The 144,179-nt window shown below is 42.3% G+C and overlaps 1 protein-coding gene across 1 annotated transcript; it reads left to right on the top strand.

Moving 5' to 3' along the window:
* Positions 1-67,308: 67,308 nt before the first annotated feature.
* On the top strand, positions 67,309-136,232 carry LOC124578916 (odorant receptor 67a-like). The gene is made up of 5 exons (XM_047131235.1): positions 67,309-67,379; positions 87,481-87,579; positions 124,350-124,463; positions 133,754-133,909; positions 136,170-136,232. The coding sequence occupies exons 2-5, from the start codon at positions 87,505-87,507 to the stop codon at positions 136,230-136,232; spliced, it is 408 nt and encodes a 135-aa protein (XP_046987191.1). The 5' UTR covers positions 67,309-67,379; positions 87,481-87,504.
* Positions 136,233-144,179: the final 7,947 nt, after the last annotated feature.

Raw genomic sequence — 144,179 nt, 5'->3', positions numbered from 1 at the left:
TCAGTTTGTGGGATTGTGTTTCATACCTCTTGCACTTGGTGATCAATACAGTGACAGTGAATGCTGTTTGTGGTTGAAGTCAGAGCAATCGTCTGATGATCTCCCATAAGTATCCCATTGAAGGCAGATCTGGTGAACGAGCAGGCCAAGGCAACATGTCAACACTCTGTAGAGCGGTATGTAGGGAAGCGTTACCTGATGGAAAATACCACCTGGAATGTTCTTTGTGAATTGCTGCACAATAGGTCAAATCATCAGACTGACATACAAATTTTAAGAAAGAGTGCGTGGGATAATCACGAGAGTGCTCCTTCTGTCATGCGAAATAGTACCCTAGACGATAACTGCAGGCTCAGCTCCAGTGTGAGTAGCATGCAGACAAGCTGGTTGCAGGCCCTCAGCTGTCCTCCTTCTAACCAACAAACTGTCATCACTGGTGCCGCAGATGAACCACCTTTCATCAGAAAGTACAACAGACCTCCACCCTATCCTCCAATGAGCTCTCACTAGGCACCAGTGAAGTCGTAAAGGGCGGTGGTTTTGGGTTAGTGGTATCCACGTTACAGTGTAGCTGCCTTGGAACTTTCCTTGAAGTAACCCATTTCTAAGAGTTCGTTGTGTCCCAGTGGTGCCAACAGCTGCTCAAATTGCTACTGTATATGCAGTGCGATGCGCCACAGCCGTAAGCCGAAGACGATGGTCTTCGCTCTCGATAGTGCCACGTTGCTGTCTGGAATACGATCTTCTTGCGACAGTACATTCTCGTGACCACTGCTGCCAGCAATCATGTACAGAGGCTACGTTTGTACCAAGTCTTTCTGCAATATCGGAAAATGACATCCAGCTTCTCGTAGCCCTATTACACGATGTCATTAAAACTCACTCAATGGCGTCTTCGTCACCTTAAAGGCATTCTTAACTATCAGCAACTCACAATGTCCAATCTCAAAGGTTACTTGACGCTTGCGACCTTTAGAGCGTCTTTTGAAAGCAAACCTCATTTCGATCCTCAGAATGACATTACTACGGCCACTGTTACGCGACTGTCGCGGAATTTGAGTAGACATTATATGAGCCATGGCGACTGGCGCTAGTTATGCTCCACTTGCGCCGCTGATACCGACACTCGTCTGGTCTTGTATCTCTGACTGCTCTGCCTCTGGTTTTCCGGCTTGGCGTGTGGTCGAGGTCTCTCTCCGGTAGGCGTTCAACGAGGTAACATGGTTTGAATACAGGCCCTAGTCTCTATCCGCTGTGCCTGAGCCTCGCCGGCCTTGCCGTTTTACTGCGCGCCGGGTGGACGGCGCTGATTAGTCGGCGCGATTTCGTGTGAACCGGTGGCAGGTTCGTCATCTCAAACTGGACATCTCATCGCGTAAATGGAAGCATTAAGTTACGTATGATTCGTATCCTGCTGTTAACCTTTGAAGATTGGTGGAACTTAGGGTGACATGTTACATCTGAGATCCGGTATGGATGGTTCTAAATAAGAGAGTGTTATTAACAAACTTACAAAGTCTAAGACTTCGAAGTGTTGTTTCCGCGGAGCGAAGTCTAACTAGAATTTTACTGCTTGTTTTGAAGGTTCCTTGCAGTGTTAATGTAATGTAGTATGTTAGTGTGCTCTTTGCCCAGTTTTGGTTTTGGACTTTCTTTGATATGAAGGGGAGAGCTTTTATTAACTCAGTTTCATTGTGACCGCTGATAAGCTTTAAAAGGCCTTTTGTAAGATCAGACATTGTCACTTGAGCCTGCCCATCTTACTCTCACGCCCTCTTTGGGTGCTGTACTAATGCAGTATTCCTTTGTGTGTGTTTGGTCTGTCATTGTGTATTCTAACTTTAGTTTTAGTTTTTTTATAGATTTCGGAAACGCTCTTTCTGGTCTGGCCGGTCGTCAGTTTGTCTTGCCTCGCTGACCCGGCCTTTGCTTCCCTGACAGTGGCGTTGGTGTCCTACTTGACAGCAGGCTCACTGTGGTTCCATGCGGAGCCTTGGCCAACTAAGGAATTCGCTTAAACATTCTATTATTGCTGTATTTCAGTTGGTGTTGCTAACCTTTCTCATGAATAAGTTTACAAGGTAACTTCATCCAGTCGTGTTTTAAGAGCTGTCGTTTTCATTTGTTGATGCAGCTAGCAACTGATTTAAATGAAAGTTTTAAAGATTCTGAATTTGTTGCTTTTACGTTTGTTAAATTCATTAGATTAACAGTTGTAAATAATTTAGAATTTTAAGTAGAAGCTTCTGCCATTTGTGAACGCCAGATGTATATTTTCTTAAGAGTACAAAGGTCCGAATTAATATTTCATATTGTTATTCTGAAATTTGTCCTTTAGTTGAAATTATGTACGAACCACAAGTTGTCCATCAACAAAAATCCCTAGCTTCCTATCGAGCTTCCAGTAGCTGTGGTTAGCAGTACCACAGTCTAACTGGTAGCAGAACTAATAAACGGGAAAGGGGGGGGGGGAATCTTACCTGTCCTCAGTGTTGTTGGTCAAAACTTGTGATAGTGTTTGCTAAATTAAGCTAATAAGTTTTGCTGTTTCAGGAAGTAGCCCACCACAAGTGGACGGACCTGCGCTGGAATTTCATATTTGCGCGGCGGCCATTTAATTTAACAGCTGCGCGTATGCGGTTTGCCCGTGGAGGGCAATGTTGACGAGTTGGCGGTGCGGCTGCGGGAGGCGGCGGCGAGTACTCAGGTCTCCCTGTTGATTACGCTGGTGATGTGGGTGAGTGCCTTACACGCGTTAAAGTGTCGGTGGAAGACATTGGTCGTACACTCGACTTTTTAAGATCTTCTCAACTGATGCAGAGGCAAATTTGTTGCGTGCAGGTTCACCTAAATTACTACAGTAAATGTTTATCGACTGTCGACCTCAGTGACGCAATGCAGGAACTTAGGAATCAAATTGTGACGTTCGTAATTTGCAAGCTTCTGCCATCACGCTGGCTTTGGAAGAGGGAGGTTTGGGAGACGAGCCCGTTGTAGAGAGTACAGATGGTGTGGGATTGCAATGTAAAACTGTGTATTCTGATTGTTTTTTGAAATTGCCAAATTCTATAGTACAATTGTTTGGAGTGTTTTCAGAATTACAAACTGAAACCTTAGATGATATTCGGGAATTGTCGTGGCTGTTAGTCCGGTTAGATCATGCTGACGGATTGGGGGTGGAGCATTGCGTAATTTTGTCGTGATTATATCCGATAGCTCGACGGTGCTTTGGTAAGATCTTAGCGGAGGAGTTGCAGAATCAAGGAACATCGGTTACCCCGGCGGAGGTTAAAGTCCTCCCTTAGGCATGGGTGTGTGTGTTTGTCCTTAGGATAATTTACATTAAGTAGTGTGTAAGCTTAGGGACTGATGACCTTAGCAGTTAAGTCCCATATGATTTCACACACATTTGAACATCGATTGAACTCCGTCGGAAAATTGTAGGCAGAAAGCTCTCGCATCGAATACGGGTACAGTGGCAGCAGATGAGACACTAGCCCAATTCTTTGATCGAGTGCGTACTGCAGTTGTTGCTCTTGACATTTCGGCATCAGAAATAGATAATATTGAACATCTGCTTGAAGGGATGCGTCGTCAAGATCGTTCGCGCTTAACTTTTGCGCAGCGTCCGACTTCATTGGCACAGTTCCAGCAGCTAATTGATTACGTAGAAAAGGTCTCCCTAGTTGACAATCCACGTCCGCAATGCCAAGTCAACCAACCCTGCGTGATAATTTCTAATGGTGATAAAGGGGGTCCTATAGCCCTCGTGGTTACGATGTTATCGTTGCCAAGCTACCGATCACTCAGTGCGGCATTGTTCCGCGTCGAGGAGCCCTAGGCCGAATAGCTGACGCCAGAGGCGAGGTAATCGTAGCAAAGGTCGTAATTGGCCTTTTAATTGTAAGGCGATTAAGGGTGTGAGTCGTTCACCCTTGCCACATGTTTGTGCTTGGATTGGAGATGAGCTGGTTTGTGCTTCAGTTGATTCCGGTAGTTCGGTATCTCTAATTGACCAGACGTGGTATCTTAAATTCAGACATTTGTGTATATTTTCCATACCACACCCTCCTGCGCAAAGATAACGGGTTGCAGACGGTCTGAGTTTCCTTTGACAGGGGAGGTGCGGAATTATTTGCATTTTAATGTTTTCCTGGCCACATCATTTTATCATTCCTACTAATTTGAGCATTCCCGTGATATTGGGATGCGATTTTGCGCGACATACCGGGTTGGTTACTGATTATGCAGCCGGCGTTTTCCATTTTAAATTCACTCCTGATACTGTCATGTCACTTTGTTCGTGTAATCAGTCAAGGGGGACCAGTGTCGATTATTTGGGTAAGGTGCAGGTGGAGATGGGTCATCTTTCCACCGAGCAAGAACGGGGTTTGAGACAGGGCCTTGAGCGGTACCCAGAGGTGTTGTCCGAGCGGTTAGGCGAGACGAAACTGTTGGAGTAAGAGATAATCTTGACTGACAGTGTCCCTGTCCGCCAGGGGCCGTATAGATTATCACCTCCGAAGATGGGGATATTAAAGCAAAAAATTAAATAAATGCTTCAGAAAGGGGTAATTAGGCCATCTAACTCGCCGTACGCTGCACCCGTTTTCTTGCTTCCGAAAGAACCAGGCAAAGATTTTCGGATTACAGACTACCGTCGTCTTAACAAGAAGGTAGTCCTGGTATCTGTGCAACTTCAAAATTTACACAATTGTTTCACCTGATTTTCTGGTGCGACCGTGTTTACCATCCTCGATGTAAACCAGATGTTTCACCAGATTCCCTTATCGGAAGTGTCGAAGCCGGTCACAGCATTTTGCACCAACTAAAACCTTTTCGAATTCAATTGAGTTCCTTTTGGCTGGGCCATGGGTGCAGCTGTATTATCTCGGTTACTAGATGCGGTTCTGGGTGATTTGAAATTTGCCTGTGTGTATAATTACATTGACCATGTATTGGTTTATAGTCGAACCCTAGAGGGTCACATAGGTAAACTGGATCAAGTTTCTGCCCACTTACGTTCGGCAGGGCTGACCGTCAAACCCTCGAAGATTAAACTTTGTAGGTCGCAGATTTAGTTTTTGGGACACTTGGTCTCGGCCAAGGGGTTCAGTATTGATCAGGAAAGATCTAAAGTTTTGCGAGAGTAAGAAGGAAATCGCCCGTTTTGTGGGAATGGCGAATTTCTTTCTCAAGTTCATACCGAATTTAGCCCAATTAGCAGCTCCCCTCTACGACCTTCGTAAGAAGGATAGGAAGTTTGTTTTGGGTGAGGCCCAACAAATTGTCTTTCAGGAACTTAAGACTGCCATTTGAAATCCACCCCTATTGGCTATACTGAATTTCGCTAAGAACTGGGTCGTACAAACTGACGCTTCCCATGTGGGTATTGTAGCCGTCTTAATCCAGGAAGAGGGAGAAAGGAGGCCCTTAGCCTACGCGTCACGCCGTTTATCTGGTCCTGCGTCTCATTATTCTGTTTATGAACTGGATGCCCTGGCAGTTATATTTGCCGTAGAGAAATTAAACTTTTATCTTGAGCATAAGTATTTTCTCCTGGAGACAGATAACCAGGCTTTGAGCTGGGTTCTGGCTAGGCCACGAAAAGCCGGTTGAATTTCTCGTTGGGCTGTGCGTATTTCAGCATTTCGTTTTGACGCCAAACATATTAAGGGTTCCGATAACGCGGTAGATGACGCGATACTTTCTTTTGTTAGATTTGCTGGTTCTATGTGGTTTATACCTTTCATTTCAACTAAGTTTATTAGATATTTTCCTTTAAAATTGTATGTTTGCAGAGGAGCCTTCCAAGGCCCAAAGATGTGAACCGCGGTGTGTGGTGGGAGCTATATTGTCGGATTTTCAGGAGATAATTTGCGACCTGCAAGGAAAGCAGTCGGAGGATTCGGTCTGTGGGTCGGTGAGGGAGAAGTTAATGGTAGGCGTGGTATCTTTTGCAAGCAGGCGGGCAAGGACCAGCAGTTAAAGATTTGCTTGCCGATGTGTTTGGTACCGAAGGTATTTAAGTAGTTTCATGAGTCTGTAGTTGGTGGCTATTTAGACCTGTACAAGACCTTAGCCAAGGTACGTGAAAGACTTGTTTGACCCTCACTGTATCGCGACGTGCGACGTTTGGTTGCAAGTTGTCAGGCATGTAAAAGAGCGAAACCCAACTCGGGAGCTCCTCAGGGGCTGTTAAAATCTCAAAGGGAAGACTACCCTCTCGATAGTCTTTATTGATTACATCGGATCGTTGCCGCATACTAGAAGGGGTAACAAATATGTATTGGTTGTAGTTGATGCCTTCACTAGCTTTGTGTGGTTGCTACCAACTCTTGCGGCTGATACTAACACTCACTAGTTGACCAGTGTCATTTCATGGTTTGGGCCACCTAAATTCTTGGTGAGTGACAATGCCCTGGCCTTCTTATCAAAGATCTTTAAGGTCTTTTGCTTCGACCATGGGATCAGACACATTTCCACCACTCCATATTGTCCGAAGGCGTCCTTTGCGGAGAGGGTCAACCTGAATTTAAAGGCGGCTTTGACTATATACCATTCCGTCACCGAGTTGATGGGATTTGAATCTTCCCTGGCTTAATCAGGCATTTAATTCCACGAGACATGATGCCACTGGTGTTGCGTTAATGTTCGCGTATTCTATTAATTCTCCCCTCTCGAATTTGTGGAGTATCAGTGATTTGTTGCCGGCATCGACCACTCCTGAAGATTTGAGAGAAAATTGGCAGCGGGCTCCGATTAATATATATTTATCGCACAGTCAAATTCAAATGGTTCAAATGGCTCTGAGCACTATGGGACTTAACATCTGAGGTCATCAGTCCCCTAGAACTTAGAATTACTTAAACCTAAATAACCTAAGGACATCACACACATCCTTTCCCGAGGCAGGATTCGAACCTGCGACCGTAGCAGTCGTGCGGTTCCGGACTGAAGCGCCTAGAACCGCTCGGGCACTGCGGCCGGCTATCGCACAGTCGGCAGGCAAAGAGGTACAATAACGGGCGAAAACCCTTTTCGGGGAAAACTGGCGACTTGGTATTCGTTCGCAATTCGGCCGCTCCCATGGGCCAGGATGTAAAGTGGAAGCCTAAGACGAGATATCGTGGGCCGTGCCGAATCTGTAAGATACTTAGTCCAGTAAATTTCGAGGTAAAGGAGCTTACCTCGGGTAGGGTTTCCACAGTACATCTGAGACAGGTTAAGTTGGCGTGAGTTTTTGGCGTTAGCCCCTGTGGCGGGTGGTTCTCGAAGAGGAGGGCGAGGTTGTGCGTGGCGACTGGCGCTAGTTATGCTCCACTTGCATCGCTGATATCGACACTCGTCTGGTCCTGTATCTGTGATTGTTCCACCTTTGGTTTTCCGGCTTGACGTGTGGCCGAGGGCTCTCTCGGATCGGCGTTCAACGAGGCAACATGTTTTGAGGGTAGGCCCTCGTCTCTATCCGCTGTGCCTGACCTCGCCGTCTCCGCCGTATAGCTGTGCCCCGGGTGGACGACCCTGATTAGTCGGCGCGTTTGCGTGCGCATTGTGGCAGGACCGTCATCTCATGCTGGACATCTCATCGCGTAACTGGAAGTATTAATATACGTATGATTCGCATTCTGCTGTTAACCTGTGAAGATTTGTGGAACTTATGATGACGTATTATATCTACCGGAGATCCGTTAAGGATTGTTCTGTGTAAGAGAGTGTTACACGTAACTTACGAAGTCTAAGACTTCGAAGTGTTGTTTCCGTGGAGTGGAGTCTAATTAGTCTTGCTGCTAATTTTAAAGGTTCCTTGCAATGTTAAAATGTTAATTTAATGTATTATGTTAATGTTCCCTTCGCCCGGTTTTGGTTTTGGACTTTCTTTGATATGAAGGCCAGAGGTTTTGTTAAGTCAGCTTCACTGTGACCACTGATAAGCTTTAAAAGGCGTTTTGTAGGAATAAACATTGTCACTTTAGCCTGCCCGTCTTAATCCTTCTTTGGGTTCTGTACAGATGTAGTATTCCTTTGTGTGTACTGGGTCTGTCATTGTGTATTCTAAGTTAAGTTTTAGTTTTTTATAGATTTCGGAAGCGCTCTTTCTGGTCTGGCCGGTTGTCAGTTTGTCTTGCCACACGGACCCGGCCTTTGCTTCCCTAACAGTGGTGCTGGCGTCCTACCTGACAGCAGCCTCACTGCAGGTGCACGCGGAGCCTTGGCCAACTAAGGAATTCGCTTAAACATTCTATTATTGCTGTATTTCAGTTGGTGTTGCTAACCTTTCTCATGAATAGGATTACAGGGTAACTTCATCCAGTCGTTTTCTAAGAGCTGACGTTTTCATTTGTTGATACAGCTAGTTTTTAACATTCTGAATTTGTTGCTTTCACATTTGTTAAATTCATTAGCTTAAAAGTTGTAAATTGAACCGTGATTTATTTTCAAAGAATATTCTTAAGAATTTATTTTATTTACTAGCGATTCATGAAGAACATTAACACATTTAATCACGCTATGTAAGCATGAAAGTAGTTGCCAGGGAGTAACTGATGAAATCATAGCCAAATTACTTTTATCAAATGGGAATTTTATTCACTTTAATAGTGCCTAAAAGCATTTTTTAAAAGAAACTGATTTAAAATTATAATCAGAAAGCACCCTCTAAATATCAAAGTTACCATTTATTCAGAGGCTGAAGTTACGACCGCTCACAAAAGCCTCTGAAAGCCTACACTGGTGCAAATCTGCAACACACCAGATAACTTTAAACGAAGAGTTTTAACAATTTACACACGCACACAAACTATGCAACCCCCCCCCCCCCCCCCCGCGTAGAAGGGATGGAAATGGTACAAAACACTAACGATTACAATATTAACCTTGACTCCGAAGGTGCAACTTGGTTTTCACTTCTAAGAGAAGGCTTACGGTGAAAGGGTGGCAACTTTATATACTAAAATGATCAATTAAATAAAAGCCAATGAAATGCAATTTTATATAAAATTCTACAAGACTGGCCAAACAATAGTTAAGATGCTCTCCAGTACACAGATACCGCCTCTCAAGATCATAGGCAATAATATCAAAGTTTCCAAAGATCAAAACATATTTCAGGTATTAGGCCGTTACACTCCAAGCAATAATTTCGTTAACACACCAAATCCCCGACTAACATGACAGAGGCAGCTACTAACTACGGTAGATTGATAGCGAGATTACCGAACAACACGAACCGCAGGTTGCTCTAACCCGCTCCTACTCCACAAGGGAAAAACGGACCACCCAATTTATAAACAACCACCTTCCCGCGGGTGAGCAAATGGAGAAGAATGGTGGGATGACCCCAAAGCAAAACGGCTGGTGACCTGACCAAGACAACAACTAGAATTTAACAAGAGTAAATCAAACAACATATCACCAATCATTTCTAATAAACTGCGATTTCTCGAGAAGACCTGGCGCAGCACACCCAAATCGCTCTCCCGAACCTTCCGCTGCCAGCCGCTTCAACGGACGCAGAAGGCGCGCCGATCTCCCGTCTCACGGCGTCGCAGTTCGCATCGGCCAGACTGATGTCGTGGATTGACTCCTGTTGCTCACGTGTCAGCCGCGAAGCCACTATCCCTCGCTATATGGCGCGGGCCACTGGACTGACGTAGCGACCTCACATGCGCCGACGCTCAGGGCGGACAAGTCATCTTGTGTCTCAGTGCGCGACCGACCAACCGATCGATCCAACCGCCAATGACCATTGCCTGAGCAAACTCGAGCAGACTGGCGGCCTAAGGCGCAGACTCAGATGCAAGAACTAAGCCCCGACCGGGCGACCACTCGCTGAGTTCTCTTACTGGCGGAGTGGAAAGACACTCATTTTGCCGGCGTTGCGCCTTTCCCCTTTCCCACCAAAGGGAGACACCAAAGCTGCGATTGCCACAGCGGCGCCACCGCCAGAAACGGAGGGCGACTGCTTCACACTACGCTCTGCGGCGCACTCTTCAAAACAGCAATTTCTACCACGGCTCATAAATTATTTAGAATTTTAAGTAGAAGCTTCTGTCATTTGTGAAAGCCAGATGTATATTTTCTTGAGAGGACAAAGGTCCGAATTAAAATTTTATATTATCCTGAAATTTGTTCTTTAGTTGATATTATGTACCAACCACAAGTTGTCCATCCACAAAGATCCCTAGCTTCCTAGGAGCTTCGAGTAGCTGTGGTTAGCAGTACCACAGCTCATTATCTTTCAGAAGTAGAAACACGCCTACCATATTTCGTTTCTACTGCACAACCTCTTCCTGCTGTTGTGATATATTTTGCCGTCACTGTAGTATGATTTCGATTTCTTTGTTACCCAAACTAGCAGTTGCGTGAAGAAAGTCAGATACTGAAACAGCTTCTTGCATAGCTCTTAGTGTTCAGTTTTCCATGAAAGTGTAAACCAAAACTCTGGAGCGTTCTACGCTATTCAATAAGGCTATTACATGTGCTACACTAATTTTTGGTATTATTCTACTATATTATATTGCATGGAACTGAAAATACTGTGAAATGAGGAGGAATCTTTGTGACGTATGACTGATCGTTTCTTAAAAAGAAAGAAAAAATTATGAACAGTTATTGCTGGTTTTAAGTTCAAGCGTCACAAGCCGCCTCTTGAGGCGCCAAGGTGGACGAGAGGCGCCACAAATCATAGCTATACACACGTAGCAAAACTATAATCCGTTCATAAGAATAAACCCGATGCAAACATGCACTATATATTCTTCGGTGGTTGCGGTAACCTCACTGGATTTCCGTTTCACGTGGGACTGCAGCCAAGCTGTCTCGAGTAGCTGTCACGAGTACTGTCAAGTACGATAATATGGGTACGTTCTGTACTGTGCGTTACGCGCACATCGATTTAGTGCTAATACGGGACAGCAGCTTACCGGCGTATTTAACTTGGACAGCACTGGCCGGTCAGCTGGTACAGCTAGTCTGCAGTGACGTGGCCAGCAGCAGTTCACACGTAAAAAGAGACTACCAGAGGACCAATACAGCTTGGATTGTCATTAAATTTTAAAGCAGGATGAAACAATACACTGCAAATCTCCTACAATACGCTCCTTAGACGACTACAAGTAAACCGTAACACGTTATCGTTTTTAGCTGATGTACTATTGTAATACAAAAAAATGAATGATGAAAATTCCTGACTTAAACACAGGGTAATTTTTCTGCATAAGATGTGTGTAGCGTAAGAGAGTACTGCAGGGTTTCACAGCGTAGTTAACTACTGAAGCTATTACTTACAGTAAGTCGTATGGCAATCTCTTAGCTCCTTCCTTATCCGAATCCGAGAAATACATTTCAGTTCTGGAAGCGTTACCTGCTACGTTGATAACGCGCCTATCAACAGCAGAATCCACGAAGCCAACCAGGCGCAGCATTTTCTCCTCTTCTTTTATGAAGAGCCGGTCTATATCCCGCCAGCGTTCGGCAGTGACATGCGAGAAAGCTGTGTGCGTTAGTTCCAGCACGTCTGACAGCTTAACAGCCTTGTTACTTCTCGCGCCAAATCCTGCAGCTTAGCTCCAGATCCGTTCTGTTGGATTCATATTGTAATGGTACTGTAGTAAATGTAAAAATGCAGCATTTGTATGGCGTGCTCGATGATGTGAAAGTGATGGTTTTTCGTGTTTCTACGATACTTATCTACCTCTGTGGTATAATAGTATGAACCTAGTACAAATAAAAAGATTTTGGTTTCTCATTTTTGCCTTAAAGAATTAAATTAAGTTTTCTTAATTAAAAAAATGAAGTCTTTCATAAAACATCAATAATTAAGAGTTTGTGTTTGAATGGAAACAGGAATTTCGCGTCCAATATGTAATTAGAAACAAGAAGAAGTGCATTATTCATAAAAAATTGAGTTTTATAATTACGAGATTTAGGTATTTCAAACTGAACGAGAAATAAAATCGAAACTGGGGAGATTTAAACCAACGCACGAATTACCGTATTTGATTCCCATCCCATTACACTACTGACTGCGCTATCCGTTCGGTTTGAGATTAACTGCCGTATATAGAACGCTCGGAAAACTTCAGAGCCGAATATCTCCGTAAATTTATGAAATACATTAATAACAACTTATTTTTCGGCGCTTTTAACCGTCTTCCACTCGCGCATCTCACTATGGAACAGAAAGCAGCCTTAGCGATTCTCATACTGCGCATTAACAGCGCGGCAATCAGAGCATAACCATGCGGAGGCTGTGACTGTGCACGATTTTTGAAATAAAAACTACGTAGGTAAAGCATGATTAAGAAAATCGTTGATGGCTGTTAATACGTTTGAATACCTTGAAGTTTCATTTAACGTGACTTAGTAATAAGATACCTCTTACACAAGTAGGACCTACTTCCAAGAACGTAACAGCATTGTACGTGTGCTACGGCTTCTGACCAATCACCGCGTTTATGTGTGTTTACATCAGGTTTATTCTTATGATGAACGGATTCTGCTAGCGGACCACTATGGCTTCGAGGTGGGGGGGGGGGGGGGGGGGGCAAAGAGCACCCAATTAAGAGATTTGTATACAATGCGTCTCATTAGTAGCGAAAACTGACATGTGTCGGGGTGAAGAGGAATTTTGTAATGAGCAGGATACACAGAGGGCTATGTGTAATGCTATGAAAAGAAGAAGGCAAAATTTTAATTTTAGTGTACAGAATAATTTTTCAATATTCCTTTGACGAAAACCTAACGAATTCATTTTAATTCCAATAATTAACCCAACTCATAGAAGATGTGGAGAGGGTAATTACTGGTTGCATGAGCTATTTCGTTTCGTAGAACTATGACAACTTCGTAATGGTCATTACAACCTTTTCTTTATTTTACCGTACCGAGCGAGGTGGCGCAGTGGCTAGCACACTGGACTCGCATTCGGGAGGACGACGGTGCAATCCCGCGTCCGGCCATCCTGATTTAGGTTTTCCGTGATTTCCCTAAATCGCTCCAGGCAAATGCCGGGATGGTTCCTTTGAAAGGGCACGGCCGACTTCCTTCCCCGTCCTTTCCTAATCCGATGAGACCGATGACCTCGCTGTCTGGTCTCCTCCCCCAAAGAACCCAACCCATATTTTACTCTTTATTTTTCTTTTTATCCTTTATTAAAATTACAAGCTTCATTTTGTCGAAATGTCAGGAGACAAGTAACTATTTTTCATCTTAAAAGTGGAAAAAGTAAAATGTAAATTCAGATTTCTGGCGCTGTACACCTTTGTAGTGAGCTCGATGTCAACGGGGAATCATATTTAGAATTCAAAGGTTTATTTTCTGTGTTATTTCCGCTTCTTTGTGATTAGCTATCCCCCGATGCGCACGTGTTAACAACAGGGATTAACTTCTACTGTTATATGTCTCCATCCTTTCATGTGCTCCACCTCCCTTTCTCCATCACTCGCTCTTCCCTTTTTCTAATCTTCTTACTCCGTTTTTCTCTCTCACGCCCTCTCACTCAGTCCCTTTCGCCCCTCCTCTCCTCTCCGCCACCCAACACACACTCATGCTAATAACATTCCGAATTTTGTATTATGCAGTTACACTTCCTCATTTATCAGAACACGCAAAATTAGATAGGTGAAGTTAGAGGCATTCTTTTTGTCCTGCAGCACGGCAGCAGTGCTGTTATAGCAGAGCTGCATTAATACTAAATCGAGCATTTGGGGCCATCTATAGGGAGGTATTACCCACCACACGTATGGGGTCACAAAATTGAAATACATAAAGAGAATATGGAAACTGTATCAGTGATCAAAGACGAAGCCAGCCGCAGGTACAATTTTTTTGTCCGTTCCCGCACGAGACCGATGTTTGCTTTTCCCGCCCAGCGCTTTTATCGTACTATGAATGGAAGGCCTAACTGGTCTCTGCGTCACTGGCGTCCTCCCACTGAAATCAGTGCTTGCAGCGTTTCGTGAAGCGACGAAATGTAATACGTCAGTTATACTGGATGCAATTTGTTTGCTAACGTCGTTTAGCTTCTCAGTATAAAAGCATAGCGTTTACCGAGGAAGTGGTAGTCTACTTTCGGATCCCGCAGTCGTCAGAATTACTCTGGCGAAGTTCCACGTTTTTTGAGTGATTACCAGCGAGAACGCCACTCGGTGCCAACCAAAAGAGCAATCTGCCGACGAGGTTAGTCTCCTAGTCACATCATAGCGTGATAGTTTATAAAGGTTCTTCGGTCTTGATCTGTTACTTACAGATGTTCTTCTTATATGAGGGGCAGTTGCAACATTGTGGGCGAAAGGAAGTAAGTTTAGTTTAATCAGCTGTTAAACGTTCAGGAGGTGGCCTTGTTTTTGCTGCTAACACACTGACATAGCTGCTACCTTGCTCGAAAATATATCCACCAACGCGATCGACCTTTTGACAGATTCTCCCTTCGTTTCTGCACAATTATTCCGAATTCTCTTCTCAGGTTGGGTTCACAGCTATACTACTCGTTTTGCAGGGCATCATTACTTTCACGCTGTTAGTCACTTTGTTTACAAACTCCACGATTGCAGTTTCATCCTCTGTGTCGTTTCCTAGCACGAAAGGGCTATTGTGGGGTTTGTAATTTTAACAATCAAAAGCGGCAATGATGTTCTTTAAAAATATTCTAAGTTAACTTATGCTGTGTGCTTCGAATTGTTTAATGTTACCAGCCGAGCAGCGTGTCGTGAATGACAATGAACGAAGATTGTTTAGCACTAGATGTTCAGTCAAGTGCGAAATTAAACCACTGACAGTTTCGACAAATCTCGTAATAAGATTTTTTCCGCTACTGAGAGCGAGAAAGTCTCTTTCTCTAGCATGCATTTTTTAAAATCACTCGTTGAATTCCAGTATTTAGATCTGTGGCAGATTATTACAAAACCAAACTCATTTCAAGTAAACGCCATCGATCTCTGCAATAGAATCAACTACGTACTGAAATAACGAATCTAACTCTGCTATGGGAATCTTTTCTTTTTTACTCACTTATAATTGATAAAGTAATATAGTCTTCACTTCATTCTATCGCCGACATGTTTTAATTACAGTGACTTTTAGGTGCTACTCTACTAATATGTATCATTAGAGTTCCATTTAAAACAACTTATGAAATTTATTCAGAGAATTAATCAACTCTTGTTGTAGCGTAACGAGATTAACAAATCATTTACAGTACTTTTCCACAGTTCCTATTCCCTTTGATTCGCCGTTTACCTAGACAAGAATAACACAAAAAGGCCCACTTTTTGCTTGCTAACCAAAAAGAACATTTCTCTGCCACATCAGCTGATATCTGTCTGAGTAAACTCTTTCCAGTGTTTCGAATCATCTAAGCTACAAATGAAAATGCTTGGTAGCGGCTGCAGCAAATCATTATGACTCAGTGTCAAAGACACAATCATAGTGGAGGAAGTTTACCACCAGTTTATGTTCTGCGATCTGTGGGAATTTCGTATTTATAACGTTTTGAAAAACGTGAGAACGATGTACATCTCCCTTTTGTTGTTCGTCTTCGTCTTCGAGCTTTTACACAAGAAGGTCCTGTATATTTTGTTAGCGTAATTTTATGATGAAGTAATAATGAGGTGCTTGAGGTACATTGTGTTTTATTTTGTAGACATATATTTTGCACCATACTCCAGTAACCACTCATCTTTTACGTATTTTTCAGCCTGTCGAACTACGTGGTCAGTTTGGTGACGTAACGATTTAATCACCGCTAACGTGCTATCGTTTCCATATTATTTTCATGCAAAGGTGACTTTTTGTAGTAACCGTACCAACGACACGATCTGGCGTCACCAAGATTACCATTTTCAAATTACGACCACTGGCCACGAATGTTGCCTTATGACACTAAAGATAAACTTGTGCCATATCACTGAATTTACCAGATAAACACTTTCCTTTTTTTCTGTCGGCTGTGTGATGTGTCCGTCCATTGTCAGAAATGTGACTTTCAAAAGTATGGTACAGTACACTGCCCACACAAAACATCTGGTAGACCAAAGGCTGCTGTTCGCCTATATTTTACTGCAATTCTGCAGTAGGCGAGTTCTACCGACAAACACGTCCAATTAGGGCACCAGGCACTAGACGTCTCCCAGTTAATTTAATTTGTCAAGTGAATAGCACTCCAGTGGACCAGCACACAACCGGGAGTTCAATGTAAAACGTAAAAAGGCGTGGACGCCCACAACCAAGCATACATTAAGCTGTCAAACTACACACCGTGCTGGACAGTGACAACACAGTGAGGAAAGGACACTGCCCGAATTTACGTCAAGGGCCAGGGCAGGTAACCGGAACGTTAACGGCCACAAGGCAGAAAGTTCCGCTGGTGCACTTCAATTGCAAATAACGAAATGCAGTTAGACTCCACCGGACAGTGGCTAAACCTTCGTCAACTCGAACACACACGTTGTTGCTCGCGGGAATGTCACAATATCCAACAACGAGAACCAGACGGCACAATGTGAACAGTCTTGACTTGCTGGTAAATTAAATCCTAACTCAGCTTTCGTGTCCACGGTCGGTGAGCCACGGACCTCGTAACAATGGGAACAGCCCCAGACACTCCGACGCTGCGTAGAGACTGCCAGCGGGCCCGGCCAAACAACGCCCCGCGGAGATTTCCTCGCTGCTCCACGCCAACCGACCGACTCCTAGCACATCAGCACGGAGACAGCACTAAAATAACTGAGCAGTCGGCATCAGAAGCTACACATAATTTCACAAACAACGGGACGAAGAACGCAACCAATGCTAAAAGCTGTGGTCGGGTAATGACTCGGCCGAACCACAATTTGAGACACACACCGACAATCCATAAGCGACCGGCAAGCAAATACACGTCGTCCGGTAAGACGACCAACCGACAATCAACCAAGACCGTTCCGAGTTCAAGTCATGTGTGCCGCCATCGGTCGGGCTAGTCACGGCTATCCAAGCCTCACTACTGCTCCAACCGGACCGACTTCCGCCGCGTCCTAACTCCACGACTGCCAGGTCCGAACTGCACTACTGGCGCATTCCCACTTCCTGGCAGGTCCAAACTCCCTGCCAACACACGACAACCGGGAAGTAATAGCAGTCAGCAAAGATATTATGCCAGGGCATATATCGATGAGCGTCGCTGCTGCCGTTCACTGGCATGCAAGGCGGCAACTCGGTAACATCGGTAATTGAAATTAACATAACGAGGTGGTAGTACAGTAAAAACAGGATGTCAAATGAGATATGGCAGGAACACGAGCCACGCACAGCTCAGTTTATTTGCATGTTCTGCTTTTCAGAACACGTGGGATCAATATCCAATTTTATCTAAGTCATGCAAAGTTTCAAATAACTTATTACACTGCTCTTACACTCGTCAAATAATACTTGGTGCCTTAATATACAGTGACTTTCTTTTGTCTATTATATCCGGGTGGTACTATAAAGACACATGATTCACTGAACTTGATATTCATATGAAATATGACAACTTGTATTCAACTAATGAACATCATATGAGCATTGTTTGGGGTCTTTACGACCTTATTTTCATTCTCTCTGGTCTGTACTCAAGTTAATCTCCCAAGTCTTCCATATCCACACATGTGTTCACTCAATAATTGGCTGCAATGAAAACCATTGCCGAATAACCTACATTAATAAGAGATTACAGTTTTATTACATAAAGTTTTCAGGTATGTAGATAAGTTTATGACGCTATTGAACTTGGGGACACGCGCCGCTGAAGACGGAGATATTGAGTTGATTTCTGCTAGTGACCGAGCGTTTCTAGGCGCTGCAGTCTGGAACCGCGCGACCGCTGCGGTCGCAGGTTCGAATCCTGCCTCGGGCATGGATGTGTGTGATGTCCTTATGTTGGTTAGGTTTAAGTAGTTCTAAGTTCTAGGGGACTGATGACCACAGAAGTTAAGTTCCATAGTGCTCAGAGCCATTTGAACCATTTTGAACAAAGAGAGCAAACAACATTAGCACAGCACAAGTTGTATCTATAAGATCAAGTCTTACACATGTATAGCTAGTAACTCCATGAGATCTATTGTAAGGTTTACAGTTTAACCTTTGTCTTCGTTAAACCCTGTCAAACTCTAATTATTCCGCGTTGTCCTTAGAGAAAGTTTTCTCATTTTGAAACTTAAAATTAGTCAGACAGCTTTTATTCACACGTGAGTCAGATCTTATATGAAGATGTAACGTTTCAAGGCATAAAAAAGGGGGTCATAGTCATAGGTTAAAGTAAACAGTAACAAGATTTCAGTATCAAATAATAAAACACTATTTACAATTATGCCAAGCCAACTGACCACATTACCACTTTACATAACCTCACTCCTCGATATTTAGTACAGGTAGCTCCAACACAAATACTGGAGATGGTTTCTTTAAAAGTAATAACTTACTTGACTAGTGCTACCGTAATATCCTATTACAGTCGGAACTCGTTTCCTTAGATTCATGGGCCATGTAGTCAAGTCGGTCTGTTTCAGATTTAGGGCGTTGTAGACGACGGATCTTTTTAGCGAAATGCTAAGTTAGCTGGTAGTGGGATCGAGGTGTTCCCATAAGGGTATGTGTTGGGTTCCCATTTCGGAATTTGTCTTATAAGAAAGGAAAATCTCCCATAAACCTTGGTTGGAACTACAGTAGCGGAACTATTTTATTTTATCTATGGGGAAACTTTCATTGGATCATTTCAGGCAAGGTGGGCTGTTGTAGGATATTATTCTTCTCAGCTAAATAGCGGACTGGAAGTGGGATTGAGGGATGTCAGTTGCGAAAAACTGAGAGATCTGGCATTCACTTGTTCAAGGGAAAACTCCTGAATATCTTAGTCGGATGTGGTGGGATTGGAACTATTGTAATTTATTTCTGGTTCGGTGTTGTTCCTCGTCCCAGATACAAATTTAGAATATGTGGTGCATCTCGGAGTTCTCCTTTTTCGATCCTCTTCTAGTAATTATCCGTGACAGGTGAGGGTCTTTTCAGTTAATCACCAGGGGAGCTGACAGAGGGGTTGAGGGAGCCCCAGTTAGGTATACTTAGCTCGGGCATTCCAGTGCCAGAGCTTGAGCATTACAGTCAAGGGAAACCTCCTGAAATCTTTAGTCAGAACTGTGGACGAGAACTACTTTAACTCAATGCTTGTACAATAGTACAACGTGGGCTTCAGTTGTAAACAGTTCCCACCCTTTTTCTATTACAATCCTGTCACAGGAAGACAAATATAATACGCATGCTACCGCATTTTTTGACGTTTTTAAACTTTTAAGCGTTAATTTTTAAATATTAATATGTGTATTAGATTTTTATATTTGTTCACATGACGTAATCTGAATGCTATGCAGTATTCATGAAAGAGTCTTCTACATGGAAATTTAATCTGGATCATTGAAATTACTGAGTCGTTACCTTGTAAGTGTTCTAGTAAACATGCTTTTATAATCTACTCTTTGTTACCTTGAAAATGATGGTGAGGTCAGCTTGCAGACGTCGATCATTTCTTGACGTCCGTCTGTAGATGCGAGTTTAAATAAATTAATAGACATTAACGAAGCGTTTCGAATTATCCCTTAATTAATTCAAATCTGTTTATGGCACCACAGCCTTTCCATTGATTGTACCACATTATTTGACGGTGTTCATCACTTTATTAAAATAAAGCTTGTTCGACAGTTTTCTCGTTCAATAGCCAAACCTATCTTGTGCCCTCAGTGTCCCGCCTACAACCGTTAATAATCTCAATAATTCTACAGCACTCCCATACCATCGGCCAACATCTCTCAAGTACACCACTTTCGCCTCTGTTCAGTTGTGGCGCTACTGACGCTGCTCTGGCGTCTCCTCACCAGCGATTTAGAGTTCTAAGCTGTGACCGATTTGCACCACGTGGCTTCATATAGTTTGCCAATAAATTCAATATTCTTCGAAACCATTTTTCTTACAGGTATTTCTTCTGATCAAACTTCTACATAAAATTGGATTCGAGTTCGTGGATTTATTTAAGTACAGAAAAAATTCAGTTATTTGTCGGTTCATCAAAAATGGGAGGTGACGTTCATAAATTTAGAAACCTCACAACAGGTCTCAGGCAAAAAATGCATACTTAGTGTATGGGAAGGTGTATTAATCGATTCAGTGAAACTGTGAAGAAAATACTGTTGCAGCACTTTCACTCCAGTCTATTAAATAACAAATTTGCTCTATGTCTGCTACAGAATGCTTCGTAGGCCATTTGATAAATTCCGAACAAACGCAAAGAAATATGCTACATATAGTGAATTTTGCAGTAGTCTTGTTCCAATTGTTTTGCCTTTACTAATCCTGTTTCAGGGTGCTTTAACTGCCATCACCTCCGTAATAGCCTTAATAGCCTGGTTCACTTCTTTTGAATGATTTTTACAGGTAAACTCATGTCACCTTAACAATTATCGTCACTGTCTATCTGGTATCCACAAACTGAAAGATGCTGTTCTTGATGTCTCACATGAAGAAAGACTGTCTTTGCGAAGTTTGTACAGTTCACTTATAAATTTCAGTCAGCAGTCACGTACCTGCTGGCTGCTGAAAACGAACTACTTTGCGTTACGCCAAAAGTTCCCATACTATTGCACTTAACTCTCGTTTGCAAAGCGGTTTTCTAAAGTGTTTACTCGGAGATTTATCGCTCGTCAAATATAGGGGCAGACGAAAACTATTGTTCAAAGAACACGTAGTTCACAACCTCTTGCTTTACAGTTTCATATCGGCTGCGCAGTGCTGTGCTTCTTATTCAACGTTCTGAAAGCGTGGCTGACGTAGTCGGTGGCATCTCCAACAACAATGGGTGCTGCATAATAGCGTCAGCATCCAGGACATTCACAAAGGTCCCACAAGCGCTGAGATTTCTTCACGGGAAAGTCATCTCTCTCTTATCAAAATAAGAGAAGGATCACTCACACAACAGGCAGTCTACGACGCCTTTCTTCTTCTCCTGTGTTATTCAAAAGCAAACATTGCGTGCACTACATCTTTCGAGTGACTAATTAAAAATGATAGAGTGAGGGGCATACGGACTACTAATGGGGTATAATACGTATATTTTACTTATTTACAAATATAATCTAATAATAGATTCACTGCATTTCACTTCCATTTTTTTGTACTCCTGTCCACTTCAACACCATTGTACTACGGCCTACTACTTTCTTTCCAAAATTTCCTTATGTGCCGGCTGGCCGGTGTGGTCGTGCGGTTCTAGGCGCTTCAGTCTGGAACCTCGTGACCGCTTCGGTCGCAGGTTCGAATCCTGCCTCGGGCATGGATGTGTGTGATGTCCTTAGGTTAGTTAGGTTTAAGTAGTTTTAAGTTCTAGGGGACTGATGACCACAGATGTTAAGTCCCATCGTGCTCAGAGCCATTTGATTCCTTATGTGCCAGTCTGCTGTGTAGTAGAAAACAAGAATTCTTAGCACAATTTCATGACAACGTGGAAAAATCTGCATTCACATTTACCTCTACATGACTGCCCTGCAGTTCACACACGTGTTTGGCAGAAAATTCGTAGAACCGCTTACAGACCGTTCCACTCCAGAGTAACACGTAGGAAAAAGGAACTTGTAATTTTTTTTCCGTGCGAACTCTGTTTTCTCTCTTTTTGTTCCGATAGTCGTTTCTCGCCACGTAGGCGGGAGTCAAAAAATGTTTGGCATTCAGAGGAGAATATTAGTGAGTGAAATTTTGTGAAAAGATTTCAACGCAACGAAAAACGATTTTGTGTTAATATTTTCTTCTTCGGAAGGCGACACACGAGTGTAATCTCTTTTGTAGATTTGTAGCATCTTCTAAGTTTTTCGTTCGCTTTCGCCACAACAATTTGTATTTGATGGTTCCAATTTAAGTTGGTCGAAATTGTATTTAGATGAACTGACATCCTTTAGATTTGAGTTACTTGTAGTATGATCGAAATTTAATGGCATTTTTTAAACACTCGTGTGGAGGTCCTCACACTTTTGTTTACAGTGAACTACCACTTTTCACACTGTGCAGATATTATGTCTAAATTAGTTTAGGATTCGATTTGACCTTTTGAAGGCTTCACTGGAAGTAAACCATAGCTTCCTCTGTTGTCTCTTAAACCAAATATATATAATAACGACAGGAGCTACAACTCTTCATTGGGGAACAGCAAATAGCACTGCGGTTTCAAGTGACGAGTTCCCGTCAGTTACTCCAAACTGGGACTTTTTCGTCAAGAAATTCACGAATCCAGTCATACAACTGAGACGCTACTCCATACGCATGCAGTTTTATTAGAAGCATTTTATGAGGCACGGTGTTCAAAGTATTCTGGGAATCTAGAAATAAGAGGTCTGTTCAAAAAATTGTGGAACATTCATAATTTCGTGCCAGTGGTGTGCTGGAGCGAAATGCACTTGGCACCCTTGCACACCCCTGTGTTTAATGTATAACTATTTCGCTGTTGTATGTCTGTTAGTTATTGTTCAGTGCTGTACTGAGTAGAATGTTGTGCCGCGCAGTTTGCGAGTTTGGAGATGGCAGAATGACGAGCAACGCGTCTGCACTAAATTGCTCCTGAAACTCAAGAAAACCTTTCAGAGACGCACCAAATGATGCAGAAAGCTTACGGTGATGAGCAATTAAGACGTATTCGGTGTTACGAGTGGTTCATGTAGCTTAAAAATGGCCAATCGGAAGTTAATGATGACCCTCGTTCAGGACGCCCTTTGACGTCTACCGACGATGCTCACGTCAGGAACGTCAACGAAATTGTGCGTGCCAATCGAAGACTGACTGTCAGAGAGTTTGCAGAAGAACGCAACATTTCAGTTGGGTCATGTCGTGAATCTTGACACAGCATTTTGAAATGCATCATGTTGCCGCCAAGTTCGTCCCACGGCTCATGAGTTAAGACCAGAAAGACCTTCGGCTTACAATCTGTGAGAAGCTTTTGGACTGCTCAAGTGAGAACTAGATGTTCCTTAAGAGAATCATAACTGGTCTACGATTATGATGTTGAGAACAAGGTTCAGTCTTGACAATGATTCGGGAAAAATTCGCCAAGACCAAAAAATGCTCGTCACGTCAGGTCAAATGTCAAAGCCATGCTGAAAGTTTTCTTTGATTGTGAAGGATTAGTTCGTCATGAATTCGTTAGTCGATGGTACTATCGGGACGTGTTGCGATGCCTGCGAGAAAATGTGAGAAGGAAACGGCCTGAAAGGTGGTGACCCGCGCATTCACCCCTGTTGGTACGCGACTATTGCACAAAAAACGAAATGACTCTGCTGCCTTATCCTCCCTGCCCTTCATACCTGGTCCCTGCGAATCTTTTTCTTTCCAAAGTTCAGAACCCCGCTGAAAGGACAAATATCTGCAACGACAGACGAGACAAAAGACGATTCGCAGACGGCGCTTCGCGTGACCCAGCAAGAGGCGTACCAAAACTGCTTCCGTAAGTAGAAACGGCGTTGGGAGCAGTGTATCAATTGTAGAGGAGAGTATTTCGAAGGAAACTGTGCACAATAAGAAAAAGGTAAGCGTAGGAAAATCTTGCAGACGAAGTTCCCGAACTTTTCGACCAGACCACGTATAGGGTCAAATGGAGATCCTATGTCGTTAGCATCGACTACTTGTGGTCGATAGAAAGCCAGTTGTTTCACACGAACGAGATTTTGTGAATCCATGCTGGTTATATCAGTAGATCGTTTTCTTCGAGGTATTTCAAAATGTTGAAACACAGTTTTTGTTCCAAGATTCTACTAAAAATCGATGTGAATGATCTGGGCATGTGATTCGGCGGATTATAGGTGTGACACGTGTAACTTTGGAATCCTTAGAGGTGGATCTTTTATCAAGCACGCAGTTGTATGTGATTGCAAAAAATTGAGCTACTTCATAGGCATACGCCAGAGAGTAACGTAACTGGTACAGAATCTGCATTGGAAGACTTGCGTTTATTAAGTGTTTTAAGCTGCTTTGCTTCACCGAGGATATCTGCTTCAACTTACGTTCACAGCTATTCTTGATTCTGACTCTGGAGTATTTATCGCATCTTCTTTGTTGAAGGAATTTTGGAAAACTGTGTTTCGTAGGCCCAATCTAATATCTCTGTCGTCGGTAACACTACCATCACTATCGAATAGTGAATGTATGATAGTGTCTTGCTGCTGATATCCTTTACATACAATGAAAATCTCAGTGGATTTTCTTCAGAATTTCTAGTCAGAACTTTTATGGAGACTACTAAAGGCATATAGCATTAAAACTAATTATTTATATTGATCATGTGGCGGATATACTCCACATGTTTCGTGAGTGAATGCAGCCATAGACACATATCAATTTTCGCCGGCTCGCTGCGTGACGCCGTAGTGTTCCTAGGAGATTTAACAATATATTCAGAAGATCTATACTATCTGATACGGATAAGGTTATCAAAGTACTAGAAATTAATTAGTATGCCAGAATTCTACAAATTTTTTTAAATTTTGTTTTTTAAAGTCACTAGTCTCTCGACGCGTCTGATGCCATCCTCGTCTCTTCCAAACGAAACAGTTCAATTGGGAATTTGTTATTTGTGTTTCTGGAATTTGTGCATATTTTGGATGTTACAAACACTAGGTGACAATTTTGAATTTGCTGGTTATCCGCGCGCAGTCTTTGGTCAGAGTAGCTGTCACCGGAAGATGATTGTTTTGTCATCGCTAGTTGACAGCGAGCAGTGCGGGAGTTCAGTCGTTAGAGGACTTGTGAGACACACGCCGACCAGAGGACTCGTGGCAATATAGATGTAAAGTTAAGTACGTCTGTGTTTAAGTAAAATGATTTGTGTTTGAATATGGTGAAACAAAGTAGAAAGATTCGATTAGAGATTTAGAATGAAATGAGATATGAGATTTGAAAAGCATATGAAGAGGAGTGAACGTATTTTTTATTCAGTTGCGTTGCAGTCCTGCATAGTTTGGAACCATTTTTGAAACAGACAGCCATATCAGGGAACTTAAGACGTATCATAAAAGATTTTGTAATTTTCACTGTAAGGTGTTATTTGTGTTTGTTAATTATTTGTCTAATATTGTGAGAGTAAATGTATGATATCAATGTTGCCCTTTATCAACGTTAATGAGTGTTGTAACATGAATTTCATAAAATTAATAATATATCAGATAATTCAAAAACCTGTTTGTTAAAGCAATATTTCACCTAAGAGAATTGTCGACATCCTTGATCCAAGTCACTTTTGTTTAAAGTGGGTCTCACTCAATGATGTGTATAAAATAGTTTCTTTGTTTTCTGAAGTTGTCTGCAGCATTACACTAAGCTCTCAGCAACTGTAGTTAGAAATTTTCAACTGGCGCACAGAGAGCAGCAAGCAGCACGTTTTTAAGTAACTACATAAGTAATTTCAGGATCAGTTTGCAACGAAAATTATCAATGCACAGGGATCATTTCATGAAAAGCCATTTTCTGCAGATCATTAACGTACTGGAACGTCTTTCTTTAATTAAAGAGATGAATTGTAAAGTTCTGCATTTAATCAGTTTCACTTGGCACATTTTTTAGAAAGATCACAAAACATGGCCAAATTCATGTTGTATTGTCGCAGGCAGCGTTAATTGGTTTGTCTCCTAGTTGGAAATGCACAGTCATGCATAGCTAAACAACGGCATAGTTACAACCAATCAACCAAGCCAGTATGAGTTCAAAAAATAAAAATAAAATAATTTTTAAAGAAAAATTTTACTACCAAGTACTGATGCTTTTTATTTCTACGTATATACCACATTTAATATCTCTACACTCGCTGTTACAAATTCGTCTTTGTATTCTTCTACATTTTTCTGCTCAACTTCTCTTTCAAGTGCCGTAGAAACAATGGCTGTATTGCTTGGCAGATGTCTCAATAGCATGTTCTTTCTACAGTAAAGGTCTGTCAGATTTCTTTGTGGTACCTCTTTGATTCTCGCTACATAAATCCACACAATTTTTTACATTCTACTGTTACATCATATATCAAGTGCTTAGCTTTTCTTTTTCTCTGATTTTCCCTAGCTTTGTACTTCCCTTCCACTCGATATTGTCCTTCAGAATCCGTTTCCTGCAACTTCTTGCTCAATTTCGTGGCGGTGTATGACATCAGAAGAAGAAAATACGTATTTCGTGGTGGCAGTCTACGTAAGATACCACCTTCCATCAACCATTCTGTGCAATCGCACCTACTATACTCTCATCTTTTGCTAAATCTTCTATCTTATCTTTCAGTCGGCCAAAGTACGTTGCTTGAAGAAATCCCACAGTTCTGAAATGAAAAAAAAAACAAAAGAAAATTATTTTAGTGCTTCCTGTTCAAAAATTAAAAAAAGTGTTACTATCTGCGCATAAGAAGATAGGAACAAACTGTTTATTTAAATTTTAAATTCTGTTTCTGCTTTTTGAGTTGACGTCAGTGTGGACTATACACCGTTTACAAGAAACCACTTAAATATCTCACTGTTTTGGATCTCCATGAAAACTAAGTACTGCAACAATTTTAATTCGATTAAGACGGCAGAATGCAGTTTATAGTCCTGGTATCTAGAAACTAGAAGCTTTAAAGGAAATGAAATTATTCCGTTTTCTTTCTCGAGTCGAAAACATACGTTTTTACTAATGATATATAACTACATGAATATACATTTAAGGATGTAAACACTACAAGTTATACTGTTTCTCTTCCTATCTCATATGCCGTGAACTTCGCTACATTCAAAGCACTGGGGTGACCTCAGCGTATTTGGCGCGATAAACGAGTCCCGTTATAAATTTATAGCTCCCACTTCCTGCTCACTCAAGAAAACTATAAACTGTGTTATGCTGTTGTTTAGAAGAATAAAATAGTACGAAAATTTATTTCCAATGTCACCTGGGATTCTAGTTTTCTTTTTAGAGCCTTATTCACCAACATGGATTTCATTAATTAGCGTCTGATAGAATACGGATCAAGATGTCTCATTATTTTCCGTTTTTTGAAATCTGTGGTGCTGTTACTCTTTTTAACGGATATTGTCTATGAATTCATTCAAGTGTAAAGAGAGCTGCTATTCAGATCGTCTAAAGGAAACTCTAAGTAAATCGTCCTGCGTTACCTCATTTTTACCCTTCGCCGATGTTTTCCTCAGAGGGAAATCAGTCCTGTGTTACATAGTTTATATGCATGAGAAAATTAACTGTTCTATTAAGCTTCTGGGCTGCAGACTTGATATTAATTTCGTTTCTGTGAACATTCACCACCGAGGATAACGTAGGTATATTGGAATTCATCAGAGAAAGATTCTTGGAGCCTTTCACCTAATTCTGAAGATGTCAACTGACATTTGGTACTGTGTCCAACGCCTTTCTAATGTGCGGGAGGACAAAATAGTCCTACCGATGTGCGTCTGTTTGCGAGATATAGGGAATCAAAAACAGCGAGCTCTATTTCACGCGAGCAGTATTTCCTATCCATGTACTGCTCTCCAAGAGAAGCGTTTCCACCCCATAAATATTACAATGATCGAGTTTGGGACATGCTCCAGTTTACTGCAACGGAGTGACGTTAGGGATGGTGATCTCTAACAGTCTGTGTCAGTTCTTCTACGCTTTTACATAAAAAGGAGAGAAACGCGCCGGTGCATTGTGCGAGAGGTTCTCGATAAATATTTGCTAGGTAATTTTGCAGCGTATTAAGAGCAGAAAATAATTGGAATTCCGTAATGGCCTGGTGCCTTGTCAGCTTCGAGCAGTTTCCATTACGTGCCAATACTGGTAGCCTGTACTGCAATACCCCAGATTTTTAAGTGTGTGTAGACGTAAAACATGGGTATGATGGTAGCACCCTCATGCCTGAATATATTTCTAACTCTCGAATTTACTGTTCCGGCTTTCTAACAGTTATTTTCAGTACCAGTACGAGATCGAAAATCGACAGAATCTAACATCAGATTACATGGATATGGGCACAAAAAACAAAAAGGGGGAGTGTTGCAGTGGTCACCGAACGTTAGAAAGAAGAGGGTTCAGTTCCCAACCACGCCATTCTGATTTTCGGTGTCATTTTCTGAAATGGTTGTGGTTTACAGTCCGAGGAATGATCTGATGCAGCTCTACATGTTACTCAGTTCTGAATGAGCTGCTTCATCTCCAAATAACCATTGCAACTTACATTGATTTGAACTTTCTTACTGTATTCCACTCTTGGCCTCCCTCTACAATTCATCCCCCCCCCCTCCCTCCCCTCTTCCCTACAGAACTAAATTGGTCTTCCCTTGATGTCTCAGAATGTGTCCTACCAAAAGATCGCTTATCTTAGCCAAGTTGTACTATACATTTTCTTTTTCCCTAATTTGGCTAATTACGTCCTTATTAGTTATTCGGTATATCTATCCATCTAATCTTCAGCACTCTTCTCTATCACGACGATTCAAACTCTTCTATTCTCCTCTTGTCTGAATTTTTACTTGTCCACGTTCCACTTCCATACAAGGCTACATTCCAGAAAAATACTTTCACAAAAGACTTCCTAATACTTAAATCGATATTCAAGATTAACAAACCTCTCTGCTTCAGAAATAATTTATTTGCCACTGACAGTACATTTTCTATCTTCTCTACTTCGTCCTTCATCACTTTACTGCCTGCTTAGCAGAACTTATCTTGTCCTCTTAGCACTTCAAAAAATTTCCTTAGCATCAACTGATTTAGTTCGACTACATTACATTATCTTTGTTTTGATTTTGTTAATATTAATCATATATCCGCCTTTCAACATACTGTCCATGTTCAACTGCCCTTCCAAGTCCTTCCCTGTCTCTGACAGAATTACAATTTCGTCACAAACCTCGAAGTTTGGATTTGTTTTCCCTAAACTTTAACTCCTTCACCAAAATTTTTCTTCCTAATTCTTTATCGCTTGCTCAGTGTAGTCCCTAACGATTGAATAACATCGGAAATAGGCTGGTTGACTTCCTTCTGAACCACTGCTTCCATTTCATGGCCCCTCGACTCTTATAACAACCCTCTGGTTTCTGTACAAATTGTAAATAGCCTTTCCCCCTCTGTATTTTACCCCTGCTACCTTCAGAATTTCAAAGACTGTATTTCAATCAACATTGTCAAAAGCTTTTTCTAAGTCTGCAAGTGCTACATACAAACGTAGGTTTGCCTTTCCTTGACCTTCCTTCTGAGACAATTCGTTGTGTCAGTATCACCTCGTATGATCCAACATTTCTCCAGAATGCAAACTGATCTTCCCTGAGGTCGGCTGCTACCAGTCTCTGAAATATTCTTTAAATAATACGTGTTACTGTGCTACAACCAGGACTTATTAACCTTATAATTCCGCAATATTCACATTGTTAGCATCTGTTTTCTTTGGAATTGGAATAATTGCATTATTCTTGAAGTCTGCGGGTGTTTCGCTTGTCCCATACATCTTGTACACAACAATGAATAATTTTCTACGATATCATCAGTTCTGAGAGGACGTCGTCTAGTCAGGGACCTTGTTTCAACGTAGGCCTTTCAATGCTCTGTCAAATTCTTCTCAGTATCTTATATCCCACATCGTTTTCATCTAAACCCTCTTTCGTTTCTATAACAGTGTTTTCAAGTTCATTTCCCTTATATAGTCCCTCTATACACTCCTATCTTTCAACTTCCTCTTCTTTGCTTGGAACTGGTTTTCCGTACTAACTGTTTATATTCATGCAACTGCTTTTCATTTCTTCAAAGACCTCTTTAAATTTCTTATTGGTGCTATCTGTCTCTCTCCTAATCGTATATGCTTCTAAATTCTTTTATATTTTCTCCATACATCATTAAAATTCTATATCTTCTGTGAAATGCAAGGACGTTTACTAGGCCTTGTATTTTTACCTATGTGATTCTCTGCTGCCTTCACCATTTCGTCTCTCAAAACAATCCATTTGTCTTCCACGGTATTCCTTTAACCGGTTTCCATCAATTATTGTCTAATATTCACCATAGTTTTTTAAATCTCTTAATTATCTGCGGAGCTAGCTATCATATAAACATATACTGATGTTGTGGGGTTGGCATCGTGTCTGTCTCGGCTACGACAATGCGTTTACGATGCTGTTCATAGCAGCTTACCCGCTTTGCCATTTTCATATTCATTATTAGACCTACTCCCAGGCTATCCTTATATTATTCTGTATTTGTAACCCTGTACTCAACTGACCAGAAATCCAGTTCCTCTGGCCACTGAACTTCCCTCATTCCCACTATACCTAACTTCAAACTGTCCATTTCCTTTTTTGAATTTTCTAACCTATCTGCGCAAGTAAGTGATCTAATGAGGACGTGCTTCTGAGTAGTCCCCGCCCGCGGATCCGAACGGGGGACTATTTCACTCTGGTATGTGTTACATGTCATTATCATTTGACCGTACATTAGACCCGCATGCCCTCGGGAAAAATAACGGCTGTAGTTTTCCCTCGCTTTCAACCGTTCGCAGTACCAGCAAAGGAAGGCTATGCTAATGTTTCAAGGCCCCATCAGTCAATCATCCAGACTGCTGCACCTGCAGTTACTGGAAAGTCTGCTGGCCCTCTTCAGGTACCACACGTTTGCCTGGCCTCTCAACAGATACCCCTCCGCACCTACGGCACGCCCATTTGTCTCGCTGAGGCACGCAAGCCTCCCCACCAACGGCAGGGTCTTTGGTTTATGGGGTGAAGGGTTCTTAAATTTGATGAGGAGAATCCCAGAATAGTTTCTTAACAACTGAATTCCTTTCGTATCCTTATCCAATGTATGCTTGTACTTCTGTGAATGTTTCCTACCGCAGAAATTGATGTTCTATTGTACAGCTGTCGCAGTCCATTGATGAAGGTAGAGTGGGCGTCAGATCGTAATGTTAGATAAAACACAACGCCTGTGAGAAATTGTGTTATGTTATTGATGTTGGATCACATCTTACGCAGTAAATCAAAAGTAGAAGGAATGGACAATATTTGTGAGCATTTTGAGGCGAATGAAAAAATTTCAGATAAATCTAAAGTAAGGAGATGTCTAGATGTTGCCATACCTCTAGATTTCCCGAAAGCGTTTGACAAGATCCCCCTCTGTTGCCTGTTAAAGAAGGTACAAGCATATGGTGTAAGTTCACAGATATGTGAGTGTCTCGAAGGATTCTTAAGTTATAGACCCAACTATGTTGTCCTCGATGGCAATTACTCATCAGAGATAAGAATATCATCGGGAGTGCTCCAAGGGTGACAGGAACATTACTGTGCTCTGTATACATAAATGATTTGGCCCACAGTATGGGCAGCAATTTGCGGTTGTTTGCTGACGATGCTGTAGTGTACAGTAGCGTGTGGAAGTTGACTGTAGAAGGATACAAGATCACTTAGACAAAATTTCTAGTTGGTGTGATGATGATGATGACGATGATGATGATGTTTGGTTTGTCGGGCGCTCAACTGCATGGTCATCAGCGCCCGAACAAAGTCCCAATTTTTCCACAGTCCGATTTTTCCACAGTCCAATAGAGCCACTGTCACGAATGATGATGAAATAATGAGGACAACACAAACACCCAATCCCTGGGCAGAGAAAAGTACCAACAAGGCCGGAAATCGAACCCAGAACCCGGTGATCAAGAGGCAGCAAAATGGTTCAAATGGCTCTGAGCACTATGGGACTTAACATCTATGGCCACCAGTCCCCTAGAACTTAGAACTACTTAAACCTAACTAACCTAAGGACACCACACAACACCCAGTCATCACGAGGCAGAGAAAATCCCTGACCCCGCCGGGAATCGAACCCGGGCACCAGGGCGCGGGAAGCGAGAACGCTACCGCACGACCATGAGCTGCGGACACAGAGGCAGCAACGCTGGCCACTAGACCACGAGCTGCGGACATTGGTGTGATGAATGGCACCTAGCTCTATGTAGAAAGACTTAAGTTTATGCTGATGAGTAGGAAAAAGAAACCCGCAATGTTCAGACAGAGCAACAGCCGTGTCCTTGACTCATTCACGTCGTTTATTTAACGTTGCAAGGCGTTATGAAATGGAACGGGCATGTGAGGATTGTGGTGAACGGTTGGCATCGATTTATTGGGAGAATTATAGTGTTGTTCTTCTGTTAAGGAGATCGCATATAGGACGCTAGTGCGACCTATTCTTGAGTATTGCTCGAGTTTTTGGGATCCGCACCAGGTCGGATTAAAGGAAGGCATCGAAGCAATTCAGAGGCGGGCTGCTGGATTTGTTAGTGGTAGGTTCGAAGAACACGAAAGTATTAGAGAGATGCATCGGGAACTCGGAATTCCTGGATGGATTGTGACGCTCTTTTCTATTGAGAAATTTTAGAGAAACGGCATTTGAAGCTGGTTGCACAGCAGTTCTGTTGCCTCCAGATACGTTGCGCATAAGGACCACGGAGGTAAGGTACGAGAAATTAGGGCTCATACGGAGGCACAAGACAACCTTTTTCCCCTCTCTCAATTGGCACGTGAAACAGGGAAGGAATTGATTGGTAGTGGTACTTGGTACCCTCCGCCACGCGCCATAATGTGGACTGCAGAGTATCGATGCAGATGCAGATGTCGGTACCATAAAAAGAAGGGTGGACTCCGATGACATTGCCTGTGAGTCCACGCCGGCCGTTGTGGCCGAGAGGATCTAGGCGCTTCAGTCCGGAACTGCACTGCTGCTACGGTGGCAGGTTCGAGTCCTGCCTCGGTCATGGATGTGCGTGATGTGCTTAGGTTAGTTAGGTTTAAGTAGTTCTAAGTTCTAGGAGACTGATGACCTCAGATGTAAAGTCCCATAGTGCTCAGAGCCATGTGAACCATTTTTTTTTTTGTGAGTCCACAAGCGGTAGTTACAATCCCCTATGGAGTGCGGTTTTCATCCACTGTGCACATGGTCTCTTTCCACACTGTGTATGATGTATCTGTAATGATCTGTTGAGTATAAGTACCTATAATGTTTCAAATGTTCAAATGTGTGTTAATTTCTATGGGACCAAACTGCTTAGGCCATCGATCCCTAGACTTACACACTACTTAAACTAACCTATGCTAAGAACACCACACACACCCATGACCGAGGGAGGACTCGAAGCTCCGGCGGGAGGGGCCGCGCAGTCAGTGACACGGCGCCTCTAACCGCGCGGCTATACATTTTTCTATAGTGGGCTGATAGGCTTCAATTCTATGACTGGAGATGCTGAGACCTGGTGCTCGACATAGCGTACTACCCGCAATTAGGGTCAATCAGACCGCCAGGCTTAAAGCCCCTTCCAAATGACCGATAACCATAGAAAGTGTCACATGGCGTCACTATATGAGTCACTGCGTTATTTAATCGGACTTTACATCACCACGTCTGTTTACCTTGCAGGTTAAATACTGGTTTCACCATCAGCATACATTTCTTGTATCATGATTCGGATCGTCTACCTCCAAGTTGAACGCAACTACGTTAGCAACCTCGCACCATCGGTACCTTTGTATGATTTCTAGCTTATTTTTTGGTATCCAATGAAAGTGATATGAGCTCTCTTTTTATTCGATGTGTCAAACTTCATATCTATGCACTGTATATTTTTCTAACAGAAGTAATCGATTGTCGATATGTTATTCCACATAGGTTTTGGGTACAAGCAACACCATCTTCGGTTGTCAGCAGCATCGTCGTTGCCAGTGTAGCATGCAGTGAGAAGTAAATGAGGAAGTTGGGTGCTGGTCACGCTGCTGAGTGGTCTGGCAATAAGCAGCAGAATACAGAGACGCAAAAACAAAAGAAATAGTTTTTTGCAAGTATGATTTTGTAAATATTGATACGTAAAGTGCGAAGATATTGAAGTATTATTGTCGCACCATTCCTTTCGTGTGCGTAATTTATCATGAGTTTGAAGAAGGCGAATATTTCGCATAATTTTTTCTTTGTTATTTAGCGTCAGTTAGATTGATTGACGAGATTAGGAAAAATTATCGGTTCATGTTGTTTGCACTCAGATTTATAGCTTCGCTATCCGATTACTATTTCAGTAACTAATGACATGGTGGAATTGCTTTGTTATAAGAAATGAATTTTGTAATTATTATTGTATTTGTTTAGGAATCAGAGTTTTACAATACAGTTTTTGAATGCTAGTCTCTTCTACATCATTCAGTAAGTCTTCTCACGAAATTTAGGGGAACAAAGTAATGCGTAGTGTGCCGATTGTAGTCACATTTCGCTTCAATGCACTCGGGCAAGGTTTATTCTCTTAGGCTTGTTTGCTGCTGCGCTGTTTGTTGACATTCGTCCTTACGAGCAGTACGGAGTTCCCGTTGCCGTGAGGTACGTCACAAAAGTTTCTTGAGGGCAGTTTAACATTAGTCATCACACAGTAACATCGTTAGCAGTCAAGCTTTGAATTTAAAAATTATTGTAGGTTCGGTTCGGTAAAGTTTAGTTCAGATCTCATTTACTTTGTCACACAATCATCTTGCTATAATGCTGTGTTACATACGCGTGCGTATGGCATTTAGTGTTCGGGAATTTACTTAATCAATTTGTATACCTAAATTTACAGGGCACTTTGAAAAAAAGCATTTTTTATACTTATTCTTTGAAAATTCGATTTGTAATTTTGTGTTGAATTTTTACACTGTATTGTGTGTGGAAACTGCAAATCACGTACTGTAATGGTATGCGCTGTAGCACTGTTGACTGCACTGCACAGTACTGAATTTCACGGAATAGCTTATTTACTGTACAGTTTTATGTTTTCTAATTATTTTTGATAAAAGTGCAGTACAGTTATACAATTTCAGATCGATTTGGTGACTCGTTTTATCAGTTGGCGTTTACGTAAGCACACCACTTGCATTGTTCGGGTTCACATTACAACGCATACAATGCAGACATATACTAAAGTTTAAGATCAAAAAACGAGGAATTTACATACACAACGTCAACAAACAACAACAATAATAAAACAAAGATCAGTTTCGCTATGTTTACGTTATTTCATCATTTTAATTTTAGCCCGATACATAGGCGACAACACAGGAAATATGGCTTCATAATGAAAAAGAAAGAGACACAGCTTTTCAACAAGTATAGTTTAAATACTGGGAATACATCAAAAGACGTTTATAGTGCCCCACATAATAAAATGATGTTAATTTTACATGAACCGGAGAAGATAGAATTAGCGTTTTGTAAACACCAGGAGCAGGGAAATGCAACCACATGCGTTAGTAGAACGGAAGGGAGAACATGAACGGCATACTTGGAATTTCTAGATAGTTAAATCTCAGCAACGTTTGTAAAGTGTGCAGTAGCTGTAAAATTTAATCACTCACTTCGATGAACTTGAAGCTTTTCCCGGGGTGTAGACGGCCCGGAAAGCTCGCTGAAATGAACTAGGGAGAACCCGTCAAACACCACCAATATTTTGACAGCTTCATTCTCACGGTACGAAGTCCCTTGTTAATGACGGCCAGATTTCCTGTCATCGGTGGTGTCTGTTTTACCCTGCTGCATTTCCGCCGGCTATTAAAACAATTGACGCCGACTATTTACTCAGGTACTTTGAGAGAAAAGCTTCATGCCATGCTAAGGTGGTCACACTTTTTCAGTATCCAGTACATAATTTTTTTGTCTAGATCGCAGATTTATACTGAGAAAAGAGATCGCTGTTCCATATAATTGCATAACTGAACGTGTCAAGTCTTACGAGAATAATTTTTAATAGTCGGATACACTGCTGTATCAACGTTTCTTTAGAATATTTCATAAGATGTTGTGACCTCCCCTTCCCTCTTTGCTCCGTTTCTTTCGCTGATCTTTCCCCTTCTTTCTTTCTTCCTTCTTCGTACCGCGGCTATTACTCAGGGTTTTCAATGCAGAAATGTGTGGTGGTTGACGACATCGTAGTGCTGTCAGGGAGCGTCACTCCTGCCTCTGGTTTGAGAAGACTAGTGACTGAATTACGAATATTTCTCAAAATAAAAAACAGATATGTGCTCTCTTTTCTTTTAAAAAATAGTGGCGTAGCTAGTACTATCTATCGTTCTACTAAACTGAATGAACACGACACCATTGATGAAGTTTCAACCTCGAAAGAAGTTAATTAATACCAATTAGCTGAAATAAAAAAAACTCATCCAATCCAGAAGTTACTCATAGAGTAATTGGTTTCTGATGTGTGTTTAATGGTCATTTATACTTAAAAGATCGTTTCAGTCATTCTATCACTGTCCGTTTAGGAGTTGCTAAGCAACGTATCAACAAATTGACTATGTAATGATTAATATTTGTCGTATCCCGACAGTAAATCGCTTCTCGCTTGCTTTAAGCATCAAGACGATTACTATGCCGCTCATATAAGAGTTTGATAGTTGTTATCAAGCTAATGTACGTAAATTGTGGTTAATGTTACTGAATCATACACACGAAGATAACGCCCGATATCCAGCCGCGTATCTTGAACTCCGCGCCGACATTTGAGAATTCGCACGCGATTTGTTTGCACCAAAGTCGGGCCGTGGTTCCCAAAAATAATTTTTAAATCAACTGCGGGTTGTAAATTAACAATTCTATGCCCATTCATGAAAGTTACAGCAGATCTGCACTCGACGATTACTTGAACGCGCACTCGAGCAACGCGGAAGTTTTTGTTCTTACAAAAAGAAAACATATCATGCATAATGCAACAAGGTGATTTGCTATGTCAAAACATATTTATATCTATCTCATTAAAATTCATTACCTGTTAAATATTGTACATAATTAAATTCTTTACTCTGTAACCAATCAATAAAATTTAGAAATGAATTGCATGTATAAAAAAATCTCAAGTTGATGTGACGTCACGGGTCACTACTTGTTTCAACTCCCCTACACTCACGTGACGCAAAGTGGACCCGACTATATTGGACATACTCACGTAATGCTACAATGTGTATAGCAAATACAAAATACAGTAACACGAAACATTTTGTAAAAAAAAGTAATTTATAATGCAAGTACTTGAAATGTTTACTTTTTCCCTTAGATATAACGTAAATATAAGACTTAAACACTTTGCTATAAAAATTGCCACCACCTTTCCTCTGATTGAGAAATGCCGTATTACCAATCCTGCAGTCCAATAGTTACCTATTCGTCGTCACATCAGTGATAGAAGTAAATGTGCTGAGAAGACTTCAACAATTCCTTCAGTAAATGACTGATGGTGAAATAGCGTCCTGAAAAGTGTAGCTCAATTAGAGGAACTACATTTTTGGTCGACATAGTCTACACGAGAAGTTACACAGGAATGCAGAAATCCAGATGTAATAAACTCACTACCACAAAGAACCTATCCTTGCTGGATTGATGGTAGAGGTTGGGCTCTCTTTCTACAGAGAAAACTGAAGGAAATATTTCGCTTGGCAGTGGCAAAAATAAGAGTTTAAGGGAGTAGGAAGATTGTCAACTGTGGGACAGCAGCAGGTAAGAAGTGTATAAGTGCGGATGCCTCGGAACTGTTGGATACATTAAAATTTTACATTAGTAGGTAATAAGGGGACAGAAGATCCTGTATTTGAGGAGGAAAACAGCAAAGAAAGGAAGATTAGGGTTTAAAGCCCCTTAAGAACAAAACCTGCCCCCACAACCGAGGATGCTTATGGACGCCCGTTGGGCTTCGCTCGACTCCCAGGTACATGGTTCAAGTGCTGGTGGTGGAGTCAAGTTCTTGATCATCAGATTTCGCGTCAGTGTCCGGGATTACACAATACACCGGACTGCAAGGGTGGAGCACGCCTCATTACAAACGTTCTGGTAACACTGTCACGTCACCTTGTAAAATACGTGAATTGCCAAAAATCCATTTTTAAAGTAAGCGGTTTTTTGCCTTGTCACAACGGCCATCCTCAGGATTTCATTGTATACCCTGAGGGAGGCCGCTGCAACACAACCGAAAAGTCGGCTGCGTCAGTATTTTCGAATTTGATAACGAGCCAGTACCACTAGTGGCGACGGTACCAGGTTAAGAGTAAAATTTCTGAGAAGGTGCGATGGAACATTGCTTTAACCGCCAATGGCCACTGAGTGCGGCGTCTTTACATTCGGGTTGAGACAATAAGCATGTGAAACTGTGAGTCGGGATAGACTTGGCATAATTTGCCAGCGTTGCAGTAATGCACGGAGCAAGCAAGGCGATGTCTCAATCATCAGGATGCCTGTTGTGTTGCCGAGTACATGAACAGGAGCGACGCATTAGCACAACTACTACGCTGCTATCTGGTACAAATACCTGTTGATTTTGCAGCAGGTGCATTCGGGGTCCAGCAGTTACACCAGGACGCAGGGGCTCTGCCAGACGAGGATACAAGGAGCCACCAGGACCCAAGGTCTATGCCATGAGAGGAGAGGAATGGAGCCACCGACCGCAGGTAAGGGTTCGAGTCCCGACCGGGATCCCAGTTTACTGCACTAAGTCTATGCACAGGACTTGGTGCTACTGCGAAGCGGGTCTGCCGGTCCACTCCAGCAGCAGTTGGACTCCTTCTAGGAGGCAGCGGGTCCACAACGAGCACAGCAGCCGCCTTCTGACAACGCACTGGACCTGTCACTTACTGCTAGCCTTGGTCACCTACCTGGACACAGGGATTCACTGAAAAGGGGGTTCCTCTGGAACATTACGGTACGTACGACTAACGTTTATGCTGTGGTTCACGCAACGAAGCCGTTGGCCAGTTGCCGACCGCATATACCAGCAATGCACGGCACCAATACAGGTAGCAGCCAGCTGGGTGGACGTTAATCACTGGCTGTCTGACTTTGGGTCCACTCCCGTGTGGACAAGTGTCTCTGCACTACTCCACAGAACCAATTTTTCTTTCTGGGCGTCATCAGTCTGCCACCCATTAGCACCTCTTCGTCACTCAGTCTCCTGACAGTAGGTCGACCCCCGGTGTCAGCTTCATACATCAAAAGAAGTTTTGCCTCACCCTGGTTCCCAGAACTCCTGAAGGCAGACTTTGACTTGAATATTTTATCACAAATACAGTCCCTTTGACTGTTCAGAGATGTCACTAAACCCGATGCATGAGCAGCGCCTGTTAGGCAGGGGGGGTCCGGCAGCCGCTCAATTCCAGTCATTCCACCAGAAAGGAGGTACACGACTCGTGTTGTCTGTTGTTCAACCATGCCTTGACGGTTAATACCGTGGTTCGAAGCGTACGCATTGTTACATTGTGCCAGGAAGGGCTGTCAACAAGGGAAGTGTCCAGGGGTTTCAGAGTGAACCAAAGCGATGTTCTTCGGATATGGAGGAGATACAGAGAGACAGGAACTGCCGATGACACGCCTCGCTCAGGTCGCCCAAGGGCTACTACTACATTAGCTGAAAGCTGCCTACGGATTATGGCTCGGAGGGACCCTGACAGCAAAGCCAACGTGTTGACTAATGCTTTTCGTGCAGCCACAGGAGTTCGTGTTACGACTCACTGTGTGCAATAGGCTACATGAGGTGCAGCTTCACTCCCGACGTTCAAGGCGAGGTCCATCTTTGCAACCACGACACCATGCAGCGCGGTACAGATGGGCCCAACAACATGCCGAATGGTCCGCTCGGGATTGGCATCACGTTCTCTTCACAAATGAGTGTCGCGTATGCCTTCAACCAGACAATCGTCGAAGACGTCTTTGGAGGCAACCCGCCTTAGACACACTGTCCAGCTAGGACAGCAAGGTGTAAGTTCACTACTGTTTTTCAGTGGTATTATGTGGGGCCGATGTAGGCCGCTGGTGGTCATGGAAGGCGCCACAAAGACTGTACGATACGTGAATGTCATCCTCCGACCGATAGTGCAATCATATCGGCAGCATACTGGCGAGGCATTCGCCTTCATGGACGATAACTCGCGCCCCCATCGTGCACATCTTGTGAATGACTTCCTTCAGGATAATGACTGTTCTCCAGACATGACCCCTATCGAACATGTCTGGGGCAGATTGATAAGGGCTGTTTATGAACGACGTGACCCACTAACCACTCTGGAGGATCTACGCCAAATCGCCGTTGAGGTGTGGGACAATCTTGACCAACATTGCCTTGATGAACTTGTGGATAACATGCCACGACGAATATAGGCATGCATCAATGCAAGAGGACGTGCTGCTGGGTATTAGAGGTAGCGCTGTGTACAGCAATCTGGACTACCACCTCCGAAGGTCTCGCTGTATGGTGGTACAACATGCAATGTGTGGTTTTCATGAACAATAGAAGGGCGGAGATGATGTTTATGTTGACCTCTACTCCAATTTTCTGTATAGGTTGAGGAACACTTTGAACCGAGGTGACACAAAATATTTTTTGGTGTGTGTATATACCTGGATTGTAATGAGCACCTGGATTAAGTTTCACACCTCTCGGCAGTGTATCACAAAGTGAGGGCGTGTGACATTCTTCATGATAATCCATCTGTCGGATGGAGGCATTAACCTTGGGAGTCCCTTTGAGGCTGTTCTAAAGGAATAGGTTATGTGCAGGCACCTGTTTACAGCCGCTCCCTTTCGTCATCATAATACACCAGAAATGTTAAACCACGCTGTATACATGTATTACACGGTAGATACACACAAGAAAATAATGTCTAAAAGAACAAAGAGGAGCCATCATGCGCTATAGAAGAAAACCCTTCCGATGAGGTGTATGAGCAACCACTTTGGGTCTCCCAGCCATCAATACCATACGACATTCCCTTCAGCAACTCCAAATTTGTTGCGTAGTTGAAATAAATTAGACATTTCCATTTTGGAACCACCTCTGATTTTCGCCGGCCGCTTTCCAGTGTCACTATCATCGTACGATATCAGCCAATCACAAGGTCCGCCCTCATCATCATCGCAAAAATTCAGTTCCCCGGAGATGGTTAACTGATACAGATATACTCGCGGGCTTACGAAAATTGGCCTCGAATGTGTATGTGCTAGAATTTCTGTTTGACGATTGTGTTTGTACAATGGCGACAGACACAGCTTTCACACACGTTAAAAGGGAGAAAAATCAGGATTTAAAATCACGTCGGTATCGAGATCATTCACTGGGAGCACAAAGTCACACTGCGCAAGGATGGGAAAGGAGATAGGGCTTGTTGTTTTCAAAGGAACCATCCCAGCAGTCACCGAAGTGATTCAGATAAATCGTGGAAACTCAGATCTGGAAGCCAGGACTTGAAGTCAAACCCCACCATACTGATTTCAAGGCTAACCTCTTACCCATTGCAGTGTCTCACTGAGTTTTATTCGTGAGATACTGCTGTTTGCTTGGACCGTTGCTGTGTTTACGCAAAAGTCGCTAACAGTAGTTGCCTATTGTATAGACCTCCAGAATGTCGCCATCTGTGTGTAGAATAAAAGAGCACCAAGTACGATCTCTGACACCAGTGCCTTGACAACTTTGTCATCTAGTTTGGTACTGAGACAATGAGTCAGACAAGGACATAATGTATCTATGAGTGCAGCAAATGAAGAATAATTTACTGAAACATCTTAACAGTATGATATGAACCTTACTAAATTTTGAAAAAGTGCCCATTTCGTTCAAACGAGAAACAAACAGGAAAATTGAAAGAGCAATGACTCAGCCATTCACAGAAAATGTACGAAACTGTAAATGTAGAGCTCAAAAGATAGTAGATTTTTAAGTTTGCCCACGAGTATAAAATGGAGATAACATTAGATATGCAGGGTACTGGACACAAATGCTGGAGAAGAGCAAATGTGCCTGTCTAAGACGACCGACTCTGGACTGAACCGTAAATTATGAAGACAAATGCACTGTCAGATGGCTCCACTAGTGGACCTTCAAATCTTTTAATGAGTAAAACAGACAGATCAATTTTCAGTGACTACGACGACCTGCTATGGGGTGGGAGGTTTGCTAAAGTTACTTCATCCTGCCGGAGTGGCCTCTATGAGGTATACCATGGCCTAATAACTTCAGCTATCGCAGCTTATTATCCTTCAGCCAGCCACTTCTGCCCCCTCCCCTGCTGAGTAGATTTATGAGTCAACAGTGAAACTACAGCCTGCAAGGGAATGGTGCACTGCATCGTGTCACATTCGTACACAGTGAACAATAGTGGTCCGAGAAGTGAACACTATCGAAGGGTAATTTGTTCCCATTCAGAAAACGGTTCATCGTGAGAGCTACATGAATTATCTAAAATGTGAAATTGAAACATCAGCCCTTTTTCGATCACCGTGGAAGTATCTCAGTATATAGTGGTGAAGTGGGGAAGCCAAGAAATGGGTAACTGTGCACAGGGCAGAAATTCAACCTTTTTAATTCCAGAGCAAGAAGCAGCCCGGAATGGAGGACGCCGGCGGCCTGATCGGCCCCAGCCTCGCAGTGCTGCGGCTGATGGGGCTGTGGAGGCCGGCCGCGGCTTCTGGGGGAGCCTGCGGCGGCGCGGCCGCCTCCCTGCCGGGGGCGCTCAGCTGCGTGGCCATCGGCCTGCTCTCCCTCTGCTGCGCCTCCAAGCTCTTCGTAGACACGCCCACCGAGCTGACGGAGCTCACCGTCTGTGCCTACTTGTTCGTCATAATAACCGCTAACTTTGTCAAGGTAAGGCGAAGCAAGCAAGGCACCTGGGATATACGACACTCCCTCATAATTATTGAGATCCTTAAGAAAACATAGCACGTCAAACTTCAACCTGGTATGCATGATATGTAAACGGGAGAAATACCTCAGGATTGAAAAGTAATGTATTACTGCGAACTCCGAAACGGGTAGATGGTGACAGATATGAATGTTACAGTATCCTCATGATTATCATGTTATTTGCCAATGACCTATGGCTGTTGGGGCGACTCTGGAGACCTTCAGTATCAAATAAATAGCTGAGCACCAAATTACAGAGTGTAAGGTCTCATATTCAACTGGGACAAAAATGAGAAGATGATCATGAAAAGATAATGGCTACCAAAGACACTACGGGCTATTAAAATTGCTACACCTAGAAGAAATGCAGATGATGAACAGGTATTCATTGGAAAAATATAGTATACTAGAACTGACATGTGATTACATTTGCACGCAATTTGGGTGCGTAGTTCCTGAGAAATCAGTATCCAGAACGACCACCTCTGGCCATAATAACGGCCTTGATACGCCTGGGCATTGAGTTAAACAGAGCTTGGATGGGGTGTACAGGTACAGCTGCCCATGCAGCTTCAGACACGATACCACAGTTCACGTAGAGTAGTGACTGGCGTATTGTGACAAGCCAGTTGTTTGGCCACCATTGACCAGACGGTTTCAGTTGGTGAGAGATCTGGAGAATGTGCTGGCCAGGGCAGCAGCCAAACATTTTCTGTATCGAGAAAGGCCCGTACAGGACCTGCAAAAAGCTGTCGTGCATTATCCTGATGAAATATAGGGTTTGGCAGGGATCGAATGAAGGGTAGAGCCACGGGCCGTAACACATTCGAAATGTAATGTCCACTGTTCAGAGTGCCGTCAATGCGAACAAGAGGTGACCGAGACGTGTAACCAATGGCACCCCATACCATCACGCCGGATGATACGCCGGTATGGCGATGACGAATACACGCTTCCAATGTGCGTTCACAACGATGTCGCCAAAAACGGATGCGACCATCATGATGCTGTAAATAGAACCTGGATTCATTCAAAAATGACTTTTTGCCATTCGTACACTCAGGTTCGTTGTCGAGTACACCATCGCAGACGCTCCTGTCTGTGATGCAGCATCAAGGGTAACCGCAGCCATGGTCTCCGAGCTGATAGTTCATGCTACTGCAAACGTCGTCGAACTGTTCGTGCAGATGGTTGTTGTCTTGCAAACGTCCCCATCTAGCGGGTCAGGGATCGAGACGTGGCTGCACGATCCGTTACAGCCATGCGGATAAGATGCCTGTCATATCGACTGCTAGTGATAAGAGGCCGTTGGGATCCAGCACGGCGTTCCGTATGACCCTCCTGAAGCCACAGATTCCATATTCTGCTAACAGTCATTGGATCTCGACAAACGTGAGCAGCAATGTCGCCATACGATAAACCGCAATAGCGATAGGCTACAATCCGACCTTTATTAAAGTCGGAAACGTGATGGTACGCATTTCTCCTCCTTACACGAGGCATCACAACAACGTTTCACCAGGCAACGCCGGTCAACTGCTGTTTGTGTACGAGAAATCGGTTGGAAACTTTCCTCTTAGCACGTTGTAGGTGTCACCACCGGCGCCAAACTTGTGTGAATGCTCTGAAAAGCTAACCATTTGCGTAACACAGCATCGTCTTCCTCTCGGTTAAATTTCGCGTCTGTAGCACGTCATCTTCGTGGTGTAGCAATTTTAATGGCCAATAGTGTACATCGAAATGGTAGATATGCAGTTACAGATTACTCATAATTTCAAATACCTTGGCAGTGTTGTCTCTGATACTCGTTGTGTAGGCGAAGAAATCACTCATATAATTGAAGCTGGCCGTAACTTCTATAAAATAGTTAAAGAAACCTATTCATGCTTTCACGTAAGTTTGTGAAACATGGACCATGAGAAATAAAGACATGGGTAGAATCCAGGCAGATGAGATGAGCTTTGTTCGTAGCATGTTCAGAATGACACTGAATTATAGAATCTGTTATGAGGAAATCTGAAAAGAGGCTGAAGTTTATAAAAGGTAATAACCTCGCAGTTACTTAGATGTAATGGAAATATGTGGTACTTGGATGCTAACAGGCTGCCAGGATTAACGTATGATTTGAATCTCGAAGACAAAAGACCAACAGGAATACCAAGATTCCGGTAGAAAGATGTGGTGAAATCTGATGTCAAGCAAGAGGACATAAAGGGGATGGACAAAAATGTACTAACACACAAACATGATACCATGCCTAATACGGAGTAGGAAAACCGTTACCATTCAAAATAGCTTCTAGTCATCTATGAATCGATAAATACAGCTCCTGTATCGTTTTAAAGAGAATCTTAAATCAATATTTATGCAAAATAGCTACAGATTGAAGCAAAACTAATTGAGGTGGATAGGGACCATGCACCTTTCTCTCCAATGTAGATCACAAAATCTCAAAAATATTGATAGCTGGTAATTGAGCAGCACAGGAGAGACGTAACAATTCATCTTCGTGATCACAAAACTAATCATGAACGATGCCTGTTGTGTGACCAGGGGCCCGGGTTTTAGAACATTGCATCGCCATTGGGGAACAAACATCGTACCACAGGATGGACCTAATTAGTCAAAACTGTTACAAAATGCTTGCAATAATACGATCTTACACCGTAACCGAGGGCCCAAAGGAACACCACTACATGGCTGCCCAATTACCCATGGAGGACTGACTGCCAAAATCATCGAAATCTCGCCCTGTTCCACGCTTTGGACGTAAACTCGTCCTGAAGTTGTAAACAGTGTGAAACCAGACATTTGATTTTCTTCCATTGTTTTAGGGCTTCGGCATGACTTTTTCCAGTTGCGGACATTCGCATCACTGATCAGCGTGTTGTTTTGCTGCTGACAGAGTTCGAGAGGGTGACATTTAGTTCTGCAATAACTTTTGCACCTGTCGGCCTTTTAGTTTTCGTCACAATCCGATGACTGTTCGTTACGATCGTTCAGCAGACGCTTCCGTCCGATTTGCGACTTAAGGGATCATGTTATTCCGCTTTCCACATATACGGTATAAATACGAGGCCTGTTCAGAAAGTAAGCTCCGATTGATTGCCAAATTGAAACCACAGTGAACATCAGAAATGTTTTAGTTGTAACAATTAGCTACACCTTTCAGCTACTTCTCTACGTAGTCGCCGTTCTGACTTAGACTTTTGTCATAGCATTGTACCAACTTTTCAATAGCCTCATCATAGAAGGCAGCCGCCAGTGCTTTTCGCCAATTCTCCACGCTGGCCTACACCTCGTTGTCTGTGTCAAAATGTTGTCTTCAAAGACAGCGGTTCATGTGACCAGAGATGAAACTCAGGGGGAGACAATTGCGGACTGTATTGTGGGTAATCTAACATTTCCATTTGAAAACGATGCAGGAGCATCTTCATTGCCCCTGCAGAATGCGGCTGAGAATTGTCGTGAAGACGAAACAGCACGACAGTTATGTAATGTTAGCTGCATAGCTTCAGGCGAAATTTCTCACCAGGCCCTCGTACTTGGCGGCAGACACTATTTTCTAGACATCTTTACGCACTCACTGCGAGCTCAGAAATGAGAAGAGCGACGTGATGCTAACTGGGGTTATACTAGAGACACTACCCAACACATCTGTGCAAAGCTTTATCGGATTTTCATAGTCGTTTCTATTTCGCGACCGATCGGAGCTTACTTTCTGAACGCCCTTCGTATTTGGTACGGTACCTCTTTAAAACGTAAACACTTCGGGTACCTTGGTTACAGAAGCAGCCACCATACGAGCCTTAACAATTTGCCAGCATTCAAATTAATGCATCCCCGTAAAAATGCACTGATGACTGCACAGAACACTGTTGTCACCACTACCGACACAAGCAAAGTATTAAAGACATTTCACGGATGCCGTTAGTGGTCAGATACTACATCTACATGGATACTATGCAAATCACATTTAAGTGCCTGGCAGATGGTTCATCGATCCATCTTCACAATTCTCTATTATTCCAACCTCGTATAGCGCACGGAAAGAACGAACACCTATATCTTTCCGTACGAGCTCTAATTTCCCTTATTTCATCTTGGTGATCGTTCCTCCCTATGTAGGTCGGTGTCAACAAAATATCTTCGCATTCGGAGGAGAAAGTTGGTGATTGGAATTTCGTGAGATGGTTCCGTCGCAACGAAAAACGCCTTTTTACATACCACAGCGCCGTCTTCTGTACTGACTAGTACCTGCATTTATGTTCAGGCATTTCTAGTTGTGTTTCCATTAATTTTGTTCAGCACTTTACATGACACAGCATCGACGAGGTAGGGAAGTTTAAGACGGTATTTGGTTGCGTGGCCTCACCCGCCAACGCATAAAAAAAAACAAAAAAAAAAAAAACGTGGGATATCAAGAAGGTGATTACGATGCAAAGTACTGACACGAATTATGTACAGTAGAATGGAAAGAGTGGTAGAAAGGAAGATCCGTTTCGGAATATAGGAACACCCTAGACCATCACTCCAGGTTGTCAGGCCGTTTGGCGGGCAACACTCAGATAGGTATCCCACCACTGTTCGAGGTGTCTTCAGACATGCCTTTGACCTGGAATCTCATTGCCTGGATTACAGTTGTCTCCAGTGATGAGTCCCGGTTCGAAGTGAGCCTTGATGAGCGGGGAAGACAAGTCTAAAGACGCCTCAGACAGCGGTGGGATACTGCCATAAGGCTCGACAATCACGAGTGATGGTCTGGAGTGTCATTTATTTTCATAACAGGACCCCTTGGATTATCACACGCGGCACCCTTACACCACAGCGGTACGTCAATGATATTCTAAGACCCGTTTTGTTGCCCTTCACGGAAATCCATCCTGGGCTTACATTTCAGCAACATAATGCTTGTCCTCATACAGCGAGAGTTTCTACTGTTTGTTTTCGTGCTTTTCAAACCCTGCCTTAGCCAGAAAAATCGCCGGATCTCTCCCCAGTCGGCTATCTAACCCACGACTGAGGCAGAATTTGGCACGATATTCCTCAGGAAGACATCCAACATCTCTACCAATCAATGCTAATTCGAATAACTGCTTGCATTAGGGCTGAGGTATACCAACACGTTATTGACTTGCTCAATTTGCGAAATTTCTTCTCTCGAATAGATCATACGACTTTTCTGAAACTGTTATCATTTATTTCTCTGTACATGTGCGTCACATCTACGGGTTTCCATTCGGTATGGATAATTCATTTATGACGCATCGTTGCTTATCTTGGAGTGTGTTATAGAGAGAGACCAAAGCTTGACTACAGTGTGCAGATTCAAAAGTATATAGACTGCAGAAAGTATGTGATGATTAAGAGACTTACGACACAAACATGGTAGGGCAGAGCAACATGCTTTTTTGAATTTCGCGCCCTGAAGCAATGGTTGCTCCAAAGAGAGAGGGTTGAAACTTCCACATATATTCAAAAAATTTGTCTGATGATCATTGTAGTTTATGATATAAACAAAATTCTCCATTAAAGTTCCTTCCTTGGTAAAATTAATACACTGCTCTTCTTTATCGCATTAGTTTCCTAAGTAAATACTCTGTGTTTTATAGGCGCCGTTTTATAGTAGGATTGGACGAATGTAGAGCTTCCGTTAACGGTCGAGCCATATGTTTCTAATGGTCGCTCAGTCAGCACCACGCAAACTGCATGCCGTACTCATTGCAATATTGCGTCACAAGGTCGTGTTTGTGGGTGGCACTCGATAGTTTCACGGGTAAACAACATTAGAGAAACTGGCGACGTGACGAAAAAAAAAATTGAGCATCCACGAACAGTAAGGATCGTAAGTAACATTGACATGGTTAGGCTGTTTTGCGATCCTCTCAGCATCTGACTGCTGGCGTGCAGTTGCTGTTGGGCTGTCTGCAAGTTCTCTGAGGAGAATCTTTCAGGAAGAACTAAAAATTTCATCCCCATTTTGTTGCTCGAGAAAATGCTTGTGAGGCGCTTCTTGGCATACCAAACCACACTCTTGTTTTCTTCAGTGATGAGTTTCGCTTCTACCTTTAGGAATCTGTAAGTAAGCATAACATGGGCTATCGGAGCCCAGATAGTCCCAGATAATTTCATCAGGGTCCCAAATATTCGCAGTGAGTACCCGTTTGGTGTGCACAATCGCTAGATGGAATAACTGATCAACGGTTTTTTAAGAAAACGAACGGGCAATTTAGGGAATTTCTAAGAATTACGTCCACATGATGATGTGGATTATGTATGTTTCCAACAGGACGGTGCAATGCCACACATAGCGCGTGTATCGGTGACTGTTTTTCGACTACATTTCCAAGGACGCCTCCTCTCCTTGAGCGGCCGTCCACACTGGCCATCACGGTAGCCTGCTTTAGCCTCCTGCGACTATTTTTTTATTGATCCATCTAAAATCAGTTATTTACAACGATCGTCCTAGGACCACGGCTCACGTCAACAACATTAGTCAAGCTGTCGCCACCACACTTGTCGATATGCTGGAAAGAGTTAAACCAAACTCATATTCGATTAACGCAGTGTATTAAGAATAATGGACGCCATCTGTATGATATCATCCTTAAAACTGTGTAAACATAAAATTTATATGCCGAAACTGGTCAAAGAATAAATACATATCTGCATTCCTTTTCTAAAATGGCGTTTCTAAATAAGCAAGTTGCTCTGCCCCATCCCATAGACAAGCAGGAACAAACCAGTCTTCGGTCTAAAGATCTCAGGAACAAAAGTGACAATTTCGATGATCTGCTGAGAGTGAAGGAGAAGCAAGGGTTGGTCCAAAAAGATTCATGCGATTTATTTGCTTTATGAATTTTTCTTCGTCTTCCATTACTATTGTATTATGTTGATTGTCGTACAAATGACGGTATTCGTCAGCTGTTTCACTCCTTTTTAATAGCCAATCATCAAAGTGTGTGTGTGTGTGTGTGTGTGTGTGTGTGTGCTTGTGGCCGTGAGGGCGGAAAGCCGACTGATCGCACATACTAACCGGCGGAATGGGGCATATCAATTGTATGTGCAAAATATTATTCAAAATAGACTTACTACCTCTTTCTGCTACAGGCATGCTGTATACTTCTTCAGCGAAACACACTCCACGAGCTACTGACACTACTGGCAGAAGCCAAAAAGAAAAACGTCATCGATGTACAGCACAACGAAGAAATTCGCAGCAGTTACGGACGGACATCTGTCAGGCTGTACCGATACTTGCAGGTGAGGATGGAACATTAGTGCTGTTTAGTGAACGTTCTGTCATCAAACTGGCTGCGACTGGTAGCGGCATGGTTACACTAAACATGAGAAAAAATCATCATCTTAGCTGCGCTCGATTTGAAACAAACACACCTTACATCAACTGCCCTTTCACATTTCTCGTCTGGGCACATATATCCCAAAATTAAGTTACAAGTAGTTCCCACCCCTGGATCTGACCAAGGTGTTCGGGAAGTTTCCGTTGGTTGTAAGGAAAATGCTTTAACCAGAACAGTACTAGAAAATATTCCTTATTGGGGAGGGCTCTGCCCCGCTACTAGCTTGCCGGGAATCTGAAAGAATCTTACTCCTCAGTGACCATTACCTGAGCAGTCCATGCTTCCTTTTATAGGCAGAGAATGACAGGCATAAAGCCAGCGGCCTAGCGACAATGGTAATACCATTTCCCGTCAAATAACCGACGTTAATTTGGCTAGCGCTTGGGTTGGTGATCCTTCGGGCCTGCTGCGCGCTGTTGGTAAGCGGGATGTACTTAGTCCTTGTGAGGCCGACTGAGCAGCAACTTGAATGAGAAGTAGCGACTCAGGTCACGAAAACTGACAGCGCCCGGGAGAGCGATGCGCTGGCCACACGCCCCTACATATCAGCACCCAGTGAGGCTTGTCGGCTGAGGACGACACAGCAGTCGGTCGGTACGGTTGGACCTGCGAGCCCTGTTCGCATGGAGTTCAGTTTTTAAGAACTGTAATAGTCACAAACCTATAAGTACGTGGTATCACGTAACATTCCGCCAGTGCGGACGGTATTTGCTTCGTCGTGCATTACCCGTGATAAAATGCACCGTTTACCAATTGCGGAAAAGGTTGATATCGTGTTGATGTATGGCTATTGTGATCAAAATGCCCAACGGGCGTATGCTATGTATGCTGCTCGGTATCCTGAACGACATCATCCAAGTGTCCGGAACGTTCGCCGGATAGGTAAGTTATTTAAGGAAACAGGAAGTGTTCAGCCACATGTGAAAGTCAACCACGACCTGCAACAAATGATGATGCCCAACTAGGTTTTTCAGCTGCTGGCGCTGCTAATCCGCACATCAGTAGCAGACAAATTGCGCGAGAATAGGGAATCTCAAAATCGTCGGTGTTTAGAATGCTACATCAACATCGATTGCACCCGTACCATATTTCTATGCACCAGGAATTGCATGGCGACGACTTTGAACGTCGTGTACAGTTCTGCCACTGGGCACAAGGACATTACGGGACGATGACAGATTTTTTGCACGCGTTCTGTTTAGCGACGAAGCGTCATTTACCAACAGCGGTAACGTAAACCGGCATAATATGCACTATTGAGCAACGGAAAATCCACGATGGCAGCGACACGTGGAACATCAGCGACCTTCGAGGGTTAATGTATGGTGCGGCATTATGGGAGGAAGGATAATTGGCCCCCATTTTATTGATGGCAATCTAAATAGTGCAATGCATGCTGATTTCCCACGTAAAGTTCTACCGATGTTACTACAAGATGTTTCACTGCATGACAGAATGGCGATGTGCTTACAACATGATGGACGTCCCGCACACAGCTCGCGTACGGTTGAAGCGGTATTGAATAGCCTACTTCATGACAGGTGGATTGGTCATCGAAGCACCATACCATGGCCCGCACGTTCACCGGATCTGACGTCCCCGGATTTCTTTCTGTGGGGAAAGTTGAAGGATATTTGCTACTGCGATCCACCGACAACGCCTCACAACATGCGTCAGCGCACTGTCAATGCATGTGCGAACATTACGGAAGGCGAACTACTCGCTGTTGAGAGGAATGTCGTTACACGTATTGCCAAATGCATTGAGGATGACGGACATCATTTTGAGCATTTATTGCATTAATGTGGTATTCACAGGTAATGACGCTGTAACAACATGCGTTCTCAGAAATGATAAGTTCACAAAGGTACATGTATCACGTTGGAACAACCAAAACAAAATGTTCAAACGTACCTACGTTCTGTATATTAATTTAAAAAACCTACCTGTTACCAACTGTTTGTCTAAATTTGTGAGCCATATGTTCGTGACTATTATAGCGCCATCTACCACAAAGCGAAAATAGTGGTCCAACTAAAACATTCATATTTCCTTACGTACTACACGAATATGTAATAAAAAAATGGGTGTTCCTGTTTAAAAAAAACATAGTTGATATACCTTTGACCCATGGCACCGCCATCTAGCGGACCAAACATAGCGCCATCTGTTTTCCCCCTTCAAGCTATACAAGTTTCGTTCTTTGTAGTTCTTTCGTTTGACGCTTATTTGGTTCAAATGACTCTGAGCACTATGGGGCTTAACTTCTGAGGTCATCAGTACCCTAGAACTTAGAACTACCTAAACCTAACTATCCTAAGGACATCACACACCTCCATGCCCGAGGCAGGATTCGAACCTGCGACCGTAGCGGTCGCGCGGTTCCAGACTGTAGCACCTAGAACCGCTCGGCCACTTCGGCCGGTTGACGCTTATTTCGTGAGATACTTGACCCGGTCACGATCAATGGACCACCCTGTATATATAAAGTTCCTGCCAAAATATTTAGAATTTCTCTGAGATGTAAACGTTATTTCCACCGATACTTCCACCAGCTGATTTGGTTTACTCCACTCAAGCCAGTATTTGCAGTACTTCATAGTTCACAAAATTCGTGCTATTTCTGGAAGTGTTTGATGGCTAAGCAGATTTTTCACGCTCGGTAGTCAAACGCAGACCTCGTTTCCTGGTCTAGTGAGAGGTTAGGAGATAGGAATTTCGCCCTCGATTCTTCTCTACTAGACCATGTAAAATTGAGATATCATTGTTGAAATGAGTACGTGCGGCTATTTTAGCTACGTCTGCTAGTCTTGTTTAAAGCTTACGTCACAATTTCTTTTTAAAAATAACTAATCCTACAAATGCTTAAGATAACAACTCAATGCGAGCAGCCTGGTAAATATCTTGCCACTTTCTGCCAAACTACTTTTGGTTTGCCATTTATTCCCTTCTAGCGTTCTTGTAAGAGGTTTCTCCCTAAATATGAGTAACTACTCAAGCCACGTGTTTGTCAGTCTTTCAAAACACAGTGAAATGTAAAACGTTAAACAATGATTCATCATTCCGATACTTATCAACCTTCTTGATGATGTAGTGTGTATTAAATGCGTCTATTTAAAGCAAATTTGATTTGCATCCTCATGTGACTAGCGTGAAATCTTAATAGACATCATCATTAAGATGTAAAAACACGCGTACAAAATTTCGTTTACGTCGCACCACTGCTTCTTGACCTTGGGATTTTTTTCCGCCAGTGTATTCTGGGAGAGGGTTTCAATTTCCGACATTTGCCTTACAACCGAAGGAAAACCCCCGAAGAACTTTTTCAGGGTCGGAGGTTGGGAGCTACTTTGATTTAATCCTGGAACAATATATTTTAGACAAAATAACTCTAGAGCTTAGTGTATATGGAAGTGTGTAGTCTACCAGCACGCAGATTAAAGTCAATGACTTGTTCGAGATATGCAACGTTCCTCTCTCGCTGTTAATTACAGGCGATGTAATGGACAGTGACTGTTTTGAACTGGGCCTCAATGAATCGTCTATTTATACATAAGGCGATGTTATGTCGAACTATCAATGTGTGTGACGAGTGGCACTGGAATCCATACGTTAAATGCAGTCCTGTTTCGTTGTCTGTATTACAGTTTAAATGAAGTGTAATGTTTGTCATATCAAAGCAGAAATTAGGCATCTATAATACATCATATGATAACTGAATAAAACAAATAACTAAATTATGATGAAAGAACAGTATTTCATAGACTCTAACAAGATTGTGTCTAAAACAGTAACTAGGTACCTGTTTTCTTACAAAAACCTTTTCAAAAACGAGTCTACAATCATTATACTATACAACTGACGTAATTACTTTGTGTTGCAAATATTCAAATACATTTCACAAAAGACATTGTTTCTGAATATGGTCACTGTTATTATGCACTTTTCGTGTTAGGGTTATCGTATATTATCACACAATAGTGCATACTTGACTTTTCATAACACATTAGGTGTGATATACACTGAAGAGCGAAACAAACTGGTACATCTCCCTAATATCGTGTAGAGCCCCCTCGAGCATGCGGAAGTGCTGCGACACGACGGGTCATGGACTCGACTAATGTCTAAAGTAGTGCTCGAGGAACTGACACCATGAGTCCCGCAGGGCTGTCCATAAATCCGTAAGAGTACGAGGGGGTGGAGATCTCTTCTGAACAGCACGCTGCAAGCCATCCCAGATATGCTCAATAACGTTTATGTCTGGGGAATTTGGTGGCTAGTGGAAGTGTTTAAACACAGAAGAGAGTTTCTGGAGCCAATCTGTAGCAATTCTGGACGTGTGGGGTGTCACACTGTCCTACTGGAATTCCCGAAGTCCGTCGGAATGTTTAATGGACATGAATGGATGCAGGTGATTAGACTGGATGCTAATGTACGTGTCACCAGTCAGAGTCGTATCTAGAGACGTATCAGGGGTCCCATATCACTCCAATTGCACAAGCTCCACACCATTACAGAGCCTCCAAAAGCTTGAACAGTCTCCTGCTTGCATGCAATGTCCATGGATTCATCCACGTCCATCCGCTCGATGATATTTGAAACGAGACTCGTTAGACCAGGTAACATGTTTCCAGTCATCAACAGTCCACTGTCGGTGTTGACGGGCACAGGCGAGGAGTAAAGCTTTGTCACGTGCAGCTATCAAGGATACACGAGTGGGCCTTCGGCTCCGAAAGCCCATACCGATAATGTTCCGTTCAATGTTTCGCACGCTGACACTGCTTGATGGCTCAGTAACTTGCAGAGGGGTTGCATTTCTGTCGCGTTAAACGATTCTCTTCATTCGTCTTAGCTACTATTCTTGCAGGATCTTTTTCCGGCCGCAGCGATGTCGAAGACTTGATGTTTTTCCGGGTTCCTGATATTCACGTTACACTCGTGAAATAGTCGTACGGGAAAATTCCCACTTCATCGCTACCTCGGAGATGCTGTGTTCCATGTTCGTGCGCCGACGACAACACCACGTCCAATCTCACTTAATCGTGATAACCTGCCACTGTAGCTGCAGTAACCGATCTAACAACTGTGTCAGATACTTGTGGTGTTACTTAGGCGTTGCCAACCTTAGCGCCGTATTCTGCCTGTTTACATATCTCTATATTTGAATACACGTGCCTGTACCAGTGCCTTTGGCGCTTCACAGTAAAAGTGCATTGTACACTATGATAAATGTCAAATACGAATACAAGATCGGATTTAGAAGAGCTCCGAGGTGCATTTGCCTTTTGACATCTGGTCGTTAGAAAGAACTATCAGATATGATCGAAGAAGTACAAATATATTCATTATCCAGGTATCTACGAGCTCAAACGTAAATGTATGAGATATAACAAATCATAACACTGCAATATATCATAATACTATGCATAAATTACAGCAATAAACCCGTAAAAAAACCATGGATTTTATCTAATATATTATAATATTTACGACATAAAGTAAAAACGTACGTTACTTGTGTATTATAGATATATCATTACTTTTATGTTGCAAGATGGATAAGCGGTTGCATAAGATGATGATTTTTCAGTTGTTTTTTGAACAGGTTTCACCGGCCGGAGTAGCTGAGCGGTTCTAGGCGCTACAGTCTGGAACCACGCGACCGCTACGGTCGCAGGTTCGAATCCTGCCTTGGGAATGTATGTGTGTGATGTCTTTAGGTTAGTTAGGTTTAAGTAGTTCTAAGTTCTAGGGGACTGATGACCTCAGAAGTTAAGTCCCGTAGTGCTCAGAGCCATTTTTAAAAAGGTTTTATAATAAAATGGGTGCGTAGTAGGTTGTTTCTATTTAAATGTTTTTATGTACATCACGACACATTTCAAGAATTTGTTTTCTCCACCGAGCGCAAATACGTACAATAATATTTTATGTGATGTTTGTGTTGGTTTGCCACTCTTTCCATGCAGTCGCCTTTTTGTGACTTGAAGGTACTGGACAGAAATGCACACACAAGCCATCACTTACAATGATTGCTTCTGTGAAACCAAAATCTGATACGAAGATACAGTATTACGACAATAGCACTACCCGAAGTGTTTGGGCATTGTCAGAGATGTTCTATTTTTCGTGTATTACACTGTTTACAGAACGTTCTCGCTTATAATTTCCACTCTCACACTACAAATTATTTAAATTATCGATTACAGTTGTATTCTGCTTCATAATACTTGGTTGCAAATACTGAGCGGAATGCATGAAAGAATGACCACATACGAAAACTTTGGCTGTCAATAACAGTAAGTTACAGTCGATGAGAAGCAGAGTAATTCTATGAAAAACGTGATACATGATGTGCTTTATTAATATTAGTTCATGTTTCTACGATAGGCTGAGAAATGGTAGCTCTGACTTCACATTCTAGCGAATGGCACATTTGTCAGGATGTGTGTACTTAACAAGCGGTAAATGTGAGGAAACACAGCTGGCAGTAGTAGTAATAGTAAGGCTTGCGGTGTTCGTGCCAGGAAAATGCTTTTCAGGGTGATTTTTACGAATCTAAGTTTGATGTATTTAACTACAACTCAGTTCAAGTCCTGAATAAATTCCCGAACGCAAATGCGCTTCAAAAGTTCTTGCTGATCAGCTAAATGTAAATATTCACTTAAGCAAGGAAAGAGTGTCAAATTGGGTTCTTTACCATAGTTTGTATGAATTTACGTGGCAGAGCGATGGTAGAAATGTTAAGGGCCATCCTTACCAGTGTGTACGTGCTAAATTATGGAGCTTTCCAAAATTAGTTTTGTACTGAGATGATATGTAGATTAATTTTGAGGTTGTTATATTGCTAATACAAACCTTACCATCAGAAACAAACAATTTGGAACTTTTAGATTTGTGGTTTAAGGATAAAGTTTTAGGTAGAATTCAAAATTTTAAAAATATGTCGCTACTGTAGATATAATTGAAGACAGTTCTTACCTTAACTAAAGGTTACATTACATTTACTTGAAATATCTTATATACGAGATTTTATTGAAAATTTGTGTGCGCAGTTTCTCAAAACAACCTATTTGTCCTGTTTTGTAAATAAAACCACCTTTTCCTGCTGCCACTTAATTTAGTTATCCCAGACGCGTTTCGCCTTTTCCTTGTTCTAAGGCATCATCAGTGGGATCTATAACGATACAGTTTTGTTATTTTTAGATTATTAAACAGTCCACGTCGCGATTTTTTATGTAAAAAAGAAATTACTTACGATTTGCTGATCTGCGTTTCCTCTCATCTAGTCTGGAGGTCGCACTACCACTTTATTACTTACATACGAGCGCAACTTTGCGTTGTGACCTTCTTCACACTGTTCACCATGTTTCTCTCCATGTTCTCTCCATGTACTATTGTTCTTTTGTCGCTCGATATGACTCTTTCGTCGGACACTGCTTTTAACGAAGTAAATATTGCAACTCCAACTTGAGTGCTGTCGATATTTCGTGGCCGTGGAATTTACTTTTGACATGTAAAGCTTCTTTGAAATCAAAATTTGACGTAGTAAGAACGAGAACATGATCGTAGAGCTTCGTTGCTCCAGTGAGATGGGAGAGGGCCACCCAGAGCTGGCCAAGCGGAAACCAAGTGGCACTAAGGTACACGCACGCAACGTACAGCGTCTGGTTCAAATGGCTCTGACCACTATGGGACTTAACTTCTGAGGTCATCAGTCCCCTAGACTTAGAACTACTTAAACCCAACTAATCTAAGGACATCACACACAGCTATGCTCGAGGTAGGATTCGAACCTGCGACCGTAGCAGTCGCGCGGTTCCGGACTGAAGCACCTAGTACCGCTCGGGCACCGCGGCCGGCACACCGTCTGGCCTTGTGCTTTGTTTATGATCGTGACATAACGTAAACTAGCCGAGAATTGTACACGTTTAAAGTAAAATGGTGAATTGTAAGAATATCGGGATTTGGATTATAAAACCTCACTCCCCTGCGCCACTTCCCGACAAAATTTTCGCTTCTATGATCTCACATTGGAGAGAAATAACTTTCAGCGTATGTGAGTGAAGGAATCTGAGGAGCGAGATAACGACTGACGCCCTCTGGCAGAGTTAGGCGACACCTCAATTTTTGGAGGAGTTTCCAAACACCAAACGTAAAGCCTCGCGTTCTCGAGTCGCAGCATGTCTCTTCATTGGATTCTTCAGACCGCATAGTCCTCACTCATTTAGCAGTTCAAGTGTATTCATAAAGATTCGAGCATTTTCTAGACATTTTTATTCCTAAACAAAACGATATCGAAATGTTAAGAGTAGGCACCAAACTCACAAATAAAAGTTGATAACGGCGTTCAGCTGTTAATACACAAAGCGAAATCAGTAAAGCTGCATATCCTAGCCAAGTACATTAGCTGTCAGTTCGTATTCGTAAAGATAAGACTGCGACGCTTAGCTCTGTCACTGACATAAATTTCTGAAAACATTTCCCCGACTGAATTGAAAAAAAAAAAGGGAAGGACTAAAAACAGCGCCATCTATCTGTTTTCTGGTGTGCTACACCGTGATGGTTAAACATCCGTCATACTAAACTGAGCAGACGACGTTAGGTAAAACCCTAATTATGATATCCTTTCTTTTCGCTTTGCGATGTTGAGGGAATGAAGCCACTATGTTGGTGCAAGCTACGGTCAAGTTACCTATGGAAGCCCATGAAAATCCGTCTACTAGTTTTGGAGATAAAATTATTCATACAAACAGACAGACACGACGGTTTTAAAACTTCAAATCACGATATCCTTTTACTATGCGATTAGATTTTGATGAAATTAAGCCTATACGTTGACCCAAGTTACGCTCACGTTACCTGTGGAAAACCCATAAAAATTGGTCTAGTAGTTTTGGAGACCAATGCGTTAAAACAAACAGATACGACGGTTTTAGAAAAAAACTCTGAATCACGATATTTTTTTCGTGATCCGACTACAATGAAACAAAGCCGTCGCCCAAGCAACGCTGAAATTACCTGCGGGAACACCATGAAACTTGGTCTAGTAATTCTGTAGATTAGCGTGTTGAAGCTGACAGAAAGACAGGCAGACAAAGGTTTTATAGTTTTGTTATTAGTATACGTTATATGAGGTGATAGAACAGTATAATTTCTGGTAGGATATTCATGCTTTCTTCTTTATGGTACACAGGGTGGTGCAAATTATTCATTTTCATATATCCTCTTATCTGTTAATTCTCTATTATATTGCTGCATGGGGAAAACTAAATACAATAGTTTATTAAAAACGTACGTTAATCTGTAGCAGTAAAGTGGTATCATGCGAGTGTAAGTAGTAGTATAAAAGAAACATTCTTTAAAAGTGACTTATTGTGTTGTGAAGTTATCGTTCATACATAAGGTTTGGCATATGAGAGAAAAAACGTAAAATGACAAGACATTCTGCTAAAAAATGCGTAACCTAAACAAGTCAACATTCAATCTCGTCTTTACCGTGTTCTCTGCCAAAGTCGCGTAAGGCTGAAAAAACATAGTTATCGAAAGCTACCTGCTGGATGGTAAACTAAAGTTAGACTGACAAAAATGTGCAGATGACTCGTTTTGAGAGCCTGCCAGTGACCGTGAGAAAGCGTTGTCTGTACCAGGGATGTGTATAACTGTGAAGGTGAAGTCTTGCAGAAATAAGATCCATCTGCCTAACAGATAGTGCGATAATTTGGCAGACATCGTAAACTTCAATGCGCGATGGTCGGCATAAGCTGTGGTATGTCTTCCCAGTAAAAAGTACCGAAATTTGTGGAAAGCCTGAACATCTGCTAGTGCTTCCAGTTCTATGATGGAATAATTACGTTCTGCTGGTGAAAGAACACGGCTGCCAAATGTAATGTTTTTAATTACTTTAATGTCGTTTACTGGAAAATATGTACTACAGTAGCTGTCTTTGAACTGTCCGAGACGACGCAAAAGCCGCGTGAAAGGTCAGGGTGGGAAAGCAGAGGTGCTTCTAACAAGGCTTGATTAAGTGTGTTGCTCGTCCCAAGTCAAGTTTGTATTTTTGCTGGTTAATTCACATAATTTGGGAGTGTCCAAGGCTTTGTAGTGAATAAAACGGGGAAAGAAATTAATTAGGCCGGGAAAACTCGTAACTTTATGTTTATTTGTTGGTGCTTTAATGTCTCGAATGGCTTCGAGATAGTCTGGATCCGGTTGCATATCAGAAATGGAAATAATGCGGGATAAAAATTTGATAGTTGTTCTGCTGAACTCAGATTTCTGTAGGTTGATGGTAATGCCATTGTTTGCAAATTTCTGCAAAAAGGAGTCCAAAAGGTTGTTATGTTGTTGTGAAATTTTCTCTGCAATGACAATGTTGTCAACATTTGTCGTAATTCTGCTCTTTAGATCGTCTGGTAGATTCGAATTTAAACTCCAAATGAAGGGTGCCGAAGAAATCTTTGAGCTAAATCATAATTTCCAAAGTTGGTAATAGATACCGAAAAATTGCAAGACGGTGTGTTTGCGACAGCTGAGACACAACTCTAAGTGCCAAAAACCATATTTCTAGTCTAGTATAGAAAAGTCAGTAACGTCATAAAATTTCTTCAGTAATTCATCTAACATCTGAGGTTGATCTGTTCCTAGAACAATGGCGTCGTTAGTGCGTTCTGAGTCAAGCCCAACTCGTAGAGATCCGTCTTTTTTGTGCACAACATGAAGTGGGCTGGTATAAGGACTATCGGCTGGTTCAGTATTGCCTTGCCATAACATAGTATGACAGACAGTAACAATATAATGCCAGGCAACAAAAATATCATGCCATTTAACTTGAAATTCATATAGGAATCCACGAATGATACCAAGAACATAGACAAAAACATGAGAGTGTTTAAAGTTTGTTGTAATTGAAAGCTGTCTTCATTGGATGCTTCCTCACTGGTGTCAACTTTGGCTTGCATTATTTGTGAGATGTCAGATTGCGACTGGTTGGCTGAAGAATAAAAATAGGTAGTGAAGTAGAATATAAACCAGATTGTATTTTTGCCTGACGTTAAGAAATGTAATAGACTGATATCCTATTCTTCCATAGATACATTATGTTCAAAATTCAAAGCGATCGGTATGTCATCTTTCTGAAGGATAATGCAGGATTTTTTGAAGTGTAGGATCGCTTTATCGCAGTTTAAGAAATCAACGCATAGGATTATTTCGGTAGTAAGAAGGGGAACAATTCGGAAGGTGGCGAAAAATGAATGTCTCTGAACAGAAAATTCCAAGTGAGTTTGTAGTTGGACATCCACTCCTTTGGCAGAAACTGCACCTCTAATCTTTATTTAACGTAAAGGTAATGCTAGACAATTGTGATCAGAATTACATTTACTGAAAGCGGAATCGCTGATCAGTGATACAGGAGAGCAGGAATTAAGAACTTCGATTAACGTATTGTTGCCTATCTGAAAGCTAAAAACGAGATGAAAAATATGTCTTCGACGTTCTTCTTTTTCCTGTAATAGGGAGTCCTTAATACCCTGAAAGGAAATAAAATTTTCAGTAATGTCCCGAGAAAGTGTGGAATCTTGTATAATCACAGGTTGAGTATGGGGCGGATATTGGTCGGCTTGTGATTATTGATTTCCACTGTCCCTTCATTTTTGCTGGCAATTCATTTATGCACACTGACATTTGAGGTTGGGAATTGTTGTAAGATTGTTGTGGTGAATGGAAACAAGTGTTTGGTTGACTTAGTCAAAAATTTCGCTGATTGCAATAATTATTAAGCACGGTCGTTGTGTGTCACGTCGCCAATCGTCATTCCTGTGTCTAAAACTGTTGCCAAAATTATTCTGCTGTGAAAAAATTACGGGAGAGGTTGTTATTGCTGATAGTTTTGATGACTCTATTACCTGAAAACTGGCTGTTTGCATAGTGATTCTGATGGTTGTGATTCGGCCCATTGTTACCACGGCGATGATCCGAACTGTAAAAAGAATTTCGCTGTCTCCAATTACGGCTATCATGTCCGTTTTGGTTATTATGTGAAGAAAAATTGTTTCGCTGTGAATTGTGTGAATCATCAATTTCGAGAAGCTCTAAGACATTGCGAAATGGATTTGTGTTATCTTTTTGATGACAAGTCAGTAAAGGAATGCGTAAAGATTTCGGCAGTTTTAAGATACAAAGTTGTGTAGGCACGGATGGACTGCACGGATCCGTTGAGTATTGGTTTTGCTGTACCATGTATTCAGCATATTGTATGATCATTGCATATTGTGACTCATGGAAATATGATAAACTAAGAACTTTATGTTTCACGCCGCGTTGTGTTGTGTCTGACAAATATGCGTCTAGAAAAGCGTTCTGAAATTCTTCCAGCGAATAGCACTGACATGCAATTGGCTGCATTCTCATGGCTGGTTTGCCGCCGACTTGGCTGCATATTAATTCCAGTTTCCTAGTTACCGGCCATTGAGGTGATAAAGAATAAGTAAATTGATGTATCCAATCATTTGCACTATTTCGAAAAACTTTGAACTTACAAATAGAGAGGAAGTGCTCGAAGTCAAAGCTGTTATGTCGCAGCGAATTACGAAATTTTCGTCTATTAAAATCGGAATGAGAGAAGCCTATGTCAATAGAAAAGTTCCTCTCACTTCTGGGTGGGGATGATTGTTGATGTTGCGGCGAGGCGTGTTCGAAAAAATTTGGAGACTGGTTGTGCGTAAAATTAGACGAAGCAAGCTTCCTGTTTGCAATCTCAGAATTTATGCTCCGTATCTTCTGTTAACGTCTGTCGTTCACAATTGATTGATTTTCGATAGCTCGTTGGACGGATTGAAATTCTCACGATTCCGCAAAATTTGCCAGTTGTGTTGAGTCGGAATTCTCAGTATGCTGCTGAATTTGTGAAATATTATTAGCAAGATTTTCAGTTTCGGTTCGTGCCGTGAGTAAGTGCTCTCTGACATTATGCACGTCGGCTTGAATGTGTTTGATCTTCCGGTACTGCAGTAGCGTCTTTTTGTGGACCTTAGTGACCAAAACGTTTGGAACTTCCTTATTCATCATGGTAATCAATAAACCTTTGTCCAGTTGGTGAACGTCTGTAATGTTTTGTAATTTTTCGTCAGCTACCGTTTGTCGTACTGTAATGTGTTGTTTTAAATCTGACTGTTCATTCGCTATCTCTTCGATTTGCAATTCAACAACGTGTTAAGCCTGTGGTAAAAGTGTGTTCGAGTCGTTCGTCGCGCCCTTCTTGTTTTGTTGTCTAAAAAGGTTAGAGTTGTTTTACATTCTGTTCGATTTGCTGTACATCCTGTTAGAGTCGCTGCATGTTTTGTTCGTTTTACTGTCGAAGTTGTAAGGTTTGATGGATATTCTGCTGCGTAACATTTTGAAACATGATTTTGACACCTGTGTTAGTACAAGAAATTTCTGTTTGCAAAACTGATTGTTTAATTGTGCCTGCATTATATGAGTTTAATATCTGCATCAGTACAAGGAATTTCTGGTTGCGACTCTGATTTTTTAATGGTGTTTACATTGAATGCTGTGTTGTATGGAAAAATTTGTGTACTGCTCTTGACATTATTGGTAGACTGTGGCGAATTTTGCAATTCGTTAGCCCGCATCTCGTGGTCGTGCGGTAGCGTTCTCGCTTCCCACGCCCGGGTTCCCCGGTTCGATTCCCGGCGGGGTCAGGGATTTTCTCTGCCTCGTGATGGCTGGGTGTTGTGTGCTGTCCTTAGGTTAGTTAGGTTTAAGTAGTTCTAAGTTCTAGGGGACTTATGACCACAGCAGTTGAGTCCCATAGTGCTCAGAGCCATTTGAACCATTTTTTGCAATTCGTTAGACTCGGCGGAATTCTGGAAACCAACTGTGGTATTTTGGGTGCCCTTAGACAATGTAATATCGGCATTGCCAAAGATGTTGGAATCAGTGATCGGTTGCGTGACTGTACTGGAAATTATCTGACTGTAAGGAACTGATGAAGTTGCTTGCTGCATTGTTGCGTCACTGTCAACGGCAAAATTGCAAGTAGAAATATCGGCTGCTGTACGTTGGCCAGAATCGCAGATATACAGTGTGTATAAAAGTGGAATCCACTGGTAAGGGTTAATTTCTTCGCATCTAACAAATTCTCAGAAATTTTAATTAGTAATAGTAAACATTTTTTAATTAAATTCAGTGTTCATTGCTGTATGATACTCACAGAAATGCAATCTGTACATAGATGTATTTTCCTGCCATTTTGAAGATTGTTGACAAACTGGCTTTAACTGATCCAATAAAGTTTTTGGTTAAGTAGACTAGTTCAGTTAAGCCTAGAAAGTTGATGGTGAATGAATATAATGGATAATTTCACAAGAACACCTGCCAGTGCCCCCAGAATTACCACATACTACAGCGCAGGACTAATAGGTGTAGCATATCCTTCGGCATTTACGGTCTCCAACATCTTGAAAGTATTTAACGTCAATAGTATGGAACTTTTCAATTCAAACATATTTACCGACGAAGATTTTTTTTGTCATCTTATGTAATGGATAGACTTCTGCCAATTCAGCAACGAACAGCAGATGACTCAACGGGGGAAGATGCAGACAAACCTGCAGATGACAATGTAGCGAATCTTGAGCATCAGTAGGAAGATCAGCAAACAGATATTACATATACTGTCAAGTGTGGCCATATCCTAACACTGGTGCGAGGAAAACAACAAGGTAGAGAAAGAATGGAAACTCGAGGCAGTAAAGGCTTCCGTCAAACGCCAAATACTGGAAAAGTGCATCAGCAACACTGAAAATGATGTTCATGTCCTGTACATTGATTCCTCTGATGCTGACCTGCACCAAGATGGTGACATAAATGTTAAAATAGAGAAGAAAGGAGATTTTTGTAGTTACTGTACAAGGAAAACTGCCACGAGTGGTGGCAGTTATGTTGCCGAAGTGAATAAAATGTACGATGATGGATGCAAAGTGGAACTTTTTTAAGAGAAATATTTCTGCTACAAAATTTGAAGTTGCTTCAGATGAAATAATTGCAGAACAACCTAATCCAATACATGGCACTGCGACTTGCTATGAAAACATGACTCGGTCCTAGGTTGATGTCGTAAACTCAGTGAGCACTAGTTTTATCATTTCTGAGACAGTTTTCATTAGTATACTGATAAAGGCGTTATTACTAATGCTGTTGCCAAAAATTTTTATCTTTAGGGTCCTTTCATTCATTCATTTATTTAACGGAGAGATCCATTTAACCCTCAATATATGGTCAAGTTAAGCTATCCAGTGGGATTAAATGGCTCGAAAGTAGAGTCGAAGTACTCCAGTTTCGTAAAATCTGTGTGAGAAACTGCAAATGTGAAAGTGCCTGTAATCTTTGCATATGTTGTTCTCCAGATTAAAAATTTTATAAAGGCCCGGTTTTCAAGTAAAATTTCACGGGAAGGAATGTGGGTCTCGCGGGAAGCGTGCAAGGGTTAAGACCTAGCATGCGCGCTGTTCATGTGTGTCCTCGGACGCCGGCACGGTAGCTCAGCGTGTTCGGTCAGAGTGCTGGTTGGCCTCTGTAAAAAAAAAAAAAAAAAAAAAAAAAAAAAAAAAAAAAAAACACCTGAGTGAAAGGATCAGCAACGAACTTGAACGGATGTCATGTGACGTCCGCAACGACCAAACACAACGATCAACAACGAACAAAATGAAAAAAAGAAAAAAAAAAAGATGGATAGAGCGTCTGCCATGTAAGCAGGAGGTCCTGGGTTCGGGCCCCGGTCGGGCACATACTTTCAGCTGTCCCCATCGAGGTATATCAACAACACTTGTCGGCAGCTGAGGGTTTCAATTAATTATCATTTATTCTAGAGAAGCTGCATGGTCATCAATGGTATCTGTTCTTTCGAGAACAGTTACTATCTTCATATATTTTCAAAAATAGGTCGAGTTAACCCTAACTTCCCCTATTATTAGCGGCAGCAGTAGCAGTAGTAGTAGAACTATTGCTGTAGAAGTACTGCAATTATTAACTTTATTATTTGTCAGTCATTTCAATGTATTCACATTGTCTCTGTAGAAAGTCAGATCATTTTTTGTACTATTTGTGATATTAACGTTGTTATTTCTTAGCTAAGTGTGATGTCACTGTATATCTGAAACCCTGGTCCGATGTAAGAGCAGGTCTGATGGCCCTAATCAAATCGACATAAACAAATAAATAAATGAAAAGAAATAAGATATATGTACAGTTACCGTAAGTATTGGTTGGTTGGTTGTTTGGGGAAGGAGACCAGACAGCGTGGTCATCGGTCTCATCGGATTAGGGAAGGATGTCGGCCGTGCCCTTTCAGAGGAACCATCCCGGCATTTGCCTGGAGTGATTTAGGGAAATCACGGAAAACCTAAATCAGGATGGCCGGACGCGGGATTGAACCGTCGTCCTCCCGAATGCGAGTCCAGTGTCTAACCACTGCGCCACCTCGCTCGGTCGTAAGTATTGGTTGGTTGGTTGTTGGGATGTTTAAGGGGGACTCCGTAAGTATTGAACTAATTTATTATTTCTTATGCAGTACAGTAAATGATATTTCATATTTGTTGCTAGCGAATTCCAGATAATTGTGTCATGATCTGCTTGAACTATCTGCGTTGTAAATGAATTACTGAAACAAATATTATTATGCGAATCGCACTATAGTCGAAGTGTAATGCAACAGACACCAACAAAGAGTAACTTTTATCACTAGAACGAAACCATGGTATACGTGTATCAGTGTCGTTAGTACAGCCGTTGAAAGAAGGCTCTTATCTTTAGGATGACAACGTCTAACACAAATGAAACTTCTTCTTTCAGGTCATGATCGTGGTATCCTCGATCGCCTGGCTCTTCGTGACGGTGCCGTTCCGCGTGTTTACGGCTGGATCGACGAACATCGACTGGCCAACGCCGATCCCCATCTGGCTGCCCATCGATATGCAGCTCTCCCCGACCTACGAACTCATCTACCTGGGCCAGGTGCTGTGCGCCGTGGCAACGGCGGGGGCGATGCTGGGCGTCGACACGCTCTTCTTCCACCTCACGCTGATGATTGTCGCCGAGCTGCAGGTTCTCAACGACAATATTTCAGTGGTGGGGAGGGTCGCGTCGCTCGACGAGAAGGGAGTGGTTCCCAGGGTTAAGGACGCAGGAAAGCAACAGCAAAACTTTTCTGACGTCATCAACAACGGACAGAATGAAGGCGGAGCTCCTTTGTCGAACCCTCAAGCAACAATCACGGACAAGAACTACTCTGATTTGATTGAAATTATACAGCACCACCAAATTATAATCAAGTAAGTATTAGGTTGTACTACTTACAAATTCTAATTTCTCGCCAGTCTTTTGATTTTGTAAGTCATTTATGGCACATTAAAGCATTTAGAAGTAAAAAACATAACACCTGCGTCTTGACATGACGCCTGTTTAGTACGCGATACAATGCGCGGGCTTGCTGTGGCAAATGACGGAGCATTATGGTGATCAAATTTTACATTCCGGTAGATGATCATATACGGTCTGTGCTTTGATCACCGTTTCGGTATATGGGGAACAAGCTAGCTCTCCCGATACTGTTACTCTTGGTATCACTGGAGCATTCTGTGTTATTTTGTGTTTCACGTCCGTTACGTACAAGGGAACCTCCCCATCGCATCCCCCTCAGATTTAGTTATAAGTTGGCACAATGGATACGCCTTGGAAAACTGAACACAGATCAATCGAGAAAACAGGAAGAAGTTTTGCGGAACTATGAAAAAAATAAGCAAAATATACAAACTGAGTAGTCGATGCGCACCATAAGCAACATCACAGGTACTTATGAGCCCAGGAGCGCCGTGGTCCCGTGGTTAGCGTGAGCGGCTCCAGAACGAGAGGTCCTTGGCTCATTTCTACCCTTGAGTGAAAATTTTAATTTTTAATTTTCAGACAATTATCAAAGTTCAGGCACTCACACATAATCAATTTCGCTCTCCAAAACTCCAGGATATGTTCAGATTTGCTTGGACATATGCAGGATTTGACAGTCTACGCACGGAAAAATTTGAAAACGTTAAAAACATACGTTTTGACAGAACACAGGGAAAACAGTGCGACTGTGAAACTGTTGCATTCATTTGTTGCAATTTATGTGACAAACTCTTATGTTTTCATCACTTTTTTGGGAGTGATTATCACATCCACAAGAAAACCTAAATCGGGCAAGGTAGAAGAATCTTTTTACCCATTCGCCAAGTGTACAAGTTACGTGGGTTGACAACATATTACTGTCATACTGTCAACAGTGTCGTATAGAATATATCAGACGTGTTTTCCTGTGGAGGAAGCGGTTGACCTATGACCCTGCGATCAAATGTTTTCGGTTCCCATTGGAGAGGCACGTCCTTTCGTCTACTAATCGCACGGTTTTGCGGTGCGGTCGCAAAACACATACACTAAACTTATACAGTGAACAGAGACGTCAATGAACGAACGGCAGATCATAACTTTGCGAAAATAAAGAAAGAAAAATTTTTCACTGAAGGGAAGACTTGAACCAAGGACCTCTCGTACCGCACTTGCTCACGCTATCCACGGGAACACGGCGCTTTTAAGTTCACGCTTTCCTGTGATGTTGCATATCTTCGAGATGGACTACTCAGTTTGTATATTTTGCTTATTTTTTTCATAGTTCCACACAACTTCTTCCTGTTTTCTCGATTGATCTGTGTTCAGTTTTTCAAGGCCTATCCACTGTGCCAACTTATAACTAAATCTGAGGGGGATGCGATGGGGAGGTTTCCTTGTTAGTGAAAATGACCGACTATGAACACTGGGTCATCCAATTATCTTTTCTCCATTGAAACGATACTTGATTTTGTTGCACTTGATGACGCCGCGAAAATGCTGCGAAACCGCTCGTGCCTATAAATAAAGGATTTACAGCTAAAATAGTCTTTTTTTTTTAATCCTTAAGTTTTGTCTGGATACCTCAGCCTAACCGTCCAGCAAGGGGGCAGCGAAAGCTTAGATGGTATCCAACACAGTCAATATCATCTCTGCATTCTCACAACCGATAGACTTGATCATCTGATACATCTGGAGGAGAGCAACACCAACTAGTTTTCACATCCTGCGTATGACCTAGCCTTCACCAAGATTTGACTGTCAGCTGTCATCAACAATGTAAGAAAGGATTATATTCTGTTTTGGATTGCAATTATACTTTGGATTGAAACCTTTTATCTCTATAGCCGACGCTGAAACTTTCTTCTTACATTTTAAGGCGTTACATACAATACAACCATCAAAGAACTAACTCAATTATGGCTATATGTTTTTTGGTTGTTTGTTGAATCGTCAGTCTTGTGACTGATTTCACGCAGCTCGTCGCGAATTCTTCCTCTGTGTCAGTCTCTTCATGACGCAGAAAATAAACGATACGCATTAGACACTTTTCTGTCTCGGAAATCATTCGGAAAAGTGCATATTCCCACATGAAGTCTTTTGCTTCAAATGATCGTTCTTGTGATATCCTTAAATACTAACCACTCCTCCTGGGACACCCTGTGAAAGTAGTTCCAAAAATATATAGCAGTTTTGCTTACCATAAAATTCTGCACGTGACGAATTAACAACACATTCCAACTAGCTTCAATTATTATATTATACAGCAGTTACATGTATAGAAAGCGAAATATTTACAAATGCTGCACAAATCACAAACCCATGTCTAATAACAATAAAAACTAAAGAAAATAGCGGAAACTGCTTATGGGGATCTGTATTGCTTACTGTTTCATGAGCTCTAAAATCAGTTACTATATCAAAAAGCACCAAGTGTTCCTAGGTACACTATTCTTTAGGTACCAAACTCTCCCCTATTTGCCTGCCTGCAATTTTTATCATCAGATGCATACGTTGTTACTTTTTGGAAAATCTTCCTTCTTTAACACAGTACACGTTTTTCTTAAGATCTTCTTTATCACTGCCTTTATTTGTAGTTCTAGTGCCGCCATTTTGAAAGTGAACTGAGGGATTACATGTTTGATGGTGTTATTTGAGTTGCCATATTGAAGAATGTCCAAGTTTCAGAACGGGACTACAATTTTAGAAGCATCACAATTTTATAGATTGATGAGCCAAGACATTATGACCAAATGCTTAATTGCTTTTTTGTCCTTCTTCGGAAAGAAATACCTCACTGATTAGCATATAAGGGATCCGGCAGTCGTTGGTAGGTGTGTGGAAGTATGTGCCAATAGATGTCTAAGCACAGGTCATGTAATTCGCGTAAATAACGGGCCTCTGATTTGCGTACTCGTCGCCCGATAGCGACCTAGACGGGTTTCCATAGGATTTTCAGCAGGCGAATTTGGTCGCTGAGATTTCAGTATGAGTTCATTATAATGCTCTAAACCACTGTAGCAGGTTTCTAGCTCCGAGACGTGGGCAGTTATACTGCTGAAAGAGACATCGCCGTCGGGGAAGACATCAAGCGTGAAGGGATGCAGGTGGTTCGGAACTGTTAGTATGTCTTCGTTTAATACCACAGGTCTCATGCAAGTTCAGAAGAATGTCTTCTACAGCATAAAGCTGCTCCCACCAGCCTGCGTCCTTTCAGCTCTATAACAGCGTTTGTGGAGACGACTATCGACCTGGTACAGCAAAAATGTGATTCACCGGAAGAGCCGACAAGTTTTCATTGCCTAGGCTCTGGCTAAGCCATGTCTCCGCAATATCCTTTCTCTCAGGAGTGCTAGTTCTGCATGGTTCGCAGGATAGCTTCTGTAAAGTTTGGAAGGTAGGAGACGAGATACTGGCAGAAGTAAAGCTGTGAGGACGGGGCTTGAGTCGTGCTTGGGTAGCTCAGATGCTAGAGCACTTGCCCGCGACAGGCAAAGGTCCCGAGTTCGAGTCTCGGTCCGGCATACTGTTTTAACCTGCCAGATCGAATCCCGATGGTCCCGTGCCCACTCAAATCGTAACTGGTGATTCCGTTGGGTTAAGTTGTGGACATTTAGGGGTGACCTGCTGCGGATCTCGGTGTTCAACACTGTACGATGAGCAGTGTGCTTCGATACACTTGTGCGTGCACCAGCAGTCTGCTGTTTCGTCAGAGATGCCACAGATCACCGTCTATCCTTTTCTACAGAGCAGACAAGCCTCCAAACCCTACGTTCCGTGAAGAGTAGTGGACGTACGACCATTCAGGGCCTAGGGGAAGTTTCGCTGTCCTTGTACCTCTTTCCGTAGATGATCACGACGACAGCACTTGAACGTTCGACCAACTTTACCGTTTCCGAGGTACCCGTTCACAGGCTATGCGTGATAATAATCTGCCTTTTGTCAAAGCCACTTATCTCAATGGATTTCTCCATTTGCAGTCCATATCTTTGCTAGTGTGATCCTCCGTCCATGTCTGCTTCGCTTACATACTTTCGTTACCCCGCGAAGTACCAGCAACGCCTCCAGCAGGCATCTAACATCGCGATGGACAGTGGTCATAATGTCTTAGCATTGTGTTCCATTGATATTTTTAACGACTATTTCAGAGATGGTTAGTAGCTTCATAATCTTCAGTCACGTCTCGGTCCCTCTGATAATATATAATACTTCCCACATTTGTTCTAGTAGCTTATAATTTATAAAAAATTTGGATCTCAGGGTGCTTGACCCTAAATGTGCATGCTTTGGACTTATCTATTCAGATGTCTACTTTCTAAATGACAGTCTCTGTAAATTATCTTCTGTCTCTTGTAGAATTAAACGTTCGTCACCAAGTTAGACATCGTTAAGAGAAAATAATCTATTGTAGGCGGCCTGGGTATGGGGAAATCATGCCTTCCGGGTCGTGGCTGCTGTGTATTTATGCTGCGTCCGTAATTTGGCTCCCTGACCGCCCAGTCTGGCCACGAGTGAGGTAACCAGCTCGTGGTGCGCCCGTAATACTTGAAATATCAGCAGACTCCTCTTGCTGAAATTCCGCCTGGCTGTTATGGCTTGACTCGATTTCCTCCTCTGCTTCTTGCTTTCCCACGGAAGGTGTCTGAATTTTTACTTGGCTGCACCGAGTACATTATTTCCCGGTGAAACAGTATTAATTCTGCGAGTTAATTTTTCTTTTCCCTTTTGTGCTACCTTCATCTCCACAGGGTGTATCACAAACGCTTTTGCAAACTTTCTCACACTAAAAGGAGAAAAAGAATTCCTATAAACAACAGTGAAAAAACAACAACAAAAGAAAACATCGCACTGGAATGCAAAAGTTAAGAACGCATTAACTTTCGCATGAGTACCACTACGAAGTAACATAGGTCGAGAAACTGGAACTTAGACAGAAATAACTGGCACATTATAGTACAGATGATAACTGAAGAAAATACGACAGTGAGACGAACAGAAATGACACGTCTATTCAAAGGTAGTAATGACAATTAGGTCACCGCGATTCATGATGGAGATTACAAAAAGCGAGAAATGGCTGTTAATAGGGTGTGTTATCAGCACAGGTGGCAATGCATGCTCTGCAGACGTGTTCAAATGCTAACCATATGACTGATAAGGAGTTCTCGTGATGGAGTGTTTCATTCCTCCATCATCGCAGCTGACAACTGATGGATGGTTGTTGCTACATGTGACGTGCTGCAATATGTCTCCCTAATGCATTCCAAACGTGCTGTCTGGGATTTAAGTTGGGGAGGGGGGAGGAGGGGGAACGAGTAGGCCAGTCAGTTCGTCGAGTATCCTCTCCTTCCAAGAGCTTCTCCACTAGCGCTCTTCGATGCGGTGGCGTATTTTCATCCATAAAATGATATCAGGGTCTGAGGCACCTCTGAAAAAAGGCACACGGGGAAGGAGTAGAGTATCAAAATACTGTTGATAGTTGAATTTTACGTGTTCAAAGATTTGGAGAAGTCCATGCAACATTATGGCCCCCCACACCGTATCACATGGACACGAGAACTGTCGTGTTCGACAATGCTGAACATACTCTCATATGATAGGAAATGGAAATGCCGTGTGGCTAGGGCCTCTCGTCGGGTAGACCGCTCGCCTCGTGCAAGTCTTTCGAGTTGACGCCACTTCGGCGATTTACGTGTCGATTGGGATGAAATGTTCATGGTAAGGACATCCCAACACCTAGTCCCGGAGCGGAGAAAATCTCCAACCCAGCAGGGACTCGAGCCCGGGCCGTTAGGTATGACATTCCGTCGCGCTGACCACTCATCTACGAGGGGCGGACTCTCATACGATAAGAGGTGAGAACACGCAATGCACCCAGGAACATTGTCAAACTTGACCGCTTAGGTAATCCAGGTGTCATGGTCGGGGAAGGCATAATAATACATAAGCGTACGGACCTGCAAATCTTCGAACAAGGCAGACTCGCTGGTCAACGTTATTGTGACACTATACTCCCTTCCCATAAGCGTCTTTCTTTCTTTTTTTCAGGGGTGCTTTCCACCGGGGCTTCATTTTCATGGATGACAATCCTCTACCGCATCGAACAGCGCCGGGGGAGCAGCTCTCCGAACGAGAGGAAATGTGGCATATGGACTGGCCTGCCATTTCTCCAACCTAAACCTCACCGAGCACGTGCACGATGTGTTACGGAGACTTACTATAGCATGTCCGCATGTACCAGCGAACCCGCAGTAGTTATAAATCGTGCAGGTGGAAGAATGGAACGCACTACCACGAGATCTCCTTAGCAACATTTTGTAATGTCTAGGGGTCCATCGTGAATCGCCGTCACTTCAGTGTAATTACTGTCTCTGAACGAAAGTGTCATATCCGTTCGTCATATTGGATGTATCTTTCAGTCACCTTCTGTGCTATGCGCCAGCAGTTCTTTCAGTGTGTGGTCCAAGTTTCATCGAACAAAATTACTTGGCACTGACACGTCATGAGAAAGTTACTTTCGTCCTTACGTTTTGCACACTAGTGTATTCTCAATAGTAACACAGAAAAAATGCTGAAGCAAACTTCAAAACTCGGAAACTAGTAACAAATGCTCAAAAGAGCGTTTCCTTGTTTCTATTGAAATCCCTACCGAAATATATGTTTTGAAATTTCCAAATTATTAAGTTGACGAATAACTGCACAATGAAATCAACATCTTGGCCTCTTGTCGATAAACGTGTTTTCCGAGAATATCTCACAAGGTTGTCTAAATGGAGGTTTTTAAGCCATTTCAACTGAACTAATAAATTTATTTCACGCAGTAACTGGAATGAAGTGTATATTGTTCTGAAAAGGAATGTGGTGACGTGTGGGATACTAATCTCTGGAAATAGTAAATATTATACGATAGTTTTATAAAGGGTTCCGAAGAATTCACTACGATCCATTTTATAACTTACTGGACGATGTACGTATAATGTCACTTGAAAATCTCCACAGCAGTAAAACCTGAATATAGGTAATCATGTGTAGTGTACTGCATGTCGTACTCTGGAAAAAGCTCACAAACAAACAATTAGTAGCGTGGGATTGTTAGCTGGGAGATCCCGAGCCGTCTAATTGGAAAGTGTTTTCTTAATCCGACCACGACTGACCCTTTCTCGAGGCGACTAGCAGTTGTGTCCCAAGGGTATCTTCTTACTGTAGCTGATCGTAACGGGTGTACGTACAGCGTAGTGTAGAGTTTGTGTTATTTAAAAACAAAAGGGAGAGGGAGACACCAGATGCCGTTACACAGCCTTCGTCAAGGCGGCTGCAGGGCTAAACGTCTCCACCCCACGAACTTATCGCTATCAACAGAGCGTCACATGCCCATACTTCACGGGGTACTACAGAAGAATATGTAAACTAATCCGGGACGCTGGCGTTTAGTCTGATGATCCGGAACTTTTCGTTAGTACCTCTTCTTCATCCAGTCCGAAGAGTTCAAAGTGGAATGATCGCCATAAAACTTATAGGAAAATCATATGACAGTCGGAAATACACGGAAAGAATGTTAATAAAATGTAATTTGTCCAGGAAATAAGTGGTTCATGAGACATTCGTTCGAGAGATTATTTAGTACTACGTACCAGTCGGTAAAGTGCGTGCCATAAGTTGTATCAACAGTTGTCCATCTTCATTGCTGCGAAACACACCTCTTTCACTGAACAATGCTCATAGCTCTTAAAGTATGCATTCTAGAGACCATGCTTACTAGACTTTCTTTTTTTATGACCCATACTAACACTTCTGCAAGTTTGTTGGTGGAGTTCCTGTTCCCCTTGTATGTAGGAGGGACGTTCAATAAGTAATGAAACACATTTTTTTTCTCGTTCAGTTTCGGTTCAAGAAATTTAGTTTTCGTTGTGGGACATCGTGGAATATTTCTGTTTCAGCCCTTACAGTTTTAAGAAATTCCGATAAGCGGAGGCTTTATACGTAGCCTTCAAAGTGTAACGAGGTGCGCCGGCCAGTGTGACCGAGCGGTTCTAGGCGGTTCAGTCCGGAACCGCGCTACTGCTGCTGTCGCAGGTTCGAATCCTGCCTCGGGCATGGATGTATGTGATGTCCTTAGCTTAGTTAGGTTTAAGTACTTCTAAGTCTAGGGGACTGATGACCTCTGATGTGAGTTTCTTGTGGTGGAAAATGAGAGCATCGCAAATATTCATGAGCGCTTGCAGAACGTTTACGAAAACCTGACAGTGAACAAAAGAATGGTAAGTCGTTGGGCGGGGCATCTGTCATAATGGAAACAAGGTCGCACAAACATCTCGCTTACCGGCAGGCCGAACACAGCTGTGACTATGTTAGAAAGTGCGGATACTCTCATTCAAGGTGACAGACGGACCACAGTCAGATACCCCGCTGCACAACTGGATGCCTCTGTTGGTAGTGCTGACGCACTCGTCCACCGGTTGGGGTACTAAAAGGTATATACCAGCTAAACTCCTCGGCGCCTCACAGTAGACCATAAAGAGTAACGAAGTAGCCTGTGCTGCATTGCGTGCACGTTACGTGGCTGTTTGTGACAATTTTTTGTTGAACGTCGTCGCAGGCGATGAAAGATGAGTTCATCAGTTCGAGAGTTCATTATTTCTAGCTGGAAATAAAACGTCACTCCATGGAGTGGCGCCACACCACCTCTGCTACGAAGAAAAAGTTCAAAGACACACCGTCGGCCGGTAACGTGTTGGCGACGGTCTTCTGGGACTCTGAAGGTGTTGACGTTCTCAATCGTACCGCAGTGATCAACTCTGAAGAGTATTATACTACACTGAGGAAATTGAAGAAATGGCGTCAGCGTGTTCGCCACCACAAAAATCCGAGTAAACATCTACTTCATGACGACAATGCAAGGCCTCACACAAGTCTGCACATCCGAGAGGAGCTCACAAAACCCGCTGGGCCGTCCTTCCTCATCCACACTACAGTTCGGATCTCGCACCTTGTGACCGCCATCTGTTTGACCCATTGAAGGATGCACTCCGAGGAGCAGTACATAGATGATGAGGAGGTTATTGATACAACAATTCCTTGACTCCAACGTCGACCAGTAGAGTAGTACCATGTGGGCACACAAGCCGTTCTAATAACATGGCGTAAGACTGTTCGCGTTGAACGGGGATTATGTTTAAAAATTGGGTTTTGTAGCCAAAAGAGAGGGTGTATTGGTATCTTGGGCAAAACCAACATGGTATCATAAAAAATATATTTCACTACTTACTGAACGCCACTTGTACAACCAATAATTGATGAAACCATCATGCAACAGATTCTTGAATGTTACCTACCTGTCGTGGATCATTACTACGCTGAATTAGTAGAAGAGATTGTGAAACCCAACGTGTTTGGTCGATGCTACAAGAGAGACGTTGTGCATCACGGGGAGGTTTAGTGTGAACATTCGGAGAGCATATGTTCCAAGAATAGTCTGGCAACATATTACTTTTCCCGCATACGTCTCGTCTGTCTCGGTAGCTCAGTTGTTAGTATGTCTGGCTAGTACGTGGAACACTTGGGTTTGTTTCCCAGTATCGATAGGGAATTCTACTTGATGGGAGGTCTGGAACGAGTTGCACTCAACCTCGTGATGTCAACTGAGTAGCTGGTTAATGGTCGGGAGAGCGGTGGCCTGACCCCGCGACCCTCCGGGCGGCATGCAGGAACGCCATTGGCAGAGAATGACATGGCGGTCGGTCATGAGTGGTCCAAAAGGGTAGGAACGTTTTTTTTTCTTTTTATATACAGGGTGATTCCGCGATGATGTTAGAAACTTTCAGGGCTGGTTGTTGTTGTGGTCTTCAGTCCTGAGACTGGTTTGATGCAGCTGTCCATGCTACTCTATCCTGTGCAAGCTTCTTCATCTCCCAGTACCTACTACAACCTACATCCTTCTGAATCTGCTTAGTGTATTCATCTCTTGGTCTCCCTCTACGATTTTTACCCTCTACACTGCCCTCCAATGCTAAATTTGTGATCCCTTGATGCCTCAGAACATGTCCTACCAGCCGACCCCTTCTTCTAGTCAAGTTGTGCCACAAACTTCTCTTCTCCCCAATCCTATTCAATACCTCCTCATTAGTTACGTGATCTACCCACCTTATCTTCAGCATTCTTCTCTAGCACCACATTTCGAAAGCTTCTATTCTCTTCTTGTCCTAACTAGTTATCGTCCATGTTTCACTTCCATACATGGCTACACTCCATACAAATACTTTCAGAAACGACTTCCTGACACTTACATCTATATTCGATGTTAACAAATTTCTCTTCTTGAGAAACGCTTTCCTTGCCATTGCCAGTCTACTTTTTATATCCTCTCTACTTCGACCATCATCGGTTATTTTACTCCCTAAATAGCAAAACTCCTTTACTACTTTAAGTGTCTCATTTCCTAATCTAATTCCCTCAGCATCACCAGACTTAATTTGACTACATTCCATTATCCTCGTTTTGATTTTGTTGATGTTCATCTTATATTCTCCTTTCAAGACACTGTTCATTCCGTTCAACTGCTCTTCCAAGTCCTTTGCTGTCTCTGACAGAATTACAATGTCATCGGCGAACCTCAAAGTTTTTACTTCTTCTCCATGAATTTTAATACCTACTCCGAATTTTTCTTTTGTTTCCTTTACTGCTTGCTCAATATACAGATTGAATAACATCGGGGAGAGGCTACAACCCTGTCTCACTCCTTTCCCAACCACTGCTTCCCTTTCATGCCCTCCAACTCTTATAACTGCCATCTGGTTTCTGTACAAATTGTAAATAGCCTTTCGCTCCCTGTATTTTACCCCTGCCACCTTCAGAATTTGAAAGAGAGTATTCCAGTTAACGTTGTCAAAGGCTTTCTCTAAGTCTACAAATGGTAGAAACGTAGGTTTGCCTTTTCTTAATCTTTCTTCTAAGATAGGTCTTAAGGTCAGTATTGACTCACGTGTTCCAACATTTCTACGGAATCCAAACTGATCTTCCCCGAGGTCGGCTTCTAGCAGTTTTTCCATTCGTCTGTAAAGAATTAGCGTTAGTATTTTGCAGCTGTGACTTATTAAAATGTTATTCCGGTAATTTTCAGGGCTGGTGGAGAAGGGTAAATGTGTCAATTCGAGGTAAGGGACCCTGGTCCGATGACGACCTAGTCGGAATTTATGAGCAGAGATCATTTCATACCTCTGACCTTGGGATACACATATTGGAACTGTTGTTGCTAGGATTGTAGGGTAGGAAACTTTCAGAGTTAGTAGTATGGGCCAAACTAGAGAAAAGGTCTAGTAAACATGGGCTGTAAAATACTGATGCGGTTGTTGCCGACCTGTCGATTGTCAACGCCGCTGGGAGTGTTTGGACCGGGTAACTGTGGGCGGAGGCCACGCGCACGGAATGAAACTGCGTTCGTAAGTGGTGCGCAGGCGCGTAGCCGGCGTCTGGCTTACAGCAGAAACCTGCAGAAAGAGAGGGCGTGACTGATGTGTGCCAGGCTGCTTGCTTGCTTTATACTTGAGCTTACTCGAGCAGGGCAACGAGTGCTGGAGCTGTCGGCCGAGCCGGGGAAGTGCACCGTAGTACACGGCAACCGGCGCCCGGACAGAGGAAGGGGTCGGGATGAGAGTGGTGGCCGCGTCAACCTGAACACCGTGAGCTTAGCGGCTGTCTGCTGATCCATAACGAGTGAGCACCAGCTAACTTTCCTGGTTGCTACGAAGTTAGTGTTGTTATGGTCTCTTTAGCTGCACTGCCAAGAGAGAGTAATCCAAGCGCCGCCTTGATGACTGTTTCGAAAACTTTGAGGAAAAGCTGCACGGTGTAGCTTACTGTTTTTTTTCATCAGTTTAAGCAAAGTAGGAACTCAGCTCGCGTTTAAAGTAAAGCGACTTAATGGATGATTTTCAAGTTTCACGAATGGATGGCCAGCCATTGCGACCATCGGTTATCTCAAAATTAAATTTTGCATTACTGTTTCCAAATGCATGCCACTGACCTAATTCTCAGGTCATTCGCCCGTCACTGCAGACCGCGTAAAAAAAAAAAAAAAAGAAAACCTTGTTATACGATTGCCTTACCAGTGCTATTTTCTCTATTGTAGTGATTAACTTATGAGTATCCTTATTGTAAGACGCCATGGCACAAGGCGTGGCTCCCCGGCGTATTTTCCTGTGAATATGAGTTCAGTCTGGTACGCAGCCGCCACTAGCAAGCCCCCCCCCCCCCCCCCCCCACCGATTTGATTTCTTTAGTCGTTGTTAATGTGACTTGATTAATTGTAGATCCTGTATTCGAGCGAAGGCCTTAGACCTGACCATATCATAAAGGGTACGACGTTGCATTTTGGGCAGTGACCTGGGTAAACTGTTGGTTGTTTGTAATTGAGTCACTTTGTGAATTACTGAACATTAAGTGCATTACTGATGTCAGCTGCTCGTAAATATTTCTAACCAAGTCAGGTATCGCTAAAAAACAATTCCCTTGTATTCGTCTTTGGTGTGATAATGTTTTAAGTAACTTCCTCAAAAGTCTACATCACTGCTGTTAAGTTTTTTTAATTCGTTTATTCATCGTTCAGGAAGTATTTCTTGCTGACAAAGGTTTAGAAGTTCATTCGTTCTACCTAAACTGAAAAGTTTACTGGTATCAGCTGTTGAAAGATTTCTGAGGAATTTTACAATTGCAGTTGCTGCATTTATTTTAAAAATTTGGTCAAAGTAACTCTTCGTTTGTGGTGTTCAAGTAGCAATGTACGCGACTATTTATTGTGACATCTAATAAATGATTATAAGCCGAAATCTTAATAAAAAAGTCCCATTGGTTTGCCATCCAAAGATCCCTGTATGAAAGCCATCCTGTTCAAGCGCACTTAGTGCGTAGTAAATACATACCTTAAGAGCTATGGTCACTTCTTCAGTGCGAAAGACTTTCCACAGTATCAAAGACGAACTAATGCTCGTAGCTCTTAAGGCATGCATTTCAGGGTCGACGTTTACTAGATGTTTTTTCTTGGTTTGGTCCGTACTACCACCTCTGAAAGTTTCCCACCGTACAGTCTCAGCAACAACAGTGCCAGTACATGATTTCTACTATCAGATACATAAGAACAATTTTCGCTTACAACTTTCGGCGCTTGTCTGGCACCGGGCTGCTGCTGCGGTGGCAGGTTCGAATCCTGCCTCGGGCATGGATGTGTGTGATGTCCTTACGTTAGTTAGGTTTGAGTAGTTCTAAGTCTAGGGGACTGATGACCTCAGATATTAAGTCCCATAGTGCTTAGAGCCATTTGAACAATTTTTTGTCTTTTTCGAACTAGGGCGTTGCCTCAGAGTGATACATTTACACTTCTCTGACATCCCTGCAAATTGTAGTATCGTTTCGAAATCACGTCGTATGTCCTGCGAATTGACCACGACGAGAAAATCCGAGAAACTAGAGATAACGCACCGATTAATCGACAATTCCCTTTTCGACGTACCATCGCGGGTGGAACTGGGAAGAAGCGAAATGATTGTTGTGCCTCAAGTTCAAAAAATGGCTCTGAGCACTATGGGACTTAACTTCTAAGGTCATCAGTCCCCTAGAACTTAGAACTACTTAAACCTAACTAACCCAAGGACATCACTCACATCCATGCCCGAGGCAGGATTCGAACCTGCGACCGTAGCGGTCACGCGGCTCCAGACTGAAGCGCCTAGAACCGCACGGCCACACCGGCCGGGCTGTGCCTCAAGTACCACTCCATGTAACACCGTAACGGAGCTTGCAGACTACAGACATCGACGCGCAAATTTCCTCCGCCACCTGGCATCGAACCGGTTCTACTAAGAAAGGTGTCGCATTGGTTAAGACACTGTTAAAACTGGCGTATGGCTATCCAGACTGAGGTTTCCCGCGATTGTGCCTTGTTGTTTAGGATTAATGCAGGCACGCTTCCTTTAAAAGTATTTACTTCGGCACCCTTTGCCAAGCCTAGCTTGTACTGTCTCTAATTTCCCTGTCGTCGACGGGGCGTCGAACGTTGATTTTTCTTCAGCTTTTTAAAAAATTTTCGTTTTGCAAATGGGCTACCTACAAGGCGAGCTCAACAATATAAACATACTTCAGCGACCTATGCTACACAGCGTCGTTTGATTAAATTAAAATTACGTTGCAGGGAATTCAGTGGCTTTAACTGAAATATTGTACAGTTCCGTGTTTACTAACTATTAAACTGTATAGCAATTTGTGGATTTTAATGGCATCTTTCAAGAGAAAGTTACAAGACCTAGGAATATTCGCCGAATAGGTTAAGAAATGTCAAGGGAGAGTACAGAAAATCATCCATAATACGGAACGTCAACATAGAGCGTAGGACAATAACTAAAACGTAGAATTGAAAGTACAACATGGTTACTGGTATACCGCTTCAACAATCCCCTCTAATGCGCAAGACGAATTGGAGCGCACTGAACTACTTGGCAGATTACATCTGTGTGCCGGACTGGGACGGATCCAACACACAGTTTTAATCTGCGATGGAGTTCCAAAAGATTGCACAAACCGCTGAAGACTGAAATTTTCTGTAGCGAATTCTTCAGGTTGTTATACAAAATGATCATAAAACAGTTACTTTTTCAGAGAGTTATGTGCCTTAGTACAATGCCCCTTCTCCATTAATCTCCACAAGAAAAGATGACGTGTATATGCGGGATTGATTCCTGACCGGCTCGTGCAGTCCAGAGTGTCTTCATTTATTTACTGATATTTGTGTAGTATTTAAAGTTACATTCTAATTTTAAATAGCAAATTTTCCTAACAACAGCATAATTTTCCTTGTAATTTTGTTAGCTGACTGGTGCGGAACTCTCTAGATACTTTTGAACATGTGGGTAAATGTGAGTGACAGTAAACAGTTTCGGCTCACCGCGTTGCTTTTAAGGTAAATTTCACTGTCATTCAAACACAGGAACGCATATCATTCACGGTGTCGTAATAGGCTCGGTGGGCTAATTTATACATTAAGCTGCTTCGAATGAATTCCAGCCTACCCGAAGTGTGGTGATTTGAATGTTTCATATGGCATCATGTTGATGACAGCAAATGTCGGAGACAAGTGCTTTTGCTGGCGATACACGGCTGTTAAATTACATCGGTACGGACAATCGAAAGCAAGTTAAAGGCTACATTCTAATTAATTTTCGTATTAAATTAAGTTCATTACAACATTTATGACATTATCTACATTCATCATTGGAACATTTTTGAAAGAAAATAATTTTTATCGAACCACTGCAACCGAACGACATAATCGACCGTACACTGCGGTAATTTAGAATTTCAGGGGAAATTTAGCTACTTTTCCTTTCTCTGGTTACCATGGTTCAATGAAATTACAGCAAATACACTCCCGGGAAAAATGCAACACGTCCAAGGACAAGGTCATTTTGTCGACAAGTGAGGTGACAGGTCTTGTAAGGAGTATATGACAAGATATTCACGCCACATGAAACACACATGTCACAGTGAAGGGTGACCAAACAGTCACACCAATACATAACACATCCCCTCTCGCGACAACGCAGTCGTCTATTCTCGCATGCCGTCTTAAGCTTCTCACCCTGGAGAACGAGAATTTCACTCTTTCTCATGTAACATAAGTGTTCCATTGGCAAGAGATCTGGTGGCCTCACTGACCAAGGCAATTCTTGTACACCAGGAAGAGCACGTTACGTTGCAATAGTCGTATGTGGACATGTGCTGTCCTGTCGAAGAAATGGCAGTAGCACGGGGTAACAGCCTGTCAAATCAAGTGGGCACTGTTTAATTTACCCTGGAGAAACGCCAGATTTGACCACGAGCTGTAAACGATGGCCCCCACGCCATGAATCCAGGGATGGAACCTGTGTGTCGTGGGAGAGTGGACTCTGTAACAGGAAGCTCACCAGGTCTACGCCATAAACGCGTACCTCCGTTACTCGCATACAGTCAGAGCAGGTTCATCACTGAACAGAGTTCCATTCCACTCTCCAGTCAACTGTTTCACGTCACCAGAGTTGTCATACTTGCCGGTGTCGTGGTGTCAGTCACAGTCTGGGAAGGTGCCCTCGTGACCTTAATTATGATGTAAGCAGACGGTTCCCAGTGGTCGCTGATGATACAGAAGATGCAGAATGCGACCGGATTTCGTCTTTGGATGGTGATCGATCTGCCAGCGCTGTTTGCACAACGCGTCGATCTTGACGTGCGTCTATGGTACGGGGACGTCCAGAACCTAGTCTACAGGTATGGGCATGTTCCAGAGATCACTGCTGAAAGCAGGACATACCACCAATACATTGTGTTCAACACGAGCAGCAAGCATTTTTTTTTGTATGTCCATCCTTTTGACCGTAGGTCTTGAAGACCAGGGCCGTTCACTACTGTGAGAAAGTGAAACACCTACAGCCGTCCTTACGATCTTATTTATTGTGTAGCTATCAGTTTCGGCACTTCAGTACACCACCTTCAAGCCTTAGTTGACGCGGTTATCACGATACATACGTACGCTGCATCAGTGGCCAACATAACTGGTTTATGCACACTATCTGTAACTGTGAAGTCAGTGCTCTAACCATTGGCTGCCAACTGCAATTGACACATATTAGTGCCCTTAGGTCGGTAAGAGAGCTTATTGTACACTGAAGAACCAAAGAAACTGGTACACCTGCCAAATATTGTGTATGTGCCCAGAGAGCTCGCAGAAGTGCCGCTACACGACGTGCCATGGACTCGACTAATGCCTGAGGTAGTGCTGGAGGGAATTGACACCACGAATCGTGCAGGGCTGTCCATAAATCCGTAAGAGCACGAGGGGGTGGAGATCTCTTCTGAACAGAACGCTGCAAGCCATCTCAGATATGCTCAATAATGTTCATGTCTGGGGAGTTTGGTGGCTAGCGGAAGTGTTTAAATTCAGAAGAGCAGTTCTGGAGCCACTCTTTAGCAATTCTGAACTTACGGGGTGTGGTGCAGTCCTGCTGGAATTGGCCAAGTCCGCCGGAATGCACAATGGATGGGAATGGATGAGGTGATCAGACAGCATGCTTATGTGTAACCGGTCAGAATCGTTTTTAGATGTATCAGGGGCACATATCACTCCAACTGCACACGCAACACACCATTAAACAGCCGCCACCAGCTTGAACAGGGTCCATGGATTCATGAGGTTGTCTCCATACCAATAAACGTCCATCCTTAGGCTCCGAAAGCCCATATCGATGATGTTTCGTTGAATGGATAGCCCGCTGTCACTTGTTGATGAACGTGCATTGAGACCTGCTGAAATTTGCGGAAGGGTTGCACTTCCATCACGTTGAACGATTCTCTTCTGTCGTCGTTTGTCCCGTTCTTGCAGGATTTTTTCCGGCCACAGCTATATGGGAGAGTTGATGTTTTACCGGGTTTCTGATAATCACGGTACAATCGTGGAATGATCGCACGGGAAAATCCCCACTTCATTGCTACCTCGTAGATGCTGTGTCCCATCAATCGTGCGCCGACTGTAACACCACGTTCAAACTCACTTAAATCTTGATAACCTGCCATTGTAGCAGCAGTAAGCGATATAGAACTGCGCCAGACACTTGTCTGCCTGTTTCCTTATCTCTGTATTTGAATATGCATGCCTATACTAGCTTCTCTGGCGCTTTAGTGTAATATAAACGTAATGTATTTATAGAGTAGTAGCGTTTCTAAGCAGATGCTTTTCGCGCGGGAAACAGATGGATATGATTTTTAAATGTATACACCGCACTTTATATTAATGACATGAAATCATTCACTCGGAAATGGCATAAAAGGCCGAAACTTAAGTCTTAGTTAAATAAACAACAATACAGTCATATGGCGGTGTTTTCATTTAAAAATTTAAAAACTATTGTATGACTGTTGCTCAGCAACATCAAAAACTGTTTAGATGGATGTGAAATATCACATGGGGAGGCATGTTGAAGTAGCTGTTGTATATTAGAGAAATTGGTCTGTGTCTTTAGATTGGCCACGTGTGATTCTGGGTTTACGATATTTCACAGCGTTTGTTCGTACACTGAAAAAATATTGTTTCGGCAGTGTATTGTGTTAACTTTTCAATTTTTTTTTCTTGATGCGTCACTACCTTGTCTATGAAAAAAACACTTCCGTGGTAGCCGCCTGCAATAGCAGCCAATACATCGTTAGTTTTATCATATCACACACCCAGATGAATTTGACTGAAATAATCTGCGGCTGTTCTTATGTTCTATTTTCACCTAGAGAGCAATGTAGTGTGTGTGATCCAGCGACTTCGGACGACGAAGGTGACAGGCAAATAAAAAGAGAAATGTCAAGGGATTATACTGTAAAGACGTCCGCCTGCTTAGCTAAGTGGTAACGTGCTAGCCTCCCATGCAAGCGGGCGCGGATTCGGTTCCGGCGGACTGCTCGAGGACTGGGTGCTGTGTTGTCCTCATCACCATTTCATCCGCTTCATCCGCGCGCAAGTCGCCCAATGTGGCGTCGACTGAAATAAGACTTGCACATGGCGGCCGACCTACACCGGATGGGGCCTCCCGGCCAACGGTCCCATACGCCCATTTCCATTTCTTTCTGCGGAGACTGGTTGCGGTGCATGTTATGTCTTCCAGGTTAAGTCAGAAAGTCACATTTTGAATGAGGAGACCTGTGCCGCAAAATGTGCCACTGTTATTATGAAAACTGAAAGCAGATGGCTTAGCTCTGTGATAATGTCAGCAAAAAGCCATTTAGTGATTACGTATTTAGAATTTTAACACAAAAGACTCACAATTATATCGACAACAAGCTGTTTCCGTGATTTGATTATGTAATTACGTTAATGACGAAACGAAAAGAGATGCTCGCTTAAAGCGTCAATTTAAAAATTAAAAAGGCATGAAAATATGATTTGTGAGCTGAAGTGAATTAATTATTTATTTTCAGTTTTTTTAAAATTGCGGTCGGGACTTCCAATACATTGAATTATGAAATGGTTCATTTTGTACCTACTGATGCCTTTATCATGCTGCCTTGTGGTTCCATCAGTGAAATGTTCATATGCGACAGAGTAACAAATTCGGATTTCTCTACACTGACAACTGGTCGTTATTTTAGTGCCAATATGGTGTGCGTTTCTTTATTGGTTATTCTCCTGGCTTAAGCTTACACAAGCTTGCAACATTTGAAAAGAAAAGTACATCATTAAACCACGTTGGTATGCATTATATAGCAGTGAGTCTTCTTAAAGAATTGCAAGAAAATGCTCGCCCGATCGTAAATTCGTGAACACAACCTGTGCTCTTCTCGAAGTATTTTCAGAGCCTGTATCGCAAAACCGTTTTACACCTCAAAAGGTATCTATCAGAATTTGTGATTCACTAACGATCAATCGACATCAAATCTCTCTATCGATGTTGGAATTTACAAGTTTTTCCACAGCTTGATTTCGGTTGGACGGTTGCAAAGACATTTACTTTGGCTCCTCTCGATGAAAATATCGTTTAACTGTGGAGTTGCAGCCTATTTCACAAAGTCATCTGGTTCATTCTGAAGGCCAGTTCTTGACTGTTTTATGATGTTCTTGTACATTCGTATTTGACATTCGCCTCTCAATGCAGCGGTTAGGATTTCCAGCGTCTTCTAAATTTCATACTCGAAACGTGGGTCCTACGTTAATTCACGATTCACTCTTAGAATGTAACAACAACGATTTCATGAAACTCCTTCAACGTGTAGCCAACTTATTTTGCCCTCGACAATCTTTACATCTGACTTTATTCCTGAGAGAAGACAGTCAACTGCTTGCAGGAATCGTATGGCCACGTTACATACAAAATTCCCCTGAGCTAAGTGCTGTTTGTGTCAAACGTAAGTGGTGAAAATCACAATTTGTCTGAATGTGTACAGTTTGTGGCACATATTTCGAGTCGTTTAAAACTGAGGGAAAGCGTCGCAGTAACCATGCCTCTTCTGATACAGGATGGTCGATTGCTGCAGACAATTATGGACTACTCAGTATCGGTACTGATTCTCACCAACGTGCTGGATGTATGCTTCTTAATATTCACCATGTCAGAGGTAAGAAACATTTAAGCATCCTCAACTAAGATGTCTCGTCTTTTTAATGTTACTGTAAACTAACTTTAGTCATTAATAGTGTGCTGCGCGGGGTAGCCGCCCGGTCATAGGCGTATCGCCACACTGCGCGCGGCTCCCCCCGCCGGAGGTTCGAGTCCTCCCTCGGGCATGGGTGTGTGTGTTGTCCTTAGCGTAAGTTAAGTCGTGTATAAGTCTAGAGAACGATGACCTCAGCAGTTTAGTGCCATAGGCACTTACCAAATATTAAAAAAATTAATACTGTTAGTGATTAATCGATGTAGTATTTAAGTTACACTGATTGCTGACTGTGAGAACAGTTCTGAAAGGTGTAAGGAAACAATGATTTTCAGGCAAATAACGAAATAAATATCTCCAACGAAATAAATATCTCTTAGTACAGCCATGGTAATTTGTGTTTCTCCTGTTGAAAAATAATAGCGCCATATTTACTGTCCATGCTAAACCAGCAACTCTAGTTTAAGGGTTAGCGCGTTACGTTGCGATACAGGGTGATTAGTGAGACCAGTATCGAGTTATTGATCCGGATCGATGCACGTTGATCTGGAATACCGGGCAGCCTGAATGTGATTTTTATGAGGTTTCCCACGTGCAGAAGCTAGGCTTATTTCTCATCTCCACTCCAAAATCTCAAGGCGCTATCAGCTGAAGCACAGAAATACGCAGTAAAAAGATTACAAATGACACAGACAAACGGCGTAAACAAATCTATCCTGTCCCTGTTTTCAGGGTAAGCGATTATGTCCTAGCAGGTACGGCATAACCACTACAGAATTGAAAAAAAAAACCCAGATTGGAATAGTATCCATCATGCGCAAGCTCCGACTCCCGAAAACAAGATTAGATCCTCAGAAAAGGACAGAGATTTGACCCTGTTTGGTTATCTACTCACAACTTCTATGATGAAGCTTTCAGAAAAGTAGCAAGTGAATCTGAATTACGGCATTGGAGATTACCATCCTGCTATCGTACGAAAGGGTCCGACAAGGAGGGATAAAACAGAGAAAAGTGACAAGGATTTGAGTACCAAAATCAGCTTTTGATACAATTTTTCTGATTTAGCTGAAGTCTTCCACCCACCGTGGTCTTACGTACACACAACTCATCTAACCGCAAATGCATTTTTAGCTACAACCCAATACCACAAAGAGTAGTAAATGGATTTACACATACGTTAAAAGAAAGAATAAGATATCATTAATAATTTACATTCTTTTGATGTTTTAATCATATGCATGAAGTTTCAAACAAAAATTTATTTACAATACCTGACTCAACAAGAGGACATTCCGTTCAAATTTTTTCCGCTTTATAAAGTATTATTTTATCTTAACGATGAGGTGAAATTTTATTTCACTAGAAGTCACAGCTATAAGTCTAGTAAGAAGAATGTTCATTTTATTAGGCTATGTTGCATTTAATTGACCTCACGAAGAAGTACTCCTTTACTTAATTAAATGCATTTCTACAGGAAAACAGATAAATAGAATTAATAGGTTGAAAGGAAATGTAGTGACATTACATACCGGCATTTTTATTTTTTTAAAAAGAAAAGATAGAGTGCAATATGTGATCGGAGCTTCTGCAGGCTTTCGCTTGTTGACCATATTCTTCGAAATGGGCTGTACAGAACACTGATGCATACCCCTATTTACAGTAAGTGTTTATGTTTCCAAAACGACCGCAACGTATTGGACTCTTTCAAAATATTAATTTATACGAATGCGTAGCGGTCTAAATTTGCTGTTAAACGTTTTTTATCGTACATATCTAGCAGAAGTGGTCGTGTATTATTGATTTACGAAGCGTGTAGAGATTATAAATTTCCTAGTGACAATACCCGTAATTTTATGCGTATGGACTAAACAGGTGCCCACTACGTGTATACTATACTTCTACTCTAATCTACAAAACTGCAAAATTATCTATTCATCCAACTGCGAGACTTAGCATAACTTTACAGCTGAATATTGTCCCTCTAAATTACAACTGCACAGTAAAATACGACTTTGCTTTGTGTAAACGCTGCTTATACAAGGTGTAAATTTTAAATTGACAATCCAAAATAAATTTTAAAAATAAGCTTCACACGAAAAAATGTGTAGAATCCAAAGCTGATTATTTTCGAGAGGGACAGCTGCAGGTGCTAGAATCAGCCCGCCGCCCCAGCCCCCTAGGGGTGAGGCGGGAGGCAACTTTAAAATTTTGATTCACTAAAACTCTCCCTCTCTCCCCGTAGGGTGGGGTTTAAGAGAGAGGAATGAGTGTTCTAAAAATGCTGGCCCAAGTACTGTATTAATTTTTTCCGCAGATTCGGATTAAGTTTCGTTTGTTTCGTGGTCATGAGGCCACACAACTTTTAATTATCAAACAAATCATAAACATATCATCTGACTAGCTTACTAACTAACCAAACATCCTACTTTTTATTTATCCGGAACCATTTTCCACGGAAAAATGAGAACATGGAATTTCTTGAATTACTGCGCCAACTTACAAGAATCAAAACAAATGTTTAAGACAAAATGTACGTAGTTTTTTATGTAGAAACTGATTCTGCAATAAAAAAGGGGGGTTCCCATTTGAAGTTTTAAAGTTGCCTCCCGCCCCACCCCCAGGGGGCTGGTGTGGCGGGCTAATTATAGCACCAGCAGATGTCCCCCTCGAAAATAGTCAACTTTGGATTCTACACATTTTTTCATGTGAAGCTTATTTTTCGAGTTATTCTGGTTTGTCAACTTAAGATTTACACCCTGTATACTGAATTGCATTTCGCACAGGTTTATTGTGGACCCATCGACAAATACAAAATTATCAACACATTCTTCACCTGCATCTACATCTATATTCCGCAAGCCACCTCACGGTAAGCGGAGGAGAATACTTTGTGCAGCCCTCTTTTCCTGTTCCCGTCTTAATTTTATTTATATTGGTTGACTCTTCCAGGAAGGTACGCTCCCGAGACTTTGACAGTAAATCAAATCATTTTCCAGAAAGCCTCTCTTACAGCGTTTGCCACTGGATTTGACTGTGCATCTCCGTGACGTTTTCACGCTTACTATACGAACTTATAAGGAAACGTACTGCTCTTCTTTGGATGTTCCCTATTTGTCGAATAGATCCTATATGATACGGATCAAAGACTGACGAGAAATATTCAAGTATTGGTAGGATAAGTGTTTCGTAAGCTTCCTCCTTCGTTCATGGACTTTCCTGAGGATTCTTCCAATGAGCCTGTCTGGCGTCTGTCTTTATCGTATGTGGTGGTCTCACTTGCAATCGCTCTGTATGCAGTCATACAATAATGGGTCTTTCTATCTATATGCAGGCAGTATGTTATGTTGCTTCTATTGAGGGCCACTTCTGTTTCTGTTGAGGGTCCATTGCCAGTTCCTGCACCAAACATCGATACTCTGCATATCTTCCTGTATTTCGCTTCAGTTTTCTTGTGTTACGACCTCTCTGTATGCACTGACCAGCCAGATCATTATGGTCACCGCCCTACTATTAATATAAACATGTCCAGGCGACAGAAACGTCACCTAGCGAGGAATGACTGCAACACGTCATGGGTTTTGGCGGCCACCCCTCATTACGCATGTCGGACGTCGTTCTCTGGGCAGACTGGTAAAACTGGACGGGTGTGAACTGTTCCAGAACTAACATCAGCCTTTAATGCTGGACTGAGTACAAGTGTGTCTGAACACACAGTTCACCGAACACTCCGTAAAGATGGGCCGTCGCAGCCGACGACCCATGTATGTGCCAATGTTAATACCTCGACGCCGGTAACTTCGACTGAAATGTCAACATGACCGTCGAGTTTGGACGTTGGCGCAGTGGCAGAGCGTTGCATGGTCTGACGAATCCTGACACCTTCTTCATCATGCCGACTGGAGGGCGAGAATCCGTCGTCTTCAAGGGAACAGCTCCTTCGCATCTGTACTGCGGGACGGAGACAAGCTGGCGGCAGCTCCATTATGCTCTGGGAAACATTCACGTGGGCGTCCATGTGCTCAGTGGAGCTCGTGCAAGGCACCATGTCGGCCAAGAAGTATCGTAAAATGATTGCAGACCACGTACACCTCTGAATGACAATCATGTTTCCCGACGGCAGTGGTATTTTTCAGCAAGATAACTAGCCGTGTCACAAGGCTAGGAGAGTGAATGTGTGGTTCGAAGGACACAGTGGCGAGTTCCAATTTATGTGCTGGTCCCCCAACTGTGCAGATCTGAAATAGATATAACACATCTGGAATTTGAATGAACGTGGTCACAGAGCTCATCAACCACTTCCCTGGAATTTACGGGAATTGGGTGACTTGAGTGTGCACTTGCGGTACCAATTCCCTCCAGCGACCTACCAATGGCCTCATTGCTTCCATGCTACGACGCGTCGCCGCTTTTATCCGTGACAAAGTTGGACATAGCGGCTATTAGATATGTGGTCATAATGTTCCGGCTTCGGCTGATCAGTGTGCCATAGTATCATCCGCGAAATGTCTCAAGGACACACGAGGGTAAGTCAATTACTATCCACAATTTAGTTATATTTTTGTTTATTTTGGTAGTACTATACTTTTGCCGGCCGCGGTGGTCTCGCGGTTAAGGCACTCAGTCCGGAACCGCGCGACTGCTACGGTCGCAGGTTCGAATCCTGCCTCGGGCATGGATGTGTGTGATGTCCTTAGGTTAGTTAGGTTTAAGTAGTTCTAAGTTCTTGGGGGCTGAGGACCACAGAAGTTAAGTCCCATAGTGCTCAGAGCCATTTGAGCCATTTGAACTATACTTTTACGTTGATGACGCATGATTTGTTTTTTGGTTGTTATGTCTTCGCAATTTTGAAGCTGCTAGGTTAGTTTCGTTATCGCTGCCATGCTGTTAATCCTGGCTGGTCCGCTCAGTGTTTTGCCCCAACGGAGTGTCTACGAATCGATTGAAAAATTCCGAAATGGTGGCCGACACGATGAAGGAGCCGGAAGACCGTTTACCGTCACAAATATAGAATCCATTGAGCGTTCACGTGAAATGATTCTCTTACACAGACGATTAACTATTGACGAAGTGGCATACCGTCTGCAAATTAATCACGATTCTACCTACGAAATCATCCACAACAAACTTGGGTTTCATAAAGTTTGTGCAAGATGGGTCCCAAAACAACTCACACATCTGCATAAACAAATGCGCTTGAATATCTGCAAAAAACATTTGAATCGCTATGGTAATGAAGGGGACAACATCTTAGACAAGATCATTACTAGTGACGAAACATTGATCCATCATTTCGAGCCGGAGAGCAAACAGCAGAGTATGGAATGGAAACATCCAAATTCGCCGTGCAAGAAAAAGCTCAAGACCCAACTGTCCGCAGGAAAACTGATGCCTACGGTTTTCTGGGCCGCATAAGGTCCAGTACTGGAACATTATGGGGAAAGGGGTGCAACAATAAAAATTGTACCTCACAGTGAGATGCTTACTGCCAGGCTAAAGCCTGCAATTCGAAGCAAACGCCGAGGATTGCTGTCAAAAGGTGTTGTGCTGTTACACGACAATGACTGTCCTCGTACTGCTCCCCACACTGCAGAAACGCTCCACAAACTCAAATTTGAAGTACTGGATCATCCTCCATATAGTCCCGATCTTGACCCTGCTATCACTTGTTTGGTCCACTCTAACAGGCATTAAGGGGCCGTCGATTTGCCTCGGATGAAGCAATGAAAGAAGCGGTGCATTCCTGGCTCGCAGCTCAACCGAGAACCTTCTTTTATGAGAGCATCAGAAACCTTGTACAACATTAGACAAAGTGCGTTGAAACGCAAGGAGACTATGTCCAAAAATGATATTCTTGTAAGTTACCTATTTGATTACAATTAAATTTTATAACTACGTTGCGCAAAATAATTGACTTACCCTCGTATATATATGCGTAGGGTGAGTCAGGAGGACAGGTACATGCTTTGAGGGATGTTAGTATTAATGAATCTGACCAAAATGCTGCATATGGAAGTATGCCCTATTTCGAATGGTTTCCGAGATAAACACATTTTATATCACTTTTGTACATTTTTCTTGAATAACTCGAAAACCGCTCCCTCCAGAGAAAACGCGTCGCAGTGCAAAATTAAACTATATTAAATTTACTACAAAAAAAGTCCTATCATTTTTTTCTCTAGAACTAATATTTTGTGCGAAGAGAGCGCGAGAAGGTTGAAAAACACGCTCGACGTGCATGCCGTGTAGCTTACTTAGTTTTTGAGCCGGCCGGAGTGGCCGTGCGGTTCTAGGCGCTACAGTCTGTAACCGAGCGACCGCTACGGTCGCAGGTTCGAATCCTGCCTCGGGCGTGGATGTGTGAGATCTCCTTAGGTTATTTAGTTTTAATTAGTTCTAAGTTCTAGGCGACTGATGACCTCAGACATTAAGTCGCATAGTGCTCAGAGCCAGCCATTTTACTTAGTTTTTGTAGGCCAATTTGAGGTAGTTTCCCGACTTGGTAGACCATAAGTGTCCCGTATCAAACTGTTCGTCTCAAATTGCTACCTCAACATGCTACCTGAGATTGGCATACAGAAACTACGTAAGCTAAAGCACATGCACGTCGAGCGAGTTTTTCAACATTCTCGCGCTCTCTTCGCACAAAACATTAGTTCTAGAGAAAAAATGAATGGGACCTTCTTGTAGGAAATTTAATATAGTGTAATTTAGTGCTGTGACACGTTTTCGCTGGAGGGAACAGTTTTCGAGTTATTAAAGAAAAATGTACAAAAGGGATATAAATGTGTTCTATCTCGGAAACCATTCGAAATAGGGATACATCCATAAGGAGGTTTTTGTTCAGAATCACTAATACTATCACCCCTCAAAGCATGTACCTTTCCTCCTGACTCGGGGGGAGAGAGAGAGAGAGAGAGAGAGAAAGAGAGATAGAGAGAGAGAGAGAGAGAGAGATAGATAGAGAGAGAGAAATAACTGTTCCGTAATATTTGGGGTGCGCCCAAGGATCCTTCTGTGTCGGAAGAATTCTCAACATTGAGAATAACATGCTGTGCTCTATTTTATAGTAAGCCTTCAATCCAGTCACACTGTTTGTCTGATATTCCATACGCTCGTATTTCTTCATTAGGAAGCAGTGTAGAAATGCTTCCATCCAGTGATCAACGCGCACGGTATCTACCTGCGCGCTTGTATCTATGTATTTATGGGTATCCTTGACGAACAGAGAGAGCTAGTTTTCACGAAAATGTTGTTTCCGGAATACGTCTTGAATCCTGTAGAGGAAATTCCCAAGCTCCACAAAAGTCAATATTTGCATGCATAAAAGATGTACCAGAAATCTATAATAGACAGACGCCAGAGATAGAACGGACGTACGCCTTTTTTTCCCCTTGCGTTTCGTGTTAGTTGGATACTTTAATTGGAATCTTTAATTTGTCCCTGTAATATCTCACATAAGTAAATCATCCCCTATCAAATCAATGATAAAGGAATTCATCTGTCACTGAAATTAGACGGTGATCTCGGTGAACTAAGTTTATTAGGCATGAAAAGATATTCACAACAAACAAATTGAACAGCCATTGAAATGATTAAATTATGATTAAACTAATGCCTTGGTAAACTTGGATAGGAAATCTAGCATGTTATTCTTGTGAATCTGGACAAAATATGTACATTCACAGTAGTAAAACCGCGACTACAATTGGTTCATGCATAGAGAGAAGAAAATACTACAGAAGGGTATGCATGTTTATCTATTGCCCGAGTTAAAAGCACATTGAACGTCTGACTGCAAACAAGTCTTTGGAGTTAAGTATCGACAGAATTTTATTTGTCTGTGTAATGTAGTTTTCCACCGTCTTTAGTATGAATTGGGATTATGATTGCTGTGTGCGAATGCGAGCTGAGTTGGTGACACTTCGCCCTCAGCTCCAGGCTACGTTAGCCCCAGTTACACAGCTTGAGGTTACAGTGGATGGGCATCACTGTTATGGGGACACAAGCACGACTCACGCCCCGTCCTCACAGCTTTACTTCTGCCAGTATCTCGTCTCCTACCTTACAAACTTTACAGGAGCTCTCCTGCGAACCTTACAGGACTAACACTCCTGCAAGGTTTGCAGAAGAGCTTCTGTAAAGTCTGGAAGGTAGGAGACGAGGTACTGGCGGAAATAAAGCTGTGAGGACGGGGCGTGAGTCGTGCATGGGTAGCTCAGATGGTAGAGTACTTACCCGTGAAAGGCAAAGGTCCCGAGTTCGTGTATCAGTCCGGCATACAGTTTTAATCTGCCAGGAAGTTTCATATCAGCGCACACTACGCTGCAGAGTGAAAATCTCGTTCTGGAAATCACCTCTTAGTTATTGCGGTATTCAATCAATAACTTGGTTAACATAATTCATGTTTGTTTATTTATTTTGGGAAGATAAATGTTGTTAGTGCACTAACTTTTGCCTACATTGTAAGTCATTTAAAGTCCCCACTAGGGATACCATTCACAGGTCACGAGAAAATAAATGAAGCAGAAAGCACTGAGTTTGGATTTACTCATTCTCAAATAGTAAATTTTGAAAGCAAAGTTAAATAAAGTTCCTGGTTAAATAAATGACTAATAGTAACTGAAAATTTGTTATATAAAAAAAAAACGAATTTTTAGTAACTTCATCGTAACTTACTACAAAATTTGGAAAACAGGAAGTAACTTAGTTTTAATTATTGAAAGATAGTTAGAGCTGCAGCTTCCTCCGTCTGTCCACTCTTACTTTGCTTTCAATACTCGCGGGTTAACGAAGTGGGCGCGCCTACACTGGCGCGATCATAGCTGCACACCGCGTCTACGGGAGCGCCCAACAAACACTTTGGCGCTCTATCAGTGCTCGAGCTGCTCTGCTTCCTGTCTACTCGCAGCGCGACACAGACTCTCCATACGCAAAGATAAACAATGGCACAGCTACTCCATTCCGTCGTTGCTATCGATACGTTTAAAGAAAGTTCCCTTCGATATTACCTAGCAACATACAATATTTACAGTTTAATTACAGTCAGTTATATACATTCACAAATCAATACTCTGTTACATCCATAACATATTAATTATAGTTCCTGTAATAATGCTTAAAGATGCAGAATTAGGAATACAGTACAATTTATCAACGGATACTGAACGACGAAAAGTATTGGATGGTGCAGAAGGTATTTTATCTGCATTTTCGATGTTACAAGTGCTACTGTGAGATGAAGAGATTGGTAAAGGACGGGAATTCGTATCGGGCCGCATCAAACCAATCGGAAGACTGATGAATAAAGAAAATCGAGTGATGTAGTAGTAGGATGTGGTCCCTGTTAACACATGGTCTGATCAGTGGCTGACTAGGGGTCAGCCACAGTCAGCACAACGACTGCAACGAGACGCCGTAACGTTATTAAACTGTTATTGACATCAATGACAGTAGTGAAAAGGATTATCAGGTGCTACTACCATACAGAGAGGAAGAGAAAGATGTTTGTCGTAGGTAATCGATGAGAGTAATAGTGACCAGCAACAGATTTATCGGTAATTACTGCCCTGAACACACGAAACGACTGAAAGTAGTGGTTGACCAGCTAAGTGTGAAATATTGTCCGAGTTGCTACGTAGTGTTGTGCTACAACAGGAGGAAGTTCTTTGAACCCAGTCAGTTGCACGTTCAGTGCCAGTAACAAGGAGGAAGGATGCCTTTTCAGATAGATGTCCGTACGAAGCATGCTTTTTTAACTAAAATTGTAAACTACAACACTATAACTAGTCCCTAAAGACGAGTGATAACGTATTGTTTATCGACAAGTGATATTTCACTTTCCAACTTTAGTATGTAATATCTCAGGTGCTTTCCAATTCCACAATTATTTAATAATTAGGCCTATGGAAAATATTAGCTCTGAATCACAATCACACGTTTATTATGCATGAATTACAATACTTTAAAATTTTTCGCAACGATATAGTTCATTACAAATGTGTGTGTCATAATAGCAGGAAAGTCCGTCAACAAACGAGTACAACGAATCCCAGTCTCGGTTAATACCAGAGCTATCCATCAATAACCTATTCATTTGTTTCCTTTTCGCCGAGCGTTGAATGTACCGCTGCAAAAAAAGATCTACTCACATAATGAGGCACAGCAAACAAACATGCTGCAATTCAGCGACCTCAAATTATTTCGGAACTGCGGGAAAAAATTCTGACAGCAGTGGGCGCAGAGTAAACATGACAAGGCTGGTGATTCATCTACTACAACTGCCGTCCATTCATTCACGTTTTTACTGACCACTGGTCCTGTTTCGATTAGTATTTTCTGGGCTGGAATTTTCTCAAACGTCCTGTCATTCGATCCCCGGTCTGTGAGAAAATTATGTCCTAAAAACACACAGAAGAACGTCCTCAGCTGTCATTACAGTTGTCATATCTGTGTAAATTTGTAAAATTGGCGTGTCTGTCTGCCTGTTTGAACACGCTTCTCATAAACTATTAGGTTTTCGCAGGTAACTTGAGTGTACCTTGGGGAACCGTGTACGCTTTATTTAATCACAGTCTGGTGGCGGTAAAAAGATCTAAAACCATCATATTAGTCTCTGTCTGAAAACTCTATCTCTTTCATGAGGTTTCCATACATAACTTGAAAATAGCTTCGGGCACCGTGTAGGCTTCAATTCATCAAAACTGGATCACAGAAAAAAAAGATACCGTAATTGTAAGTTTTATCCGTACTAATGTAATAAATGTGAAAATAACTCTGTTACGTTTTCACGACTAAACCGCTGAGTAAATTTCGTTGAAATTTGGCATGGAGATAGCTTGATCCCTGAGGAAGAACATAGGCTACTTCATGAGGAATATTACAGGAATTACAGTAAAATATTAGCTCTCTCAAAAAAGCTAATTACTCTTTGACTTTTGACCTTCATCATGTTTGTGAAAATGTTTTTATTGGTTGGTATGTGCTACGTGGTGCAATTCAGTGTAATGAATACAGATTTTTGTAAAACCTTCAGTATGTTTAATTCATACTTTCACATTATTTGTTGCACAATGTACACGTTGTATAATGTATAGCTACCTCAACAGCAGGACTACTGCACATATCCCTCTGTACGCACTGACAGACAGCGAAGCTACGCATGGCCATGTATTGTGCGATGGGACAGCTTGGGAGGGGAGTAGAGTGGGGCGCACATCACGAGCTGCGCTTACCCAAACAGGCAGACATGTGAGGGCAACTGAGGTTACAGCACGTACAGCAGCATACTTACAGTCACTCATTATCACAAAACTATTGATATCCGAGCGCAACCGAGGGTGACCGCTCGTTATAGACTACACATCTTCTTCTCAGTAATGAGGCATCATCTACAGCAATTTAAAGTCATTTTGAACTTCGTTTTACTTAATGAGATCATATGAAACATTCTTACAAGGTGAGTAAACTATAAACTGTATATACAGTTTATATGCCTTAAAAATTATTTCAGATCTCAAATTATCGAAAATTCCGAGTAACAACTAAAATATTTCACATTTCGTTCCCAGAGAAAAGGGCTATCAGATGGTCCTATTAAGCAGTTAATATTTACTGACATTGGTGATACCTTTACAGCCGTGTGACATGAGTTGCTCCCCATCACAAGATACATTAACAGTTCGTAGTATGTCTCTGACCGCACGCCACGTTTCAATTAGCCACAAGTGAATTCATTCCTTCTTCAGCATGAAACAGGGTGACCGACGCTAAGATCGTGTGTAAGTTCTCTACGCCAATTCAAACTTTAACGCTCACACAGTACAGTGTCTTTTCACAGCGCAGGAGTCATGTTCGCACTCTTCACCTCGGATAACAATGTTATCATCAGCCGGCCGAAGTGGCCGTGCGGTTAAAGGCGCTGCAGTCTGGAACCGCAAGACCGCTACGGTCGCAGGTTCGAATCCTGCCTCGGGCATGGATGTTTGTGATGTCCTTAGGTTAGTTAGGTTTCACTAGTTCTAAGTTCTAGGGGACTAATGACCTCAGCAGTTGAGTCCCATAGTACTCAGAGCCATTTGAACCATTTGTTATCATCACCACAGCTTCCTCATTTGTGTCTTTGCACCAGTTCATGGTTCAAATGGCTCTGAGCACTATGGAACTTAACATCTGTGGTCATCAGTCCCCTAGAACTTAGAACTACTTAAACCTAACTAACCTAAGGACATCACACACACCCATGCCCGAGGCAGGATTCGAACCTGCGACCGTAACAGTCGCGCGGTTCCGGACTGATCAGTTCATGGTCAATTATTGTGTTCAACTATTTTCTTATCACTGCAGAGTAATCCCAAGGAACTAAGGTTCTGTATTCAGGCAGTACAACAGTTTATCTCATTGGCAAGTAAATGAGGTTAGGCCACTCTCATGGCAGATTCTCAGGAATAAAGCTGCTTATCTGTCCTGTCAATGATATAACCAACTCATAAAAACTATAACCTTTGTTAAATACTCTAATATTTATAACTAATCCTACAATCTCGTCATTGTATTGACAATAGCTGTACAAAAAAAAATGTTGTGTTATTTTACAGTTCGACCAAGTCAGATGTTAAGAGATTCCAGGCCATTGCCTAAACATGTTAGTAATGTTCATCTGCATTAGACCGAATCAGACGAAGGCAGATATCTAAATCAACTACGTGCAAGCCTGTGGTAAACACTTTTCGTGCTAAATATGGCTGTCTGAATCTAATCAGAATGAAGGCTTGCACAAACGGATGACGTAGCTGCTGGTAAACCTTTCGAGATGTGAGGTCGTGGCCCAAGAAACTCTTCTGTCCCCGACGTTTCGTCCAGGACTGCGCTGGACATCCTCAGAGGCGCTCCTCCGCTGAATCTTGCCGACTGACCGGTCGGACGTCCGATAGCGACATATATACTGTAAGAAAGCGTGCGTGATCGAAGTAACACGTGATGAGCAGAGATAATCCTTGTCAAACATAAAACTCGCTCTCGAATGTGCGACCGGTCATTCGGCAAGACTCAGCGGAGGAACGCCTCTGAGGATGTTCAGCGCAGTCCTGGATGAAACGTCAGGAAGAGAAGATTTTCTTGGATCAAGACCTCACAACCCGAAAGATTTCCTAGCAGCTGTGTCTGAATCTACCCTGAACTTCTGGCTCATTCGCTATCAAACTAAAAACATTATACTAAATTAACACCTTGCCTAATTTAATCAATATCCTTCATACATAAAAAATAGTCTGTCGTTATTATGTATAGACAGCTATTTAGTATCTATCCCCACATGCAGAACGACAACTCGCTACTTCTGCATCGACAGCTGTCGGTAGAAGTCGGTAGATCACTTTGGGCCACTAATATTTTATGCCTGGCTACTGCCAAAATGGCGATATAACAGTACAGTACCCATGTGTACGGCAGCTGCTACGGAGCAGCTGTGGTGCCGTTCTGTGCAGAGCCAGTGCGCACATACTGCATGTAGCGCCAGCACTGAGTAAAGTATGCGCAGCTTGTTCTCCCGCACTGCCACTGCCACTCCTCCACCCGGGTTCTGGGAGTCGGTGGGCGGAGCTTGCTTCCTCCATTTCCCCCCATCCACACCCCGAGAAGTCATTCAGGACGTTTGAACAAACTGCTTGTATGCAGGCTATTGTTGTTTTTGTCTAAAGACTGGTTTGATGCGTCTGTCGACGCTATTCTATCCAATGTTAGCCTCTTCATTGGTGCATAACTACTGTAGCCATCACCTGTTTGAACCTCTTTACAGCAATCACGCTGTGGCCTCACGCACGACGCTACGCTCCATCAGCAACTTGACGATTCCTTGATGTCTCAGAATGTGACCTATCAACCAATACCTTCTTTTAGTGAAACTATGCGGTAAACTACTTTTCTCCCTTTTTCGATTCATTACCTCCTCATTATCGAATCTTAAAATTAGCACAGTAAATAGGCATACATGCAAATTCAAAACGTAAGTTGTGGATGCACATCACATTTTTACTCCCATTATTTATAAAGCTGCTTCAGATTCTGATAAAGACATAGTTCTTTTATTCTTTGTAATTTAGGATAACTCAGCAAAAATTCTCTAGAATTCGGTATCCATGCAATAACGCAACAGCAGTTATACACATATTCCCATTTTCTAATGAATTTGTCAAGTTTGACAGTTACAGATGATTTCACACAAGCACTTGGCCAATCTTCCTATTAAAGTATTTTTTTCACTGTTTTTGCGCCAGTGAGACGACTGATTCTCTGATGTTTTCTTCTCTCTCAGTATACCTGTACTTTGGATTTACTTTGCACCAGCATTGTTCTCCTGCCGTTTGAAAATTAACTCACTAAGTGTGAAGCTAGTGAATTCGTTCTTTAAATCGTTCATAATGGCTTTAAACTAACATAAGCACATAAACTGCTCTGATTCAAATGGTTCAAATGGCTCTGAGCACTATGGGACTTAACATCTGAGGTTATCAGTCCCCTAGAACTTAGAACTACTTAAACCTAACTAACCTAAGGACATCACACACATCCATGCCCGAGGCAGGATTCGAACCTGCGATCGTAAGAGTCGCGCGGTTCTGGACTGAAGCGCCTAGAACCGCTTGGCCACAACGACCGGCGGCTAAGTGTGCAAATTACTTGTAAAGTCCAATGAACCTATTACGATTTATACATACACAATTCGCGGAAACAAATAATATGTAATAAACACGTCATTTAACACTCCTCCAATTTTCTTCCCCATTCTTCTGTATATTCTCCTTGACAGGTGTTATAACTAGGAATAACAAAATAAACATATCACCGTTCTACGGTTTATTGACACCACACTGGTATAAATAATTCTGTTACCAAGCATCAAGTTGTAGCCGGTTGAGTGGCCGAGCGGTTCTAGACGCTACAGTCTGGAACCGCGCGACCACTACGGTTTCAGGATCGAATCCTGCCTCGGGCATGGACGTGTGTGATGTCCTTGGGTTAGTTAGGTTTAAGTAGTTCTAAGTCCAGGGGACTGCTGACCTCAGAGGATAAGTCCCATAGTTCTCAGAGCCATCAAGTTGTAGCTGAAAACTTGACGAAAAATTATATAAATTAATGAAGGTTATACCAATGTCCAGGAAGTGCAAGTGAAATGCAGATTTTTGGTGGAAATCACAAGTCTGTTGACATATTAAGCCTAGTGAATGTTGATGTCCACGTTCGACTACAGCATTCGGATTCTAAGTCCAGAGCCCAGCCGAATCAACGTCTAACAGCAGGTCCATCGCAGCGTAGCATTTCCAACTAGGGAGTAGAATCAAGCACTATGAGAATAGCGCTGTACATTCTGGGCGGCCAATGGCTGCGTGTTATGTGTAGCCAATTGCGGTGCTTTGAAGCGATCACGCGACTGCGGCCAGCGATGTTAGCGGAGAGCCGTGCACGGACAATTGCGGCCAACGACGCATTTCTCGGCCGCGCGTAATCGAGCGCACCAGTGCTCCGTGCGGAGATTAAGTAGTGGTGGATATCACAAGAGGAAACTGGACAAATAAGCTGTAAATATGACTGTGCTATAACTGACGACTCTTTCAATCTTCGTAAACGTGTGAACGATACTTTTCCGGAAGTCGGACGGTCTATCGCCTGACTCATACATCCTACACGCCAACTTTTATAGTCATTTTGTTGCCACTTCCAGCAATGATTTTAACAATTCCGATGGAATGTTAGCTATCACTTCTCCTTATTCGATGTTAAGTCTTCCAAAGCTCTTTTACATTCTGATTCCAATACTGGGTGGTCGTGCGGTAGCGTTCTCGCTTCCCACGCCCGGGTTCCCGGGTTCGATTCCCGGCGGGGTCAGGGATTTTCTCTGCCTCGTGATGGCTGGGTGTTGTGTGCTGTCCTTAGGTTAGTTAGGTTTAAGTAGTTCTAAGTCCTAGGGGACTTATGACCACAGCAGTTGAGTCCCATAGTGCTCAGAGCCATTTGAACCATCCAATACTGGTTGTCTTACCCCTTCTGTGTTGACTCCTTTTTCTTCTTCTGTCTTCCCCCTCATAGAGGTCTTCAATGAACTTTTTCTACTTACCCGCTCTCTCCTCTGCATTCAACAATGGAATTTCCATTGCATTCTTAACGTTCCCATGCTTGCTAATTTCACCGACGGTTGCTTTGACTTTTGCACAAGCTGAGCCAGTCATTCCAACAATAATTCCTTTTTCAGTTTCTTCACATTTTTCATGCAGTCATTTTCCCTTAGCTTCCCTGCACTTCCCATTTATTTCATTCCTAAATGATTTACATTTCGCCGGCCGGAGTGACCGTACGGTTCTAGGCGCTACAGTCTGGAACCGCGTGGCCGCTACGGTCGCAGGTTCGAATCCTGCGTCGGATATGGATGTGTGTGATGTCCTTAGGTTAGTTTGGTTTAAGTAGTTCTAAGTTCTAGGGGACTGATGACCACAGCAGTTAAGTCCCATAGTGCTCAGAGCCATTTGAACCATTTGGAACTTACATTTCTGTATTTCTGAATTTCCTCAACATTTTGTACTTTCTTCTTTCATTTATCAGGTTTCTTCGCACTTTCTTTATCTCAACGTTTCTTTTCCCAACTTCTGTGATTGCCCTTTTCAGAGATGTCCACTCCTCTCCAACAGAACTGCCTACTGAGCTTTACGTATGGAAGCATCTGTAGCCTCAGAGAACTTCAAGCATATCAATTCATTCCTCAGTACTTCAGCATCCCAATTCCCTACACATTGATTCTTCATTACCAGTCACTTAAACTTCACCCTACTCTTCATCACTACTAAATTGGGCTCTTACAGTCCATTATCTGATTTCGGAATCTCTGGCCGGCTATGAAGTAATCTAACTGAAATCTTTCCTTCTCTCCCGGTCTTTTCCAAGCACTGCTTCTGCTCTTGCTGTTCTTGAACAGAATATTCACTATTACTAGCTCGAATTTATTGTAGAACTCAGTTAGTCTTTCTTCGCTCTCATTCCTAGTACGAAGCCAACATTTTCTGCAACCTTTTCTTCTATTCCTTCCCCCGTAACCGTATTTGAGTCCCCCATGGTTATTATATTTTGATTTTCCTTATTTACTGAATTACATGTTCATTGTCCTCATATATTTTCTCTCTCTCTTCATCTTCGGTTTGCGACGTCGGAATGTATACCTGAAACATCGTTGTCGGTGTTGGCTTGCTGTCGACTCTGATGAGAACAGCGTTACCGCTGAACCGTTTACAGTAACTCACTCTATTCCCTACCTTCCCATTCACGATGAATCTGACTCCCGTTATACCATTTTCAGCTACTGTTGACATTACCTATACTCATCTGAAAGCAAATCCTTGTCTTCTTTCCATTCACTTCACTGGACCCCACTGTATCTAGATTGAGCCTTAGCATTTCCTTTTTCAGATTTCTAGTTTCCATATCACGTTCATACATCTGACACTCCACTCCCCCATTCATAGAACGTTATCCTTTCCTTGGTTACTCAATCTTTTTCTCATGGTCACCTTCCCGTTGACAGTTCCGTCCCAGAGATCCGAATGGGGGACTATTCCGGAATATTTTGCCAGTGCAGAGATCATCATAACACTTTTTGAAATACAGGCCAAAACTCCTGTGGTAACACATGATGTGTGGTTAATGAAGAGGTTTCTACTGCATAGTGCGTTCTTATGCATCAGCGCTGACTCTTCGACCGTTAGGGACAATTTCCCATCCCAAGGGCCAGAAAGTGCTTTGAGCCTCTTTCCGCTCCTCCATCCTCCTTGAGAAGGCCATTGGCTGAATGGGAGTGACTTCTTATGCTGGAAGTAATTGGCTAGCATTGCTGACGATTTTTATTCGAAGTTTAAGCGGTGATTGGGTTCGAGCACGGGACCGAAGACATTTGATTTCTAATTAAAGACGCTACCGCTAGTGGAATTAGCTAATTTCGACAACTTATCATTTACAAGCACATGTCTGATATTACATATTACATACTGTAATTTTCACATTATTTTTACACATAAAGGAAAATTTGATAATTACAATGCACACTACTTTTCGTGAAAATAGCAACATCAAGAAGGAGGCACGTCAAATGACTGTCAAATTTCTTCTTCAGATTCAGGACATGACACCACACTACTCACTATAACTACAGAACTGTAGATACAGTTAGACTGTCAGATTTCATTTTAGTGTGAAGTTGCTACATTTTGCACTTAGGGCCTCTAGATATCGAGGCATGGAATCAGAGGGCTTGGAATGCTGCTACAGCACACGCTGCCACGCGGTTTGTAGGAGCAGATATAAAGCATCAATAGTTGTTGCAAGAGGACCAGAAGGATCAAGTTCCTGAACGACGTTATCCCAGACATGTGATATGGATGAAGTGTCAGACGTACGTGCAGGCCAGGAAATCAGCCATACACTTCGTTCTTTGAAGAAAGCCTACACATTCCTCAACACATGTAGCCAGGATTTGTCTTGTAGACATATGGCATGGGTGCTGCCATGCAGAAGCGGCAGTGCCTCTGGCACACATGTAGGAGGCGAGATCGCATGTTATAGCTAATAGCGCCTCAGGCCATCACATTTGGTGTTCGCCAGCTATGGTGCTCAACGATGCAGTCGGCCAGACTTCTGTCAACACTGTAGCATCTAACATATATGCCACCATCACTTAGGACAAACTGAGACGTGATTCTCTTCAAAACGCTGAAATTTAATTTTCAGCATGCCAGTGACGACATTTACGTATCGACCGAAATCTATGGCATTGGTAGCTTCTGGACGATTAAAGCCGATGTAATGACATGCGTGCCACCAGTCCAGTCGACAGCAGATGGCGTCGAATCGGCGACGCAGACATACCCACTCCCGTTGCAGCAGTCTGACGTCGAATAAATCCTTTGGCTGAAGTTATTTTCTCAATTATGGCCACACAGACAAGATGGAGGTCACCACAGGCTGTGGCCAAATTGTGTGGCTGAGTCCCCACTCCTGCTGTGTGTGACCCTTCTCTGTCCACTGGTTCCGAAAACGCGTCACTGTCATAGCAGTGTGCCCTGTACAGCACGTCAAATTCATTTCCCGGAGACCTGTCTCACTGACCCCTTTGAACTAATTTTTATGCTGATACTGCTCCGTTGAACATTGGTGAGGCCTACTGGAACTTGTTTACACGTTACCACTTTGTTTGACAGCTTTCATCAACTGGGCTTTGTGTAACACTGACCTGTCTGGAAACACAAAAGGGAGCTCTGTTAGTTCTATGTGCACGCTATCTCTCTGAAATCTTAATCACTTATTATGATTACACTGTTCTACACATCATTCGATTTTGGAGTGATTCAGACCATTAATAAGAGGTACTGCCATGCACGTGCGTGAAGATGACAAGTTGTCGAAATTAGCTAAGTGCATGATTTAAATAATGATCGTTTATACTACGGAATACTACTGACTTTCTTTTATTAAATGTTCATTGCCTGTGGATCCACACAGAAACAAAATGTTCGCAAAAACTTGCCTTTCTCTAGAGCCTCCTGGGCTTCCACCTCACCTGCACACCCACTCACGTCATCTCGTGGGTCAGAGCTGCTCCCCTCCCCCTCCCCCCTCCCTGCGCTGCGGGGGTGCCCTACTTTGGAATATGCGGCGTTTCCTTTGAGCAACCGCGTCCGAACCGCAGCCTATGGTGTTTACATGGTGCGGTGAGTGATGAACCGTCATGTTTTGAAGGGTGTAATAGACTTGGAAGCATCGAAGAGAGGCGTGACTCTCATCATAACTTGCAATTACCTTGTACAGTCCTGAGCTCTCGAATGACTTACCGGGATTTAGAGTCTGTAACGTATACGCAATGTAAAGTAGTTGGTCATACTGTGCCATGCATGGAGGCAGTGCCTCTGACCTGCTTTAGTCTGTAAGGTGTACACAATGTAACGTACTTGGCCATACTGTGCAATGCATGGAGGCAGTGCCTCTGACCTGCTATACATATCGACGATATGGTCATATTACAAGGCAGTGGAAAGTGTCCAGGTGCCTCACGGTACGATATAAGGACTAATTTGTGGTGATCTTCTGGATTTGTGATTTCTTGTTGTATTGTGGTATGTAATGAAGAGTAAGAGTGTCGCAGTGGCAGAATCAGAGGCGAAAGATTCGCAGGAGCCCAAATCAATACGAATGTTGGTAGAAAAGGTAGCACGGTTCAGAGCAGATAACACACAGCTACAGAAGCAGCTGACAGCTAGGGACGAACATTAGCAACAGATATCGCAGCATGAGTTGGATCTAGCTGCCACAGTATTGATAGTTCTTTTTTCTGGAAAAGCATCTGAGGATGTGTCATCGTTCTTAGAGGACCTAACGACATCGGTGGAGATGGGCCATTGGAGTGAGAACGGGCTTTTGCAGAGACAGAAAAAACGGAATAATGTGAGGTATTTTCTGGGGCTATTGAGCACAATAGTGAAGAGGCATGGGAAAACTGTAGAAAATTCTGGGGACAGAGTAAGAAAATGACATGAACACACGTACGAGTTGGGGCAGAGTGATGCAGCAAACCCAGTTTTGTAGAAAGAAGCTGAGCACTAGATGCTCGTTGATTTCCTGTGGAGACTGCCTTCGGAAATGTCAAGAATGGTGCGTATGGGTGTACTAAACGATGTAAATTCTGCTATTGAGCTAGCGATGGAATGTGAAGAAACTAACATATCAGCAGGAGTGCGACACAGACTTAGGGTATTTTCTGGACAGAGGCAGTGTCGCCAGCTACAGGGAGATAGAGGAAGCGATCAGCGGCAGAATTTTCGCAATGGACACAGGGTGGACGTGGAGGTGGTAAGCACCCATTATAGGCAAAGGAAACCCCAAAGTCCACCTAGACGCATTCCTGTTAAAATCAGATGCAACGAATACGTATGTTCAGGCGGATTGTGCAATGAAAGGTTTGGAAGAGTTAAAGGGAACAAGTTTTCTCTGAACACAATGGGATGTAGTGTAAGAGCGTCGGCGTTGTATTACGACGTAGATTTTCATATAGGGGCTTTTCGTTTTAATCACAGTGTGGACGTAGTACCATGTGTAAGCGAGGGCTGCAGCATGATCCTGAGGTTGGACGTTTTGTATCAGAATTATCCTAAACCTTACCTTCGGCAACGTACAGTAAAACTGAGGTTGGGGAAGCTGTTGCCCGTGTAGAACTGTCGCGAGGGCGTCTAGCATTTTGGACAAATCAGTTCAATAACTGCACTAGGCTTGATTTGCGTGAGTGTGTGCCAGGTGGCACCAGAAAGTCGCTTTGAGTGAATATAGAGCCAGATCTACTGTGCCTATGTTATTTGCTGTAGAGGCCGAGGAAGAGAACACTATCCTGAATGGTCCAAGTTTTTTTGTTAAGAAAATTGCTGTAGGAGTACGAGTGTGGTGATAGTAAATATAGATAATCTTGGGACCGAGGAAGTGAAGTTAATGAAGGGGATATTGATATCGAGCTTAGACATTCTGGATGAGGATGAGTGGTGTACAAGGAGCATGAACCACAGACAGACATGAGCCGCCGTTAAGACTGCATTCTGTAGGAAACTAAAGCGTCCAAAGGAAGCAGAGAGAGAGAACGGATAAAAGAATTGTTGTTCGACTTTGAGGATTTATTTTTTCACATGCACTGTTGCCAGCAACGACCGTGAGTCAGCAGCGAATGTCAACATGGAACGACGGAATGGTGTATCACCGAGCGAGGTGGCGCAGTGGTTAGACACTGGACTCGCATTCGGGAGGACGACGGTTCAATCCCGTGTCCGGCCATCCTGATTTAGGTTTTCCGTGATTTCCCTAAATCGCTCCAGGCAAATGCCGGGATGGTTCCTTTCAAAGGGCACGGCCGACTTCCTTCCCCGTCCTTCCCTAATCCGATGAGACCGATGACCTCGCTGTCTGGTCTCCTTCCCCAAAAACAACCAACCAACCAATGGTGTATCGGAAACGATATCGAATTTGTAGTTATTTGCAGCCAATTATGGAAGATTTAATTAACCACGAGTTTTTTTGGATAAATGGCAGTGCTCTCCATAGCCTGTGGATAATGTCTGTTTAATACTGCTGGTGTTCTCGTAAAGCAGTGCGAGTTTTGGTGTTCTCGTAATGATAAGTCATTTTAGATTATAAAAACATATAGTTTAGTACTGATTACGTGGTACATAAATAGCGTGCCTTTTAAGCGTACCATTAAAGGTTTCATTTTTCTTTACGTAATATAGCAGAAAACGCGAAAAGATCGTACAGTCGTATTTTCTGTTTGCGTTTTGCCGCAGCAAATCTATATAATTTCGTTTAGTTGTTCTTAGCTCTCTCCAGCAATTTAACTGTAGCGTATCTCTTCCTTATTTAACTCACATTTCCGGGAAGAAAGTTGTTGTGTCAGAAACTTTGTACTGTTGTTTCTGTTTACACACAGTTGCGTATAGGCCAAATTTAACTGACTTATTATGGTGAAAAGTGCTTGACTTGTCGTAGAATTGTTAGGTCGGGGCTTTGGTGTGACGGGTGCTGTAGTTTTTCCATGTGGTATGGGAATAGGGGAAGTAAGTGAGACTCATCAGTGGTTTTGTAGGATATGTAGTAGAGATAGGAAGATAGTAGAACAGGAGGGGAAAATTGCCGCCCTTCAGTCTGTGTTAGACAAGGCCAGGTGAGGCCTTGACAGGTTAAGGAGGGAGAAGGGTAAAAAGAGGTGGGGAGTGGCAACAGGCAACAGGAGGAACAGGCCTAAAACTTTGTGTGAAAGCTTCGTGGTGAATGTGGAAAATAGATTTGACCTGTTGCTTCAGTTAGAAGCTGATGAGCCTCAAGTAGTTGCAGCTGTAGACAGGTCATAACAAACTTTCAGCAGTAAATTGAAAAGTAAGAATGTAGGGAAATCGGTAAAGAGAAAGGAAGAGTTGTTGTTAGGTAGTTCATATGGAAGAGATGTTGGCCAACTTTTGCAAGACGAACTAAGATCAGAATAACAGGTCACCAATTTTTTTAAACCTAGTGCTGGCCTGGAGCAGGTGACAGAGGATTTAGGATCACTCTACAAATATTTCACTAAGGAAGACACTGTGGTTATAGTGGGTGGGGCAGGTAATACTATTGACAGAGATCCTGGGTACAGAATAGAGTGTGACCTGGCAAAGATCGCATCAGCATCGAAGCATACTAGTGTTGAGTTTGTATCTGTTATTGGGTGCCATGATCGACCTCATATGAAGTCTTCTGTCAAGAGATTTAATTTGGAGTTGGAACGGCTGCTTCTGTCGGGTGCAGGGTCACACATTGGTGTGGTTCCTGTTAATTCTCTCAACAGGTGGGATCATTCTAGGCATGGCCTTCACCTCAACAGGAAAGGGTAGGGTAAACTGGCTGGTAAAATAGCAGGAAAGTTAAAGCGGGGAGGCATTGTCATGACTGATAAAATACCAGTGGTTATAGGGTTCAGAAAAGACACTTTTTTTAGGGTAGGGAAGACAGAAAGAAACCAAATTTTAAGAGAGGTTAGGACTGAGACAAACCTTCAGTTTGAGAAAGAAACCAAAAAACATAATTCTAGCGTATTATATCAGCATAAACAGCTATTGGTTAAAAATTTTCAACTGTCAGCAGATATTTTAACTCTACCCAATTTTAACTCAGTCAATGTGAAATGTCAGCTATCTTTATTGCATCAATATATTCGAGGACTGAGAAATAAAATTAACGAATTAATTATCTGCATAGAGGAATAACAAGTCCTCAAACCCAGCTGACATAATCTGCCTCTCTGAACATCACGTAATCACTGGTATAGAACATTTAAGTGTTACAGGGTTTAGGTTAGCATCTCTCTTTTTGTAGAGCATAAATTGAGAAAGGAGGAGTTTCCACATTCATCAGCATCTGTCATAAACTTAAGAACATAGACATTCATAAATTTTGCCTAGAACAGCATATGGAAGCATCTGCAACAGAAGTAGAGGTAACTTTAATCTCTTAATAAATCACCTTGAAGCTGTACTGGCCCATTTAACAACCAAAAACAAAGTAACAGTGGTTTCTGGCGATTTCAATGTAGATTTCCTTAAAGACTCTCACAATAAGAACTAATTTGAGGTAGTAACACTGTCATTCAACTTAATTCCCACTGTAAAGTTCCCCACTAGGGTAGCCAATTGCTCACAAGCAGCCATTGATAATAACTTTACAGAAAAGTCCAATGAACAAAATTATGTTACAAAACCAATAGTCAATGGCCTCTCAGACCATGACATGCAGTTCCTTCTGTTAAATGTTAATACTGAACAGGGTAATCAAGAAGCCAAAAATTGATTATTTTGGGACACTCCTCAGAGACATTCACTGGACTGATGTTTACAGTCCTCATGGCATGAATGAGAAATATAACGCTTTTGCTAATAAAGTGCTTACCTTATTTGAACACTGTTTTCCTCCAAAACTAAGAAAGGTTAGAGCAAAGTCTGCAAAGAATCCATGGATTACTCAAGGAATAGGGATATCTTGTAAAACAAAAAGAAAACTATATCTGTCAATCCGAAACACTTCTGATGTTGATGCTATAGCACATTACAAGAAATACTGCAAAATATTAAAGACTGTAATACGGACATCAAAGCAAATATATTACAAGGAAAAGATAGTCGTATGAGATAACAAAATAAAGACAATATGGGATATAGTGAAGGAGGAGACTGGTAGAACCAGTCATGAAAGGGGACAGATAGCATTAAGAGTAAATGATACATTGGCGACGGATGTGGGTAGTGTTGCAGAACTTTTTAACAAACGTTTTATAACTGTTACTGAACAGATGGGGGTGTCAAATTCTGTAGATGCTACTGTGGAATACCACACACCAGGCATTTAAAGTAACTTGCATAATATGAATTTGACCCTAACTACCCCAGCAGAAATAATGTCCACCATAAAATCTTTAAAATCAAAAACATCTAGTGGGTATGATGAAATATCAACAATGTTAATTAAAGAATGTGATTCTGAATTATGTAACACATTAAGCTATCTGTGTAACCAGTGGTTTATCAGTGGAATATTTCCTGAATGGTTGAAATATGCTGAAATTAAACCACTGTTTAAGAAGGGAGATAAAGGAACAGTGTCAAATTTCCGTCCAATTTCACTTTTGCCAGCATTCTCAAAAATTTTAGGAAAAGTAATGTACAATCGGCTTTATAACCATCTTATCTCAAATAACATACTGTCAAAGTCTCAGTTCGGATTTCTAAAGGGTTCTGATACTGAGAAGGCCATCTACACTTACAGTGAAATGTGCTTAATTCATTATACAAAAATTGTAGACAACTGGCATATTTTGTGATCTGTCAAAGGCATTTGACAGTGTAAATCACAATATCCTTTTAAGTAAATTAGAATATTATGGTGTAACAGGAAGTACTGCAAAATGGTTCAAATTTTATATCTCTGGCAGGAAACAAAGGGTGTTATTAGGAAAGAGACTTGTATTAGGCTATCAGGGATGATTCAGCTGGGAACTAATTACATGTGGGGTCCCCACAAGGTTCCATTTTAGGGCCCTTACTTTTTCTTGTGTATATCAATGACCTTTCACCAGTAACATTACCAGATATCAAGTTCGTTTTGTTTGTTGATGATACAAACATTGCAATAAATAGCAAATCAAGTGTAGTCTTAGAAATATTGGCTAATAAAATATTTGTTGACATTAATCACTGGTTTCTAGCCATTTCTTTGTCACTAAACTTAAAAAAAAAAAAAAAAAAAAACGCACTACATGCAGTTCAGAACATGTAAGGGGTGTCCCATGAGTATATGCTTAACATACGATTACAAGCAGATAGAAGAAGTGGACAGTGTTAAATTCTTGGGATTACAGCTTCATAATAAATTCAACTATGAGGAGTACACCACAGGACTGCTGAAGCATCTTAATAAATCTCTATTTGCAATGCGAATTGTCAGACATAGGGGGTATAAAAATGAAAAAGCTGGTATACTATGCTTACTTTCATTCCATAATGTCATATGGGATTACTTTTTGGGGTAATTCATCAAGCCAAGCTAAAGTTTTCCGTCACAAAAACGTGCAGTAAGAGTTATATGTGGTGTGAACTCATGAACATCCTGCAGAAGCCTGTTTAGGGAACTAGGGATACTAACTACTGCTTCCCAATATATTTATTCCTTAACGAAATTTGTCATTAAAAATATATCACTTTGACAAACCAAATGCTCATTTCATGGAATCAATACAAGAAATAAGAATAATCTTCACAAGGATTTAAAGTCACTTACTCTTGCAAAAAAAGGTGTGTATTCTCAGGAACACACATCTTCAATGACTTGCCAGCAGCCATAAAAAGCTTAACAACCAATGAAATTCAGTTTAAGAGAAGCCTAAAGGATTTATTGGTGGCTAACTCCTTCTACACCATTGATGAATTTCTCAGTAGAACCAACTGATTTGTGTGTGTGTGTGTGTGTGTGTGTGTGTGTGTGTGTGTGTAAATACAATATAACTTATAACTTCTCCACCATTTCAGTGCAGAAATGTGTTCATTTTAAATAAGTATTACACTAGTTCTATTACATGGTTATTGCCTTATAAATAAAAAACTTTTTCATTTTAAATTCAGTGCCTTAGGGTCTGTAAAATGATTCTTTCATATCGTGTTCATTTAAAAAAATGACGACCATTCCACTTGGGACATGTGATTTGATTCAGTTGTAAATATTTGTCATGTATTATTGTTTTCCAGACATGTTCCACATCCTATGGATCAATTGGAATGAAAGTAAATCTAATCTAATCTGAATATTGTGCTTTTTAGAGTTTTCCTTAGTTTTACATACTCACTGGTTGAAAACCGACGTTCAGTGAATATCCGGGATGTGTTTAGAAGCCAGTGTTAACTTTTGCCCACCGTCTATTTGTTACATGTTGTTCTGTGGTTGTTACAGTGGTTAGCCTAATTTCCTGATAGCACCAGTTTCAGATTGTTGTTAAAAATACAGTGCTTTTTAGTTTTCATTCACTTCGTGTCTTGTGCTACGGACATTCAACGAACATCTGTCATGTTATTCTTTGTCTGCTTGACGCCTGGAATTTAGTTGCACAACTCTGTGACAGGTAGAATTTTTACCAATTATTACTTTATAACAGTTTAAGTTTGTTGTAATGCGTTGTAGTTTACTGTGAGGGTAGCGTCATCTATGACAAATGTGATGTTATAGATTAATTGGTATAGGACAAACATGTCAGCACTGTGTGTTGGTGTTTCACTGGGGAGATAATAATAGGGAATTTAAAAAAAGTGATGAGGCTCTTCCACGCAGTTGTAGATTATGTACTCGACAAGAGAAAATTGTGGAACAGGGAAGAAAGATTAGGGCTATTAAAGCAGAATTAGAAATGGTATATCTCGAATTAGATAGGAGGAAGAGGGAAAAAGCAATAAAAGTTTAATACAAAGTCAAAAATATTGAAACAAATGATTTTTGTGTTGATCAGAACCTAGAGGGATGTGTCTGTGAGTTGTTACTGCAGAATACTTCTCTGACAATTGTAACAGACAACAAACCCTTTTAGGAAACAGTCATCTGTTTATGCGAAATCTAGATACATTGCACTGCTACCTGTCAGACAAGAAGAAACAGTAAGCAGTTTGTGGAGATTTCAATGTAGATTTCTTCAAAGATGCAGATAGGAGAACTGAATTAGAATCGTTATTTGGATGTTTCAATCTAAAGTTTTGCAACTCATGCTGAGCAAGATAGCAGGAAACTGATTCATAACATTTTAATGGGAGTGCACCGGCTGAAACAATTAATGTGTACCCAGTCGCTAATGGACTTTTTGACCATGATGCACAATAAATTAATAAAAATAAACAATATAGCACCTAAGGCAGATTCTTACAAAACAGCGAGGCTTATTAATGAGAACAGGATAAAGTGTGTTAAGAGTAAGTTAAAAGTGTTGGTATGGATGAGATGTATGTAGAAAGACATTCTAGTATCAGCTGCTGAGAATTCTTCCAGATCGTATGGCTGTGGTCCGCGGAAATCTTCAGTCCCTGAAGTTTCGTTCAAGGCAACGTTGGACATCTTCAGAGGTGCTCCTGGCTGTGATGAGTCGTGCCTGCTGACGAGTCGGACGTCGAAGAGCGGCCTAAATACCGTGGAAAGTGGGCTTGGTCTGGATTTCACATGATAGCAGAGATAAACTTTGTCAAAGATAAAAAATTTTTTAACTATCGATCATAGTACATCAAAGATAAAACTTCTCATCGAGTCTGTAGCGCCACAGTCCACATGTCATGGAGATGCATGGTTTCTTCTTTTCTGTTAAAATTATCCCCATGTTTATATATTTCGATGGCTAGTCTATATAGCCATGCATAATAATAACGACAGAAGAAGATTTGAGTAGGTATTTCAGTTTAGAATAGTCGAAACCAGAACCGTCTCTCATAGTTACACTACAGTGATGAGGAAGATGTCTCTTCGAATCAATGTGACTGGGCGAATGTGGAAAAGTTATTGGAAGAATGCACGGATGTATTCAACCTATCTGGACCATCGCAAGCTAAGCTACTAGTGCAGCATAGTATTCCCATTGGGAACGAGTCGCCTGTGTACAAAGAACTATACGGATTTCCACACCATTTATAACCAGTGATCGAGGAGCTTATTAATCAGCAGCTCTGTGACGGAATTATAGAGGATTGCACTACTTGTCGAGGAGCACCTTTAATCATAATACCAAAAATGTCCTCAAATAGTAGTAAAGCTTACAGGATCTACTGCAGCTAAAGATAGTGAAACCAACAGACAGTTAAGGATGCTTATCTAGTGCCTATCATGATAAAACCTTGGCCCATCTAGGGCAGTGATGTCATTTTTCCATCACAGATTCCCAAACTGGGTACCACAAATTAGAGGTAGCACTGGAGAAGCGACTCAAAACAGTGTTTACAGCTACATCTGTACACTATCATTATTGTCAGATCTCATTTGGTTTGATAAACAGACTGGCAACTTTCTAGTGCCTATTAGATCGGGTGCTACCCAAAGAATACGTGGTACACCTGGATGGCAATGCATTTTCCGAAAACATCCATGAGCACATGTTGCTATATGAGAGGTATTCGAAGAGTTAAATGCAGTGTGACCTACCCTTATTTCACGAAAGTGACAATGTGCAATGACCATATTCTTGGCCAGGATGGTGTATGGTTCAAATGGTTCAAATGGCTCTGAGCACTATGCGACTTAACTTCTGAGGTCATCAGTCGCCTAGACTTAGAACTAATTAAACCTAACTAACCTAAGGACATCACACACATCCACGCCCGAGGCTGGATTCGAACCTGCGACCGTAGCGGTCGCTCGGTTCCAGACTGTAGCGCCTAGAACCGCACGGCCACTCTGACCGGCGATGGTGTAAGAACTGACACATAATTTGAGGAAGCCACAAACAGTTTCCAAACTCCTGCTACAGAAAAGGAATTACATTCACTTCTCAGTAGCGCTAATGTCTATAGAAAATTTATTCCAAAATTTACAGATGCTGCAAGAACCCTTATGCATTTACTAAGGAAGGGAGAAAAATTTCGATGGACAATCGATTGCAAAGCAGCCTTGTGGCGTTAAAGAATGTACTGACAACTGATTTTGTCTTCTCTTTCCCAGACTACTGGGAACAGATTACGTGATTCTAATAGCCACGCCCTAAGGTGTAGTTTGAGCCAAGAGATAGGTGATAAAGAACGCCCAGTAGCCTACAGTTATAGACAACTCAATAATGTGGAGAAGAATTATTTAGCTATAGCAAAGAAAACGCTATTGTGATTTTCTGAGATCATTGTTACCTTTAAGCCAATGTTTTAATTTCAAAACGGATCACACAGCAATGTAACTGCTCACTTGACCTACTGGGCTTCACAGCAAAGCAAATTTGGTTTTGAGGGTGTACATCAACCTGGAATGTCTCATGGTAATGTGGATAGACTGAGTCAGAAAGGATGCATTGCACAATGTATTGCTGTAAGTGTTGAAAGCTCAAGCTGCTGACTCAACCTGTCAGCAGTTCATGAAGCAAGTACTACTCAACTCTAATGACAGAGTGTTGTGCATCAAACAAAATGTGGTCACTACAAAGGTGTGCTAGTAACTTTGCTGAACAAGTCACCGACACAGTCTTACGATTCTAGTTGGGCAAGACTTATTAGACGATGTGCCTCAGACCACTGGAGTGCAGAAAATTATTGGTGGAAGACAAGAAAGCAAGATTTGGAGTGCTACATAAAGAACCACATTTCTTTTACTCAAAGAGCAGAGCTGATTTGTCAGTGAATCCTATTTCAGAGGTGACAGACAGAGAGACTATTCCAGGTGATCGGTATGGACATTCTTGGTCCCTTTTGCATAATCACCACCAGGGAATCAGTGTATTAGCTGTAACTGATCATTTCTATGTTTTGTAGCCTGGTGTTCTGTGGAATAGGGGTCACCGGCGAGGTAGCTCAGCGTGTTCGGTCAGATGGTAAGCTGACCTCTGTAATAAAAAATTGAGTGAACGGATCAATAATGAACCTGAATGGGCGTCTTGGGACGTCCACCCTGAAGAAAAGCAACGAACAATAATGTACAAAATGAGATAAGATAGCGTCTTTGATTAGCAATCAAAGCGTCCTTGGTCCCAGGTTTGAAACCCACCAGCACTTAAAGTATGATTAATTACCACCATTGGTGGCTGAAGACTTCTTGCATAAGAAGTGACTCTCATTCTGCCAACGGCCTTGTCAAAGAGGGCGAAGAAGTGGACAGAGGTTCAGGGCAGTCACTTGTTCTAGGGGTGCAAAAAACTGCTCCTAAAGGCAGAAGAATCAGTAATGGTCAATGGCATAAAGATGCAGAAGGCAATGGAAAACGCTGCATTACAGACACGTAAGATGTATCAAGAGGACATTTGGCCTGTAACTGAAAAAGTGTCATGACGATCTCTTCCAATGGCAAAAGATTCCAGAATAGTCCCCCATTCGGATCTCCAGGAGGGGACTACCAAGGGAGAGGTTACCATGAGAAAAAAATTGAATAACCAATGAAAGGATAACGTTCTATGAGCCGAGGTGTGGAGTTTCAGATGCTTAAATGTGCTAGGGAAACTAAAAAATCTGAAAAGGGAAATGCAAAGCATCAGTCAAGATATAGTAGGAGTCAGTGAAGCGAAATGGAAAGAAGACAAGGATTTGTGGCCAGATGTGTATAGGGTAATATCAACAGCACCAGAAAATGGTATAGTGGGAGTAGGATTCGTTATGAATAGAAAGGTAGGGCAAACAGTGTGTCACAGTGAGCAGTGCAGTGATAGGGTTGTTCTTCTGAGAATCGACATCAAACCGACAGCGACAACGAATTTCAGGTCTACATGCCAATGTTGTAAGCTGAAGATGAACAGATACAGAATGTATATGAGGATATTGAAAGGGTAATACAGCATGTAAACGGAGATGAAAATCTAGTAATCATGAGGGACTGGAATGCAGTATTTGGGGAAGGAGTAGGACAAAAGGTTATGGCAGAATATAGGCTTGGGACAAGGAAAGAGCTAGGAGAAAGAGTAATTGGCTCTGTAATAAGTTTCAGCTCGTAATAGAAAATACTCTGTTCAAGAATCACAATAGGAGGAGGTATATTTGGATAAAAACAGGGTGACACAGGAAGATTTCACTAAGATTACATCATGGTCAGTAAGAGATTCAGAAATCAGGTACTGGATTCTAGAAATCAGGTACTGGATTGTAAGGGGTACTCAGGAGCAGGTATAGACTCAGATCACACTGTAGTAGTGATGCAGATTAGGCTGAAGTTCAAGAGATCAGTCAGGAAGAATCAATACGCAAAGAAATGGCATATGGAAGTACTAAGGGAGGACGAGATACACTTCAAGTTCTCTAAGGCTATAGATACAGCAATAATGACTAGCTCAGTAGGCAATAAAGTGCAAGAGGAATGGACACCTCTAAAAAGGACATCACAGAAGATGGAAAGCAAAACAAACGTACAAAGAAGTATGCTGCGAAGACAATATGGGTAACAGAAGAAATACTTCAGTTGATCGATGAAAGAAGGAAGTACAGAAATGTTCAGGAAAATTCAGGAAGACAGAAATACAAGTCGCTGAGGAATAAAAAACAAATAGGAAGTACAGGGAAGCTAAGACGAAATGGCTGCATGAAAAACGTAAAAAAGTCGATAAAGAAATGATTGTCGGAAAGACTGATGCAGCGTACAGGAAAGTTAAAACAACACTAAAGAACACTAAAGGCAAGGGAAATTCCACTGTTAAATGCAGAGGAGACAGAGGATAGGTAGAAAGAGTACGTTGAAGGCCTCTATGAGAGGGAAGATATGTCTAATGTGATAGAAGAAGAAACAGGAATCGATTTAGAAGAGATAGGGGATCAAGTTTTAGAATCAGAATTTATCAGAGCTTTGGAGGACTTAAGATCAAATAAGACAGAAGGGATAGACAACATTCCATCAGAATTTCTAAAACCTTTGGGAAAGTACCAACAAAACGACTACTGACGTTGGTGTGTAGAATGTATGAAACTGGTGGTATACCTTCTGACCTTCACAGAAATATCATCCACACAGTTCCGAAGACTGGAAGAGCTGACAAGTATGAGAATTATCGCGCAATCAGCTTGACACTTCATGCATCTAAGTTGCTGATAAGAATAACACACAGAACAATGGAAAAGAAAATTGAGGGTGTGTTAGATGATGATCAGTTTGGCTTTACGAAAGGTAAAGACACCATAATTTGAGGGAGAAATTTCTGAGAATGTACGTCTGGAGTACAGCATTGCTTGGTACTGAAAACATAGAAAACTGGAACAGAAGAGAATCGAAGCATTTGAGCTGTGGTGCTATAGACGAATGTTGAAAATTAGATGGACTGATAAGGTAAGGACCGATAAGTTCTGCATAGAATCCGGGAGGAAACGAATATGTGGAAAACACTGACAAGGAGAAGGGACGGGATGATAGGACATCTGTCAAGACATCAGACAATGACTTCCATGGTACTGGAAGGAGCTGTAGATGGCAAAAACTGTGGAGGGAGCCAGAGACTGAAATACGTTCCCCAAATAATTGAGGACGTAGGTTACAAGTTTTGCTCTGAGAGAAACAGGTTGGCAAAGGAGAGGAATTCGTTGCAGGCCGCATCAAATCAGTCACAAGACTGATGAATAAAAGAAAGCCACAACCACTATACCAACTCACCAGGCAGCAACGGTGACACAGTCTACGATTAACAAATGTAATCAATCTGACTATACCCTAGTTACAGCTCTGGGCGCCTGCTGTGGCCCCTGTTGTTACAGTTCGGTTGTTTCCATCACTACTAAATGCACACACATTTCTTGTTGGGGTGCATCGAACAATGTTTGTTGTGAATTATTACAGAAATTTGATAATGTGTATATTATCAAGTTTTTGTAATAATGCACAACAAACATTGTTTTATGCACCTCCAACAAGGCGGTTTCTGGAACAGAGTTGGAGCCCAACAGCATCCCCGATGTGTGCCATAGTTCAGATCGTGCACATTATGTGGTAAAAATTCAATGTGAGTTCACTGGCGTGCTCCTCAAGGCAACGTGCCGTGATTATGGCCCTTTGACATGGACAGTTATCCTGCTGGAAGATGCTGTCAAGGAACAAATCAAGTTTAAATGGATGGAGATGTCCTCATTAAGTCTGACATAGTACACAGGTATCGGAATGCATTCGATTACCAATACATGTCCAGTGGCAGTACAGATGAGTGTTTCCCTTTGCATAATACTGCCCACATCAGCTTGGGTCAATGACACAGTGTACGTTTCGAGCAGCTGTTCGCGTGAATGAGAGCGTATCCGCACAGGATCATCAACCTAGTGGAACAAGAACGCGATTAATCCAACGTGGCAACACATTTCCAAAGGGGGAGGGGGGAAGGAAGAGGTGACGGAAGAGGTGATAGAAGTACACAGAAGATGAGGGAGGAACTGTCAGACGACGCGATGGAAGAAGAAATGAGAGTCGATGTAGCAGTCATGGGGGATCCAGTGTCACTCAGCGTTCAATAGAGCTGTGGAAGGCTTGCTGTCAAATAAGGCACAAGGTATAGACAATATTCCTTCTAAATTTCTAGAATTATTTGGGGAAATGTCAAACAAAACACTATTGATGTTGGTTTGTAGAATCTATGATTCCGGAGACATACCATCAGACTTTCGGAGAAGTTATCATCAGCACACTGTAGGTAGTAAGGGCATCTAAGTGCGAGAACTACCAAATAACCGGTTCAAAAGCTCTTGCATACATGTTGCTGACAATAATAACAATATTCTGAAGAATGGAAAAGTACGAAGGTTTCTTCGATCGGTTTTTGGAAAGGTAAAGTCACCACAGATACAGTTCTACGTTTCGCGTGATAATGAAGAGAAGCCTTAAGAAAAGCATGAAATTTTCATGAGATCTGTCGATCTAGAAAAAGCGTTCGACAGTGGAAAATGGTGCAAGACGTTCAAAATGCTCAGGAAATAGGTGTAAGCTACAGGGAAAGACGGCCAACGTACATGTAAAATAACCAGAGGAAGTAGTTACAACGAAGTGGTGGGATTAGAAAGAGTTTAGGATAGTGGCGTAGTCTTCCTTCACAGCTGTTCAATCTGTATAGCGGAGAGGCAATGATTGATTTAAGGGAAACGTTCAGGAGTATGATTAAATTTCAAGGTGAAAGGATATCAGTGATAAGATTCACTGATGACATTGGTATCCTCAGTGAAAGTGAGGAAAATTATACACCTCTTGAACGGTTAACCGACTACCAAGCACTCACTATGCTTGGAGAGTATATCGACGAAAAACGAAAGTAATGAGGAGTAGTAGGAATAACACTAGCGATAAAGTTAACATCAAACTTGGGGACTAAGAAACAGACTAAGTAAAAGAATTCTGCTATCTTTCCAGCGAACTAACCGGTGATGGATAAAGCAAGGTGGACATAAAAAGCAGACTGAGAAAGGCTCAGTGGCCATTTCTGGCCAAAAGAATCCTCTCAGTACCCAACATCGCCCTTAATAATTTGAAGGAATTTGTGTGTATGTGTAGAGTGCAGAGTTATACGGAAATGAATCACGGACCGTGGAGAAACCGGAAAAGAGGAGATAAGATCACATAAAAGGATGTTGAAAATTTGATGGACTGATAAGTTAGGAAATGACGAGGTTCTCTGCAGAATTGGCTGGGAAAGGAATGTAGGGAAAATGCTGACAAGAAGAAGGGACAGGATGATACGAGATGTATTAAAAATCAGGGAATTGCTTCCATGGTACTTGAAGGAGCTGCAGGTAAAATCTGTGGCAGAAGACAGAGATTACGTTAAATTCAACAAATAATTTAGGACGATCGGCGCAGGTGATAATCATAGACAAAGAGGTTGTCACAGGATGGTAATTCATGGCGGTCGTTTCAAACTGATCAGAAGACTGATGACCCAAAAATACATTTTAATGAAACTGTGCAGAGTTATTGGTTGTGGAGATTATATGTGGCATAGCGAGCAATAATTATGGACTGGTACTAAGTATTGGTAAGTTGTGTAAAACTATATAAACTAATGACGTCAAATTGTACTCGTAATTGGAACTGAAAGTGGGGTAGGGGGGGGGGGGGGGTGCTGGAGAACTCATAGTAAGAGAGAGATAGACGAAATTAAAGTCAATTTTTTACAAACTTAGCTAAAAACTATTGTGAAATTGTGTTTAGAGGAACCTGCCATGCAAGTGATTTCAGATACTTTCTAATACTTCCTATATTCATATTCATAGAAGGTTTTGACAGAGGGTGGTAACAGAATAAACATTACATATTGAAATTACTGTGCTACTGGACTCGTGGAGCATTTCAGCTGTAAGGAGATCAGCTGCCAATGGCGAAATACTTTTGAGATGTAAGAGGAAGTTGCTCTGGGTGCTCTTTTGCTTCTAGTCAGTACACGTCAGATTATTTGCATTTCTTCAGACATGCTTAGACATGCTTCATCGATATGTATGTCTTTGTGGTTGTGGTAGGGTGTGAGATAGGTTTTCGATATAATATTTTTTTCTAGAGGAGAGGGAGATAGTTGTACCGCTGTCGTTTTCTGCCCCTCGACTAGTGCACCGTTGACTGACGTTTCTCTTCATATCTCACCCCCTTCGGTCGTAAACCTAGAATATTTCTTACCTCTGTTACCATATACATTTTCTTTAAATGTATTACTCTCTTTTCAATCAGTTTGCTTTTAATGTAGCCTTTGAAAGTCATCCATTGAGCTAGTCTCCAGAGCTCGAAATAAATATGATGTGGAAACTACGCTCTAATGTAAGTCACACTGGTCAAATGCGCATTCGCGAACGCTTATTTCTACTCTTTTCGTCTTTGTACCTTGGCAGATTCGAAGCTGATTACATACGCTCAAGTTTGTTTGTATTTTGTGACTCATGAATGACGACAGTTTGTGGTAGATTGGAGGCTACTTTAACATTTGTTATTAGAATATCGTTTTGTTGTGTGTCTCGGAATCAGGCGTTGTCTGCTTTTCAAAGCGTTTGTGTTTACAGCTGTTACATAATGAGAAGAGCTTACACGCCGTGCTGCAGACCATACTTTCGCTCCCTTGTCTTTTGTGCGAATCCGGAGCTTTCTGCATGTTTGGGCAGATGATAATAGATCAGGTACGTACAACAATGTGTGTTCTTTACTTGTGAAAATAAAATATGAGAATTAAAGCCTGTGCTAGTGAGTTCAGTGTTTGTAAGCATGTTGCACGTAGTTAATTTTCTTTAACACTTTAAGCAACGAAATGTCTTATGCAGCGTAACTATGAAATGCGTATCTGTACGCCTTCTTTTGGAATAGTAATCAATAAAACTGCTCAGTTTATTATGTATTTCTAAGCTCACCATGACTTACGGTGTGGTAAATGGTAAATATTGATACCAGTGAAGGAGCACAAAAACTGTGCTGAAAAACAACTGTAGGGAATCTGTTAGTAAATATATTCCGTAAGGAGGAAGACATTTCCCGTATAAATCCACATTTGCAACCACTATAGTACAAAAGTCACTTTCACGAATTTCTTGAAATACTTTTTCAAGCACAGGCAAACAGTTTACCCTGCCTGCTGCGTCGTATTAGACGTTTCTGTGACTGGTTCTATTGACACTTTTTTGCACAGACTACCATCAGTTACAAATTAAGTGTTTGAAACGATACAAATAGTATGTACATCATCTCCTTCTGTGTGCTCTGCTCTAACCACTTTCCATAAGCTCTTTACACTATCAGCCAGACATCATCTACCATCTACCATCTCGTTCATGAAGTCATTCTTATTGATCTAAAACAAATATTTACGAATGTCAGCATTATCCCTCTAATTACAAAAACCAATAAAAACAGAGGAAATAATATGCCCCCCACATGCAAGTAAGTTCATAACCTCTTTTCATCATTTGCATACCTCACAAGTCATCCAATAAGTGGACTGTAAGCGGTTAATATTCTCCTTGCTACATGACTTGTACAGCGTCGCCGCATTCCCAACTCTGTCCGTAAACGCCTCGATCTTTCCATTTTTTCCTCATCCTCTTCTATTTCTCCACTCTCCATCCCCCCTTTGATACTCCTTAGATACTTTTTCAAGGACTTACTCGTCTTTTCCTTCCGGGAGATTGTCGTGAAGTGTTCTCTCTGGCCACTTGTTTTTTCGTTCTCTTAACATACCCTAACCAAGCTTCCTGTCTCTCTCCTATTCTAGTCATAATGCTATAATGAATCTGCGTCCTTTTTCTTGTTTCTACGTTTCTTACACGGTCAAGTCGGAAAATTCTACATGCTCTTCTCAAGTGGTCAATTTCTAAAGTTCTCAGTCTCTCCACAGGCGCGAAATGCTAAACACAAGATGAATGCTGAGAAGACTAGAGTCTCAAAGAGCATCTGCAAATATATGAATATTTAGCAGTGACTATTACGCAGTTGTTCGCTGATTTCTCAAGCTTAGAGACTTAGAACCATAAAAATGGTAACTCCCTGGCAGATTAAAAGTCTGTGCCGGATCGAGACACAAACTCGAGACCTTTGCCTTTCGCAGGCAAGTGCTCACTGATCTACCCAAGCTACATCCACCAGGACCTCACCTCCTACCTCTCAAAGTTCACAGAAGGTCTCCTGCAAAATGTGCAGGACAAGCACTCCTGAAAGAACGGTTATAGCGGGGACATGGCTTGGCCATAGCCTGGAAGATGTTTACAGAATGAAGTTTTCACTCTGCAGCCGTACGTGCGCTGGTATGAAACTTCTGTTAGGTTAAAACTGGTTTTGGAAGGTAGGAGCTGAGGTAGTGGTGGAAATGAAGCTGTGAGGACGGGTCTGGAACTGTGCTTAGGTAGATCAGTCTGTGGAGCACTTGTACGCAAAATTCAAAGGTCCAGACTTCAAGTCTCTGTCCGGCACACAGTTTTTATCTACCTGAAAGCTTCATATCACCTCACACTCCGCTGAAGAGTGAAAAATTGATTCCACAGAAATGGTATTCATACTTACCGGAGGAATATGTTAATACCTACAAAATCAATTGTTTGTAGTAGATAAAGCAGTAAACAGCATTTAAGGCTAATGGTATATACATTTATCGACTTCACTTAGGAAGTGAAAGAAATGTTTCACTTTAGACAGCATTGTGTTTCACGGGAGCATGCGCTGGCTCGTTAATACACGCCGTTTGTATTGGAGTTGGCAATGTTAGAGCGATCATTTTAAATAATACTATTGAAGTCTTTTATTACATTGGAGCTCTATTAAATAACCGTTATGTAACACCATTCTTTAATATTTCTAAGCGTTGCTTTTATAGGTGAACAAATAGCCACTAGTGGCTAACAACAGTTGATATAGAAAAGAGCTTATCTAATTTACTTTAGTGCAATGCTGGATATGTGTTAAATTTCAACATTAAATTATATTCTGCAGGAAAAATATGATGAACAATTTTTTATGAAAAATATGAATTCTCCTTTAGTGTTTTGGATTTAGTGAAGGAGGCAAACGTTATGAACAATTGTCTATGAAAAAAATATAAACGCTCCTTTTCCGTTATGAATGTAGCAAAGCCGAAAACTGAAAACAATAACGTGGTATACCTCGATTCAGACCGTACCATAACAACTGACTCAAGGTTAACTTCCTGCAGGGAAGGTCGAATACGGTTCGCGGTTGTCTCGAATCTGTTCAACAGATCTGAAAGCTCTTCTAACATTTTCTTTTATCGGAAATGACAAAAATAAATTTCCAAAAATTATAATTATCCCATTAAAACACAATAGATTAAATGATCGGTACAGCGGTCAAAAGCAGAACTTCTGTATCTCTTGCAGTATCATGAATGCAGCATTGATAAAGAGTGATGCGATACTAAATCTAAATTGTTGTTTTAAAGCCTGTCGACAAATAATTATGATGCATCACTTATTTATTTCCAGTCAGAATTAACCCAGACTTTTAAAGAACTTAATAATTTTAGAGTTCATTCATTTTGTTGTAGTACTGACCCCAAAACAACATTTGCTTAAGTTATTATTTGAATGACCTAGTAGGCGTCGTGTTAATGGATCAAAATTAAAGGTAATCCTCTCACGCCTGTTAAGGATCAACTGTATTTAGCATCACATATTAAAAATTACAAAAATTAACGGTTTAATGTGGTCTACTCATGTTCACTTGGATCATTACTTACAGCCAGATGCTGTGATATAAAATATCACCCAGACAGTTGCTGCATGACACATAATCTTCGTATGTCCCCACAGCACTCTACATAGATTAAATCATCAGTCTTGCGTCTCGATTGATGATTCCTGCCACGCCTTCTTCTGTTGCGTCAATCACTTAACCTCAGAGTAGCATTACATCCTGCTGTTGCTTATATTTCAAATCAGTGTGATCTACAACTTTTTCACTCTATGAATCCGTAAAGCAGCATGGAAAATATTCCCTAACGACTCAATACTTGTCTTGCCTTGTTATGCCTACTTCTGGTTGTTTTCCACAGATTACGATTCTTACGCCTTTTCTCTTGTATCAGTGTGTAACACCCTGCTTGAGTCCGCAGGGCAGAACAGGTAGTTGGAATTGTGAAAAGGGGCCAAAAGGGGCTGTCAGTTACACTTAAAAACATATAACTTTATTTAGTTGTCCAAACAATACAGTAAAAATTGTTTTGAACATCGGTATCGGCTGAACAGGCCACACTATCAAATGCCTTAAGGGCACAACCACTTAAATTTAAAAACGGCTGAAAGAAATTAACTTAAAATTCAGACTCAGAATATTTAGAAGGCAGAAGGCCTCACGTAAGTAAGTTCTATAACTTGGCTGAAGGCCCAACAAATGTAACACTTGAGAGGAAAACAAGTTAATTTAAAGACGGCTGAAGGCCCATGATTTAAGACTGCAGGTAAAATTACACTACTGGCCATTAAAATTGCTACATCAAGAAGAAACGCAGATGATAAACGGGTATTCATTGGACAAATATATTATACTAGTACTGACATGTGGTTACATTTTCAAGCAATTTGGGTACATAGATCATGAAAAATCAGTACCCAGAACAACCACCTCTGGCCGTAATAACGGCCTTGATACGCCTGGGCATTGAGTCAAACAGAGCTTGGATGGCGTGCACGGGTACAGCTGCCCATGCAGCTTCAACATAACGTAATACTCATCAAGAGTAGTGACTGGCGTATTGTGGCGAGCCAGTTGCTCGGCCACCATTCACCAGACGTTTTCAATTGGTGAGAGATCTGGAGAATGTGCTGGCCAGAGCAACAGTCGAACATCTTCTGTATCCAGAAAGGCCCGTACAGGACCTGCAACATGCAGTCGTGCATTATCCTGCTGAAATGTAGGATTTCTCAGGGATCGAATGAAAGGTAGACCAACGGGTCGTAACACATCTGAAATGTAACGTCCACTGTTCAAGGTGCCGACAGCGCGAACAAGAGGTGACTAGACGTATAACCAATGGCACCCCATACCATCAAGCCGGGTGATACGCCAGTATGGCGATGACGAATACACGCTTCCAATCTGCGTTCTCCGTAATGTCGCCAAAAACGGATGCGGCCATCATGATACCGTAAACAGAACCTCGATTCATCCGAAAAAATGACGAGTCGCCATTCGTGCACACAGGTTCGTCGTTGAGTACACCATCTCCAGCGTTCCTGTCTGTGATGCGGCGTCAAGTGTAACCGCAGCCATGGTCTCTGAGCTGATAGTCCATGCTGCTGTGAACGTCGGCGAACTGTTCGTGCAGATGGTTGTTGTCATGCAAACGTCCCCATCCGCTGATTCAGGGATCGAGGCGTGGCTGCACGATCCGTTGCAGCCATGTGGTTAAGATGCCTGTCATCTCGACTGCTAGTGATACGAGGCCGTTTGGATCCAGCACGGCGTTCCGTATTACCCTCTTGAAGCCACCGATTCCATAGTCTGGTAACAGTCATTGGATTTCGACCAACGCGAGCAGCAATGTCGCGATCCAATAAACCGCAATCGCGATAGGCTACAATGTGACCTTTATCAAAGTCGGAAACGTGATGGTACGCATTTCTCCTCCTTACACGAGGCATCGCAACAACGTGTCACCAGGCAACGCTGGTGAGAAATCGGTTGAAACTTTCCTCATGTCAGCACGTTGTAGGTGTCACCAACCTTGTGTGAATGCTCTGAAAAGCTAATCATTGGCATATCACAGTATCTTCTTCCTGTGGGTTAAATTTCGCGTCTGTAGCACGTCATCTTCATAGTGTAGCAATTTTAATGGCCAGTAGTGTAATTTAAAAAACAAAACACAAGGCAGAAGGCCTAATCTTCAATTAGCTGAAGGCCCCACACAGTCTGATACTTGAAAGACAAGAACTATAATTTGAAAACGGCTGACGGCCGATTACTTAAAACAACTAAAATAATTTTTAGTAGGTAGAAGGCCCATAGCTTTATCTTTCAACAATATTTTACACAGGCTGAAGTCCCAAACAATCTAAGAGTTAACAAGTAAGGAATTTAAATTTTAAAGCGGCTGAAGGCCCATGGTTTAAAACCCAACTAAAAGCACACAAATTCAAACCATGGGCTATAAGCCATTAAAATACAGAATCAAACACTAATAAGAAAAGGCATTACAGCCAGCGGCGCTCAGAAGTTTCCGGGGGTCGGTCTGCACTTACAATACTAACGTTCGCTTAGGGGAGACAGCTAGTCGGCCCAACTGTATCTGATCCACCGGCAACCGAACCAAGAGAAAGTCAGCGGACCCACCGACAAGACAACTTGCTTTCCACCCGACCGGTGCACAAGGAACACCAAAGCCAAAACGTAAAAGGCGTAGCCGCCAGCAACCAAGCATGCATAAGCTGTCAAAACTACACACACGTGTTGGACAGCGACAACACGGTGAGGGAAAGACACTGCATGAATTTTACGTCAGAGGGCAGGGCAGGCGAACGGAACGCTGACGGCGACAAGGCAGAAAATGCCGCTGATGCACTTGGACTCCAAATATCCAAAATACTGCTAAACTCCACAGGATGGTGGCCAAACCTTCGCCAACTCGATCACTCGCTGCTGCTCACGGGAATACCCTCAACAGTCAACCATGAAAACCAACGGTACAATCTGAACAGTCTGGCTTCAGTAATTAAATCACCACTCAACTTTGATGTCCTGGGTTGGTCAACCACGAACCTCGTAGCAATCGGAACAGCTCCCACACACTCCGACACTGCGTAGAGACCGCCAGCGGGCCTGGCCCACTGCGCCGCGCAGAGATTTCCTGGCTGATCCACAGCAACCAACCGACTGCCACACATCAGCACTGATACAGCACGAACATAACCGAGCAGTCGACATCACAAGCTACACACAGTTTCACGAACACTTCCACGAAGGACTAGACAATACTAACGGCAGCGACTGTGCAATAACAAGGACGAATTACGAGTCGGCACACTCAGGCAACCCATAAGCGATCGCCGGCCAACACACACGTCATCCGGCAAGACGACCGACCGACGACCAACCAAAGTGGTCATGACTCAAGTGATATGTATCCGCAACGGTCGGGTAAGTCATGGCTGTCCGGACCTCACCGCAGCCGCTCCCCGACTGAACTGCCGCGTCCTAAGTCAAACACTGCCGACTGACTGGCAGATCCGAACTAACTCCGAACACATGACAACTGGGAAGTAATAGCAGTCACCAAAGATAATACGCCAGGGCTTATATCGATAAGCGGCAACAATCACCACTCGTGGCAGCGGCAACTCAGTGACACCAGTAATTGAAATTAACATAACGAGGTGGTAGTACAGTAAAAACAGGATGTCAAACCAGATATGCCACGAACACGAGCCACGCACGGCTCACAGTGCACTTGAGTTTTACATCCTGTAAGCTCACAACTGAAATTGATTCGACACTCTTATTTTGGAACAGGAATAATATAATAACATAGATGCTTAAATTAGGTAAAATTTTATTCTCAACATATCAAGCACGTGACAACTGTATAAGATAATTCTACAAGGAACACTTATTGTAGAAAATCTGATTCTCTGTTTATGTGTACGGGGTGTTTCCGTGATCACCATTCAAACCCTTTCCTTTTCCGTTCTATCTTTGGATTTGTTCGTTCCTGGATTAGAGTCACATTTATACTTTACCTTCTTCATTATTTTTGCCGTTTTTCGTGTCTCGCGAATTGAAACTGCGTTCTTGACCAGAACTCTGACCTGGGACCTTTGCCTTTCGAGAAGCAAAGGTCCATGATTCGAGTCTCTGTCCGGGACATAGTTTTAATCCGTCATGAGCGTGCGAATGTAGGATTTGTGATAGCGAGTTCCCGCCTCAAGCAGCACTAGAGGAAAACTTTATCAATAAGAGACCGAGAGGGCACTGTATTCCAGTGTCTGTCGTGGCTATGGCGTCCTATATTACAAGCCTTATTTATGTTATGCTACGAGAAAGTAAAATGCGACTTTTCATATTTTAGGTATGCCACTACGGTGAAAGACATAGACCTCCAAAGCAGTAACCAGCGTCCGTAGTAAAGGAAATGTAGAGAGAGGAAGTGTCCAGCCAACGTTTAAGAAAAGCATGTGTTAATCAGAAAATTTATACGTTTAAAATCAAAGCAAGTTGTGAAAATACGTCTACTAGAATTATGTAATATGAAAATGTCGTCTGTATAACGTTAATAAGCAGCGGTATCTCATTTTTTTTCAGACAGGCCGTGACAGACAGGTTATCGAAGGTGAATGTTAGTGTGAAGCAGCCCTGTCGGGACACGGTGAATATATTGCTGCATTATGCTGCTTCATTAATAGAGAAAGATATTTTTTTGAAACAATCACTTTGCAACAATGGGAAATTCTAGGTTTTTCTCACTACAAGGCGAAAAAACTGAAGAAATGTTTCGCAGCAAAAACCAAACACAACCTGTTAAATCTGCAGATCGGATCAGCTGTGTGTTAATGAACATATCTGGGAAATTTGAAAAGGTTAAAGAGGTGGTCCGTGACCCTTCTCGAATATTGCGAGAGAACATGAAAGTGAAGCTAATGTTATATCGAACTGCGTATCCTGCTAGAAGGATTTACATTACCATACTCCACGTGGGTTCTTGCTTGGAGCGTTTTAGATTCATTAAGAGGTACATCGTTGTAGTTCCCTGCAGATTGTTCTTTCCTGCTGTGTCTCTCACTTTTCTTCTTTTGAATCTCACAGTAATATCATCCATTGCAAACTCTAGTCAAGATAATTTTGATGTCATGTGCAATCTTGGTTCATATCCTGGGTTGCCATTTTCTCTTGTGGCCAAAATACTGATGAAATGACGACTAAAAACGCGATAATGTGTTGCAGGAGTCGATTTCTTGCCATTAGCTGTATTCCTCTTCAATGCCATGATGCAATCTTTCCGTCTAGCTGTGTGTTGCTTTTTATTTGGATAGCAGAACTTCGTTTCAGGAGAAAAAGTGCTGTATGTGAAGTTACGACCAAAGACAAAACAGTTATAATTACTCTCCCTAGAGCCAGTAAACCTAAATTCGTCACCTTTACACTAGCACGCTGCTTTATTCGGAACCGTTTACTCTTTCAAGACTCTTGCAAGGCTGTCCTCTTGAGTGTACCACTTGCAGTTCGCACGCTACCTACCAGCGCACGTAATACTACAATCAACTTCTGTCGACTGTTCCCATTTAGTTGTTCCCACAGACTGGTTTCACTCAAAGGGAAGAGTTAATAGCCGCGCGGAGTGGCCGTGCTGTTTAAGGCGCCATGTCACGGCCTGCGCGGGCCCTCCCGCCGGAGGTTCGAGTCCTCTCTCGGATATGGATGTATGTGTTGTTCTTAGCATAAGTTATTTTAAGTTAGTTTAAGTGGTGTGTAAGTCTAGGGACCGATGACCTACGCAGTTTGGCCTATTAGGAATTCTCACACATTTGAATATTTTGATGAGTTAATAGTTCCACCGATATGTCAACCTATAAGCGACAGAATCGATTTTTCTCATTCATTTGTTCCCATAGACTGCTTTCACTCACTAGAATGAATTACTAATCCAACCAGCACATAAAATTAAAACTGAATGAGATGACTGTTTTCCAACAGCCGACTGAACCCATCAATTTCATTCGGTTGTCCGAATCACCAGTACTTACAGACCATATCTACTGCAACTCGACTTGTGAGATTCTATGTCTTCCATCTGTCTCAGCTCACGTGTTTAGTTAACAACATCTGCCGTCAGCACCGATTTGTTAGAGGAGTATACTCTGTATAATCCGCAACACTGGCTTTTGTTTTTTCTTGATAACTTATGTCTCACTGGACTACGTGCGAAATTTTCAGAAAATCAACTGCAGCTCGAATAGACAAGAATTTTCCCCCGTTTCAGAGCGAGAACTTGGTCCATGCGGGCTTCAGCTGTGAGTGGTTGGACGCAGACATCTCCTTCAGGAAGCCGCTCCTCAAGTTCATGTTGATGGCGTCACACCCGCTGCAGATCAAACTGGGCGGCACTGCCAAGCTGTCAAGGTCAACGTTCCTACAGGTAACTCTGCAACTCTTCTCAGCTGTCAAATTCGTCTGTGGTCCACTTTACTTCATAATTTATTAGCGATTTACATGAGATGTCCCTACATGAGAGAAGACAGGGAGGAAGGAAGAAAATGCAAAGGGAATGGGACATATGGATTCACAGTCTGTAAACGATAACGTCACATCTGAAGGAGCACATGCAAGACCCAGAATGTGGAATAGGTTCTCAGATATGTAAGCGACTCGAAAACTTCGTAAGTTATAGAAACCAGTACGTTATCCTGGATGGCGAGTGTTCGTTAGAGGCATCACCGGTGCCTCAGGAAAAGGTGGGAGGACCGCTCTTGTTGAGCAGCAATGTAAGACTGCTTGGTGATGGTATCGTAGACTACGGAAAAGCGTCGTCGTTGAGTGACTGCAGGAGGATACGGAGATTACATTTGATGTGATGAGTGACAGTTTGTTATAAATGCGGTAAAATATAAGTTAATGACAGGTGAGAGGGAAAATTATCTTGTGATATTCGAATAAATCATTTGTTCTGTTTTGCTTGACAGAGTATCGTCGATGAAATATCTAGGCGTAACGATGCAAATAACCATGAAATGATACGAAAAAATAAGGCAGGTTGTAGGAAAAGTGAATGATCGACTTCATTTTATAGATGGAATTCGAAGAAATGGCAACTCATCTGTGAAAGAAACCGCGCACAGACCTTTCGTGCGACCCATTGTTGAGGATTGCTTGAGTGTTTGGGACCACCGTCAGGTCGGATTAAAGGAAGACGCCGAAGCAATTCAGAAGCGTGGTGTTATATTTTTTGCTAGAGATTATCATCAAAAATTGAGTAATAGGGAAATGCTCAGTGAGTTCAAATGGGAAACCTCGGAGGGAAGAAGACGTTCTTTTCGTGAAACACTTGAGAAAGTTTAGAGAATCGGCATGTGCGACCGACTACGAAACGACTCTACTGGCGCCACGGTACATTTCGCGTGGTGCTGTTGTAGAAGATCGAATTGGGTTGGACGGATATGTGAATTTGCCGTCTATTCTTTAAAGGACCTGTACCTGAATTCGCTTTCATTAATATAACGAAAAACCTAAATCTGCATCACAAGACTGGGTCTAGTACATCCAAATGGAAATGCATTCCCTTAATCATTGTGCCGCCTGGCTGTTGACGTTCTGTTTAAAAGGAAACGTCATTAAGCATTGTGTGGTAAATCATACAATAATCGATTAGAGTATTTACAGTTTTGTCGGTGGTTAATGGGACGAGAAATCTTACGACATATTACTAAACGTATTCTCAGAAAACTCTTTAGAATTTTGGAAACTTAATAATGTCGGAAATATGTTAGATCTCTTCAGAGCGAACATGACACTCTGAAACTAGTGTCAGTGATTGTAAGTCGGTTGTACCGACAATGATTACAAAAGCACAAAGGGCAGTTAAACAACAAGAGAGATTTACATGTTCGGTAAACAAGATAAACAGACAGTAGTGTCATACCTTCAAGAGGATACCGAAACATTTAGCTATGGGTAGGAGCGTATAACATAAGTATGGATTATATAGAGAATCCTTGTTGATCACTTGATAGATTTTTAGCCAGTAAATGATCATGTTGTAGGAACCCTCGAAGATATCCAGTACCTGTAACGAAACTTATAAACAAATAGCGATTACTGCGCTATAGGAGTATAAGTATAAGTAATATGTGAAGCCTTCAAATACAACTATTCTCAGATCTCTCTAAATATCCGAATATATTGTGTTCTAATTTAAAAGCTATAAATCATGTCAAAGTTACTGTCCAGAAATTGATAGCTGATACAGGAACAGAAATTGAGGGTAACACAGCAAAAGCAGAAACGCTGAACTCCTTTTTAAATTAACTTTTAGAACGGAAGATCTAGGAGTTCTTCTCACACCGTTGCTCAAGAGAAGGATAAAGATATTAGTGGCATTGGAATTGAGGAACAGCTGAGATTGGTAAATGTGATTGAGGTGGTAGGCTTCCTTATTTTTAATGATTCGTTCTTAGCCTCTTTCCTAAGTTTCAGTAGTGAAAAAACGATTACTTTTTGGTCATCAATTTTGTCTGAAAATCTTGTTCTGAGCTTTGCTTTTTACTTTTAAATATTAAATTTAGAACGAGCATGTATTTTCGTTCATGTCACTTACCATTCAATTCAGTTTCCTACGTTTGATGTGTATCATTATGAATAACCGCTGATAATAAAACAGTAATGTATATTTTTGTTCACAGGCTCTTAACGGTTCATACACGCTTATAAATTTGTTGTATCATTCTCGTCGTCCTGAGGGATAAATACGCGTTATATTCAAGAAGACAACCAACATACCTGGCTACTACTGGACTCGCACATAATTTTTCATGATCTTTCACGGTTAATTATTGATATCGAAAGCACTCTAAAAATTATTTTTAAACTCTAATGTTATGTATAATATATGCGATGTATTCTTAAAATACTGCAACTTAATATATCAGTTGAGATGGTGTTAGTTTACTTAATTTTCTTATAATGCAGTTTGTTCGTCGTTATGATTAAAATTTTTATTTGTAAAGCTGTTTTCGAATTGTAGACTAAGTATTTACTTTTAATTTGATAAAGTATGCCACCATATGTCTCCAGTGTACATAAAAGTAACATGTCTCTATACCTTAGAATCTTCTTGACGAAATGGATGGAAAATGCAAGCATAATAAATTACATAAAACACCGACGTTATTTTTCTCTTACAAAAATGCTTTTAAGTTTCGATAGGATTACTGTTAAACTGTTTATGAGCATAGTAAAGGTTCCATCAGGTATATTTATTCTTATGAGGGTCATTTAAACAATTCTCATACTGTAATTCTCTTTATTTCAGAAGTTGGTTTCACAAGCCTTGAATATAATATCCACTTTTCTCTGTAACAACGGTCCAGCGTGTCAATAAGTCTCGTGCTTCCGTTAGCGCGCCGTCTTTTTTCATCATGCAAAGCGTTTTGAACCAAATCGTGTGGCATTCCCAGTTAGGCACAAGTCATGTCTGGAATGTGACAAAAGACCTGGGCCTCCTAAGACGAATAACTAAAGTGGATTTTCAGAAGGACTGGATGGACGTAAGTAAAGATGGAAGTGCATAACCCACTTTTTTAATATTGTTGAAGTTGATGGCTCGATGATTCGTAAGTTTACTGATTTCTTGCAACCAAGTTACCGACCAAAACGCCCATTTCCATTGCGAACTGTTAAGGAGGTAAAGATATAAAGTCATCATTCAACACTTGTCAGTCATCTTGGCACTTATAATAGATTTTGGATCACATCAGTTTTCACTGCTCCCAGTGAACGAATAGTTGAGGTACCAGAACTTGCAGAGATTTTTTGGATAAAATCTTCTCGGTTTTCAAGCTGCGTCAGTTGCTATAAAATTCTCGAGCTTTCGATGTCTAGCTATGCCATCGTCATCAGGAGTAAAATTATTGCTGGGGCTGTAATTTTTTTTTTTTTTTTTTGGACGTTTGAAGTAGAGCGTCACCAATGGATTACGGTCTTACTGGGTTGGTGGATGGTAAAAGCGTTCTATTCTACTGTGATGGCATTTCAAAGACATCAGTAGAGTGTACGTTGAAGGTGTGGCGGTGGGACCTGACGTCCCATACCATCCTCTAATGGTGTTAGTTCAAGTTGCAGGCAATAGGTGACATACATACTGACTACATTAGGCACCAACATTTGTGGTTTACAATGGTCGACACCTATCAAGTGGGTAGTTCTACACTGACATTCATCAGCGGCCATAACAGGGCAGTCGTTAGCCATGGTCGGAATCTGATTCCTCAAGGATGGTGACAAGAACAGAATGGCGGTGACAGTGACAGGGCGTCGTGGTGCCAATGGTTTCTAAGCCAGCTACTGTATTGCACAGCCCATCCACTTTATCACAGAGAGACCAGGATTTCTCTCCAATGGATGTCTGTAGAGCTACCATGTTCGTTTCTTCGTGGATGGTAACAATCCTCGTGAGGGGAGTGGCATGTAGGCACCACTGAAGCACCCTCTTCTGCAGGCTCTGGAGAGTCAGCATCCAGGACGCACTAAAGCTGGGGCTGTTTTTTTTTTCTTTTATTGTAATTTCATTCCCCTGCCCCATATGGGAAGGGGAGGGATGGCAGCAGCACAGTCCGCCGCTCTTCAACCAAGTGGTTTTACAAACATGTGACAAGGGGAACTCATACAAAAAGGCCGAAATAAGGGGGACACAAAAACACAGAAATGTAGATAGGTGAGGTTAAGATATACACCAATATGGGGACAGGCCCTGGGGTACAGTTAAAATGTCAACATAGAGTTAAAAGAACACAGCTGTCAATTCGTGGCCCACTTAAAATACACTGGAGTCAACACAAATTAAAATTCGGCCACAGAATAAAAATCACACAGACAAAACACTTAAAAAACCACTGGAAACGAAGCAGCACTCACAAAGAATAAAAACCACTGGTAGGGACCTGCCGAGGGACTGGAGGCTGGAGAGAAGGGAAAAAGAGGGATGGTTGATGCGGTGGAGGGGGGCCTGGGGGGGGGGGGGGGCGGGGAGGAAGAGGAAAAATGGGGGTAAGGGGTAAGATGCAGGAGACAGGCAGGGCGGAGATGAAGAGGGAAGACAAGGCAGGAGGGTGTGCTGAGTCACAGAAGGGGGGGCACAGGAATGTAGAGGGTGTAGGAGGGCATGAAACCGCTCTGGTAAATGGAAGGGGATGGTATAGGGAGCCCTGAGGAGTAGGGGGGAGGAAGGTAGGGTTAGAGTTGGTAGCAGGGGTAGACGTCAGGGTGAAGCTCATCGTCTTTGATGGATAAGTGCTGGAAGTTGCGATGGGAAAGGAGGTGGAAGGTGTGGAGGTAGAAAGTGGGCAGGACACAACGGTATAGACGTGGCAATGGGCTGGGGGCAGAGAGGAAGGGGGACACTAGGAAGTGGGGGAGGGGATCGGGTTGGCAGACAATAGAGAGTGTGTGGATGTATTCAAGGAAAAGAAGAAGGTGGGGGAAGGGGATCAGGTCATAAAGGATGCGTGTGGGGGATGGAAGGTGGATACAGAAGGTGAGGTGGAGTGTATGGCGTTTTAGGATTTGGAGGCCTTTATAGAACTTGTGAGGGGCGGAAATCCAAGCAACGCTGGCATAACAAAGGATAGGGTGGACCAATGATTTGTAGGTGTGAAGGATGGTGGAAGGATGCAGTTCCCAAGTCTGGCCAAACAGGAGTTTAAGAGGCAGAGTCTGTTGTGGGCTTTGTGTTGGGTTGTAAGGAGATGGGGAGTCCAAGTGAGTTGGGGGTCGAGGGTGAGGCCAAGGTATTTGAGAGTAGGAGTGAGTTGGATAGGATGGCCATAAATGGTTACGTAGATATCATGGAGACAGAAGGTGCGGGTGATGGGGCCTATGATGATCGCCTGGGTCTTGGAGAGGTTGATACAAAGGAACAACTGGTTGCAACAAGTGGTGAAACGGTCAAGGTGGGTTTGGAGAGACTGTTGAATGGTAGGCAAAGGGCTAGGAAGGCGGTGTCATCAGCAAATTGGAGGAGATGAACAGGCAGGGGAGATTTGGGCATATCAGCAGTACACAGGAAATATAGGGGAGGGGAAAGTACGGAGCCTTGGGGCATGCCAGCAGAGGGATAGAAGGTTCAGGAGTTGGAACTGTGGATAGTGGCATAGGAGGGACGATGGGAGAGGAAGAAAGCAACGAGATGTACAAAACTGATAGAGCATTGGTCTGGAGTTTGAAGAGAAGCCTGGGATGCCAGACATGGTCGTAGGCTTTCTGGAGATCAAGGGAAACAAAGACAGCAGAGTGATGGGAGTTAAGTTGGAGGGAAAGAAGAAAGCGGAAGGCGAGTTGGGCAGCTCATAGCAGCTCCAGCCCGCCTCGTGACTGAATGACTTCAGGTGGCGCAAGCGGCTGGCACCACATTTGAAACTTCTGCTCCCGTCTCCCTACAAACATTAAACATCCAATGCTGCTTCCTTTCGACATTCGAGTGCTGCAATTCACAATGTAGGTGGTTGTCATCAGAAATAACTTTGGTTCTGTGTTCAGGGAGAATAGCTACAGCAAAAAAGAGGTTGCAAAAGCTTTCAAGTGTCACTGGGGAATGGCTCCTCGTGAGTCGACAGAAAAAGCCAAGCTGATGGCTTTCCTGCCGTATTGTGGGGCAACGAACAGCAAGGTGGGATGTGTACTGCAGAGACACGGATTGAGAACAGTGTCCCAGCCCACCCACAAAACACGAGGCATGTTGCGCTCTGTTAAAGACAACATAGCTCTTCGTGTGTCCAGTGTGTATGTTGTCCTTCGCGAGTGCGGCAGCATCTATATAGGCCAGATAGTTCACACAGTTGCGGAGCATTGTACCGAGTACAAGAGATGTATTAAGCAAAGGGAGCTCGACAAGTATTGCGTCGAAAACGGACACAAAATACAGTTTGAGAACACGAGAGTCTAGGCTCATGCCTGGGATTCCGTTATAAAAGAGGCTGTTGAGATCAGAATGCACAGTAACAATTTCCATAGAGACCAGGGCTACAGACTGAGTAGGGAGTGGGGGCGGGCTTTGGATGTGGAAAGGAAACAACGGCGGATGCATAACGCTTGTAGGGAGGCGGGAGCGGCAGTTTCAAACGAGGCGCCGGCCCCTCACACCATATGACGTCATTCGGCCCTGCGGTTGGCCAGAGCTGCTATGAGCTGCCCAACTCGCTTTCCGTGCACGCGTATTTTCGGCCCTCTCTGATTGGTGTCAGCGACCGTAATCATAGTCATACAAGCGGGAAATAGTGCCAGCCCCTCCAGCCCCTCCTTTGCTTTCTCCTCTCCTCCCCCCTTTTTTTCCCTTATCTGTCCGGCTTGGGTCCTGCTCCCCCGCCCCAACAGCCTTCCGCTGTGGTGTGAAGTGTTGCAAGCAGAAACCATACAGTCCCTAGGTGTGATTTTTTATCTCTTGCGAACAGAAACCAGAGTGTCGTGATGTTTTTTTAATTGTCTGTCTACTATTGTACCTGTCTGCTTACTGTGTGTCCTAATTACCATCATCAACCCTTTGTTTTTATATTTTAGCTTCCACATTTTTAAAAGATCACCATTTTTATCGCCTGTTTTTATTGTTTATTATATTCTTATTATGTTTTTAAATATTATGTGGGCTGAAGGGCGGCGTACTAAGCTGCTGCCTGGCTGCCCCCTCTGGGGGGAATCGAAACCCAACAATGGATAAAAAAGCCATTCCCTGCAGTCAGGAATTTTACTCCTGACGACGATGAAGGAGCTACCTTCTCCTCCAATATGCTGATAACACTGCCTTCCTAGCCCTTTATCCTGCCCTTCAACAGTCTCAATGTACCATCCAAATCCACCTTGATCAGTTCACCGCTTGGTGCAACCAGGGGTTCCTTCCTATCAACCCCTCCAAGACTCTGCCAATCATTATAGGACGCACCAGCTACTACTTCCGTCTCCATGATTTCTACCTAACCATTTATGGTCGACCCTCCAGTTCGCCCCCACCCTGACACACCTTGGCCTTACGCTCGATTGCCACCTCACATAGATCTCTCATCTCGTGACCATCCAGCAGAAAGCCCATACCTGCCTCCACCTCCAGAAACTCCTGTCTGGCAAGACATAGGGATTGCATCCTTCCACCATCCTCCACACCTACAAATCCCTCATCCGTCCTATCCTCTGTCACGCCAGCGTTGTCTGGATCTCCTCCCGCACCCTCCATGCTTTTATATGGCCCTCCAAATCCTTGAATGGCACACTGTCTGTCTTGCCTTCCGTATCCACTTTCCGTGCCACAAATGGGTCCTGCTGTATGACCTAATCCCCTTCCCCCATCTTCTCCTTTTCCTCCAACATATCCACATTCTTTACACTGTCCACAGTCTAGAGCCCTCCCACCCCTTCCTCTCCACTCTCACCCCTCCCCTCCTACTACCAGAGTGCTTTCTCTTCCTCCCCTCCCCCCCTCCCTGGAGTCCTGAACTCCCTCCTTAGTTGTTTTCCTCTCCTGTTCTTCCCTCCCTGCCTCCCTTCAGTGCTCCCCCACCCCATCTCCCCTTCACTCCCTCCCTCCTACTACCGCCCCTTCCCCCTTTCTTCAGTTCTCACTCATATACTTACCCCTGGCAGATCCTCCCAGTTTATTTTTCATCATCAGTGTGCTATGTCAGTGTTGTGTTCAGCAGTAATCTACAGTGACGTCAAGTACTGTGGTTTTAATCCTGTGCTTGAGTTTATCCTCCGGCTGTACTTCGCCTTGTGTTCTTTTAATCGTTTCAGTGTGTGATTTTTTGTGTAAAATACTTTCTTAGATTTTTATCTCCATTTTTAAAGCCATCCCCTTTCATACGCTCTCTTCCATAATGATCCCCCTTTTTATATTTTTGTTCCACCATATTTTCTCCTTCATGTTTTTTTAAGTGTCTTCCCGATACGTACTCACTGTCTCTCGGCTGAAGAGCAGCACCTATGCTGATGCCAGCCCACCCCAGATGGGGAATTTAAATACAATAAAGGAAAAAAAAGAATAAAAGCGGGGCTAGCCATTGAAAACTTGAGAATTTTATTGGAACTGACGCTGCTTGAAGATCGAGAAGATATTATCCAGTCATGCCACTGCGAAAGGCTTCGAGGACAGAGTTTTGTTTCCATCATCCTGTTGCAAAGGTAAACTACTGAAGAATTTAGTCATAGATAATTTAAGTAAATTGGATGTTACCATTAACTGAAGTAACAGTTCCTGTTATAAAATAATAGACCTATTGAGATACCATGCTAACAGGTGCAGGGTTTGAGGACTGCTACCCATTGGTAGAGGAAAGTATCATCATCTGCAGGAACTAAAGATGTTCTGTGACATAGAGGAACAAGAATATTTTACAAACATTCTTTTCCAATTCTTTTGTGAAGCTGATTTTGTATTATGCCTTTTGCATACATAGAAGGTAAAACATGATTACTGTGGTGTATTAAAACCGTGTTTTGTGCTTAATAGCTGAACGTTTCTTCCATTACCTATATTTTTATTGTATGTGTCGAAGCCATTGATAGAACGATTTTGGAAGTTATGTACTGTGCAAGGTGATTTAATGAGGATACAGAAGTACAGACACTCAAGTGTCTCACTGACTTACTAAATACTATAGCTTACTGAAGTTCATTTTAAACAAAAACAGACAACCGACAAACAATATTTTTCCTAAAACCAAGTTAGTCATGAGCACACTGTATAACACGTGACTGGGCCACAGATGCGTGGAAGTAATATAGTGAAATATGATCTCAGCATCGCATTACATTCTGACTTCCACAATTTGAGTTGAGCGCCTGATAAGAAAATGAAAAACAGACATGAAGACAAATGGACACATATGGTCCAAATTTTAAAAATATTTTTAATACTTGTACGGAGTACTAAAGAATGATCTATACAATTTAGAAACGCGCATTTGAATAAACACTGAAACTGTAACATTTCAAACTTTAAAACTCTTCTCCTGAAAATCTATAAAATGATCTTAACCCTTTCTTCCCAAGTAGTCTTCATATATTTAAAAACTTGTAGTCTATTCCCGACCGAAAGTTCATTTGTGTATCGTGTGATGTTTTGAATTGAATAGGCCAAGAACTTTTCAAGAATTCTGGTAATAACATTGCCTCTTCACACATTACAAGTATATTTATATATTGCTTGTATAAAAAAATATAGAGCTGAAGTCCATCCGAATGTTCATTAGAGCAGCATGTAAAAATTTGAACTAAATCAGCCTGAGATTTTTTGTTGCAATATTTATCTTTTATATATTACATATAATTTATTCATTATATACATTAAAATATATAGATTATGTTCGTCCGAATGTTCATTAGAGTATCGTGTAAAGGCTTGAAATAAATTGATCAAGTAGCCTACTTTTCGAGAATTTTGGGAACAACGTAAAACAACTACTTGACTCATATAGTAGCATAGATATTACGGATGAAAGGAGGAAATATTATTAGATTAGGTGTATCTATAAGGATAACAAGTTTTTGGTGTAGTTTGTTACATGAATCTAGAGACTATAATATGTGGATGAATTTACGTAAAAACTGTATGATATATACGGCGCACCGCAAAATGATGTACTTCGCACAGCTAGGGAAAAATTAAAGTACATCCCACGTCTGGTGCTAGGGATTGCGTAATTGGGATAGAC

Source organism: Schistocerca americana, chromosome 1 (assembly GCF_021461395.2).
Source record: "Schistocerca americana isolate TAMUIC-IGC-003095 chromosome 1, iqSchAmer2.1, whole genome shotgun sequence".
Classification (NCBI taxonomy): domain Eukaryota; kingdom Metazoa; phylum Arthropoda; class Insecta; order Orthoptera; family Acrididae; genus Schistocerca; species Schistocerca americana.
The sequence above is the reverse complement of the archived record's forward strand: the minus strand, read 5'-3'. Positions and strand labels throughout refer to the sequence as shown.

What these genes read in the sequence shown, in the direction of transcription:
- LOC124578916 (XM_047131235.1), top strand. Translation starts at nt 87,505, where the DNA reads ATGGACTACTCAGTATCGGTACTGATTCTCACCAACGTGCTGGATGTA. An exon ending in GGCAGATGATAATAGATCAG is followed by an intron (nt 124,464 to 133,753) that starts GTACGTACAACA and finishes CCCCCGTTTCAG; the next exon opens with AGCGAGAACTTGGTCCATGC. An exon ending in CAAGGTCAACGTTCCTACAG is followed by an intron (nt 133,910 to 136,169) that starts GTAACTCTGCAA and finishes TTTTGTTCACAG; the next exon opens with GCTCTTAACGGTTCATACAC.